Raw genomic sequence first — 144,179 nt, forward strand, 5'->3', positions numbered from 1 at the left:
CATACTCCGTGTGCGGTACGTGCAGACACAGACCCATAGACTAAAGTGGGTCCGTGCCTGTGTGCTGCCGGCCAAAAACGGACATGTTGCCCGTGTAGAAAAGCGCACACACGTACTTACCTCACGGACACACGTTCCGTGCGATTTTACGTGTGTGTGCCATCTGCCATTGATTAAAATGGGTCTCCATGTGTACGTGTCTCCGGTACGTACAAATTAAACGGATGTGTGTTGCGGGTCTGAGATGAGGAAGTGGCTGCAGGGAGCCCCAGTGACGTCAAAAAAGCATATAACACACAAATATTCAACGTGGGCATTACACATGCATTTTTTTTTGCATTTTTCAGTGACCCCATTGAAGTCAATTGGTGAAAAAGCAGGAAAAAACACAGAAACAACTGACACGCTGCTTCTTTTTCCAGCAACAAAAACTGCAAGGAAAAAAGCAGCAGCGTGTGCACAGCAAGTCACGATTCTCATAGACTTTGCTGGGATGATTTTTCCTTGCGTTTATCGATTAAAAAAGCAAGGAAAAATGCATGAAAAAAGCAACGTGGGCACAAGGTCTTCTGTATATGTAGCTGAGCAGTGCACAGTAATTTAGCTGGAATTAGATACAGGACCTGGCTGTGCTGCTGCAGTGGGTGAGCAGACCCCTGCAAAAGGGAGCATAGTTAACCCGGAAATGTTACTAATAAAAATGTTTTATTTGTATGTGCATGTGTATTGTGTTAGGGTACCCCTAGTGGCCGGGTGGGACGGCTGTCACCACAGTGGGGAGGAGGAGCCGGCAGAGACAAGGGGAGGAGAGAGCAAGGGTGTGAGGAAAAGATTAGATCAAGGGAGCAGTCGTCTCGGGGACAGGAGCGGAGCAGCAGAGCCGGGGCAGAGTGTGGGAGCTGGAAACCAGGGAAGCCGGTGAGAAAAGGAGCGGGCGGAACCTCATAGTGTGAAGCAGTCCGGTGTGGGTCCGGGCTGTGGGTAGCCAGAAGTGGGAGCCGGGCGAAGTGGAGTAGTCAGGCACATCCCCACTGGAGGGGACGCAAGGACAGGCTTCCCCCAGCTAAGAAAGCGTATCATCACCTTTATTGCTTTGTTTGGGACTTTGTGAAGAATAAAAGAATGTTTGTTCATTGCATCGAACCCTGCCTGAAGAGTGTTTGTGCGCCGGATAACATCTGCAACACCACCACACTCTGCCCCACCAAGTCATCTCCTGTCCCCATAGTGACGGTGGAACCAGGGGTAAGCCTGATTGCAAGGGCCACGACTACAAGGCCAGAGGCACCCCTGGCACCCCTTTACATGTGGCGTAGTCGGCAGGATGCGATTCCCCTGCCAGGAACCCAGGAGGCTGGAGATCGGGTCGTGCCTGAAGCACAGGATCCGGACCGTGATACAGGATTTCCAGTCCCGTGGTGGGGAGAGAACCTAGTACCCGTAGCGATGGACCGGGTACAAGATGGCGGCAAGGAGGCCGTTATCTGTGAGGAAGAAAAGGCGCGGAAAGTTGGCGCCGAAAGAAGAGCCTGGGGCTGGCCGGTGCCGAAGAGAAAGCATGGAGTACTCCGCCCAAAGAGGGGAGGTGCCAGCTCCAGGGCACGGAAGAAGAAAAAGAAGTACCTCAGCGGAGGAGTCAAGATGATGCGTGAGGCTGGGGGTGGAGTCCGTTTAAGAGCGGGAAACGAAGACCCGCCTCCACTCGACCCAGTCTCAGCATTGACACCGCCGCCGTTACCAGCAAGATTGTCAGGGGCAGCGACGCCTTCACCACCGAGAGGAGCTGCAGCAGCTACGCCTGTGGAGCCACCCTACGCCCCTGTGTCCTTCCAGAGGATCCGTCAGCAGCCGGGACAATCCCTGGGGGCATACATCCAGGCCCAAGCAGAGGAATGGAAGAGGGTCTGGCCCCCAGAGTAAGTCACCACTGCTGATCTGTTGTTTAAGTCCGGCGCCGTTTAGCCGGCAGAAGTACTTTTAAAGTTTCACGGGACGAGCTCCCTTCTGTGTGTTTGTACGGGCAGTCGCCCCATCTAAGACCGGGAGCGCTGTTGCCAAGCCTCCGGGCGCCCATCTAAGACCGGGAGCGCTGTTGAGCCTCCGGGCGCTAGTTGAAAGAAGGACCGGGAGCGCTGCAGAAACCGCCGGGCGCGGGACTGGTGGCCGTCCAGAGGAGGAGAACTGGGCACACTGGTGGCCGTCCAGAGGAGGAGAGCTGCGCACACTGGTGGCCGTCCAGAGGAGGAGAACTGGGCACACTGGTGGCCGTCCAGAGGAGGAGAGCTGCGCACACTGGTGGCCGTCCAGAGGAGGAGTGCTGCGCGGGACTGGTGGCCGTCCAGAGGAGGAGAACTGGGCACACTGAAGGCCGTCCAGAGGAGGAGAGCTGCGCACACTGGTGGCCGTCCAGAGGAGGAGAGCTGCGCACACTGGTGGCCGTCCAGAGGAGGAGAACTGGGCACACTGGTGCCCTCTATGTGGGTGCTGCGCCTATTGTGGACGGTATTGCAGACTTTACGTGCTTCTGTGTGTTTTAAGTAAGAGCCGTGCCGGGAGGCTCGGGTTTTAAGAGGGGAGGTATGCAGTGGGTGAGCAGACCCCTGCAAAAGGGAGCATAGTTAACCCGGAAATGTTACTAATAAAAATGTTTTATTTGTATGTGCATGTGTATTGTGTTAGGGTACCCCTAGTGGCCGGGTGGGACGGCTGTCACCACAGTGGGGAGGAGGAGCCGGCAGAGACAAGGGGAGGAGAGAGCAAGGGTGTGAGGAAAAGATTAGATCAAGGGAGCAGTCGTCTCGGGGACAGGAGCGGAGCAGCAGAGCCGGGGCAGAGTGTGGGAGCTGGAAACCAGGGAAGCCGGTGAGAAAAGGAGCGGGCGGAACCTCATAGTGTGAAGCAGTCCGGTGTGGGTCCGGGCTGTGGGTAGCCAGAAGTGGGAGCCGGGCGAAGTGGAGTAGTCAGGCACATCCCCACTGGAGGGGACGCAAGGACAGGCTTCCCCCAGCTAAGAAAGCGTATCATCACCTTTATTGCTTTGTTTGGGACTTTGTGAAGAATAAAAGAATGTTTGTTCATTGCATCGAACCCTGCCTGAAGAGTGTTTGTGCGCCGGATAACATCTGCAACACCACCACACTCTGCCCCACCAAGTCATCTCCTGTCCCCATAGGGACGGTGGAACCAGGGGTAAGCCTGATTGCAAGGGCCACGACTACAAGGCCAGAGGCACCCCTGGCACCCCTTTACACTGCTTTCATCAAACTGCTGCAAACACTTCCCCCACTGCCCACAGTGTGACTGATTCTGTGGGATAGCCCCAATCACCTTATCAGCCTCATCCTCCTCATCCCCCCCCACCAAATCCCAAAGTGTCCAAAGCAAAGCAGCACCCTGAACGGTTTACATTAAGATAACATAGAACGTAAAGAAGGTCAGATAAACTTTCCTGCCACAGCTCACCCCTCTCCACATGATCGCACATCAGTAAATAAATGATCGGACACTGTGGATGACTGCACAGAGCGATGAGAAGGGAGGCAGAGTATATACAGCCTGCGCTGCTGGAATGGAGAGGCACGGTAAGTGCTGCCTCACAAACGTGCCGGTCACTGCTCTGCTGCCCTTACCTGATCTATCTCCTGCAGAGGCCGGCAGCACAGTGTACAGTAATCACAGGCAGAGACTGGAGGGGGCAGAGCTCACGCTGCCCGGCCGCTGCTACTGAAAATGCACGAACAGCGCAGCTCCTCTCACTGACAGGAGCGGCTGCTGATCTGCAGCGCGGGCCCCTATCGCTCTTCCATTCTGCCTTTATCTCAGCCCAACCAGCAGGTGGTGTCTCTGGCAACAGTTCCGCCCTACTATGTCTGGAACCTGCACCTAGTTAGTAGCATAACAAAACCATATACTTTTTAATTTTGCAAGGGTTGACCACCTCCTTCACACCTCCCAGCTTAAATAAGGTCATGCCCATCCATAAGTTTGAATATACACTCGTTTTTTATATATATATATATATATATATATATATATATATATATATATATATATATATATATATATAAAAAAAAAACATTTTTAAACAAATAATAAAAACTGTTAAGAATTTCCTTTAAATCCACATAAGTTACGGCCATAGGCCAGAGTTTACATCACTCATCTGGACGAGGGTGCAATCTTAAGACCAGCAGTCGCCAACAGATAACAGTCTCTCTTTGCCATTGTGTCCATGGAGCAAGGGCATAGTGGGGCAGTTCTTTCACCACTCAGGGTTCCTGGGGGAAGGAAAATAAAAACAAAATTCTGGCCACTCCAGGGCAACTTCAGAGGCTGCATCTCCTGACCTGTTGCCCCCCACCTGGAACACAAAATAGCCTGCTCATCTTGGTGCAATGAGCACAACTGTGGGCAGTTAAAAAAAAAAAACATCCTCAGATCCACACAGACTGTGGCCCGTCTCACACACAGCTGGCTTTGGATTTGGCCAGCTTAACATATACAGGTGAGTGGGCTCCCTGTGCAATGTTACCACCAATGGGGTGCTCACCACCTCTGGTGCCCCGAGTTGGGACTTTAATGTCGCACCAGGGAAACTGGAAATTCTCCCCGCTAGAATGGGGTAACTGCAGGGTCAGTGCCATTGCGGTAGTGTCTCTCGGTGAGAGTTCTTCGGGATGCTGCACCTGCCAGAAGGCTTCCTTTGCCATGGTGTGTATGACAGCCACCGCGTACCACCCCCAGGGCCCGTCCTTCTTGACAAAGCGGACTCGGTCTCCCCAGTTTAGAGTGGGATCCTCGCACACCGATCCAGCTTTTACATACACTTTTATACTGTCTCTTCCTCCTGGATAAAGCCATAACCCCACTTTTGGTCAAGGTGACAGATCATCCCGTGGGTAAGGTGGCTGCCAACTGCACCACTGCCAGGGAGTGCTAACTGAGCCTGGACCCAGGCCTCCCACATCTTCTTCCCCTCGATAACCCAGGCCACCCACTTAAAGGGAACCTGTCACCAGTTTTTTGGCCTATAAGCTGCGGCCACCACCACCGGGCTCTTATATACAGCATTCTAACATGCTGTATATAAGAGCCCAGGCCGGGGTATAACATAAAAAACACTTTATAATACTTACCTAACGGTCGCACAGTGGGCCTAATGGGTGTCTCCGTTGTCCGATGCCAGCGCCGCCTCTTTCGACCATCTTCGTCCTCTTTCTGAAGCCTGTGTGCATGACGCGGCTATGTCATACACACTCGCCAGTCCTGCGCCTGCGCACTACAATACTTTGATATGCCCTGCTCAGGGCAGATCAGATCAAAGTGCGCCTGCTTAGGACCTGAATGTCGGCGAGTGTATATGACATCGGACCCGTCATGCACCACGGCTAGAGAAGGAGATCAAAGATGGCCAAAAGATGCGGCACCGGGAACCAGACAATGGAGACGCCCATTAGGCCCACCGCGCGACCGTTAGGTAAGTGTTTTTGTGTTATACTCCCGGCCTGGGCTCTTATAGGCCTTATAGACCTTATAGGCCAAAAAAGTGGTGAAAGGATCACTTTAATCTCTGTGGGATGTAAGGCCGGGAGCTTTTTGGCCACTTGCTGTTGGGGTTGGGGCCCTTTACCAGGGGGACTCACGCACGGCCAGTGCGGTCACTGGTGACTGTGATATTGAGGATACTTCTTGCTCTGATGCTTCTTGGCTGTGTCCTGTGTCACTCACTGCCCACTTTGCCTGCAGCTACTAAACCCTCTTTTTTCAGATGCAAGGTGGTTTGGGGGTCATCGCCACGACCGCTACCCAACATGGTGAAACCTGGGTCTTCAGCGGCTGCGAACTGGTGCCACGAATTTTGCTCTCCATGAATCTCTTTCTACATCTTCAGACCTCCCGGCAGACCTTCTTTACCCTTTGCATCTGGGCGACCCAGTCAGACCAGCTTTGGCGGCCGCGACACTACGGGTGCGCAATCTGTACAAGCAGCTGTCTCTGGCTAAGAATGGCTCCATGTCTCTCACTCGACTCATCTTGCTTTCCACTGTCCACTGAAATGGCACCACTCTAAATTGTTGGTGGCGGCTCCATTTCCGGGCAATACCCGCCAGAGTGAGGCCTCTTCCGGTTCCTCCACTCATTTCTTCAGAGCCTCTCGTTCCCCAGGGCAGGCTCCCTCTCTTACGTACACAGACTAGAGGTGGGCACTACTAAACATGCAGTGTTTCTTAATCCCTAGCTTTCGAGCACACAGGGTCTCGCTTTGTGCTTTTTCCTCTGTACCACCCACGATGGGTGGGGCTCTTTTTCTGTCCCTGGCTATGTCCTGCCATCTTTATTATCACTGCCAAAAGTCCTTTACTCTTAGGCATCTTTCTCGCAGCCTTCGTTATTGGGTTATGTGGAAAACAACCCTGCTCGCAGCCCCACTTGAACAAAGGTACGGGCTCCAGGCCACACAGGCACCGCACTCCTTCACTAAGGAAACTCTGTGTGCTCATGGGATGTTGGGTTGGGGTGCACGACACTTACTGGTTTCTTCAGCCGGGTGTCTGTCATCCGCTGACGGCCCTAATTGTAGACAGTCTTAAACACATGCGACACCTGAGCTCACCAAGCAGACAGTTCACTTTATTCTTCACACTATTATGTCAGACATGGCCTTCCTTTTGCTTTGTTCCTCTCTCTGTGGGGTACTACCTCCGCTATTCTGTCCTCAAGCTCCGGGGTTTTTGTCTCCTTCCCCCGACTCCGTCCAACTTCATCCGATTCTGGACCTCAGCAGCTCTCTAGCCAGATGACTCTCTAAAGGCCCCGTTACATGCAACAACATCGCTAACGTGATATCGCTGGGGTCACGGAATTCGTGACGCACATCCGGCCTCGTTAGCGACGTCGTTGCGTGTGACACGTACGAGCGACCGCTAACGATCCCAAATACTCACCAAATTGTTGATTGTTGACACGTCGTTCATTTTCAAAATATCGTTGCTCGTTCTGGACGCAGGTTGTTCGTCGTTCCTGAGGCAGCACACATCGCTATGTGTGACACCCCGGGAACGATGAACAGCGTTCCTGCGACCTCCGACAACGAGGTGGGAGTGACGTTCATGCGGCTGCTCTCTGCCCCTCCGCTTCTATTGGTGGCCTGCTGTGTGACATCGCTGTGATGCCGCATGAACCGCCCCCTTAGAAAAGAGGTTGTTTGCCGGCCACAGCGACGTTGTTAGCAATTGCCCGTGACTCACAAACGACGGGGGAGGGTGCGATCGCGAATTACATCGCTAGAGATGTCGCTACGTGTAAAGCAGCCTTTAGCCTGTGGGGGTGAGCCATAGCCTCTAGACCTCTCGAGTATACCTCAGGGTTCCGTGACCTTCCTTAGCACCGAGGCCATATATCTTCACACTTGAACTCTATTCTAGACTGACTCATCTCGAGACCTTCCAACCAACCTTTTTCGCACATTTGCCACTACCCCTTTAACCCTATCTCTTGCATCCTGCTGCTATCTCAGCCCAACCATCAGACGCCTCTGGTAAGTCCCAATCTACTGTATCTGGAACCTGCACCCAGCTAGCAGCATACCTATCAAGATACACATTTAGCAATAGGCATAACACTTTACACTGTATATGACTATATACTTTATATTGCAGGGCTCGACCACCTCCTACACCACACTAACTTTGAATTAGCCATTTACATATTTCTAAGGAAATTTACAAAATGAGATATCATGAATGTGCCATGTAAAATGATAAAAAATTCTGTTATTCATACTAAAATAGTCTCTGTGAGTCAGACCATTTTCCTAATTTTATATAAAATGGATGGATTCTCAGCAGAACATCTTTATTGTCACAATGTAATATTAGTGATGACAAATTCTCTATATTTTCAAGCTAAAATTGTTATTTGGAAATGAGAGGAGCCTGTAGTGCCAAGCCAATTAATGGTGCCACATCTTTTCCATGTAAATGACCTAGAATGAATGTTTATGCCGATATTAATTTGGCACTATAGTAGGACAGCCATAGCCTGCCTCCTTTGTCATGCTTCCCAATGTGACAAGAATGGGACAAAATCACATCTATGATTGCCACAATTTGCATACATATTACTATCATATAGTATTACATTCAGGTTATTCTGCACAAATGAAAACAAAAATGCGCTTTGCTTTACAAATCCTCCACCACTAATTCATAATTCTATAAGACATGCAGAATCATAGCAGGAAAGGACATTATATACAGAGTATAATAACAAAATGATATTATACATTGGGTATAATAATGAAATTACATTATATATGGTGTATAGTAATGAAATGATATTATATACGGGGTATAATAATGAAATTACATTATATACCGGGTATAATAATAAAATTATATTATACGCTGGGTATAATAACAAAATGACATTATACACTAGGTCACTATTGAAACAAACATTGCTTAAGGGATTTCTGGCATAGCTGCTGATTAGGCTTTTGGCTCAACGTATAGTTCAGTATTGTCAGGTGCGTGGTGGGTCTTATAGTTCTTCAGATTCTGTACTTGAGGAATGGGGTTTTCTCGTTTTTCTGTCTTCTTGCAACATATTAAGTTTTGCCTAAAAAAAGGAACATAAATGAACACATCAACAAATAATATTTTATGAAAGAATTATGTCATTTTAATATACTCCTAATTTGATTTTTTTTTTTCTATTCTAATCGAACTAAGAAATCCCCATAATATTTTCATCACTCAGGTGAATAAAACTATATTTTAGTTGTTTTTTGGGGAGGTTTTGGAACGAATTATATTTTTATAGCATCATGTAATTTACCAATAATGTACTAATAAATGGAAAGAAATGTCTTTTTTTGGGGTTTGTTTTTACAGTATTCACTGATGAAAAAGGCAAAAGGTTTTGCAGCACAATACAATTGTGGAAGGCAAATTTACATGGCTTTTTGTGTTGCACTTCTTTTTGTATGTAAAAAAATATGGCTTATGCTACCCTATCCTAAGAGGAACAACTTTTTTTAAAACCCTCTTTCTATGAAGCTGTCTAAGGGTATGTGCGCACGTTGCTTTTTACCTGCTTTTTACCTGCTTTTTTGCTGCTTTTTCTTCTGCGCTGTTTAGGGTATGTGCGCACGTTGCTTTTTACCTGCTTTTTACCTGCTTTTTTGCTGCTTTTTCTTCTGCGCTGTTTAATGCCAAAATGGATGTGTTCTTCTATTCAAGCAAAGTCTATGGGAATTTGGGTTTCTTGTTCACACTATGTTGTTCAAAATGCTGCCTTTTTGAGGCAGAACTTTGGTCAAAAACTCAGCTTTTCAAAGAAGCAACATGTCAATTGTTTTTGCCATTTGGGTTTTGCACTGCAAAGCTGAGTTTTTGACCAAAGTTCTGCCACAAAAAGGCAGCATTTTGAACAACATAGTGTGAACAAGAAACCCAAATTCCCATAGACTTTGCTTGAATAGAAGAACACATCCATTTTGGCATTAAACAGCGCAGAAGAAAAAGCAGCAAAAAAGCAGGTAAAAAGCAGGTAAAAAGCAACGTGCGCACATACCCTTAATGCCAAAATGGATGTGTTCTTCTATTCAAGCAAAGTCTATGGGAATTTGGGTTTCTTGTTCACACTATGTTGTTCAAAATGCTGCCTTTTTGTGGCAGAACTTTGGTCAAAAACTCAGCTTTTCAAAGAAGCAACATGTCAATTGTTTTTGCCATTTGGGTTTTGCACTGCAAAGCTGAGTTTTTGACCAAAGGCAGCATTTTGAACAACATAGTGTGAACAAGAAACCCAAATTCCCATAGACTTTGCTTGAATAGAAGAACACATCCATTTTGGCATTAAACAGCGCAGAAGAAAAAGCAGCAAAAAAGCAGGTAAAAAGCAACGTGCGCACATACCCTAAGGCCGGTTTTACACATCCGGCATTTCGACGCTTTGCCGGATCCGCCACACTCCAGTACAGTGCAATACAGTACAATGGCATCGCGGCAAGCTCCGGTCACATGCTCCGGTCACATGACAGCATGTAACTGGAGCTTGCTGCGATGCCATTGTACTGTATTGCACTGAACTGGAGTGTGACGGATGCAGCAAAGCGGCGAAATGCCGGATGTGGGAAACCTGCCTAAGGCCTTGTGCACACGCTGCATTTTTTTTGCAACATTTTTGCTGCATTTTTTGGTTCAGTTTGTTGCCCAAAACTGTATGTCTTTCTTTCCCCAGCAAAGTCTATGAGAATTCAGAAATGCAGTGCGCAGGTTTGTTCTTTTTTCCTTGCAGTTTAGGGGTGCAGCAAAAAGAAGAAGCATGCCAATTTTTTGTGTGTTTTTGACCACCATTTTAGTGATGGGCGGACTCGCTCATACCCGAGATCAGCGGGTCTAACCAGGTTGAAAACAAAAAAAAAAACTATTTCGGCTTGGAATTGATCCCAGGTATCTGGCCGGGTGCTGGCCCCCATATAAGTCTATGGTGGCTAGAATATGGCAGTTAAATATGGTGGTAGAAGGGATTAGGGTATAGGAGCGCAATACTTATGTCTCCAGCACTGCTGTAACTGCTCCTGTGGCCTCTCATTCTACCTCCGGGACGTGTGTAGTGCCCCTGAACCCATCAGGGTGCTACAAGGTCCTGCATCCCCACAAGGATGCAGGGCCTACCCCCTTAGGGACCCAGAACCCCAGTGCCGGTAACACCAAAAACCCAGGTAATCCCAGTTTTCCCCAACAATCCCCCATACAATGGTACTAAGCTAGGGTGGGAACAAAGGATGGCCCACTAGAGGTGGAGCCACTCCAGTCCACTAGTTGACCAGGTGGAACGGACAAACTGTGGCATGTAGTCAGAACACAGGAAGACAGTAGAGAGAAGGAAGTCTGCAGTGAAAGGGAGCAGACACCGACAGGACAGTAGTAGTTGAGGAGTAAAGGTGTGACTGAGCAACATCCTGATCCGGGTTGACGGTGACCTGGTACCCAGGAAAGGTGGTTGCCAGTGGAGTTCGGTGGAGTACTCCCGGAACTACGCACCGACCGGGTACAGGACCCTAGGACAGGAGAGAGCTTCAAGCCGACCTGTTAATACCTGCACAGGACCTTGCTGACCCCAAAGAATTCGAAGACTCAGTAGCAAAGAGAGCCGGGGACTGGACCAGAGACTCCAACCCCACAGGGTTCACGCTACCGTCAGGCGGACAGAGAGGTGGACAAACCACAGACCGGGGACCCCCAGTGTTCCATACCACAGGGACCCACTTACCAGAGACAGGTGCAGGGGAAGAAGGTACCAGAGAACCAGACTAGCACTGGGACGAAGGGGAACTGGAGGCGAAACCGGACGGCCTTGGGCAACCAGCTAACACCTTAAGAACAGTGAGTAAACCAGTTGCACTGAATACCTGTCTGGACTCCTTCTTCCGACGTCCACCGCACCATACACCCACTGGTACAATACCCATACTTGCGGAGAGACCACCATACCAGCTGCTAATACCATCAGCCCCAATAGAGACATTGTGCAGCGGCGGCTCCCTACACTTAGCCGCAACACCGCAAGTGGCGTCATGAATAACTTTATTCACAAATCCCCTTTAAATAACCCCATTACAAAAAGGGCCCAGGGCACGGAACTGGATGACGGCCACCATCATGACATCCCCAAGACGTACACTGCCCGGAACTGAGTACCCCATATCCCTGGGTGCTACACGTGCATTAGCCTCATTCATATTCATTGCTTCTCCCACCAGCTTCTATGGTTGCAGTTAGACCACGCCCCCATGCTGAGTGGTAGCGTGTCTGACTGCTTGCAATAACAGACTCTGTCTGCAGGTCTATCGTGGTATAAAAATACATAAATAAATAAAATGGTGTAGGGTTCCCCCATATTATAATACCCAACATAGATAAAGCATATAGCTACAGGCTTAAGCCTCCAGCGTGCACTTATATTGGCTGTGTATCAAAATAAGAGGAAACACATGCAGCTTTTTTCATTTTAATTATTTAAATAAATAATTTTAAAAACTGACTTGCGATCCCCCCCAATTTTGATATTCAGCCATGATAAAGCCCGACAGCTGGGGGTTGGTATTTTCAGGCTGAGAAAATCCGTGCTTATTAGGCCCCCCAGCCTTAAAATAGCAGCCTGCAGCCACCCAGAATTGCTGCATCCATTAGATGCAACAGTCCTGGCAATTTACTCGGCACTTCTCGATTGCCAATAGTACATGGGAGGTGTCTATGAGACCCCCCCATTATTAATCTGTAAGTGAAAAGAAATAAAGACAAATACCGAAAAAATCCTTCAAATCCCGAGGGTCCCACAATGAAATCCTAGCTCTGCTTCATTTGAAGGCACAGCACACGGCTATAGAACAATGACCACCTGCTGCGATGACCCCTGGTCGCTATCATGACCTGTTTACTGTGAGAGCTGACAGAGCGCCAGCTCTCACAGGAAAGCTGCACTTCTGCTGATCAGAGCTGTGCAGTTCTGATCAGCAGATTTGAACAAGTGAAGGGGACTAGTAAAATAAATAAAAAATGTAAAAAAAAGTTTTTTAAAAATATGAAGAAAAAAATAATTTGTCCCGAGAAAAAGTTCAAATTACCCTCCATTGAAAATAAAAGTTAAAAAAATTAAAACATACACACATTTGGTATCGCTGCGTTCAGAAATGCTTGATATTTTAAAATATAAAATCAATTAATCTGATCAGCACTCAGCTTGGCGATAAAAAAAAATACAAACTAGAAAATTATGTGTTTTGGTCTCCGCAAAAATTTTTTAAAATGTGATAACAGACAATCAAAACATAGCATATGAACAAAAATGGTAAATTAAAAACATCAACTGAAGACACAAAAAAAATAAGCCATCACTGAGCCCCAGATCCCAAAAAATGAAAACGCTACGGGTCTCAGAAAATGGCGCCAAAAGCACTACCTTTTTTTTTGGACAAACTTTTTTTTTTACCTCTTAGGCTACTTTCACACTTGCGTTGAACGGCATCCGTTGCATTGCGTTGTGTGACGGGTGCAACGGATGTGTTGCATATAGTGGCACAACGGATGCAATGGATGCTGCAAAACAACGGAATCCGTTTTGGTTTTTTTACAGTTTTACCGTCGGCAGACTATTGTGAACGATCAGCTGATCGCTAACAGTAGTCGGCCGTCGGGAGATCAGCCGATCACTCACAGTAGCCGGCCGCCGGGTGATTAGTTGATTACTCACAGTAGCCGGCCGACGGGTGATCAGTTGATTACTCACAGTAGCCGGCTGCCGGGTGATCAGCTGCTCAAAAAAAGTTACATGCTGCGTTCCTTCCGCCCGACGCAGAGTCAAAATAATGACGCTGCGTCGTATGCAACGCTAACACTTGCGTTACAGTGCGTCATCCATACAAGTCTATGGAGAATAGCGCAGTGCGTTAACGGACTGCGCTATTCTCCATAGTGACGGACTCCGCTGAATGCAAGTGTGAAAGTACCCTTAGATAAAATTAACAGTATACATGTTTGGGATCTACAAACTCATACCGACCTGAGGCATCATACGGACACATTAGTTTTACCATATAGTATACACAGGGAATAAAATATCCTATAAACAATTGTGAAATTGCATTTTTTTTGCTATTTCACCGCAGTTGGAATTTGTTTCCCATTTTTCAGTACACTTTATGGTAAAACTAATGGTTTCATTCAAAAGTACAATTCATCCTGCCAAAATAAGCCTTCATATGACAGGATTGAAAGAAAAATAATAAAGTGACGGCTCTTCGAAGAAGGGGAGCAAAAAACAAAACCGAAAATCGCCCGGGTGTGAATTGGTCAACAATTGATCAATTGTTCCCACAGCCAAACTTTATGTACGTTTTCCCCGTCAGAGGAAAAATGTATGCTCACCCTGGCACTAAACACAAACTGTCAGCTCCAGACATTCAGGAATTAACAATGAGATATCTGGTAATACCTCACACCTAAAGCCAGCACTTTGCTTTCTTTTCTGTTAAAAAATCCCATCCCAATTACAAGATGGAGACTGTCCTTTTTATAAGTACTAGCTCCTCCCCCACGTGCCAATCCCAACTGCAGTCAGTTCCTGAGGAACCTACCTTACCAACACCCTATGTTATAACTTTATATCACTACCTGCACAGCTACGTCTATACATTTCACCACATCTTGTGCTTTCCTATACTTTACATAACATTATCTATATATATAATTGCCTTATTCTGTCTGTCTGTCTGTCTTGCTCCAAAATTCTGTCGTTACCGTGACAAGCGTCTCATTGGCCGCTCGCCTCGCCCAGGCTCCGCCCCCCACACGGATTGGCCTCTCGCCCCGGCCCCCTGCACGCATTGACAACTCGGCCACGCCTCGCCCCCCTCACGCATTGCACGCTCGCTCTGGCCCCGCCCCCCGCACGCATTCCCCGAACCGACATGGAGCCCCGACTCCCAGGTGAGTGCTGTACCCCCGGGAGCCCACACCAGCGTACGCCGGCAACCCAGCCGACACTTACCCTCGCATTGCTGGGGTTGCCGGCGTACGCTGGTCTGGGCTCCTGTGCGTACGGGGGGCGGGGTACACTGGTAACCATGGTACACATCGGGTAATATTGTGTAGCATGGTTACCAGCGTATGCCGACTCCCTGCCCATTAAGATCGTTGGTCTCCCGCTATCACACGCTGATGCGTGCTGCACAGCAGGAGACCAACAAGTGACCCAGCACTGTCTCTTTGAATACTTACCTGATGTGTACCATGCTTACTAGCATACCCCGACTCCCGGCACACGTACGCTGATAACAATGATACACATCAGGTAACTATGGAAACCGCTTTGCATAGTTGCCCCCCTCGGCCACGCCCCCAAGCTCGGCCACGCCCCCGCTCGGCCATGTCTGCCCCACTCGGCCACGCCCCCCACACATTGGGCACCTATACACCTCCCCCCAGGACTACTCCACCTATCAGACACCTCTCCTCCAGGACTACTCCTTCTATTATACTCCCCTTCCCCAGGACTACTTCTCCTATTATCCTCCTCTCTCTCCAGGACTACTCCTCCTATTATACTCCTCACCTCCAGGACTACTCCTCACCTCCAGGACTACTTCATCTATTATCCTCCTTTCACTCCAGGACTACTCCACCTATTATCCTCCTCTCCCCCCAGGACTACTTCTCCTATTATATTCCTCACCTCCAGGACTACTCCTCCTATTATACTCCTCACCCCCAGGACTACTCCTCCTATTATACTCCTCTCCCCCCAGGTCTACTCCTCCTATTATCCTCCTCACCTCCAGGACTACTCCTCCTATTATACTCCTCATCTCCAGGACTACTCCTCCTATAATACTCCTCTCCCCCAGGACTACTCCTCCTATTATCCTCCTCTCCCCCCAGGACTGCTCCTCTTATTATCCTCCTCCCCCCCCAGGACTACTACTCCTATTATACTCCTCTCCCCCCAGGACTACTTCTATTATACTCCTCTCACCCCAGGACTACTCCTCCTATTATCCTCCTTTCTCCCCAGGACTACTCCTCCTATTATCCTCCTCTCCCCCCAGGACTACTCCTCCTATTATCCTCCTCTCCCCCCAGGACTACTCCACCTATTATCCTCCTCTTCCCCAGGACTACTCCTCCTATTATACTCCTCTTTCCCCAGGACTACTCCTCCTATTAAACTCCTCACCCCCAGGACTACTCCTCCTATTAAACTCCTCACCCCCAGGACTATTCCTCCTATTATACTCCTCTCCCTCCAGGACTATTCCTCCAACACACACACACACACTGCACAAAACATACCTCCCCCCAAAACACACACATACCCACACAAACCGTGTAACACATACAGCACCACACACACACACACAATGCTGCAGACACACAGTACTCCACAAACAACACAACACACACAACGCTGCAGACACACAGCGCTCTACAAACAACGCAACACACAAACAACACCGCTCTCACACCCCCCCACCCAGACAACACCCAGAACATTTGCAGCGCACTACACAAATACTTGGCAACTACAGACAACATCTATATATACAGTTAGGTCCAGAAATATTTGGACAGTGACACAATTTTCGCGAGTTGGGCTCTGCATGCCACCACATTGGATTTGAAATGAAACCTCTACAACAGAATTCAAGTGCAGATTGTAACGTTTAATTTGAAGGTTTGAACAAAAATATCTGATAGAAATTGTAGGAATTGTAGACATTTCTTTACAAACACTCCACATTTTAGGAGGTCAAAAGTAATTGGACAAATAAACCAAACCCAAAAAAAAAAATTTTTATTTTCAATATTTTGTTGTGAATCCTTTGGAGGCAATCACTGCCTTAAGTCTGGAACCCATGGACATCACCAAACGCTGGGTTTCCTCCTTCTTAATGCTTTGCCAGGCCTTTACAGCCGCAGCCTTCAGGTCTTGCTTGTTTGTGGGTCTTTCCGTCTTAAGTCTGGATTTGAGCAAGTGAAATGCATGCTCAATTGGGTTAAGATCTGGTGATTGACTTGGCCATTGCAGAATGTTCCACTTTTTTGCACTCATGAACTCCTGGGTAGCTTTGGCTGTATGCTTGGGGTCATTGTCCATCTGTACTATGAAGCGCCGTCCGATCAACTTTGCTGCATTTGTCTGAATCTGGGCTGAAAGTATATCCCGGTACACTTCAGAATTCATCCGGCTACTCTTGTCTGCTGTTATGTCATCAATAAACACAAGTGACCCAGTGCCATTGAAAGCCATGCATGACCATGCCATCACGTTGCCTCCACCATGTTTTACAGAGGATGTGGTGTGCCTTGGATCATGTGCCGTTCCCTTTCTTCTCCAAACTTTTTTCTTCCCATCATTCTGGCACAGGTTGATCTTGGTCTCATCTGTCCATAGAATACTTTTCCAGAACTGAGCTGGCTTCATGAGGTGTTTTTCAGCAAATTTAACTCTGGCCTGTCTATTTTTGGAATTGATGAATGGTTTGCATCTAGATGTGAACCCTTTGTATTTACTTTCATGGAGTCTTCTCTTTACTGTTGACTTAGAGACAGAGACACCTACTTCACTGAGAGTGTTCTGGACTTCAGTTGATGTTGTGAATGGGTTCTTCTTCACCAAAGAAAGTATGCGGCGATCATCCACCACTGTTGTCATCCGTGGACGCCCAGGCCTTTTTGAGTTCCCAAGCTCACCAGTCAATTCCTTTTTTCTCAGAATGTACCCGACTGTTGATTTTGCTACTCCAAGCATGTCTGCTATCTCTCTGATGGATTTTTTCTTTTTTTTCAGCCTCAGGATGTTCTGCTTCACCTCAATTGAGAGTTCCTTAGACCGCATGTTGTCTGGTCACAGCAACAGCTTCCAAATGCAAAACCACACACCTGTAATCAACCCCAGACCTTTTAACTACTTCATTGATTACAGGTTAACGAGGGAGACGCCTTCAGAGTTAATTGCAGCCCTTAGAGTCCCTTGTCCAATTACTTTTGGTCCCTTGAAAAAGAGGAGGCTATGCATTACAGAGCTATGATTCCTAAACCCTTTCTCCGATTTGGATGTGAAAACTCTCATATTGCAGCTGGGAGTGTGCACTTTCAGCCCATATCATATATATAATTGTATTTCTGAACATGTTTTTCTAAACAGCTAAAATAACAAAACTTGTGTCACTGTCCAAATATTTCTGGACCTAACTGTATATATATATATATATATAACAAAAATCATACAGTAACTACACAATAAATTCTAGAATACCCGATGCGTTAGAATCGGGCCACCTTCTAGTATATATATAATTGCCTTATTCTGTCTGTCTGTCTTGCTCCAAAATGAGTCATTACAGTGACAACCGTCGCATTGGCCGCTGGACTCTGTCCGGCCATGCCCCCCTCACGCATTGGCCGCTCAGCTCGCCCACCCCGCTCGGCCACACCCACTGCACACTGTGCCCGCTCGGCCACGCCCACCGCACACGCTGACCCGCTTGGCCACGCCCACCGCACATGCTGACCCGCTCGGCCACGCCCACCGCACACGCTGACCTGCTCGGCCACGCCCACCGCACACGCTGACCCCCTCAGCCACGCCCACCGCACACGCTGACCCGCTCGGTTACGGCCACCCCACACGTTCACCCCGCTCGGCGACGCCCACCACACACGTTGACCCCGCTCGGCCACGCCCACCGCGCACACTGAACCCGCTCGGCCACGCCCATTGCACACATTGACCCGCTCGGCCACCCACACCGCACACATTGGGCACCTATACACCTCCCCCCAGGACTTCTCCACCTATTATACTCCTCTCTCCCAGGACAACTCCTCCTATTAGACTCCTCTCTCCCTAGGACTACTACTCCTATTATACTCCTCTCTCCCCAGGACTACTCCTCCTTCTATTAGACTCCTCTCTCCTCAGGACTACTCCTCCTATTATCCTCCTCTCTCCCCAGGACTACTACTCCTATTATACTTCTCTCTCCCCAGGACTACTCCTCCTATTATACTCCTCTCTCCCCAGGACTACTCCACCTATTATACGCCTCTCTCCCCACGACTACTCCACCTATTATACTCCTCTCTCACCAGGACTACTTCTGCTATTATCATCCTCTCTCCCCAGGACTACTCCTCCTATTATACTCCTCTCTCCCCAGGACTACTTCTGCTATTATCCTCCTCTCTCCCCAGGACTACTCCTCCTATTATACTCCTCTCTCCCCAGGACTACTCCTCCTATTATACTCCTCTCTCCCCAGGACTACTCCACCTATTATACGCCTCTCTCCCCACGACTACTCCACCTATTATACTCCTCTCTCACCAGGACTACTCCTTCTATTATCCTCCTCTCCCCCCAGGACTAGTCCTCCTATTATACTCCTCTCTCCCCAGGACTACTCCACCTATTATACTCCTCTCTCCCCAGGACTACTCCTCCTATTATACTCCTCTCTTCCCAGGACTACTCCTCTCTCCCCAGGACTACTCCTCCTATTATACTCCTCTCTCCCCAGGACTGCTCCTCTTATTATTCTCCTCTCCCCCCAGGACTACTCCAACTATTATCCTCCTCTCCCCCCAGGACTACTCCTCCTATTATACTCCTCTCCCCCCAGGACTACTCCTCCTATTATACTCCTCTCCCCCCAGGACTACTTCTATTATACTCCTCTCACCCCAGGACTACTCCTCCTATTATCCTCCTTTCTCCCCAGGACTATTCCTCCTATTATCCTCCTCTCCCCCCAGGACTACTCCTCCTATTATTCTTCTCTCCCCCCAGGAATACTCCTCCTATTAGACTCCTCTCCCCCCAGGACTACTCCTCCTATTATCCTCCTCTCCCCCCAGGACTACTCCACTTATTATCCTCCTCTTCCCCCAGGACTACTCATCCTATTATACTCCTCTTTCCCCAGGACTACTCCTCCTATTATACTCCTCACCCCCAGGACTATTCCTCCTATTATACTCCTCTCCCTCCAGGACTACTCCTCCAACACACACACACACTGCACAAAACATACCTCCCCCCAAAACACACACATACCCACTACTCCTCTCTCCCCAGGACTACTCCTCCTATTATACTCCTCTCTTCCCAGGACTACTCCTCTCTCCCCAGGACTCTTCCTCCTTTTATACTCCTCTCCTCTCAGGACTAATCCTCCTATTATACTCCTCTCCCCCCAGGACTACTCCTCCTATTATACTCCTCTCTTCGCAGGACTACTCCCCCTATTATACTCCTCTCTCCCCAGGACTACTCCTCCTATTATACTCATCTCTCCCCAGTACTACTCCTCCTATTATACTCCTCACTCGCCAGGACTACTCCTCCAACACACACACACTGCACAAAACATACCTCCCCCTAAAACACACACACACACAAACCGCGCAACACACACATCACCACACACAAGACTCTACAAATAACGCAACACACACAACGCAACATACAAACAACTCCACTCTCACACACCCCCACACCCAGAACATTTACAGCGCCCTACACAAACACTTTGCAACTACACATAACATTTATATATATATTACAAAAATCATACATTAACTACACAATAAATTCTAGAATACCCGATGCGTTAGAATCGGGCCACCTTCTAGTTTAATATATAAAGCTGTGTGTGTGTGTGTGTGTGTGTGTGTGTGAGTGTGTATGTCCGCTAAAGGAATCCACACCGTCGCATTTACAATCACGAAATTTTGCACAGACGCCCCATGTGACCCAGGGTGCGTCGTAGACTATGTTTTGACAGAAAAATTTAACTCCGTGCTTTACAGTTAGTCTCTAAAATCCTGCCGCCATTAAACTGAATGGAGGTGGGAGCTATAGGTTATTAATAGCAACTGTCAGTGGTTGCTATAGGAACAAAATAAAGTGTTAGTTGAAGCTTATGCGTGAGGTTATATGATGTCGGTGGAGAAATGGATAGAGAGACAGAAAAAGACAGACAGATACACAGACAGAGACAGATGGGGAAAGAGACAGACAAACAGACGGGGATAGAGAAAGCCCTGGAAAGAGACAGCCATAGAAAGAGACAGACCTGGAAAGAGACAGACCCGGAAAGAGACAGATGGGCAAAGAGACAGCCCTGGAAAGAGACAGACGGGGAAAGAGACAGACGGGGAAAGAGACAGCCCTGGAAAGAGACAGATGGGGAAAGAGACAGATGGGGAAAGAGACAGATGGGGAAAGAGACAGATGGGGAAAGAGACAGACGGGGAAAGAGACAGACGGGGAAAGAGACAGACGGGGAAAGAGACAGACGGGGAAAGAGACAGACGGGGAAAGAGACAGACGGGGAAAGAGACAGACGGGGAAAGAGACAGACGGGGAAAGAGACAGACGGGGAAAGAGACAGACGAGGAAAGAGTCAGACGGGGAAAGAGTCAGACGGGGAAAGAGTCAGACGGGCAAAGAGTCAGACGGGCAAAGAGTCAGACGGGCAAAGAGTCAGACGGGCAAAGAGTCAGACGGGCAAAGAGACAGCCCTGGAAAGAGACAGACGGGGAAAGAGACAGACGGGGAAAGAGACAGACGGGGAAAGAGACAAACGGGGAAAGAGTCAGATGGGCAAAGAGTCAGATGGGCAAAGAGTCAGACGGGCAAAGAGTCAGACGGGCAAAGAGTCAGACGGGCAAAGAGTCAGACGGGCAAAGAGTCAGACGGGCAAAGAGACAGCCCTGGAAAGAGACAGACGGGGAAAGAGACAGACGGGGAAAGAGACAAACGGGGAAAGAGACAAACGGGGAAAGAGACAGACGGGGAAAGAGTCAGATGGGCAAAGAGACAAACGGGGAAAGAGACAGATGGGGAAAGAGACAGACGGGGAAAGAGACAGACGGGGAAAGAGACAGATGGGGAAAGAGACAGACGGGGAAAGAGACAGACGGGGAAAGAGACAGACGGGGAAAGAGACAGACGGGGAAAGAGACAGACGGGGAAAGAGACAGACGGGGAAAGAGACAGACGGGGAAAGAGACAGACGGGGAAAGAGACAGACGGGGAAAGAGACAGACGGGGAAAGAGACAGACGGGGAAAGAGACAGACGGGGAAAGAGTCAGATGGGCAAAGAGACAAACGGGGAAAGAGACAGACGGGGAAAGAGACAGACGGGGAAAGAGTCAGATGGGCAAAGAGACAGCCCTGGAAAGAGACAGCCCTGGAAAGAGACAGACGGGGAAAGAGACAGACGGGGAAAGAGACAGACGGGGAAAGAGACAGACGGGGAAAGAGACAGACGGGGAAAGAGACAGACGGGGAAAGAGACAGCCCTGGAAAGAGACAGCCCTGGAAAGAGACAGCCCTGGAAAGAGACAGATGGGGAAAGAGACAGATGGGGAAAGAGACAGATGGGGAAAGAGACAGAAGGGGAAAGAAACAGACGGGGAAAGAGACAGCCCGGGAAAGAGACAGCCCTGGAAAGAGACAGCCCTGGAAAGAGACAGATGGGGAAAGAGACAGATGGGGAAAGAGACAGAAGGGGAAAGAGACAGATGGGGAAAGAGACGGATGGGGAAAGAGACAGACGGGGAAAGAGACAGACGGGGAAAGAGACAGACGGGGAAAGAGACAGACGGGGAAAGAGACAGACGGGGAAAGAGACAGACGGGGAAAGAGACAGACGGGGAAAGAGACAGACACACACATAGAGACAGACACAGAGATAGAGAGAGACAGACAGACACAGAGATGGAGACCGATAGATTGATACAAATACAGACATAGATAGAAATAGTCAGACAGAGACATAGAGACAGACAGACAAGGAAAGAGACAGACAGAGAGATAGACAGAGACTGGGAGAGAGACAAAGAGACAGTTACTATCCCGGGCAATGCCCGGGTACTACAGCTAGTATATATATATATATATATATATATATATATATATATATGTGACGCCCTGGCCTATAAGGTTGTCACAGGGTATTCTGCAATCTGCCCTTCTGCACAGTATCTGCATCCTCCTTGGTTATGGATCCCTGTTCTTTGGTGTTGCTAAGATCAGAGCCAGTCAAAACCCTAGGAACACTTTGCACCACACCCTCCAGACAAACCATTGGGGGGGCTGAAGGGAATAGGGCTGGCCACTTTGGGAGTTGGTAAGGGGAAAGTGAAAAGTGACAGGAGAAGTGAAAAAGGAGTGGAAGGAGTAGGAGTGTGGAGTGGTGACTCTCAGAGGGAGAAGTCACCGGTTTAGAGCAGGGCTCCTGAAGACTACTGGGGGCAGACGTTGGTCTGGGCCTGGTAGGAGCTAGAACCCCGGTCGCAAAGGATCGTGTCAAGGGGCACGGACTGCTGAGGAGGGCAGCCAGCGGCCTTGAGCCTCTCCGAGCAGGGACCAGGGCACGACGGGGTATGTGGACCCTAGGCCGGGAAGTAGCTTCAAGCGTCCTGGTAATTTTCCCGATGGGGGTGAAGTCTTCAAGATTCATCCCTCACCCACTCCAAAATCAGGATACTAGCGCAACGAGGGGATAGGACTTTTCCCAAAACACAGTCCATCAAATCCCAAGGAGTGAACCCTGAGAGCAAGCTCACTCCGTTAGCCATACGGGTGAGCGGAACCAGATTAGTTCCACACTATAGAGTCCAAACAGTGAAGAAGGTGCCACAGAAAAGGCCACAGTTTAACAAGCAACACCAAGGGCTCGGATCCAAGCGTGCTCCCTCCTTGCTGCAGCGGTGCTCAGAATTCTGGTTTACAAGCTGTCAGTGTCAGTATTCTTGGACTGAGTGAGTATGCAGAAACCCTTTCCTTTCCCAACCGCACCCCTTCGCTATCATCACTGGGCCCCGGGGCACAACCCCCTACCCACGGAGGGGTTAGACACCTTGCTGCCATACCACCGCCACCGTGCTCCCCAACAGCAGTGGTGATACTCTATCTTACCACGCACCGTGGGTGGCGTCACGAACTTCCAAATCCCCTGTACATATCTCCCTCTTCACTTCGAGTGTCCGTGCGACCCCCGAAAAAAATTTTTTTTTTTTTTTTACACATTCATTAAATCCGCTGTATTTTCGGAGGGGGAGGGGGGAGAGGCGCACCTTTATTTATTTGTATCCGCGTCAATTAAGACGCGAATGCAGACAAACTGTGGCGGCCGGGCACAGAGAGCTGATTGACCCCGGAACTGCCGGCGCCTGCACTTCCGGGGTCACAAGCGCGCCAATCAGCTCCTTCCTCTGTCCTGCGTCCAATGCTGTGTGGGTTTCACATGCAGAGCTCACAGCAGGACGCCGCAGAGGACGCCGCGATGGAAGCCGGTGTCAGAAGAGGATACTCACGTGAGCCAGGAAGATGACGGCGGGCCCTGGAGCAGGTAAGTGCTCGCAGAGCTGAAGATTCATAAGGAGCGTGGGGGTGTCTCTAATGCAGACTGGAGATCTGCGTATGGGGTGGGAGGAGAGAGGCTGATACTGGGGGAGACTTGGGGGAAGAGAAGCGGATACTGGGGGAGGCTGGGAGGAGAGAGTCTGATGCTGGGGGAGGCTGGGAGGGGGGAGGCTGATGTTGTGGAAGGCTGGGATTGGGGGAGGCTGATGCTGGGGGAGGCTGGGAGGAGGGAGGCTGATGCTGAGAGAGGCTGATGCTGGGGGAGGCTGGATGGGGGGAGGCTGATGCTGGGGGAGGCTGGGAGGAGGGAGGCTGATGCTGAGGGAGGCTGATGCTGGGGGAGGCTGGGAGGAGAGAGGCTGATGCTGGGGGAGGCTGGTGCTGGGGGAGGCTGATGCTGGGGGAGGCTGAGAGGAGGGAGGCTGATGCTGGGGGAGGCTGGGAGGAGGGAGGCTGATGCTGAGGGAGTCTGGGAGGGGGGAGGCTGGGAGGAGAGAGGCTGATGCTGTGGGGAGGCTGGGAGGAAAGAGGCTGATGCTGAGGGAGGCTGATGCTGGAAGAAGCTGATGCTTCGGGAGGCTCGGAGCAGAGAGGCTGATGCTGAGGGAGGCTGATGCTGGGGGAGGCTGGGAGGAGAGAGGCTGATGCTGGGGGAGGCTGGGAGGAAAGAGGCTGATGCTGGGGGAGGCTGATGCTGGGAGAGGCTAATGCTTCGGGAGGCTGATGCTGGGGGAGACTGGGAAGAGACAGGCTGATGCTGGGGGAGGCTAGGAGGGGGGAGGCTGATGCTGGGGGAGGCTGATGCCGGGGGAGGCTGGGAGGAGGGAGGCTGATGCTGAGGGAGGCTGATGCTGGGGGAGGCTGGGAGGAGAGAGGCTGATGCTGGGGGAGGCTGATGCTGGGGGAGGCTGATGCTGGGGGAGGCTGGGAGGGGGGAGGCTGGGAGGAGGGAGGCTGATGCTGAGGGAGGCTGGGAGGAGAGAAGCTGGTGCTGGGGGAGGCTGATGCTGGGGGAGGCTGATGCTGGGGGAGGCTGTGAGGGGGGAGGCTGGGAGGGAGGAGGCTGATGCTGGGGGAGGCTGGGAGGGTGGAGGCTGATGCTGGGGGGGCTGATGCTGGGGGAGGCTGGGAGGAGTGAGGCTGATGCTGGGGGAGGCTTGGAGGAGTGAGGCTGATGCTGGGGGCAGAGAGGCTGATGCTGGGGGCAGAGAGGCTGATGCTGAGGGAAGCTGGGGCAGAGAGGCTGATGCTGGGGAACGCTGGGGGAGAGAGGCTGATGCTGGGGGAAGCTGGGGGAGAGAGGCTGATGCTGGGGGAAGCTGGGGGAGAGAGGCTGATGCTAGGGGACGCTGGGGGAGAGAGGCTGAAGCTGGGGGACGCTGGGGGGAGAGAGGCTGAAGCTGGGGGATGCTGGGGGGAGAGAGGTTGATGCTGGGGGATGCTGGGGGGAGAGAGGTTGATGCTGGGGGACGCTGGGGGGAGAGAGGTTGATGCTGGGGGGGCTGGTGGGAGAGATGCTGATGCTGGGGGAGGCTGATACTGGGAGAGGCTGTGAGGGGGGAGGCTGGGAGGAGTGAGGCTGATGCTGGGGGAGGCTGGGAGAAGAGAGGCTGATGCTGGGGGCAGAGAGGCTGATGCTGGGGGCAGAGAGGCTGATGCTGGGGGAAGCTGGGGGAGAGAGGCTGATGCTGGGGGAGGCTGGGGGGAGAGAGGCTGAAGCTGGGGGACGCTGGGGGGAGAGAGGTTGATACTGGGGGGGCTGGGGGGAGAGAGACTGATGCTGGGGGAGAGGCTGCTGGTGAAGGCGGGGGAGAGCGGCTGCTGCTGGGGGAATGGGAGAGAGGGGTCAATCCTAGAGACAGAGGACAAGGGTTGAGGGATAGTGCAATGACAAAATCGATGGCGGGGGAGTGTAAGGACTCAGAATGAGAGGGGGGCAGCATTGGGAGCTCATTATGGAGAAGGGGCAGCATGTGTGGGCTCAGTATGGAGTGGAGCAATGTAGGGGAGTCAATATCAAGAGTGGGGTAGTGTGTGTGTGTGTGTGTGTGTGTGTGTGTGGGAGGGGTGTCTCAGCATAAGCGTTAGTGTGGTGGTCTTAGTATGATGAATGGGGCAGCATGGAGGTGTCATTATGAAAAAGAGGAAGGCAGCATTAGGAGCTCATGGAGAGGGGCAGCATGCATGGGACATTGTGAGGAGGGGGCAGCATGCATGGGACACTGTGAGGAGGGGGCAGCATGCATGGGACATTGGGAGGAGGGGGCAGCATGCATGGGAAACTGTGAGGAGGGAGCAGCATGCATGGGACATTGTGAGGAGGGGGCAGCATGCATGGGACACTGTGAGGAGGGGGCAGCATGCATGGGACATTGGGAGGAGGGGGCAGCATGCATGGGACATTGTGAGGAGGGGGCAGCATGCATGGGACATTGTGAGGAGGGGGCAGCAAGCATGGGACATTGTGAGGAGGGGGCAGCAAGCATGGGACACTGTGAGGAGGGGGCAGCAAGCATGGGACATTGTGAGGAGGGGGCAGCATGCATGGGACATTGTGAGGAGGGGGCAGCAAGCATGGGACACTGTGAGGAGGGGGCAGCAAGCATGGGACATTGTGAGGAGGGGGCAGCAAGCATGGGACATTGTGAGGAGGGGCAGCATGCATGGGACATTGTGAGGAGGGGGCAGCAAGCATGGGACATTGTGAGGAGGGGGCAGCATGCATGGGACATTGTGAGGAGGGGGCAGCATGATGTGAGGTCAATGTGCAGATCATATTTCATAATTGAGGAAGGTGTGGTGGGTATAATTTATAAAGGAGGGCAGTGTGTAGTTTTTTAGGGGCAGTGTGACAGTCACAGTATATAAGTGGGGACGGTGTGGTGGAAATATTTTATACTCATGCTATGTTTTGATGTCATGGGGGGGGGGGTTAGTGCCCTTCGTTTCTCATTGATACTTTTTCAAGTGTTTTACAGAGTAGATCTGCCTTAAACAGATGTCGTGTGCGAAAACTCAGTGTTATGTTGTCACTAAGGGGCGCGACCACTTAAAGTGCCTAGGGCAGCACGAAGGCAAAATACAGCCCTGACTGTATATGAAAAAAGCACACATCAGTGTCTTTAGGTGTAGGAGCTCGACCAACATTTTACACACGACGGTCCAGCTAATCTGTGTAACCTCACCCCTACTTATAGGCAGCTTGCTAACAATGCACAGTGTACACAGGAAGCTGCTAATCATGAGTTTGGGCGGGGTTCTAGGGTTCTAAAAAAAGGTGAATGAGCTGCTATATCTACAGCAGAGAAAAGAGGGATTCTATCAAAATTGTACCAAACAGTCCAGTAAGTGATACATCACTGGAATCAGAATCTCAGCCGCTACATCATGCTGCTTTCAGATTACATATCAAAAACCTGCTGACAGATTCCCTTTAATAGAGTACCAGCATGTCAAACAAGAGTGTATTTATTGGACCTCAAGCTCCCAAGACAACCCATTGGTACTCCATAGTAATTTTGTCCTTTGTCTTAACCTCTAACTAGTAATGGGAGAATCCAAACTGTAAAGTCGTGGTCTGTACTGGACACATAGTCTCCATGCATGGACCCAGATTACGGACTGCTCAGGAAAATCCGTATTACTGTTTGGGTTTGGCGACCTGAGTAATGGGCTAGTAGGCTGCAAAAGGAAGCAAAAGGTGGATTAAAGCAGAACAATTATACTTACCGAGTTTTCACGGCTGTCACACTGCTTCCAGGTCCAGGAAGAGGAATAAACACGAGGACCACAAAGACCCGCCCGTGTTGCACACATCAATCAGAGTGCGGTGCATTTCTGCAACTTTGATTGAGATATTTAATCAACTAAGCATCCAATCTTTCTATAACAGGTATGCCTGGATTCTGCATCTTACTGCCTGTATGGCACTGCCTTTACCTCATATAGCAAACTCTTGCTAGTTAGTCCTCTTTAAATAATTTAAAAATCCTGTGTGGGCCCCTTCATATTTGATACACAGCCAAGATAAAGCACATAAAGGGGCTGTAGCCTCCAGCTGTCTGCTTTATTTGCTATGGGTATCAAAATATGGGAACCCTATGCCATTTTTCCAATTATTTATTTATTTTTACACTTTGGGGACCCAGACAGCTAGTATGAGGGCAATTAATCACAGACGCCAGCACAGAGGGTGGGGGTGGAGTCTGACTGCAACCAATCACAGATGCTGTCACAGAGGGTAGGTGGGGGAAGCAGTGAATATTCATATGATTTAATGAGCAGACCCGGAAACAGTGTGACAGCTGTGCGGAAACTCGGTAAGTATAATTGTTCTGCTTTAATCCTCATTTTGACTCCTTTTGCAGTCCCCTAGCCCTTTTAGACGTATATGTGGTTCAGGGTCTGGCCTCAAGTTCAGGTCAACTCCAATCCAGAGTTGGCCGTTTTTTTGTAAGTCTGTACTGACCCGGCGAATCTGCAGGTTCGCCCATCTGTACCTCTAACTTTTGTCAAATTATACTCCCGATTTTGAGAGTCTTACAGTCCTTTCTATCACGATATAATTTTCCATTCATCTATATTTTGAATTACACCCAGCTTAGTTCCAGGTGATAGCTACAAAATTGTGACCCCATGACATATACAGTATATTACCATTACATATATGTTGTGTTATTGAGTATGAAGTCGTTATTTACCTTCCTACAATAAAAGTCCCAATTAGACAAACCAGAAAGGTAGCCAGTAGGACTGAAAGGATGGAGGTAATGACAATCATTCCACCGCTCCGTCTTCCTGGCCACGTATCAAGTACTGATGACGACTTTCCTGTTTAGCACAGAAAGATTACAAAAGTGATTGTGAGTATATATGTTTTTGCTAGAAATCACATTAATAAAGCAAAATATGAATGGTGTACTGTGCAGACATCTCTGGATCTCCATTATCTAAAGAAAATGTGGTGTCTTCACCTCTGATTGTTCACTCCAGAAAAGAGCATGTAAATTAGGGAGTTGGCAGTCTATGCCATCAGCTCTCTAAACTGTAATTTTAGGGAGCTCAGGGTGTTAGCACAATGTTTTTATTTTTTATTAGCGAGATCCACATGCAAATTGTCTCCTCTTTAAAGAGCTGATTAGGGAAGACGAGGACCCCCATTATCCTGATAGGTGGGAGTCCTATAAGTAGAACTTGGACCTGTAAGAAGGTTCAGTGATTTAATATGGCAGTGTGGCCCTATGCCCAGAAAAGGTTGGGCAAACTTGCATTAAGGAGTCTATAAAATATAAATATGTCTAGACACAGGAGAAGATTTTCTTGATGAGACGGCTGGAAGTCTATTTAAAATAACTATATCCTATGTCATATGTAAAAGCATTTCAGTGCTAATAGTGTGTGGTTGTTGCGGCATTATAATTGGGTTTTGTAAGTATACCATGTGCGGATGTTTTTTATATAGATACTGTACAGACCAAAAGTTTGGACACATCTCATTCAAAGAGTTTTCTTTATTTTCATGACTCTGAAAATTGTAGATTCACATTGAAGGCATCCAAACTATGAATTAACACATGTGGAATGAAATACTTAACAAAAAAATGTGAAACAACTGAAAATATGTCTTATATTCTAGGTTGTTCAAAGTAGCCACCTTTTGCTTTGATTACTGCTTTGCACACTCTTGGCATTCTGTTGATGAGCTTCAAGAGGTAGTCACCGGAAATGGTTTTCACTTCACAGGTGTGCCATGTCAGGTTTAATAAGTAGGATTCCTTGCTTTATAAATGGGGTTGGGACCATCAGTTGTGTTGTGTAGAAATCTGGTGGATACACAGCTGATAGTCCTACTGAATAGACTGTAAAGGCTGCTTTACATGGTACGACCGATTGTGCGATTTCACAATCGATCGTACCCGCCCCCGTCCTTTTTGCGTCACGGGCAAATCGCTGCCCGTGTCGCACAAAGTCAGTAACCCCCGTCACACATACTTACCTCTCCTGCGACCTTGCTGTGGGCGGTGAACGTCCACTTCCTGGAGTGGGAGGGATGTTCGGCGTCACAGCGACATCACACGGCCGCCGGCCAATGGAAGCGGAGGGGCGGAGATGAGCGGGACGTAAACATCCCGTCCACCTCCTTCCTTCACATAGCCGGCGGCGGCCGCGTGACGCAGGTGAGCTGCTGTTCATCGTTCCCGGGGTGTCACACGGAGCGACGTGTGCTACCCCGGAAACGATGAACAACTAAATTAAACGATATTATGGAACCTAGCGAGCAGTACACGACTCACGATTTGTGAGCGATACTGCGTCGCTAGGAGGTGTCACACAGGCCGGCATCGCCAGCGATGCCGGATGTGCGTCACAAAAACCGTGACCCCGACGATCTATCGCACGATAGATTGTCTGGTGTAAAGCAGCCTTTAGAATTTGTAGTAGGGCAAGAAAAAAGCAGCTAAATAAAGAAAAATGAGTGGCCATCATTACTTTAAGAAATGAAGGCCAGTCAGTCCGAAAAATTAGGAAAACTTTGAAAGTGTCCCCAAGTGCAGTGGCAAAAACCATCAAATGCTGCAAAGAAACTGGCTCACATGAGGACCGCCCCAGAAAAGTAGGACCAAGAGTCACCTCTGCTGGAGGATAAGTTTATCCGAGTCACCAGCCTCAGAAATCACAAGTTAACAGCAGCTAAGATTAGAGACCAGGTCAATGCCACACAGAGTTCTAGCAGCAGACACATCTCTAGAACAACTGTTAAGAGGAGACTTTGTGCAGCAGGCCTTCATGCTAAAATAGCTGCTAGAAAACCACTGCTTAGGACAGGCAACAAGCAGAAGAGACTTTTTTGGGCTAAAGAACACAAGGAATGGACATTAGACCAGTGGAAATCTCTACTTTGGTCTGATGAGTTCAAATTTGAGATCTTTGGATCCAGCCACCATGTCTTTGTGCAACACAGAAAAGGTGAATGGATGGACTCTTCATGGCTGGTTCCTGTCGTGAAGCATGGAGGAGGAGGTGTGATGGTGTGGGGGTGCTTTGCTGGTGACACTGTTGGGGATTTATTCAAAATTAAAGGCATACAGAACCAGCATGGCTACCACAGCATCTTGCAGCGGCATGCTATTCGATCCGGTTTGTGTTTAGCTGTACCATCATTTATTTTTCAACAGGAGAATGACCCCAAACACACCTCCAGGTTGTGTAAGGGCTATTTGAATAAGAAGGGGTGCTACGCCAGATGACCTGGCCTCCAGTCACCAGACCTGAACCCAATCGAGATGGTTTGGGGTGAGCTGGACCGCAGAGTGAAGGCAAAAGGGCCAACAAGTGCTAAGCATCTCTGGGGACTCCTTCAAGACTGTTGGAAGACCATTTCCGGTGACTACCTCTTGAAGCTCATCAAGAGAATGCCAAGAGTGTGCAAAGCAGTAATCAAAGCAAAAGGTGGCTACTTTGAAGAACCTAGAATATAAGACATATTTTCAGTTGTTTCACACTTTTTTGTTAAGTATTTCATTCCACATGTGTTAATTCATAGTTTTGATGCCTTCAATGTGAATCTACAATTTTCAGAGTCATGAAAATAAAGAAAACTTTTTGAATGAGAAGGTGTTTCCCAACTTTTGGTCTGTACTAATATATATATATATATATATATATATATATATATATATATATATATGTATATATATATATATCTCCCACTGGCGGGACATAAAAAGAGCTTCTGTGTAAGAACAATATATGGGCCCTTTGCAGCCTAAAGGCTCATCAAAATGCACAATTCTACCTGCTTTGAAGGTTGCAATGGGCCCCCGTAATCTCTTTGGCCCCTGTGCGGCTGCAGAGGTTGCACCAATGATATGTCGGCCCTGAATACATCCTACAGGAAGCTGAGATATATGCCACTTTATAGGCAGCCACACATGTTAAAAATGGTTTACCAGTGAATGTGTCAAACATAGCGTTCTAATGTGATGTGAAAGGAGTCTTACATTAAATATAATTTTTTATTTATTTTTTTTTTTTAAATATACATATTTTGCATTACCTTGTCGAAGTGTGATTGGGCCAGACCAACCAGTTTTATCCACCAATGCACCAGTAGAATTCAAAACAACAAATATAACGCTAAAAAACACACAAAAATACACAGTTATTTATTGTACTTTTGATCATTTTCTGATTTTCTAAACGGTCTACTGTTTTATTCACCAAGTAACTTTTGCTGTCAAGTCTCCTCAATCTAACACCGATTTCATTAAGTCTGTGCCAGTGGCTAATGCAGACAGAAGAGGACCTCTGTGAAAGAACAAAATATGGGCCCTTCGCACTCCAATAGCTCATCGTAATGCCAAATTCCATCTGCTTTGGAGGTAAAAGTGCGGCACTTTTGCCTCCAGGGCCCCTGTCCAACTGCACAGGTTGCACCAAGGATGTGTTACTCCCTTTGGACCACCCTGAAAACACCTGACCGTACATATGCTTCATAACTATATATAGACTGCAGAGCAGTGATGAAAGGGTTAATGCCGCCCTGCCGTGAAGGAAAAGACAATCCAAGGATACCTCAATGGTGATTAATTGGACAATGCATTTCCGAGACTCAGCCTCCTTCATCAGGTCAAAATCATGTTGTGATTTTGACCTGATGAAGGAGACTGAATCTCGGAAACGCGTTGTTCAATAAATTACCATTTAGGTATCCTTGGATTGTCTTTTCCTTCATGGCAGTGTGGCATTAACCCTTTCATCATCAATTTACCATCTACCTCCACGTGGGGCTGCAGCAGCCCTGTCTTATATACGCCTGCCAATGGTTGTGACTCTCACAACCTGTCAAGGTGAGCCTCCTCTGTGTTTCACCTCTTGCTTCACACCTGGATAAGATCCTATTTTCATTTCTTTGTCTTTCAGTTCCTTTTAGCCTCATAATTATATATTAAGTAGTTAGTTCAGATCAAGAGACTCAGCAATCTAATTGTTGGTTAAACGGACATGGTTCATGTTTCACGGGTGTAAAGCCCTTACAGGGATATAGTGTACTGGAAATGACAAGTCGGCTCATATACACAAAGCCTGTACAAAGGGCATGGTTGCAACAAAGCTCCAGAGCTTTATGGGGAAAAAAAGCACTAAACAAATGGCGTCCAATGAAGCATACAAGAATTTTTTTATTTATGATACCTGAACAATATATAGAGGGCTCACAGACCTGCTCCAATGGCTGTATATAAAGATGAGCTTTTATATGGTCATATGCAAGAGCTCATATTGCTAAGATACTAATATCTCCATATTGCCTAAAATTTCACTGTGGAAAGTAACCCACAGTGCAGATTGTAAAATAACAGCATAGTAACTCTTTATGTAAAATTGATTGAAGACTTCATCCTATCCAGTGTATTGGATGAAATTCTGTGCAAAATTCACACAGCTGCAATCTGGATATGCTGCAGAAAATCCACACCAAATCTGCTACCTGAACAAATACTGTACACTCAGACATTCTATATTTACTAAATGTATATATTTTCAGAAGGTTCAGATGGATGGAACCAATTTTTTATTTTTTTTGCAGACATTTTTGCAATAAAATATGCAGAGAGAGAATTTCACCTTTTACGGGTGTTTTTAATTGAAGTAAATAAAACACATCTCTGTTAATTAATTTAAGGCTACGGTCACACATGTAAATCGGATGAGTGCTTTCTAGGGACGATCAAATATCACAAATATTTGGCAATATTTGGCTTCGCGAATATTCGACGAATAGGTCACTGCTATGCGAATATTCGATGTGCAATGTAAGTCTATGGGAAGCCCGAATAGTTGCTATTTGTCAACTATTCGGGTTTCCCATAGACTTACATTGCACATCGAATATTCGCAAATAGTCGAATAGCTGCGACCTATTCGTCAAATATGGGCGTAGCCGAATATTTTAGGTATTCGATCATCCCTAGTGCTTTCCAATTTCTAATCAGACAGCATTTGGACCAAAGTTATTGAATGAGTCAGTGCAGATGACCAATTATTTTCACTAAAACAATTGCAGCATTCTGAGATTTGAAAAATTCACAGAAACAAAGGGCAATGGTGTTTACCTGCCCAGGCCACAGAATGTTCTAACAGTCCTGTTTGTGGATTTGATTCTGTGGCCTCGGCAGGTAAAGACTGTTGCCCTTTGTTTCTGTGAATTTTTCTGAATTTTTTGGGGAAAATTTAATTCCTCTCTTTGTGGTTTAGTTTTTAATTTCTGAGATTTGACTCTAAAATCAGATGAGACTCACCCATTCAAGGCTGTGAGTGCAAAAAACAAATTGGATTCCACAGTATGGCATCTGATTTTTACTACTACATTGCAATTCTGAAGCATTGGTAAATCATCCTGTAAGTGATTAATAGCTGTAACAAATAGATAGCACACGGATAAGTAAGTCAGAAACCAATCTAAAATTGTGGATGAAAATGGTATTGATGCTTGGATGAGCTCAATTCGAGTAATGAGTGTAATGGAAGTCAATGGGGAACTCGAGCATTTTTCTGGGCAGATCCCCCTAGGAGGGCTGGGGAGGTGAGAAAATCACTGAAATAGATGCACCTAAATGTAGTGAAAACAGCATGAGGAAGACACCTAGATGCATCTCTGACTCCCAGGTCAATGCTAGGAAGCAAATAAATAATTTTAAAAAATAACTTTGGGTTCCCCTGTTTTTGATAACCAGCAAAGGTAAAGCAGACAGGTGTGGGCTAGTATTATTAGTCTGAATAAAGCTCCATAGTTTGCAGTATGATTCATGGGACGTCATGGTACACCATGAATTATGTAGGAGCTTCATGGATTTTTTTAAAATAATAAATTGCTGAGCAAGGGATAGTGTGAGGCAGTTTTTATTCAAATGAGCATTTTTTCTGTGTTTTTTTTCCCTTTACACTTACTGCGGGTAATGGGGGTGACTGATTGACACCTCTACATTAATAATCCCTGGGCTTGATGCCAGCTGACAGTTCACAGCTGACATCAACCCCATAAGCCATTACCCCAATTGCTAACACACCAGAGCAATAGGGAAGAATGGGGGCAAAGCTCCAGAATTGGCGCATCTAATGTGATGCGCCAATTCTGGAGCAGCTGTGGGTTGGTATTTTTAGGATGGGAAAGGCCAAATAACCTGCTTTACCTTGCTTGGTGCTCAAAAATAGGAGGGACCCAGAGCCATTGTATTTATTAATTTATTTATTAGGTTTAACCAAGCTAAACACTATCTCATATAAGACCCAATGACGCAATGTGGCCGGCCAATCAGAGTAATGTCAGTATCCAACATGGCTACCGTATATGGCAGGAAATCCTAGCATGCCTAATAGCCACAAAACGTGGAATGAAGACCTGAGCTTTCGATTGAGCAAATGCAATACTTGATTGAGTAACGACTGTTGAACGAGTATCAAGCAGTGCAAGCACGCTCGCTCATCACTATTGTACACAAAACAGCTTATTTAGAATAGTTATCTGAAACAATAGGTATACTTAAACAGTCTGTACTTACCGGTATGGGCCGGGTAAAGTTAAAGGTGGATTGCAGCTGTCAGAGTTGGCAAAACAGGATGTATCACTACCAATTCGAATGTATTCAGGATTGTTATCACAGGTATATGATTGCACAGTGGCGGTAAGGGTGTGATAATACCCCAAGGTTGAAAATGTAGAAAACATAGCATCTTTGTTTATCAAGTTACTGTCATTCAATTGTACTACAGGGAAGGAAACATGACAATAAGAAAACAACTAAAGTAAAAAAAAAATTACAGTATTGTAATTGCTATTGAGTACAATGATTTTTTACCTCCATCGTTAGCAATAACTATCCATACATTATTAGTTGGGGCTGAGTTAAAGATGCACTTTGGTTTGGACAGAATAAATGTTGTAGCTGTTAACCTTCCTTGCAAAGATGTGCTAGCCAGTTGTGGGATATAAGAGGTATAATCTGAAAAGTATAAAACAGAGATAAACATCTTATCTTTCATAAAGTTACACCACAACGATATTATAATCAGAAAAATCGGCCTACATCAATACTTTTTAAAACACATTTATAATGCTAGTTAAGGTTTTTGCATACTGTGACTGAAAAGGACAACCCTGCTGCTCCCACTCACCTGTGTACACATCCACACCCACTTCTTGCTGCCACCACTCATCATTTTCTTAGGTCACACACTGGTACACACATATACAGCTTTCATCACACAGGTACACGTCTTGTATACTCAGGGCATTACATCCAGGATTAGAGTTGATCGAACCCACCCGGCGGATCACAGACAGATTTTAAAAGGAGTCCGATCCGCTCCGGAATCTGGCGCCCATATAAGTCAATGGAGAACGGAATCCAGAGATTAAAAGTGTTTGTGGAGGGGATAGGGGGTAGTTGAGGCTGTGTCATGGCGGCACACTCCTTCCGGGTCACACTTTTCCCTTCCGGAGCCGACAATTCAATTTTCCATACTTTGCCCGCCCACTGGCACGTGTAATTGGTTTCAGATAGACACGCCCCCACACTGAGTAGCAGTGTGTCAGCTGAACGCACCCAATCACAGGCGCCAGGACGGCCGATGGGCGGGGAAAGTAGTGTATCTGTAACGCCTGCCTGGATCCACAGACTCAGATGGGCTGTAAAGGGGAGGCTAGAGGGAAGCCACTCACCAAGTAGGACCCCCAGAACCCTGAAACCCTTTAACCCCTATACAGGGATTTGGAATTACACAGGGAACTGGAGATCACTACCTGTGGAAGGCTGCAGTCCGATGAGAGTAGTAGTCAGGCAGGGTCAAACCAGGAATTGCGGAACAGGGACAGAATCGGCAGGCAGTAACTTAGTCAGCAATCGTAGCAGAGGTCAGATCTGGGTCGGGCAGTAAGGTACAAAAACAGTAGGCAGAAGGGTAGTCAAAACACGCAGAAGTCAACACAGGAATCACCAACAGACTAAGACGTAACAGGAGCCAGGAAAATCAGAACTATATCTGGCAGTAATCATGTGACAGGAGGGGAAATAAGAAGGGTGTGGTGTCTTCCCATTGGCTGTAACTGAACGCTGGCAACTTCAGCTGGAAGACACATGCCACCCACAGTCAGCCAGCGGTACTGCAGATCCCAAGCTAACCCAGCTCAGTGGATGATCGGAGCATGCGCCCACTGGTGCCGCTGGCATCGACTTCTCTCCCATCACCAGCACCATCCACGGCAGGAACATGGCGTCGCCTGGCGATCGGAGCAGAAGTCGCTGTCACACTTGCGAGGGATACTGTTACTCCGGTAACAGTATCCCTCGCAAGTGTGACTCCGGCTTTTTTTTTTATTTATTTAAATAAATATTTAAAAAAAAAAAAACAACGTGCAGTCCCCCCCAATTTTCATCCCCAGCCATGATAATGCCATTTGGGGGCTGGTATTCCCAGCCCGCAGCCACCTGGTATTGTCACATCTATTAGATGTGACAATCCCGGTGCATTACTGGCCCTTCCTGTTGGCCTGATGCGGTGCCAATCGAGGTAATAAGGGGTTAATAGCATTGCATAGCTGCTACTAAGCCCTAGGTTTGTGATGGCACAGGCGTCTATCAGATACCTGCATCACAAAACTGTAAGTGAATATAAATAAGCACACACAGAGAAAAATCCTTTATTTGGACTAAAGTACAAAACACACTCTCCTTCACCTCTTTATTAACCCCCAACACCCTGCAGCTCCAGTGTAATCCACACGAGGTCCCATGATGACACATCCAGCTTTGCTACATCTCACAGCTAGCAGCCATAGAGAAGACTGCCAGCTCTGAGTGTAGCCTATGACTGAGCCGCGATGAGCGATGACTACAGCAGAGACTGTCACAGGCTGGGGGCATGTCTGTCTGCAACCAATCACAGATGAGAGGACGGCGGGGAAAGCAGTGCAAGTGTCTGCGCTCCTGTCAGAAGAGTGCTGCTGTGTCGGTGATGTCAGACTCGTGCAGGTCTGACATGACATCACCCGGCACAGCCTGCCGCTGTTTGAACATGAGCGTGCATGTACCTAGAAACACATGCTCCTGTCAGAAGTGTGTGGCTGTGCTGCGATGTTAGATTCGTGCGGGTCTGCCATGACATCAACTGGCACCACCTGCCGCTGTCTAAACATGATCATGCATGTACCTAGAAACACATGCACGCTCCTGTCAGAAGTGTGCGTGGCTGTGCTGCAAAGTCAGACTCGCAGGAGTCCCTTGCAACTGTGACTGTGGCCTAAGAAAAACCGCATGCAACTTTTTTTATTTAAATAAATAATTTAAAAAAAAAAATGATGTGCAGTCCCCACCAATTTTTATCCCCAGCCATGATAACGCCGGCTGGGGGCTGGTGTATTGCTGCATCTAATAGATGTGACAATCCCGATGCGATACCGGCCCTTCCCGTTGCCCTGGTGTGGTGGCAATCGGGGTAGTAAGGTGTTAATAACAGCGCACAGCTGCTACTAAGCCCTAGGTTTGTGATGGCATAGACGTCTATCAGATAGCCTATTACTGAGCTGAAATAAGCGATGACTGCAGGCAGATACTGTCACAGGCTGGGGGAAAATCAGCATGTAACCAATCACAGATGAGAGGACGACTGGTGGGCGGGGAAAACACGGAAAGCTGTGTGTATGCGATGGACAGTAGAGAAAGTGAATGCGCGACCCGGAAGCAGTGTGCCGCCATTACACCGAGTCTCGGTAAGAAACTGACGCTTATTTGTTGTTTTGTTTATTTTTACTTTAATTGCCGAATCTGGATGGGGCACCCGGAATCCCGTGCCTGGGTCTGGCACCCAGATAGTGTTGAAACCGCGCGGATCCGGACTTTTACAGTTCCGGATCCGCTCGGTCCCATCCAGGATATATTTTCCCCCTTCGACGTTATGGGTAAATTTAGACAGATCTAAAATTCACATGGTCTCTTCTGGGTCTGACAATGAGCTTTTCTGGATCCCATCTTCATCTCCTCCCCTCTCCCGTCCTCCTGGTCAGGTGAGAGGTGGATGGCTAATAATATGCAAGGAAAGATGGGTGCAAAGCATAAATGTACTTTATGCCATATATTTCCCACGGAACCTCATAGTGTAATAATATGACCGCCATATTTCTAAGTATACATTTAACATCCTAGACAAACCAAACATCATTATGATATATCCATAATTTGGGTTGATATTGCCTTTCTGTGTTTTTTTATTGTCAAAATCACGACGCCTAAACCCACAGAAGTTATTGTATTCCCCAATGACAGATATACTCACCTATTGTACCATCACCCATTCCCTGTAGACTGTAAGCCCTCGCGGGCAGGGTCCTCTCTCCTCCTGTACCAGTCTGTTATGTACTGTTAATGATTGTTGTACGTATACCCTTTCACTTGTAAAGCGCCATGGAATAAATGGCGCTATAATAATAAATAATAATAATAATATACAGTATCTGTGGAATGTGTTAACAGTAGACTGCTATCAATATGGCATGAAATTATTGCATTTCTATTGTGACTTGTGATGTCACTGGTATGGACCAGAGATGTCCAGTTTACCTAGAGGCAATGATCTTCCCTGTATATGTTAGAACCTCTTAGCAAGGAAACACATAGGGAGTATTTGGGCAGACTCCAGACTAATTTAATCAGGAGAAGATCGTGATACATGTGGAGTAATATCATATTTTTATCTATTTAACACATAACACTTCCTCTTTTTAGAGATGGCATGGAAGATTAATCTATATATATAATTGCCTTATTCTGTCTGTCTGTCTTGCTCCAAAATGACGTCATTACAGTGACAACCTTCGCATTGGCTGCTCGACTCGGCCACGCCCCCCGCACACATTGGCTGCTTGGCTCGGCCATGCCCCCTGCACACATTGGCCACTCAGCTCGGCCACTCCCCCCGCACACATTGGCCGCTCGGCTCGGCCCCACCCCCGCACACATTGGCCTCTCGGCCCCGCCTCCCACACAAATTGGGCACCTATACACCTCCCCCCAGGACTACTCCTATTATACGCCTCTCCCCCAGGACTACTCCACCTATTATACTCCTCCCCCCCAGGACTACTCCTCCTATTATACTCCTCTCCCCCCAGGACTACTCCTCCTATTATACTCCTCTCCCCCCAGGACTACTACTCCTATTATACTCCTCTCCCACCAGGACTACTCCTCCTATTATACTCCTCTCTCCCAGGACTACTCCTCCTATTATACTCCTTTCCCCCCAGGACTACTCCTCCTATTATAATCCTCTCCCCCCAGGACTACTGCTCCTATTATACTCCTCTCCCCCAGGACTACTCCTCCTATTATACTCCTCACCTCCAGGACTACTCCTCCTATTATACTCCTCACCTCCAGGACTACTCCTCCTATTATACTCCTCACCTCCAGGACTACTCCTATTATACTCCTCTCTCACCAGGACTACTCCTCCTATTATACTCCTCTCCCCCCAGGACTACTCCTCCTGTTATACTCCTCTCTCCCCAGGACTACTCCCCCTATTATAGTCCCCCTATTATAGTCCTCCTATTATAGTCCTCTCTGAGGGGTGCGCAGCATGGGGGATGGAACATGAAGGGGGTGTGCAGCATTCGGGGGATGATGCATGATGGGGGATGCACAGCATGGAGGGGATGAAGCACGATGGGGGTGCGCAGCATGGGGGGATGAAGCACGTTAGGGGTGTGCAGCATGGGAGATGGAGCATGATGGGGGTGCACAGCATCGAGGATGGAGCACGATGGGGGTGCGCAGCATGAGGGATGGAGCACGATGGGGGTGCGCAGCATGGGGGATGGAGCACGATGGGGGTGCACAGCATGGGGGATGGAGCACGATGGGGGCTGCGCAGCATGGGGGATGGAGCACGATGGGGGTGCACACCTCCCTCCAAAACACACACACACACCGCCACACACGCACAACACACCACACACACACTGGGAACCACAAAAAGCGCCCTACACAGACACCCACACGCACAGACAGCGCCGCACACACACAACACCCAACACACAAACACCGCGGCACACACAAATATACGCACACACCGCGCAACACACACACACTGCACAAAACATACCTCACCCCAAAACACACAGACGCACCCCACACACACACCCACACACACACACACAACGCTGCAGACACACAGCGCTCCATAAACAATGCAACACACACAACGCAACACACAAAGAACACCGCTCTCACACACCCCCACGCCCAGACAACACCCAGAACATTTACAGCGCCCTACACAAACACTTGGCAACTACACACAACAACATCTATATATATAACAAAAATCATACATTAACTACACAATAAATTCTAGAATACTCGATGCGTTAAAATTGGGCCACCATCTAGTTTACAGATAATCTCCTTACACATCTCTGGAGAGACAACCTATTTGCATTCCAATTATCGCTTTCTTTATTGTACTGGATGGTAAAGTCAAACTGCCATAAAGCTAGACTTTACCACATTAGTTTGTCATTGTCTCCAATTCAAGTTTGTCAATCACACAATGTAACCAGCAGAGCAGGTTGTGATTGTTCAGTACTGTAAAAAATTGCATGCATAGAAATTGGTTGCAACCTTTGCAGGTCCCAAACATGGTGGCAAAGGCCACCTCCTTGGTTAGACATTCTCTGCTCAAATACAAGACAAAGTGTTCTGCCACTTGAATTTTTCTGACAGAGAACTGCTTACAGGCTATATACAATTGCATCTGTCATTGGATTCAGGGTCCCTTTTTCTCTCAGATGAGGTAGCAAAAACCTGGTGACAGATTCCCTTTAACTATTTGAGGCAGTTTCTATTTAGTTAATTTAGTCTGGAGTTTTGCTAGGGCATTATAGTTAGATGCCAACCTCTTATAGTAACCAGCAGTACCATGGAATGGGCCATGCTGCAATTGTACCACCCCTGCAGCAGTCGAACTGCTCGGATCTGGGATTGCTGTGGCTCGAGGATCTCCGGACCTGGGGGCTTGTGGCCACTTCAGATGGAAAGGGGGTATTTACAGGGGATAAATGTTCGTGAAGCCACTTGCGGGTTGTGGTAAAGGGGAGTTACCGCCGATGCCGATGGGAGTACCGGGGCAGATGGTATGGGGCAGCCAGATGTCAGTCTCTTCGCAGGTAGGGAAGGCCCCGAATGGTGGGTATTTGGTGTACGGGTGGCTTGGCCTTGGGAAGCAGGGTGCAGGGGTTAGATTACTCACTGCGGTAGTTATGGTGTTGGATCAGGTGCATTAAGCAGACGCTCACACAGATGATAAACCAAAGTCTCTGGGCACCGCAGTCTCTGCAGGGAGCTTGTCAAGGTCCCGCTCCCACCAGTGTCACTTGGTAAATCCGGAGCCCTGCCTCCATGCACAAATTATTTGACAGTTGTGGCCCCTTGGCTTGAAGCTTTCAGGGCCCCGCTACCCGTGTGTATGGCAGCTGTGCTCTTGGTGGCTGTCACTTGGGATTTCTGTGGGTTGTGTGTTTTGGAGAACCCTATTCCCCGCATTGTGCTGATGCCTCCAATCTCTGAGCTCTTTGGGAAAGTTCATAAAGAGACTATCCTCCACAGGTTAATTATCAGGTTGCTTGAAGCTACTCCCCGATCTAGGGTCCTGCACCCCGCCGTGCTCGGTACCGATAAGGTTGCTGAGTTTTCTAGTGCCAACAATCCTCCTAGACTGCGTCTGTTACACTTCTGTCCAGTGTTCCTAATACCGGTCCCAGACTCCTGTGGTCCCGGACCACCGTTTGCGACCCAACCTGTCACCTCCCTGGGAGCTCCAACTCCCACGCTCCTCTCTCTCTGAGGGCTACCACTCAACTCTTCTCACTTTGAGAGCTGACTCCAAACTGACTTCCTCCCTCCCACCAGTCTGCCTGACCCCTTGGTGCTCCAACTTGACCAACCCACTGGTGTGTCTGTCCAGCCCTGATGTGAGGTGTGGTTGGGATTTGTAGTGCGGATTTCAGTGACACTGTTGATGGGAACCTGGAACCATGGGGTTAGGCCCTGCACCCTGGTTGACAGGATGCAGTTCTCTGCAGCACCCTGACGCAGTCAGGGGCGCTACACAATGAAGTCACAGCCTGGAAAGGTTGATGTCAGAGTTACCCCACCCACTCAATTTCATAGGTATTTCCCCTCTATCATGCTTATTGAACCATATCTATTCTTGATTGTCAGGTCAGTAGTTTTTATCCACCTGAGCAATTCGAGCACTTAAGACGAATGAGTCAGGTGTTCCTTGAAAGTGGAAATAAAGACTGCTACATCATCCAGGTACGCTACTGAAAACCTTGAAAGGTCCTTCAAGCAGCTGGTTAACCAAGAGCTGGAAAATTCATAGACCATAAAAGGCGTAATGGATGCAGCATGCAGGCCGTTGCTAAGTGTCCTTTAACATAGGGATCGGCCAGTATTCCCAACTCAAATCCATTATACTTAGGTATTGGGGATTGGCCAACTGATCCAGAAGCTCATGAATGGGAGGTATTGTGAATGCATGAGAGACACTGATGGCATTTAATTTCCTATAGTCTACGGAGAACCGGGAAATCTAGTCCATCTTAGGAATAAGGAGTACATGAAAATCCTTTCTGAAGCTTCCGGATTACTCCCAAACATAGCATGTCATCTATCTCTTGTTTAAAATTAGCCTGCACCTTTAAGGAAACATAGTAGGCAGGCTACCTAATAAGAGGATGATCCAGTGTCCACCTGGTGGACAGCTAGCTGGCTCCTCTGGGGTTTCCTGATCAAAGAGCCTAGGAAGGGATGGAGTGAAAAAGTTAAGAATGAATTATCTTAGATATGTACAGAGCATAGACTGATGCTGGGTCCTTCACCAGATTGGAGGAGGAATAATCACAGCAGCGTTCTAGCTTCTGTAACATATGCTATGAGCAGTGACATAACTAGAGTTTGATGGGCCCCGGTGCACAGTTCGGAACTGGGCCCTCCCTCCACGTACACCGACACTTGGGGTACGGGACAATGACGCTGACACTTTGCTTTTAAGCGGGCTTTACGCACAACGACATCGCTAGCGTTGTGGCTGGCGAAAGCACCCGCCCTTGTCGGTTGTGCATCACAGGCAAATCGCTGCCCGTGGCGCACAACATCGCTAACACCCATCACACAACATTGCTAGGAACAGTCACACGGACTTACCTGCCTAGCGACGTTGCTGTGGCCGGCAAACCGCCTCCTTTCTAAGGGGGCGGCTCGTGCGGCGTCACAGCGGCATCACTAAGCGGCCGTCCAATAGAAGCGGAGGGGCGGAGATGAGTGGCCGTAACATCCCGCCCACCTACTTCCTTCCTTATTGGCGGTGGCCGCAGGTGCGATGTTGTTTCTCGTTCCTGCGGTGTCACACATAGCGATGTGTGCTGCCGCAGGAACGACGAACAACATCGTACCTGCAGCAGCAACAATATTTGAGATTAGAACGACATGTCAACGATCAACGATATGGTGAGTATTTTTGATCGTTAACAGTCATTCCTGCGTTTCACACGCAACGACGTCGCTAACGAGGCCGGATGTGCGTCACGAATTCCGTGACCCCAACGACATCATGTTAGCGATGTCGTTGCTTGTAAAGCCCGCTTTACCCTTAGAGGGATTTCAGATCATGGGAAATATGGATGCTATCAGCACCCAGCTTTTCTATGTTCTGATATCCATCTTGTCCTCGGCACCCAGCTTCCCCATGCTCTGCTATACATCTTTCCCTCAGCACCCAGCTTTCCCATATCAGAGCATGGGAAAGCTGGGTGCTGAGAGATGTATAGCAGAGCATGGGAAAGTTGGGTGCTGAGGGAAAAAGCCCTTTTCCCTCAGCACAAAACGTTCCCATCCCATGCTTGTATCTTTGCCCCCCTTGTATATAGTTCTCCAAATACCATAATGGCCCCCACATAGCCTTCCATATAGCATAAAGGGTCCCACATAACCCTTCATATATTAGAATGCAGCTACATAGTCCTCCATGTATTATAATGCATTTCCCATAGTTCTCCATGTATTATAATTCACCTCACAGTCCTCCATATATTATACTGTACCCCATAGTCTTCCATGTATAAAGTAGCCCTCATAGCCCTCCAATTATTATAATGAATTTACCATAGTTCTCCATGTATTATAATTCACCCCATAGTTCTCCATATATTAGACTGCACCCCATACTACTTCATATATTATACTGCACCATAGTCCTCCATGTTTTATAATGCACCCCCATAGTCCATATATAAGGCAGCCTTCATAGTCCTCCATATATTATAATGTAGCCCCCATAGTCCTATATGTATTATAATACAGACCCATAAAACCTTCATATTGTGTTATGCAGCCCCATACTCCTCCATGTATAATGCACCCATATAGTACATGTATAAGGTGTCAGTCATGTTGTATAATGCAGCACCCCCCATGCTTCATGTATAATGCAGCCAGCCCTCTATGATCCATGTATAATGCAGCCCCCCATGCTCCATGTGTAATGCAGGCAGCCCCCCATGCTCCATGTATAATGCAGGCAGCCCCCCATGCTCCATGCATATGCAGCCAGCCCCCCATTCTCCATGTATAATGCAACCAGCCCCCCATGCTCCATGTATAATGCAGCCAGCCCCCCATGCTCCATGTATAATGCAGCCAGCCCCCATGCTCCATGTATAATGCAGCCAGCCCCCCATGCTCCATGTATATTGCAGCCAGCCCCCATGCTCCATGTATAATGCAACCCCCCCATATGCTCCATGTATAATGCAGCCAGCCCCCCATGCTCCATGTATAATGCAGCCAGCCCCCCATGCTCCATGTATAATGCATCCAGCCCCCTATGCTCCATGTATAATGCAGCCAGCCCCCCATGCTCCATGTATAATGCAGCCAGCCCCCATGCTCCATGTATAATGCAGCCAGCCCCCATGCTCCATGTATATTGCAGCCAGCCCCCCATGCTCCATGTATAATGCAAAAATGAGTATAGATTTTTGGTTTGCACTCAGCTAGTTTTTAAAGGTGCCAGTAAGGGGACCGTGGTCCGGAAACCATATACTAGAAAAAACACTGCACACTTTTTTTTAGAAAAATGTGTAAGACAAAAAGTTTTGCTTTGCAAAATTAAATGAGTTTTATTTCGTATGGCGACAGAAAAAAATATGTTTGTGGTGTGACGTTTCAGCCACTTCTGGCCTTTCTGAAACACAGTCGCAGGTTGTGGCTGTCTGGGAAGGCGGCATACAAATTGAGATACCCCACTCCACCAATACTTACTAACCTCATGTTACTACCATTCAGATGGAGACACTGCTCAGCTATACAAAACATAGATTAACCCTTCACAGCCATAATATCTTGGAACTAACAGATGGTGATAACCTGCTTGCCCTAATAGAACCAATATTAACTCTTTATAACCACAACATCCTTCAAAATGCAGATGGAAACAAACGATCTTCCCATACAGGACAAACATTAACTCCTTATAGTCATGGTACCCTGAAGCCTACAGAGCCACCGTGGTACCAAAAACGGCCCTTGCAGATATTTTCCAGCGGAATCACCACTCCAATATTGAGAACATTGACGATTGTTATAGAAATATCAGCAGACTCCATTATCAGCATTTCTATATACTACTTACTTGGTGGGACTCCATTCCTCTCTTTACTTCTCTGTCTATACTGAAAAAGACTCTTTTGTGGAGCGACTGTGTTTGAGAAAGGCCACAAGTGGCTGAAACGTCACACCACAAATATATTTTTTTCTGTACGAAATAAAACTTACTTAATTTTGCAAAGCAAAACTTTTTGTCTTACGCATTTTTCTAAAAAAGTGTGCAGTGTTTTTCCATGTATAATGCAGGCTGCCCCCATGCTCCATATATAATGCAGCCCCCCATAAGCCATGTATAATGCAGGCTGCCCCCATGCTCCACGTATAATGCAGCTCCCCATGGCCTTTGGCCACCATGTACACACTGATTTAAAAAAAAACAAACAAAAAAAAAAACAGCGTTTCAGCGCTGCTCCATCCTCACCTCTCCTTGTTCCCCTACTGCTTCTGTCGGCATCCTACTACCCTGTTCTTTGTGCTCTGAGCACAGCCGTCGCACAGGAGTGACGTCACTGCGCAGGCACAGAGGGAGAATGATGAAGCTTGGAGCTGCACTGCACTCAACGTTTCATTGTTGCTGTGCACAATGACGGGGGAGGGGGCCACGTGGTCTGCGCCAGATCACAGAAAGGAACTGTGCTGATCTGCGACCGAGGTAGTTACGCCTCTGGCTATGAGCCTGCATGGCCAAGAGAATATCAGATACAGAGTGGAAGTTGGAAAAATGTATAATAGCTGAGGGCACCACCAAATAAATCGGGATCAACCAAAGACATAAGGCTTTGCTATCCCTATATAAAATATCTATATTAAAGAGAAGATGTAGCACCCAGGGATATGGGGTACTCGGTTCCGGGCAGTGTCTCTATTGGGAGTGTCATGGTGATGGCCGTTCTCGGTTCCTTGCCCTGGGCCCTTTTTGTAATGGGGGATATTTACAGGGGATTTGTGAATAAAGTTATTTCTGACGCCACTTGCGGTGATGCGGCTAAAGGCTGCTTTACACGCAGTGACATCGCTAGCGATGTCGCTCTTGAAAGCACCCGCCCCCGTCGTTTCTGCATCACGGGCAAATCGCTGCCCGTGGTGCACAATATTGCTAGGCCCCGTCACACGGACTTACCTTCCTAGCATCGTCGCTGTGGCCGGCGAACAGCCTCTTTTCTAAGGGGGCGGTTCGTGCAGCGTCACAGCAACGTCACACGGCAGGCGTCCAATAGAAGTGGAGGGGCGGAGAGTAGCCGCATGAAAGACACGCCCATCTTGTTGCCGAGGACGCAGGTAAGCTGTTCGTTGTTCCTGGGGTGTCACACGTAGTGATGTGTGCTACCTCAGGAACGACGAACAACCTGCGTCCACAATGACCAATGAGATTTTGAAAATGAACGACGTGTCAATGATCTACTATTAGGTGAGTATTTTTGATTGTTAACACTCGCTCGGAGCTGTTACACGCAACAACGTCATTAACGACGCCAGGTGTGCGTCACGAATTCTGTGACCACGACATCTCGTTAGCGATGTTATTGCGTGTAAATGGGCCTTTAGTGTAGGGAACTGCCGCTGCAGGTTTTGCTGGGGCTGTTGGAATGTGCAGCTCTGATGACTTTGGCCCTCTGCAAGTATGGTACTACCCCAGCAGGTGTATGGTGCAGTAGAAGTTGGAAGAAGGATTCCAGACAGATATTCAGTGCAACTAGTTTACTCACTGGTTGCCCGAGGCCGGCTGGTTTCATCTCCAGGTCCCCTTCGTCCCAGTGCCAGTCTGGTTCTCTGGTACCTTCTTCCCCTGAACCTGTCTCTGGTAAGTGGGTTCCCGTGGTATGGAACACTGGGGGTCCCCGGTTTGTGGTTTGTCTACCTCTGTCCGCCTGATGGTAGCGTGAAACCTGTGGGGATGGAGTCTCTGGTCCTGTCCCCGGCTCTCTCTTTGCTACTGAGTCTTCAGATTCTTTAGTGTCAGCAAGGTCATTGATGGTCCCCTTTGCTGTGCAGGTGTTAACAGGTCGGCTTGAAGCTCTTTTCTGTCCTAGGGTCCTGTACCCCATCGGTGCATAGTTCTGGGAGTACTCCACCGGCAACTACCTCTCCTGGGTACCAGGTCACCGTCAACCCGAGTCAGGGAGTCACTTCACTTCTACCTTTACACTTCCATAGTCAACTCTGAATTTTTTCTTAGTTAGACTAGACTGACTACTGACTTCCTGTGCTCCCAACTGCTCTCCACAGTCTGCCAATCCTACCTGGTCAACTAGTGGACTGGAGTGGCTCCACCACTAGGTGGGCATCCATGGTCCCACCCTAGCTGGGTACCTTTGTATTGGGGATTGTTGGGAAAAACTGGGATTACCTGGGTTTTTGGTGTTACTGGCACTGGGGTTCTGGGTCCCTGCATCCTTGCGGGAATGCAGAACCTTGTAGCACCCTGAGGTTTCAGGGGTGCTACAAAGACATGGACAACACAGAATGTAACAAAACTATTTAATAAAATCACTACATTTGAAATGCATTACAAAGGTGCGTATATAATAAGAGCACTATCTGTTCTAATATGCCTGCTGAATATGCTTTCACAATGTATCAAAAATTAACATGTGAACCAAATAAGCATAAAAAGTTAAATACTCCATGTAACAAAACATACTCACAAAAATTATGATGGTCTAATAAAACTTCAATGTATAAGTCATAATGTAGGCATTGCAAGAGTATGAATACCTCAAACAACCTTGAGCTGGATTGTTTGTGCTCAATTAAAGTAAATAAAGATAAATACATATGGCATCCACAACAATAATGGAAACTATAACCATTAAAAAAGCTCACAAATCCTAAGTGTCAAAAAGAAAAAACGGATATGCTGCATGGGCTATGGGAATGTGAGACAATCGCTAGGTTCTGGAACCAAGTCAGACTATTTGCCCAGTCAACATGGGGAATTTTCAGCAAACTAGACTTAATGGTGTGGATTTTCCACTCCTTTGAGGGAGGAGTAGGAGGAGGACCGAGCACGCAGGAAAAGAGGAAATACGCAATAACGCATGACATAGCCATGATAGCTAAGCGTTGCATCTTAAAACACTGGATTCAAAGGGAGGGCCCATCCATAAAGGAGGTTGTGGGCGAACTACACAACCTTCTGAAGTGGGAAAAACTAGAAGCGGAGAGGGATAAAGATGGGTTGACAGCCAAGTTTTTTGTGAGATGGAGACATTTTATTGAAAGCCAATTCACACAGGGAGAAATAATTAACCTGATGGCACCTTTTGTTCACTCGGAGTGGTATATCCTGAGCGATATCCAGGACAGCCTGGGTAAACTGAGAATCACCTAGGAGGGGGCTCTGGCGGGAGGGGGAGACGAGACGGTTGGGAATACCAAGACACGCTAGCAAAATTGAAATCATTCAGGGACGACACAGAGATTTAACGAATTGTATTGCATATGTTATATTATATTTCATTACCTATGTTTTGGTTTAATGTTACTGTATACTATCTTAAATCGAACAGCAACATGGAACTCCAAATTGGGGTATCACCCACCTCTATGTCACATTTTGTCAGACGAATGTTCTTCTTTTGCAATGATACTTGTCATGTTTTTACAAATTTGAAAAATCAATAAAAATATTTTTGAAAAAAAAAAAGCTCACAAGATGGATCAGTGAAAGGTGGGTATAAGGGTGCTGCGTAATCAATATCAAAACCTGTTAAAAAGGGGTGGACCTATTCCTGGTGCAGCCGGTAGCCCAGAAAAGAGGGGGAGCTTCACAACTAGAACAGGTCCATGGACCATAATAAATATTGTAAAAGGCTGGGGTCCGACTGGCTCACCAAGAAGCTGGTGAATAGAGATGAGTGATGTTCGAGGCTCGAGGTTCGCCAATTTCATGTTCAAGTGATTTTGGGGGGTGTTCGAGACGTTCGATGAACTCAAGCTTTTTGCTAAAAGCTCGACAGTTCAAGTTATGTTCGAGAACGGTTCGACCAACAAAAACGTGGATTTTCACAGTAAGGCTATGTGCACACGTTGCTGTCTGCATATGTCCTGCATCCGCAGCACAATCACTCTCTCTTTCCTACTCACCGATCACGGGCGTCTCACTGCACGGGTGTCACAAATCTGCGGCGTCTTTTCCTCTTTTGAAAATGGCTGCCGCTTCATTATTCAATCAGTTATTCCGTGCTTTCCCCGCACACCAGCGCCCATGATTGGTTGCAGTCAGACACGCCCCCACGATGAGTGATGGCTATCTCACTGCAACCAATCACAGGTCTATAATTGCGGGTCTATATCATGCAGTAAAATAAAATAAAAAAAAAATGCGTTCCCCCCATATTTGATACCAGCCAGGATAAAGCCACACGGCTGGAGGCTGGTACTGTCAGGATGGGGAGTGCCACGTTATGGGGAGCCCACCACCCTAACAATATCACCCATCAGCCACCCAGAATTGCCGCATCCATTAGATGCGACAGTCCCGGGACTCCACCCAGCTCATCCCAAATTGCCCTGGTGTGGTGGCAATCGGGGTAATAATGAGTTAATCATGACAGGCATCTCCCGGAGATACCTTCCATGATTAAACTGTAAGTGAAAGTAAAGAAACACACACAGCGAAAAATCCTTTATTTGGAATAAAAGGCAAAAAACACATCCTTTTTCATCATTTTATTAAAATCCCCAAATACCCCTCCAGGTCCGAAGTAATCCACACGACACTGTCAGCTCTGCTACAGAACACGAGTGCTCTGTGTCCGCTCCACGTAGTACATGAAGAGAATCACGCTGTCACCTCAGACTTCCGTCTGCTTTGCAGACCTCAAGATAACAAAATCTGCCTATGTTCCTCATTGGAGCCAGTGGCTGAATGGATAGAGCGCTCGCCTAAGAAGCATAACCTCACGAGTTCAAGTCCCGGCTGTGTCGGTAAATAATTTTTTTTATTTTAAATTAATTAATTATTATTCTTTATTTATAATTGTATTTTAATTATGCACAGAGGGGAGCAGCCGGACATCAGCTGTGAGCCACTTTACGGAATGAGGCTGCATTCATTCTCTCTCTGTCTGTCTTTCTTTCTGTTTTTCTTTCTGTCTTTCTTTCTGTCTTTCTTTCTGTTTTTCTGTCTTTCTTTCTATCTTTCTTTCTGTCTTTCTTTGTCTTTATTTCTGTCTTTCTTTCTTTCTTTCTGTCTTGCTTTCTGTTTTTCTTTCTGTCTTTCTTTCTGTCTTTCTTTCTGTCTTTCTTTCTGTCTTTCTTTCTGGCTTTCTATCTTTCTGTCTTTCTATCTTTCTGTCTTTCTATGTTTCTGTCTTTCTCTCTCTTTCTCTTTCTTTCTTTCTTTGTCTTTCTTTCTGTCTTTCTTTATTTCTTTATTTCTTTTTTTATTGCACTGATGCATCAGCTGATTGTATAAAAGCCGTTTATACAATCAGCTGCCGTGTCGTGTGACTCAGGCCCTTGAACCTGACACATCATCTGATCTCTTTGCCTTCCAGAAAACCGATCAGATGATATTGGATCCGGATTGGACGGCGCGGGACCCTTGACCCAGGATTACTGCGGAGGGGGGGTTCTTTATTTCAATAAAGATGGAGTCACTAATTGTGTTGTGTTTTCTTTCTAATAATACTTGTCTGTGTGTTGTGTTTTTTTTATCTGTACTAGAAATTCATGGTGGCCATGTCTAATATTGGCGTGACCCCATGAATTTCGGGCTTAGGGCCAGTTGATAATATACAGCTAGCCCTAACCTCATTATTACCCAGCGAGCCACCCGTCACCAGGGCAGCTGGAAGAGTTGGATATAGCGCCAGAAGATGGCGCTTCTATGAAAGCGCCATTTTCTGGGGCGGCTCATGACTGCAATTCGCAGCAGGGGTGCCCAGAAAGCTTGGGCACCCTGAGCTGCGGATTCCAATCCCCAGCTGCCTACAGTCATATGAAAAAGTTTGGGCACCCCTATTAATGTTAACCTTCTTTCTTTATAACAATTTGGGTTTTTGCAACAGCTATTTCAGTTTCATATATCTAATAACTGATGGACTCAGTAATATTTCTGGAATGAAATGAGGTTTATTGTACAGAAAATGTGCAATCCGCATTTAAACAAAATTTGACCGGTGCAAAAGTATGGGCACCCTTATCAATTTCTTGGTTTGAACACTTCTAACTACTTTTTATTGACTTACCAAAGCACTAAATTGGTTTTGTAACCTCATTGAGCTTTGAACTTCATAGGCAGGTGTATCCAATCATGAGAAAAGGTATTTAAGGTGGCCACTTGCAAGTTGTTCTCCTATTTGAATCTCCTATGAAGAGTGGCATCATGGGCTCCTCAAAACAACTCTCAAATGATCTGAAAACAAAGATTATTCAACATAGTTGTTCAGGGGAAGGATACAAAAAGTTGTCTCAGAGATTTAAACTGTCAGTTTCCACTGTGAGGAACATAGTAAGGAAATGGAAGAACACAGGTACAGTTCTTGTTAAGCCCAGAAGTGGCAGGCCAAGAAAAATATCAGAAAGGCAGAGAAGAAGTATGGTGAGAACAGTCAAGGACAATCCACAAACCACCTCCAAAGACCTGCAACATCATCTTGCTGCAGATGGTGTCAATGTGCATCAGTCAACAATACAGCACACTTTGCACAAGGAGAAGCTGTATGGGAGAGTGATGCGAAAGAAGCCATTTCTGCAAGCAAGCCACAAACAGAGTCGCCTGAGGTATGCAAAAGCACATTTGGACAAGCCAGTTACATTTTGGAAGAAGGTCCTGTGGACTGATGAAACAAAAATTAAGGTGTTTGGTCATACAAAAAAGCGTTATGCATAGAGGCAAAAAAACACGGCATTCCAACAAAAGCACTTGCTACCCTCAGTAAAATTTGGTGGAGGTTCCATCATGCTTTGGGGCTGTGTGGCCGATGCCGCCACCGGGAAGGTTGTTAAGGTTGAGGGTCGCATGGATTCAACTCAGTATCAGCAGATTCTTGACAATAATGTGCAAGAATCAGTGATGAATTTGAAGTTACGCAGGGGATGGATATTTCAGCAAGACAATGATCCAAAACACCGCTCCAAATCTACTCAGGCATTCATGCAGAGGAACAAATGCAATGTTCTGGAATGGCCATCCCAGTCCCCAGACCTGAATATCATTGAACATCTGTGGGATAATTTGAAGCATGCTGTCCATGCTCGGCGACCATCAAACTTAACTGAACTGGAATTGTTTTGTAAACAGTAATGGTTAAATATACCTACATCCAGGATCCAGGAACTGCTAGGAAAAGCTACAGGAAGCGACTAGAGGCTGTTATTTTTGCAAAAGGAGGATCTACAAACTATTAATGTCACTTTTATGTTGAGGTGCCCATACTTTTGCACCAGTCAAATTTTGTTTAAATGCGGATTGCACATTTTCTGTTAGTACAATAAACCTAATTTCAATCCAGAAAAATTACTCAGTCCATCAGTTATTAGATATATGAAACTGAAATAGCTATTGCAAAAACCCAAATTGTTATAAAGAAAAAAGGTTAACATTAATAGGGGTGCCCAAACTTTTTCATATGACTGTAGTTGTACCTGGCTGGACACAAAAATTGCGCGAAGCCCACATCATTTTTTATTTTAAAATATTTCATGAAATTCATGAAATAATTTAAAAAAAAAAAAAAAAAAAAAGGTCTTCCCAATATTTTCTGTTCCCAGCCGGGTACAAATAGGCAGCTGGGGGTTGGGGGCAGCCCGTAGCTGCCTGCTGTACCTGGCTAGCATACAAAAACATGGTGAAGCCCACATAATTTTTTTGGGGGGCAAAAAACACCTGCATACAGTCCTGGATGGAGTATGCTGAGCCTTGTAGTTCTGCAGCTGCTGTCTGTATGGAGGAGAGCAGACAACAGCTGCAGAACGACAAGGCTCAGCATGTTCCATTCACTAGTGTATGCAGGAGAGCAGACAGCATCTGCAGAACTACAAGGCTCAGCATACTCCATCCAGGACTGTATGCAGGAGTTTTTTGCCCACCAAAAAAATGACGTGGGCTTTGCCATATTTTTGTACGCTAGCCAGGTAAAGCAGGCAGGTACGGCTGCCCCCAACCCCCAGCTGCCTATTTGTACCTGGCTGGGAACAAAAAAATAGGGAAGCCCTTTTTTTAATTATTTCATAAATTTCATGAAATAATTAATAAAAAAACAAAAAAACAAAACATGAGCTTCGCCACATTTTTGTGTCCAGCCAGGTACAAGTAGGCAGCTGGGGATTGGAATCTGCAGCACAGGTTGGCCTGAGCTTTCTGGGCACCTCTGCTGCGAATTGCCCACCCCAGAAAATAGCGCTTTCATAGAAGCGCCATCATCTGGCGCTGTATCCAACTCTTCCAGCAGCCCTGAAGCCAGGTGGCTTGCTGGGTAATCATGAGTTAATACTAGCTTTGTTTTACTAGCTAGTATTAAGCTAGAGATTCTTAATGTCAGGCAAGTTTGACCCGGCCATTAAGAATCTCCAATAAAGGGTTAAAAAAAAACCCGCAGAGAAAAAATTCTTTAATAGAAATAAATACACAGACACATTAGAGACTCCATGTTTATTACGCCCTGTCAGCCCTCCATGATCCATGGTCTTCTGTCTTCTTTCTCCTTCAACCCATGCAGCTCTGCAACATCAGACAGCACTGCATGGGAGGAAGACGCTGCTGCTCCCCGTGCAGTCTAATCACTCAGTGAGTGAGCGAGCAGAGGCTGCAGACTGTAAGCGGTGACGTCACCGCCGACAAGCGGGTTGCTATAGCAACGGTGATCTCTGTTATTGACCGGCTGTGGAAGCCGGTGAATAACGGAATGGGGAAGCTGACCATGTGCCAGAGCATTTTGCCGGTATACGGAGATGCTGGAACGATCACCGCATACCAGTGAGATGCAATGACAGGACCTAGCATGACGTCATAGCTATGTGACCAGTCTGTAGCCAATGAGAAAATAGACACGTAACTGGTCACATGCTTTTTTTAACGTCACGGAAGGTCCTATCATTAGTGCTGGTTACCGGGAAGACGCAGCGATTATCGGAAGGAAAAGCATCGGGAGACAGTGCAGGACGAGTCGCGGGGACCTGTAAGTGTAATGGCAATGTTTATTAACTGTATGTGTACATTTATAATGTGTTTTTATGTGTTTGCCTCCCATTGTTTTCAATGGGGTTTGAGAGGTTCGTCGAACGGTTCTCGAACGGGGCCTCCGTTCAACAAACCGAACCGAACTCAAGCCTTCAGAAGCTCGCTCATCTCTACTGGTGAATCCCTCTGGGCCTCGACTTCAGTAAGATGTCCTACCTATTCAAAAGCTCACTGCAGCTCTGCAATATACTCTGTTTCCTGAGCTGAGGGGACATTAGGAAGATGGAGGTCATACAGATATATATATATATATATATATATATATATATATGTGTGTGTGTGTGTGTGTGTGTGTGTTTGTCTGCATATATGTGTACGTGCCTGTAAGTATATAGTATACAGTACAGACCAAAAGTTTGGACACACCTTCTCATCTCTAGAACAACTATTAAGAGGAGACTTTGTGCAGCAGGCATTCATGGTAAAATAGCTGCTAGGAAACCACTGATAAGAACAGGCAACAGGCAGAAGAGACTTGTTTGGGCTAAAGAACACAAGGAATGGACATTAGACCAATGGAACTCTGTGCTTTGGTCTGATGAGTCCAAATTGGAGATCCAACCACCGTGTCTTTGTAGAAAAGGTGAACGGATGGACTCTACATGGCTGGTTCCTACCGTGAAGCATGGAGGAGGAGGTGTGATGGTGTGGAGGTGCTTTGCTGGTGAAACTGTTGTGGATTTTTTCAAAAATTGAAGGCATACTGAACCAGCATGGCTACCACAGCATCTTGCAGCAGCATGCTATCCCATCCGGTTTGCGTTTAGTTGGACCATCATTTATTTTTCAACAGGACAATGACCCCAAACACACCTCCAGGCTGTGTAAGGGCTATTTGACTAAGAAGGAGAGTAATGGGGTGCTAAGCAAGATGACCTGGCCTCCACAGTTACCAGACCTGAATCCAATCGAGATGGTTTGGGGTGAGCTGGACCGCAGAGTGAAGGCAAAAGGGCCAACAAGTGCTAAGTATCTCTGGGAACTCTTTTAAGACTATTGGAAGACTATTTCCAGTGACTACCTCTTGAAGCTCATCAAGAAAATGCCAAGAGTGTACAAAGCATTAATCAAAGCAAAAGGTGGCTACTTTGAAGAACCTAGAATATAAGACATATTTTCAGTTGTTTCACACTTTTTTAAGTATTTCATTCCACATGTTTTCATTCATAGTTTTGATGTCTTCAATGTGAATCTACAATTTTTAGAGTCATGAAAATAAAGAAAACTCTTTGAATGAGAAGGTGTGTCCAAACTTTTGGTCTGTACTGTATGTGCCTGTTCCTGTATATACAGTCATGACCGAAAGTGATGGCACCTATGAAATTGTTCCAGAAAATGAAGTACGAGAGCAAAAACTTTTGGCCATGACTATATGGGTATGTGCCTGTGTGTATATATAGTATATGTGCCTGTGTATATATATGTGTGTATATGCCTGTAAAAATGGTATGTGTTTATGCCTGTGTATATGTGTGTTTATATATAAAATATGTACCTATGTGCATGTGTATGTGTATATAGTATGTATGTATCTGTTTGTATATATGTGTGTACTAGAGATGAGCGAACCGGCCGTGTTCGGCTCGAGTTCGGTTCGTCGAACGGAGGTCTCGTTCGAGTTCAGTTCGGCGAACGTTCGACGAACCGAACTCGAACCAATAGGATATAATGGGAGGCAATCACAAACACATAAAAACGCATTATAAATATACACATACAGTTAATAAACATTGCCATAACACTTACCGGTCCCCGCTATCCCTCCTGCACTCTGTTTCCTGCCGCTATTCCATCCGATGATCGCTGAATCCTCCCGGTGACCAGCACTGCCAGCAGTGATGCAGGACCTATCGTGACGTCAAAATAGCCATGTGACCAGTCACGTGGCTATTATCTCATTGGCTATAGACTGGTCACATGACTATGATGCGTCATGTAGGACCTGTCATTGCACTCTCCGGTACACGGTGCACATTTGTGTATCGCCGTGTACCAGCGACATGCTCTAGCACACAGTCGACTCCCCGTTCCGTTAGGGACCGGCTGACACAGCCGGTCATTAAGGGAGATCACCGTTGCCATAGCCACGCAGTTAGCGGTGACGTCACCGCTAACCGCGGCTCCGGGAGCACCATTGCTATGGTAAAGCGTATGTCAGCGTTACCGCTGTTACCGCTGACAGCCAGCAGCACTGATCACTCACGGAGTGAAGGCAGCACGCTGCTTCCCGTGCAGCCTTCACGGAGTGAAGGCTGCACGGGAAGCAGCGTCTTCCCCCATGCAGCAGTGATGGAGCAGAGCTGCATTTGTTGAACGAGAAAGACAGAAGAACATGGATCATGGAGGGCTGACAGGGGGTAATAAAGATGGAGTCTCTAATGTGTCTGTGTATTTATTTCTATTAAAGTATTTTTTTTCTGTGTGGTGTCTTTTTGTTAACCCTTTATTGGAGATTCTTAATGGCCGGGTCAAACGTGCCTGACATTAAGAATCTCTGGCTTAATACTAGCTAGTAAAACAAAGCTAGTATTAACTCATTATTACCCAACAAGCCACCCGGCTTCAGGGCTGTTGGAAGAGTTGGATACAGCGCCAGATGATGGCGCTTCTATGAAAGCGCCATTTTCTGGGGCGGCTGCGGACTGCAATTCGCAGCAGAGGCGCCCAGAAACCTCGGGCTAACCTGTGCTGCGGATTCCAATCCCCAGCTGCCTTGTTGTACCTGGCTGGACACAAAAATGAGGCGAAGCCCACGTCATTTGTTTTTTAATTATTTCATGAAATAAGTGAAATAATTTAAAAAACCGGGCTTCCCTATATTTTCGGTTCCCAGCCGGGTACATATAGGCAACTGGGGGTTGGAGGCAGCCCATGGCTGCCTGCTGTACCTGGCTAGCATACAAAAATATGGCGAAGCCCACGTCATTTTTTTGGTGGGCAAAAAACTTCTGCATACAGTCCTGGATGGAGTATGCTGAGCCTTGTCGTTCTGCAGCTACTGTCTGCTCTTGTCCATACAGACAGACAGCAGCTGCAGAACTGCAAGGCTCAGCATACTCCATCCAGGACTGTATGCAGAAGTTTTTTGCCCCCTGAAAAAATTATGTGGGCTTCGCCATATTTTTGTATGCTAGCCAGGTACAGCAGGCAGGTACGGCTGCCCCCAACCCCCAGTTGCCTATTTGTACCCGGCTGGGAACCAAAAATAAAGGGAAGCCCTTTTTTTATTATTTCATGAATTTCATGAAATAATTAGAAAACAAATGACGTAGGCTTCGCCCCATTTTTGTGTCCAGCCAGGTACAACTAGGCAGCTGGGGATTGGAATCCGCAACACAGGTTGGCCTGAGCTTTCTGGGCCCCACTGCTGCGAATTGCAGTCTTTAGCCGCCTCAGAAAATGGCACTTTCATAGAAGCGCCATCTTCTGGCGCTGTATCCAACTCTTCCAGCACCTGCCTGCTATACCTGGCTAGCATACAAAAATATGGCGAAGCTCACGTCCTTTTTTTGTAGTTTTTTGGCAAAAAAAATAAAAAATGCTTCCCTGGATTTTCCATTGCCAGTGAAGGTAACACCAAACAGTGGGGGTTAGCAGCCAGTAGCTGCTTGGATTACCCTTAGCTAGCAATACAAAAAATGCAGCAGGAGCCCATATATATTTTTTTTAATTACTTATTTAAATAACTAAAAACAAAATGGGCTTCCCTGTATTTTGATTGCTGGACATCACAGTGCTGTAAAAATAAATCTTTAAAAAAAATGACGTAGCGCTCCACGGTATTTTTGATTCTCAGCGCAGATAAAGCAGACAGCTATGGGTTGCCACTCCCATCTGCCTGCCGTTACCTTGGTTGGCAATCAAAATACAGGGAAACCCATTAATTTTTTCTATTTAAAAAATAGTTAAAAAAAAATGACGTTGGGTCCCCCCATTTTTGATAGCCAGCTAGGGTAAAGCAGACGGCTGTAGCCTGAAAACCACAGCTGGCAGCTTTACCGTGGTTGGGGATCCAATGTGGAGGTCCCCCCAGGCTCTTTTTTTATAATTATTTTATAAATATTAATAATTACACAAAAAAGTAGGGTCCCCCCCAAATTGGATCACCAGCCAAGGTAAAGCGGACAGCTGTGGTCTGGTATTCTCAGGGTGGGAAGCTCCATAGTTATTGGGCCTTCACAGCCTAAAAATAGCAGGCCGCAGGCACCCCAGACATGGCGCATCCACTAGATGCGCCAATCCTGGCGCTTCACCCCAGCTCATCCTGTGCCCTGGTGCAGTGGCAAACGGGGTAATAAATCGGTTTGATACTAGCTGTAAAGTCACCTGAGATCAAGCCCAGCAGTTTGTGATGTCATGGCGTCTATTAGATACCCAACATCATAAACTGTCAGTACTAATAAAAAAAAAATCGACAAAAGAAATTTATTTGAAAAAACAGTCCCCAAAACATTTCCTCTTTCTCCAATTTAGTAAGAAAAAAAATAAAGGGGTCCCACGACGACTCTGGACCGTCTAGAATATGGGGGGGAGACACTCAGGGAACGTATCCCCCATTTTCTAGGAGTGCAGACCCTTCATGTGAGGAGTGTGGGTGCAATGAATCTGCACTCACTCTCCCCGGGTCGACAGCAGCAGAGTCCATGTCGTAATGGTTGCTACCAAAGCTGCAATGCCCTGCTCATGAGGTAAGGGAATGCCTAATCAGGAGAACTATTCTACATTTCCAAATATTGGTATTTGCTGATATTATTTCTATTCCACCTACTATATATTGGGGATAGGATCTTGGAGATGGAATACCCCTTTAAGTCCAGTTATCCAGCTGAATGAATACTTAACAACAGAGCTCGCTATTTAGATGTGTTTTCTTGTGGCGTATAACGGACTCTCATGTTTGGTAGTCATTCAGCAGGGAAACTATAAAAGCAAATCCCTCCATTTGGAAATTTAGTATATAGCTCTCCTGATCAATTATGTTCCTTACGTCATGAGCAGGGGATTGCAGTAATAATAATAATTTATTCATTTATATAGCGTTATTAATTCCATAGCGCTGTACGTCTTTGGAGTGTGGGAGGAAACCCACGCAAACACGGGGAGAAAATACAAACTCCTTGCAGATGGTGCCCTTGATGAGAATTGAACCCAGGACCTCAGTGCTGCAAGACTGCAGTGCTAACCACTGAGCCACCGTGCCGCCCATTTAGCTTACAGATGCATAACCACCACTCACTGTGTCTGAACACAGGAAGCTGAGCTGACAGGCGCTCTGTGCATGCGGCAGCGTCTATTGTGAAGGAGAGGGCCGTGGGGGGATCAACGCTGCACGGGTACCGTGGGACACCGGGGAACACCGGTGGGGTTATAGGGGGTGACCTGGCAGGGCCTGGGGAGGAGTTTTCTGTCGCATGTGTCATGGCACATGCGACAGAAATGAGAGGAGTAGGGTGAATGCGGCCGGTGCGCTGCTGTGCGCGCGGCCATCTTGGATTTCTGGGAGGGCATCAGGGGGGGCACTTTGACGACACCGGGGGACCGGAGGGGACCGGGGAGGAGATTTATCATGTTTGTTCATGCCAGATGGGAGATAAATAATTTTTTACCGGCGCTGTCATTTACTGTAACGTGATCATCGGTGTACGGTGTATACCTGTGATCACGTGAGCGGGGACCGGAAAAACCGTCCTGAATCATGATCTCCAGGGTCTCAGCTAGCCCTGAAACCCCGGAGATTTTCTGACGCTGGGGGGCGTTATTCACTTATTTCTGCCTGCTGTTTATAAACGGCAGATCAGAATAAGGCTACATTAACACGACCGATCCATTTTTGCGGTCTGCAAAAAACAGTCCATTTTTTTTCATGGGTGCATCCGTGTGGCATCCGTTTCCGTTCCGTAGACGGTCCGTATGTCATCTGTTTGTCATCCGTGTGCCTTCCATTTTTTTTGTGTACTGCAAAAAAACTGAAGGAGGGAAAATGCATAAATTTACCCAGGATCCATAGCTTCATCCTACATGAGGCGGTCACATGTTCACTCCAGTGACATTTTCTACTGCTTTTCACAGCGTAGAGCGCTCTGGTGATTTTCTTGTGCTTGTGCACATCATATCAGTCTTTTCTGTCATTATAATGGCAGAAAGACACATTATGTCCCACTCTTCTGCATTTTGTAATTTTGCACCCTTTGGTGCCTTTCATGTGGCACTAAGGGGTGCTTAGCTTTGTATTTAGCCAAAAAAATGAAAAAAAAAATGACATAGGGTTCCCCCTATTTTTGTAGCCAGCTAGGGTAAAGCAGATGGCTGCAGCCTGCAGACCACAGCTGGCAACCTCACCTTGGCTGGTAATCCAAAACTGAGGGCACCCCACGCTGTTATTTTAAATTAAATAAATAATTAAAAAAAAAAAACACGTAGGGGTCCCCCCAAAATTGGATCACCAGCCAAGGTAAAGCAGACAGCTGGGGTCTGATATTCTCAGACTAGGGAGGTCCATGGTTATTGGACTCTCCCCATCCTAAAAATAGCAGGCCGCAGCCGCCCCAGAAGTGGCACATCCATTAGATGTGCCAATCCTGGTGCTTCGCCCCAGTTCATCCCGCGTCCCGGTGCGGTGGCAAACGGGGTAATATATGGGGTTAATACCAGATGTGTAATGTCACCTGGCATCAAGCCCTGGGGTTGGTGAGGTCAGGCGTCTATCAGATACCCGACATCACAAACCCAGTCAGTAATAAAAAAAAATAGACGACAAACACATTTTTATTTGAAAAAACACTCCCCAATACATTCCCTCTTTAACTAATTTATTAGAAAGAAAAACAAATCCAGGTCTGGTGTAATCCAAGGGGTTGCCATGACAATCCACACTGTCCCAGTCAATGAAGAGCAGGATGTTCCCCATTGGCTGGGAGAGCAGTGCAGTGACCTGAGCTAACATCAATGGGTCAGCCCAGGTCACTGTAGGGGATGACAAGTGCTGCTGTCAGCGAGGTACATTACCTGCGCTGATCTCTTGCACTGCTGACAGCACCTGTCACTGAGTTCAATGACCGCCGCCTTCACAGCCAAGTATCGTGAGCGGCCCGTGACGTCACCGCTAGTCAGTCTCGGGTCGGAAGCGAGAGAAGGTGATGTGACAAGCGGCGGCCATGGAGGACAGTGACAGCGCTGAGATCGGGACTTCATCACCGCAGGTAAGCCAAGCGGGACCATGTGTGCAGAGTGCAGGTGGGCGGAGCCATGTGTGCTGGCAGCGGAGTGCGAAGTGGGTGGCGCTGAGGACGTCAGTGTCGTGGACTGCTTGGCTTGGGACAGGTGAGTGTGAGTGTGTGTGTGTGTGTGTGTGTGTGTGTACATGCCGCATGCAGGAGGGGGCGGAGTGAGCTGAGCGGGGAAGTGTGGGCTTCCTGCACGTAACTAGGATAAACATCGGGTTACTAACCAAAGCGCTTTGCTTGGATACCCGATGTTTATCTTGGTTACCAGCTTCTGGCAGGCTGCCAGCGATGGCTCCTGCACACTGTAGCTGTAAAAAGCCCTGCTTTTTGCTGCTAGAACCGTTCTCGAACGTATCTAGAACTATCGAGCTTTAGCAAAAAGCTCGAGTTCTAGTTCGATCTAGAACAGCCCCCAAAATCACTCGAGCCGCGAACTGGAGAACCTCGAACCGCGAACCGCTCTCAACTCTAGTGTGTACACTACTCACAAAAAGTTAGGGATATTTAACTTTTGGGTGAAATTTCAGGATGATCCTAAAATGCACCCTAACCTGTTCAGGTGAATCTAATGTCACCTTCTCTAAACTTTTGAATACACATGTCTGACTGTACAATGTTTCAGTACTTTTTGGAGAACTTGCTGTTCTCGAATAAGGAGCTTAATAGCAAAATTCACAACAGGTGTTTGATCCATGAATCCATAATTGTGCACATGCTCTGTTTGTTTGGGTTTATCTGAAGTAAATGTTCATGGTGTGTCCTGCATTTCTGTGATGTGTGTGATGTACTAGTGTGATGTTTATAATATGTGCACTCTGTGATGTGTGCACTGTTTTTATCTAAGGGTGGCTTTACACGCTGCGTCATCGCTAGCCGATGCTAGCGATGGCGAGCGTGATAGCACCCGCCCCTATCGTTATGCCGATATGTGAAGATCGCTGCCATAGCGAACATTATCGCTACGGCAGCGTCACACGTACTTACCTGCTCGGCGACGTCGCTGTGACCGGTGAACTGCCTCCTTTCTAAGGGAGCGGTTCGCTCAGCGTCACAGCGACGTTACTAAGCGGCCGCCCAATTAAAGCGGAGTGGCGGAGATGAGCGGGACGAACATCCCACCCACCTTCTTCCTTCCTTCCTCATTGCCGGCAGGACGCAGGTAAGGAGAGGTTCCTCGTTCCTGCGGCGTCACACGTAGCGATGTGTGCTGCCGCAGGGACGAGGATCATCTTCGCCCAAGCGACAGCAGCAATAATTGGGAGAGGACCCCCATGTCAACGAGGAGCGATTTTGGACGTTTTTGCAACGATCCAAAATCGCTCCTAGGAATCACACACGAGATCGCTACAGCGGCCGGATGTGCGTCACAAAATCCGTGACCCCAACGTAGCGTATAAAGCCCGCTTAAGGGAATGCTTTTCTCCTTGTGGAGTCATATAACAAGTCTCATTAAAGGGTCAATTTTGACTTAGATTGCTACTATAGAACTCCAGTAGGTGGCACTAGAGTTCATCTACTTCCTCCCTGAAGACACAATTTGCACTGTTTTTGTGTGACATCTCTTATGTGCTTGTGTGACATATAGAATGTGTACGCTGTACTTGTGTGACGTGTAAAATGTGTGTTCTGTACTGATGTGATACGTGTGCAGTGCACTTGTAGGACATGTGCATTGTGATTTTCTGATGTGTGTCCAACATAATCTTTATTATATTATTGTTACGTAAAGGGATTTCTGTTTTAATTCCTTTAATGCCCTTATGCTAGTGTTAGGGAAAACAATAAAATCAGGATTCCTTATCCTTCTTGAGCCAGCTATTCCTCTTTTCTACTTCTCTGTCTTTGTTTTCAGGCTACAGCTGTGATGTCATGACTACATCATGTGACTGCTGGAGCCAATCACTGAGCTCAGCAGTCACACCCAGGTGAATGGCATAAGTTGCTGAGCCCTGTAATTAGCTAAAGTGGTCACAGTAGCTGAGAGACATCACTAGGCTAGGTGAAAATGAGTAACCGATTTTATTTTTTCCCTAGCGCAAGACATTTAGCACAAAAACCTAAAATGGAAGATCCCTCTAAGAATGACGGGAGCTCATACACAATTCTTGTGCAAGGGGCCTGTATTAAGTCTTACACATTGAATTGTATTAGACCAATGTTTCTTGGAGTATTTTTTGTTACATGAGTATTTAACTCTTTATTGTTATTTGGTTTGCATATAAATTATATATACACCTTGTGAATGCATATTCAGCAGGCAGGTTAGGACAGGTGGTGATCTTATTGTAGACACACCTTTGTAGTATATTTGTAAACATGTTTTTTTTAAATGGTTTTAATTTCTCGGTTATCCATTTCTTCCCTTTAATAAAGATTATATGGTGATCCCTAAGCACTTGCATACGTTTTCTTCTTTTTCACTAGCGTGGAATTGGAACACAACCCTGACCTCCTGGGACAGCAGACATCTCCAGAATTTAGGACTGTCCCACTGGATCTGAGATGATTGGTAGCTGTTGTTATTGGATTGTGCTATCTTCACAATGATCCTCTGGACTGCCCTTTCTATCTGGATGCCAACCTGTTAACACCTGCACAGCAAGGGGACCATCAAGGACCTTGCTTACCCTAAAGAATCCGAAGACTCAGTAGCAAAGGGAGAATCGGGGATAGGACCAGAGGCTCCAACCCCACAGGGTTCACGCTACCGTCAGGTGGACAGAAGTGGACAAACCACAGAACGGGGACCCCCAGTTGTTCTATACCACGGGGACCCACTTACCAGAGACAGATGCAGGGAAAGAAGGTACCAGAGAACCAAACTGGCACTGGGACGAAGGGGACCTGGAGGCGAAACCAGCCGACCTCGGGCAACCAGTTAATATCTATCAGCAGTGAGTAAACCAGTTGCACTGAATACTTGTGTGGAGTACCTTCTTCTGTTGCCCACCGAACCATACACCCTCTGGGGCAATACTCTACTTGCGGAGGGACTACCATTCTAGCTGCCAATACCACCAGCCCCAGTAGAGACATTCTGCAGCGGTGGTTCCCTACACTTAGCCGCAACACCGCAAGTGGAGTCACAAGTGAACATTATCTTATTTTCCCCTGTAAATATTTTCATTACAAAAAGGGCCCAGGGCACGGAACTGGGTAACTGCCACCATCGTGTTATTCCCAAGAGAGACATTGCCCGGAACAGAGTACCCCATATCCCTGGGTGCTACACACTGCCAAACTGTGGTTTTATGGAATATGCAATATCACTGGCGGACACAGACTGGAATGGGATTCTTTGCAAGAATAATATATGGGCCTTTTGCAGTCCAAGAGCTCATCATAATGCCAAATTTCAACTGCTTTGGAGGTAGAAGGTGGCTGTGGCTGCACAGACTGCACCACTGGTATGTCTGCCCTTGTACAGTATAGAGGCCCCTACTACTGTACCAATTTATTATTTCTACATTGTAGAATTGATATGTTAAAGTTTTTACACCACAAAACTGTCATAAAACACTTTGAAAAGTCGCACATTTTTTTGTGCAATGCAAAGCTGCGCCAATATTTTGTGGCTTTTAGCATTTTTACTCAATTTTCAGGCACCAAAATGGGCATAGCTAAGGAGGGTCTGGGATAGGACAGTGCATGCCGGTCAAATTCTTCAAAAGTAGTGGCGCTTGTTAAGCTAGAAATGTTACCTTAGTCCTTGACTGCCTTAAGGTGGTTACATCTCATTTTCTTGTGCATAAAAATTGCCGGGCTATATAAATATTACAAACTGCAATGCAAACATAAAGCAATACATGCTTCTGAAAGCAGCAAGAGGAAATTTCCAAAATTATTCTGGGTGTACCACTCAATACTTGAGTTCAATAATGTAGCCATTATATAAAACAAACTGTAAGCAAACAATACGCCCAAGAAGAACTGAAAAAACAGTCGATCATCCATTGGTGGTAATAAATCCACCATTTAGGGCTGATCCTTGTAGTTTGAATTCACAGCATCTGCATTATAAAAGTAAATTAAAGGGGATGATAGGTGGAAACATGTTATCACCTACCCATAGGCTTAGAGGGGAGTTGATCATTTTTTTGATCGGTGTGGGTTTGGACACTGGGACCAGCCGAACAGAGAATTTTTATCTCCATTGTAGAAGAGACTGAAGTACGTATGCCTGACCTCCACTCCATTCATTCCCTATAGGGTTGCTGGAAATATGCAAGTGAACGGCAGACTTATAGGGAATGATTAAAGTGGCGGTCAGGCGTGCTCCATTTTACATAGGGGATAAAAGCTCCCCTTTGCGATCGTTTGGACAGGTGGCCTGCTTTCAATAGACAATGCCTTTAAATAGGTTTCAGTGTAAAATTCATTCATCAAGCAGCTTAATAATAGTACGAGAATAGTAAATTTACCTGCAGCAACAGCCGATAATGTAACAAGCAGCCACAGTCGCGCGTGGAAAGACATTTCGATGGTGTTCTCTCTTCGGAGCTCGAGGTGTCAATGAACAGAGCCACTGAAGATACTACAACTGAATTCAGAAAAACATGCTAACACTTTGCAGTGTAAAAGAATCTCACATATTTAGCCAAATGCCTCAAATATCTACATTCCTACCATTCATGCTGATAGCAAACGTGTTTGCCCTGTTTTTGTTCTCTAAGCCATTGTACAAGTGCTCCGCTAGCAAGGGGCTTGCATTTGTGCATTGTTTTGTTACCATTGAAATGTTACCAAACCTGTCATCCGAAATATCCGTCCAGGAAATATGTGAAACCTTTTCTTTTTTTGGTTTCAGGGCAAAACTAGTATTTCTCTGTCTTTAAGACACTGCTCTCCTTTTTCTGAATAGAATATAGCATGCAGTATTCTGTTCTGTATATCGGATAAGATTCACCTATGGGTGTACAATAAACCCCCACATCTCATACAGATCAGCCATTAAAACATCAGTTCCATATATGTCACGCACATAACAAAATAGCGATAATTAACCTAATGGTGAATAAACGTCAAACGTGATGGACCTATGTGTCTTTTGAACCTATGTACAGTTAGGTCCAGAAATATTTGGACAGTGACACAATTTTCGCGAGTTGGGCTCTGCATGCCACCACATTGGATTTGAAATGAAACCTCTACAACAGAATTCAAGTGCAGATTGTAACGTTTAATTTGAAGGTTTGAACAAAAATATCTGATAGAAATTGTAGGAATTGTACACATTTCTTTACAAACACTCCACATTTTAGGAGGTCAAAAGTAATTGGACAAATAAACCAAACCCAAACAAAATATTTTTATTTTCAATATTTTGTTGCGAATCCTTTGGAGGCAATCACTGCCTTAAGTCTGGAACCCATGGACATCACCAAACGCTGGGTTTCCTCCTTCTTAATGCTTTGCCAGGCCTTTACAGCCACAGCCTTCAGGTCTTGCTTGTTTGTGGGTCTTTCCGTCTTAAGTCTGGATTTGAGCAAGTGAAATGCATGCTCAATTGGGTTAAGATCTGGTGATTGACTTGGCCATTGCAGAATGTTCCACTTTTTTGCACTCATGAACTCCTGGGTAGCTTTGGCTGTATGCTTGGGGTCATTGTCCATCTGTACTATGAAGCGCCGTCCGATCAACTTTGCGGCATTTGGCTGAATCTGGGCTGAAAGTATATCCCGGTACACTTCAGAATTCATCCGGCTACTCTTGTCTGCTGTTATGTCATCAATAAACACAAGTGACCCAGTGCCATTGAAAGCCATGCATGCCCATGCCATCACGTTGCCTCCACCATGTTTTACAGAGGATGTGGTGTGCCTTGGATCATGTGCCGTTCCCTTTCTTCTCCAAACTTTTTTCTTCCCATCATTCTGGTACAGGTTGATCTTTGTCTCATCTGTCCATAGAATACTTTTCCAGAACTGAGCTGGCTTCATGAGGTGTTTTTCAGCAAATTTAACTCTGGTCTGTCTATTTTTGGAATTGATGAATGGTTTGCAACAAATAAATGGCTTTCAATGGCACTGGGTCACTTGTGTTTATTGATGACATAACAGCAGACAAGAGTAGCCGGATGAATTCTGAAGTGTACCGGGATATACTTTCAGCCCAGATTCAGCCAAATGCCGCAAAGTTGCTCAAATCCAGACTTAAGACGGAAAGACCCACAAACAAGCAAGACCTGAAGGCTGCGGTTGTAAAGGCCTGGCAAAGCATTAAGAAGGAGGAAACCCAGCGTTTGGTGATGTCCATGGGTTCCAGACTTAAGGCAGTGATTGCCTCCAAAGGATTTGCAGCAAAATATTGAAAATAAAAATATTTTGTTTGGGTTTGGTTTATTTGTCCAATTACTTTTGACCTCCTAAAATGTGGAGTGTTTGTAAAGAAATGTGTACAATTCCTACAATTTCTATCAGATATTTTTGTTCAAACCTTCAAATTAAACGTTACAATCTGCACTTGAATTCTGTTGTAGAGATTTCATTTCAAATCCAATGTGGTGGCATGCAGAGCCCAACTCGCGAAAATTGTGTCACTGTCCAAATATTTCTGGACCTAACTGTATATATATATATATATATATATACACACATACATACATACACACATATATATATTGTGAGGTATCAACCGGCTGTATTACAAAGGGCTGGTATGTTTTGCAGAAGCGTGGATGCTCTGCAATGTGAAGCTGGCTGGGACCTGTGGTTCCACAGGATTGCATTACATGCAGAGCCATGGAAGGGTGTGTGATGCTGATTACACACTCCTTACCACCTGTGGGTGTGGCTCCAGGGGTTAAAGCAATCCTTTCTCTGAACCTGGGTGGAGTGTGTCTAGGGCAGTCTAGAGAGAGACTGGCTCTAGATGTCCAGTGTGTGGACTGGAAACAAGCGAGAGCAGAGCCGAGAGCTCTGGGTGTTTCAGCCTGTGTGGAGGTTGAACACAAGGCTCTGATATTGAGTCTGAGGTGAGTGCAGCCAGGCCAGGGCTGTAGGGCCGAATCTCTCCGGAAGGAGAGACAGACAGGGGTCTGCAGAGGGCCCTGGGTGCTGGAAGGAACCTCGGCTAGAGCTGTACGCTGGCAGGTGCCAGAGAGTGGGGAAGTTGCTAAACTTCCATTATGGACTTGTAATGGACTGGATGCCCACGGTACGTGGATCGTTTATGTTTAAGAGCAGTTTATGCTGAGAGTGTTTTTAAATAAACTGCTGGAATTGTTCTAAAGAAACTGTGTGCATATGTTGCTGAAGCTACCTCACACCGTTGCAAGTGAGTGGAACCCCCACGTTGCAGGGCGCAACGTTACAATATATATACTGTATATATATATATATATATATATATATATATATATTGTATACTATAGCACATAGTGGGTCTTAAAAATGATATTTGCAGTGGTAATTGTGGTATCAAGGGAACAGGGTGGTATCTTCAAGACAGCAAAATAAATCTGTGCTGAAAAGTTCATAGCCATAGAGTTTGGGTTCAATCTGTGATGTTTGTATATTAGGCCAGATGAGTTGTATTTTAATGGTACCAGTTAGGAGAAGAAATTATGCATTGAAAAACTTAATTAGTTATGTGGGGATAGGAAAAACAGCAATCCCGATTTTTTTTTTGTTTTATTTATCCTTTTTTAAAGGAGTTATCCGACATACACTCCAAAAAAAATTGTAAGCTAATCTGTGCTGTATTGTCATATAAATCACCCCTACATTGTTATTTTCTGTTTTCTAACTTTTGTTTCTCTTGAATTCACACTTTATTCCCTGCAGCTCTTATTTACATTTAGCTCCAACAAACATGACAATTTCCTGTATTCTTGGTTGCCAAACCTCAGTTAGAGCTGTCACCGCCCAGCCTCAGTGTACAGGAACGCCCCCTGCCCGGCCTCAGTGTACAGGAACGCCCCCTGCCCGGCCTCAGTGTCCAGGAACGCCCCCTGCCCGGCCTCAGTGTACAGGAACGCCCCCTGCCCGGCCTCAGTGTACAGGAACGCCCCCTGCCCGGCCTCAGTGTACAGGAACGCCCCCTGCCCGGCCTCAGTGTACAGGAACGCCCCCTGCCCGGCCTCAGTGTACAGGAACGCCCCCTGCCCTCCCTCTGCACATTCAATGGCTGTCAGTATTCTGCCCAGCACCTGACCTCTCAGCATGTGACAGAGCAGAGATCCAGCTTCTCTCATCAGTGACACAGCAATCAGCTCACATCCCATCCACAATGGTAACAGAAAGAGATGTTCCTCACCCCTTATAGATAAATGAATACTGTGTAAGGCAGACTATATATAGCACCCAATGTGAGTCTATAGTAGATATATACGCCATGTATGTATGGTACATGTGTGTGTGTGTGCGTGGTTTGTGTCATATAGTTATGTGTATACATATACATTATATATATATATATATATATATATATATATATATATATATATATATACATATATATATATATATACACACACACAGATTCTCCAGGCTTATCCCTCTATGTGTCACTATATGAATTGAATACAAGACACGCACTTCATCTTCCTCACAAGGCAAAGTGTGCCTTAGGCCTTGTGCGCACGTGTGCGTATTTCATGCCTTTACGCTGCATCGAGCACTGCAGCGTAAACGTATGCGTCCTTCGTCCCCAGCACTATACTAACACTGTCCTTTGATACTATAGTAACCAATCACAGCTGAGATTAATAAACTGTAGTTCCAGGCTCCATTCACTTTAATGGAGTCATGTTTTTTGGAGAGTGACTGTAAAGCGCAGGGTTCAATTTTCATGTGAAACCGTAGTCTACGACGTTCCCTGGGTCACATGGGTCATCTGTGCAAAAAAAACGTTATTGTAAATGAGAGCGGATTCCTTTAGCGGACATACACACACACACGGTGGATGCAGCGGTGGCCGCGGGTAACCTCAGTGACAGCTCAGCTGATCGCGATACTCACCTCATTTGCTGTGTGGAGCTGACAGGAGCGGCGGCTGAGTAGCGCGATCAGCTGGACTGTCACTGAGGTTACCCGCGGCCACCGCTGCATCCAGGTAACCTCAGTGACAGCTCAGCCGATCGCGCGGCTGTCTTCATTAGCTGCGTGGAGGTGACCGTAGCGGCGGTGTATTATGCAGCTCCTGTCACCTGCATGCAGCAGAGCTGGATGCGACGCTGGAGGAACGTGGATTACGCCGGACAAGGAGGGCTTTGTTGTGGGTAATAAATTGGTAATGAGGGAATTTGTTAGTGTTTTTTATTTCTAATAAAGGATTTTTCGGGTGTGTGTGTTTTTTAACTGTAATTTACAGATTAATCATGGAAGGTATCTCGGTCAGACGCCTGACATGATTAATCTAGGACTTATTGGCAGCTATGGGCTGCCAATAAGTCCTTATTACCCCGATTTGCCAATGCAACAGGGCAAATCGGGAATAGCCGGGTACAGTCCCAGAACTGTCGCATCTAATGTATGCGGCAATTCTGAGCGGCGCTGGCTGATATTGTTAGGCTGGGGGGCTCCCCATAACGTGGGGCTACCCATCCTGAGAATACCAGCCTTCAGCCTTATGGCTTTATCTGGCTGGTATTAAAATAGGGGGGACCTCACGCCGGATTTTTTAATTATTTATTTATTTATTTTACTGCACAGTATAGACACGCCCACCGGCTGCTGTGATTGGGTGCAGTGAGACACCTGTCACTCAGCGTGGGGGCGTGTCTCACTGCAACCAATCATAGGCGGGGAAAAGCTGGGAATACGAGATTGTTTAATGAGCGGCCGACTTTTTCAAAAAAGGAAAAGCCGCTGGAGCAGAGTGAACGCCGTGCAGAGCCGGGGATCGGGGATCGTTGAGTATGAGAGAGGGGGGGAAACTTCAGTCACTCGGGGGATTAGCGGTCACCGGTGAATCCTTCACAGGTGACCGCTAATCATGACGCTACACAGACAGAGCCGCGTGGTCGCTGTAAAGTCCCCTTTACACACTGAGACTTTGCTGCACAGCGGGAAACAAAAGGAACAAAGAATGGTCCTGAACGATTTCTAGCGATCACAACTTCACAGCAGAGGCCAGGTCGCTGATGTGTTTCACACACTGCAATGTCGCTGGGGAGGTCGCTGTAACGTCACAAAACCGGTGACGTTACAGCGATGTCGTTTGCGATGTTGCAGTGTGTAAAGCCACCTTTAGTGCCTTTCATGTGGCACTAAGGGGTGCTTAGCCTTGTATTTAGCCAATAAATAAAGAATTAATAAAAAAAAAAAAACGACGTGAGGTCCCCCTTATCTTTTGTAGCCAGCTAGGGTAAAGCAGACGGCTGCAGCCTGCAGACCACAGCTGGCAGCTTCACCTTGGCTGGTAATCCAAAACAGAGGGCACCCCACGCTGTTATTTAAAATTAAATAAATAATTAAAAACAAAAAACGTGGGTCCCCCCCAAATTGGATCACCAGCCAAGGTAAAGCGGACAGCTGTGGTCTGTTATTCTCAGACTAGGGAGGTCCACCGTTATTGGACACTCCCCAGCCTAAAAATAGCAGGCTACAGCTGCCCCAGAAGTGGCGCATCCATTGGACGTGCCAATCCTGGCGCTTTGCCCCAGCTCATCCCGCGCCCTGGTGCGTTGGCAAACGGGGTAATATATGGAGTTGATGCCAGATGTGTAATGTCACCTGGCATCAAGCCCTGGGGTTGGTGAGGTCAGGCGTCTATCAGATACCCGACATCACCAACCCAGTCAGTAAGAAATAAAAAATAGACAACCAAAAAATTTTTATTTGAAAAAACACTCCCCACATTCCCTCTTTCAACAATTTATTGACAAGAACAATCAAATCCGGGTCCGGCGTAATCCAATAACGGTGTCGCACGGCGATCCATACCATAGTCAATGAGACTCCCAGTCAATGAAGAACAAAATGTTCCCCATTGGCTGGGAGAGCCGTGCAGTGACCTGAGCTAACATCAATAGGTCAGCCCAGGTCACTGCAGGGGATGCCGAGCGCTGCCGTCAGGAGGTTAGATGAGTTCATTACCTGCAGTAACGATCTCATGCTCTCCTGACGTCAGCGCTGTCACTGACTTCTATGCCCGCCGCGTTCTACGCAGTATCGCGAGAGCCCGTGACGTCACTGCTAGTGACAGTCTCGGGCCGCCCGCGAGACGGGCAGAGAAGGCAGTGACCGCGGTGACGTCAGGAGGCAGGAGATCGTTACTGCAGGTAATGATGTCATCTAATCTAACCTGCAGCTACATGTGCAGAGAGCAGGGAGCCGCGCACACTGGGCGCTGGCTCCCTGCTCTCCTAGCTACAGTACACATCGGGTTAATTAACCCGATGTGTACTGCAGCTACATGTGCACAGAGCAGGAGCCGGCGCTGGCAGCGAGAGCGGCGGAGGCTGGTAACTAAGGTAAATATCGGGTAACCACCTTGGTTACCCGATGTTTACCTTGGTTACAGCTTTCCGCAGCTGCCTGATGCCGGCTCCTGCTCGCTTCATTTCGTCGTTCTCTCGCTGTCACACACAGCGATCTGTGCGTCACAGCGGGAGAGCGTCAGTGTCCCGCTCCCTGCCAGCCCCGCGTCGTGAGAAGCTGCAGATACTGCGGGCAGACACTGACATTGCAGTGCGGGCAGCTGCGGGGCTGGCAGGGAGCGGGACACAGACTGCACGCACTGCAGGCTGAGAATGAGAGGCAGCTTATACTGCAGAGGGGGGCAAACACTGACAGGGGGGGGGGCGGGGGTGGGTGAAATGGGGGGGGAACAGTTCCCAGGGCGTCAGGCAGTCCACATAATAATGCGCTGGGGACACAGCGCTGGCAGTGTATCGGACAACAAGTGTTCCTTGCCTTATTGAACTGGACACTGACTCGGCTGCAATTCAGGGCGCACGTAGCTGGGCACAGGAGGCGGAGGAGGGAGACTACGGAGTGTGTGGGAGGTTGTGGGCAGAGTACGGGGTGCGGGGGGAATGTGTGGGAGGGGGCAGGGAACGGGGGCGTTTACTCCAAACACTGTACAGCCCAGCAGGGAGGTGACATGCTGTTCCAGATTTGCATGTCAACATGGCTCTGCCCATGTAGACGTGCAAAGGCCGGAAGCAGCAAAATCGCGGCAGGAGGGGTCACATGACCGCTCTGAGCCGGGGGAGAGGGGCTGACAGCGGGGCAGGTAAGTGGTCTTTATCTACTTACCTGCTCCAATGTAGCCCAATAGTGTAATAATGAAAAAAAGTCAAAAGAAGCCGGATAACCCCTTTAACAGTGTTAATTGCGAGGTATGAATGCTAAGTTAATTCTGTTGGTCAGTACAATTGCAGATTCCTAACTGTTGTACCTTTTTTTCATGTTTAATTACTTTTGCCTATTAACTTTTAAAGAAGTTTTTTTTTCAGATTCTGAGAGTCATAACTTTATTATTTTTCCATTGACATTTTTTGTGTAGACAAGAGGTAGGCCTCTGACATCCTGTGAAATGCGGGATGGCACAATCACATACTGTATGAAATTTCTTTTGCCAGCTTCCAGACCCCGTTTCCTTCAAAGCAGATCCACATACCTTGTTCCTCTGTATATTCCTCCAACGACATATGTGCTAATAGTCCTGATTTTGCCAGCATAGTCCCGCAAACTGGACTGCAAAAGTAGTAGGGCTTAGCAAAACTGTAGCCAAATGTGAACATTTTGAGTTGATGTATAAATTTAATGAATTTAGTATTGTGAAGATTGGTAAGAATACATTCAGCTAAGATAACCTTTCTGCCTGATATAAGAAAATGATATTATAGATAAGTAAATTCATTGGTTAACTGTGAATTTATAAAACCATGTGCAGAAGCTCCTTTTTATCCTATGAGATACAGTTTCAGTCTGTCTCCCCTGTCCCCTGCTTCTTAAACATCAGAGGGTAAAACCTATCACAAGCAGGAGGCAGATGAGACAGGTTGAAATGGCATCACATAGGATAAACTGAAAAGCTTTAGTGTGAGGGAAGACCTAAGGCCCCGTCACACTAAGCAACATCGCTAGCAACATCGCTAGCAACATCGCTGCTAACGAACAACTTTTGTGACGTTGCTAGCGATGTTGCTGTGTGTGACATCCAGCAACAACCTGGCCCCTGCTGTGAGGTCGTTGGTTGTTGCTGAATGTCCTGGGCCATTTTTTAGTTGTTGCTGTCCCGCTGTGAAGCACAGATCGCTGTGTGTGACAGCGAGACAGCAACAACTAAATGTGCAGGCAGCAGGAGCCGGCTTCTGCGGAGGCTGGTAACCAATGTAAACATCAGGTAACCAAGAAGCCCTGTCCTTGGTTACCCGATATTTACCTTTGTTACTGTGTCGCCCTGGGCAAGCCAGGGGACACAGGTCACACACCACTACACCCCACACTCCAGGTAGGCACATCACAGCTAACCACAAATCCTTGTTTCCTTCCTCCAGAGGTTGATGATGCACACCAGGGGGTGGGCCAGGCGGTTGGCTCCGCCCATCGAGGAGCTCACAACACTGGAGGCAGGAAGTAACCAGGCAGATAGCTCAGGGACGAGCTTGAGTGAACAACAGAGTCTAGTCAGGGAGGAGGAAGTGGAAGGAGTGGAGGAGTAGTCTAGACAGGGCTAAAGTAAACAACTAAGTGAAAGTGAGGAAAAGCAAGTAGAGTGACAGAAGAGAAAGACAGCCTGAAGGGTCCAGCTTTGTGAGGGCCAGAACAGCAAGGTCAGCAACGGCGGTGACTGTCTGGAGGGGGACCGTTTGGAAGTTCCTGGAAGGACCCCGTTGGCTGTGTGCCCGGTGGTCTGGAGCAGTGTTCCGAAGGACAGTCAGCACCAGGGCAGGGGCCTCTCGGACCCCGGCAAGGCTAGGAGTCGCCAAATTTGCCAAATCCGTCAGTGACGGGGACGCAGATCCCCCAACAACCAAGTCCCGATTGACGGCAACAGCCCGACCATTACCGGGGAGACACCGCCACCGCCAGGGCACAAGTTTCCCCAGGGTCAGCGCCTGCGGGCAAAGTGTAGAGCTCCTCCGGCCCAGATTGCAGTCGGGGAGCGGGTAACCGGAGGGAATCCACCGCTACCATCAGTCAACACAGGTGCAAGGAAGAGGGACATCACCGTCACCTACCGGGAGTGCAGGTGCAGCCGTCTGTGGGACCGTCCTACCAGCCGTTGGTTTACCGTACAAACTGTGTCCGTGTGTCAGGCTGAGTGAGTACCATAGTGCCGCAAGGCACAGCGCTGCCCCCGCGTCCCTGCGCCCTCCAGGCCCTACACTTCACATCTCATCACCGGGCCCCGGGATCACCAACCCCTACCCACGGAGGGGCAACACAACACCTGGCTGCTCCGCATCACCATCCCCGGGACCCCCACACTGAGCAGCGGTGGTGCAATCACCACAACCGTGGGTGGCGTCACGAACTATAACAATCCCCACACCCAACAAACACCCCCTTTCACTCACGGGCGAGGAGTGTCGCTCGAGACACCCCGGGATCCGGCCCACAGCTCGAGCCACCAGGAGCCGCTGCCGGACCCGAGCAGAAGGGGTGAGCGCGGTGTGCTGACACCCTCCTCCCCGCCCGCGACAACTTGGCGTCACGAACAGGATCTTACCGCTCTGCCGTCAGGTAGAGGTGCGCCTTGTTACCGCCGGAGGCATCCGGCAGAAAAATTTCAGAAGCCGCCATCTTTGGCGCGAAAAGTTCCCGCTCGAGCGTCTTCTCGAGCAGTAGAGGCGCGAAGGCCAAAACCCCGCCCCGAGAGAGGAGGGGCCGGAAAGAGCTAAGGGGGACGGAAACAAGATGTCTGCGCCCGACGGAGCCGCTGGGGGAGCGGTGGTCGCAGCCGCAGCGGCACCCGTGGATGGGAATGGGCCTGCCCAGGTCCCGGCCGTACTGGCGGGAGGTGCCGCGGCCCCCGCGCTTGCTCAGGTCATGCCGTTTTCCTTGCCCTATGCGCCCGGAGCTGCCTGGCTACCGCAGTATGACGGGAAACCGGATGCCTTGCAGGCCTTCCGGAAGAAGCTTAACCCGTTGCTAGAGCTGTACCCCCTGACTGATAAGCAACGTGCAGCGATAGTGCTAGGCCAGTTAACCGGTGTGGCGGAGCAGGAAGCGGAGACCTGGGCCGAGGGGGACCGGCTCTCTGTAGCCACCATCTTCGAGAAGCTACAGACTGCCTTCGAGACCCGGACTGAAGCTGAGCTGAGGATGCAGTTTTACCAGTGGCGGCAACGAGCTGGAGATAGCATTCGGGACTATGCTCTACGTCTGCAGTCCGCCCTCCGCACGCTGAAGCGGGTGAACTCTATTAATGAGGCGGATAGCAACAAGATGTTAGTGGAGCAATTTGCGCAGGGGATGAGGTCCCCTGAGGATCGTAAACAACTCCGGCTGTGGGCCCTGGAACACCCTGATGTGGACTTTGCTGTGTTAAAGGAGCGGGCTATCAAGGCACTACAGCCCCCAGCTGCTGAAGTCCTGGAACCCGTCCCGTGGCCCGTTGAGACAGCTCCCGTTGCGGCGGCCTCCGCCAAACCAACCTCCTTAATACCTGCAGCCCCGAGCAGCACCGTGGAAGAACTGGCAGCCCAGGTCCGTCGCCTGGACGGAGACCTTGCCAAGATCCTTGCTGCGCTACAACCTCTGACCAGATCTCAGCCTCCAGCGCAGATACAGCTTGCTGACAGTCCCGAAGATGTTCCCTGGATGCAGCGGAGAAGCGCTAACAACCCGCGGAGCAGACCCCCAATCTGCTACAAGTGCCGTAAGCCGGGCCATATTTACCGACAGTGCCCGTTAAACGAGCAACCCCTGGGGCCCCGGGCCAATCCTCAGGAGTAGAACACCGTGGCCCCCCGGACTGGCGAGACCGATATGTCGGGGCCCGCCCTATCATCCCCGTGGCTGTGGACGGCATACCGGTGATGGCTCTCTTGGACACTGGATCACAGGTAACCACCATACCGTACACGTGGTATCGGCAGTATTGGGCCACAGACGAGCTGGTGCCTCCAGACAATAGTATAAATTTGATTGCCGCTAATGGACTTCCATTGACCCAGGTGGGGTATAAACAAGTGGCTATGACAGTGGGGCAAGCTGAACTGCAACACCAGGGTATGATTGTGATCATGAATGAACCCAGTGATCATAACCCGAAAATAGTGCTGGGAACCAATGTGATGGAACACTGCATGGCTGATGTGTTGAACCTATTGCAACAGCTAGCCGCCACAGCGGCGGGGAGCCGGCAGAGGGCTGTGCAGCGTGAGATCCGCGCCCTGATGTACCGCCAGCATGTAAGCTCAACAGGAGGGGAGATTGGTGGAGTGAGAGTGATGGATGTTGCTCCGTTGACTGTGCCCCCTAGGAGTGAGATGATGATCTGGTGTAGGGCAGCAGTAGGGCCTCAGGGGCGTGACTACCCTGCGATGATGGAGCCCATGCCCTCCGAACACTGGCCCACTGTAGTGGCCGCCCGAGGGGTGGTAGATGTGAAGAAAGGGAGAGTGCCTGTGAGAGTGTTGAACTGTGGGGAGGAAGAAGTCAGGCTCCCCCGGTATGCCACCATTGCCAAGCTGCTCACCCTGGACCCTCACACTATCCATGAAGCCAGTCCATCCACACTCCCACCTACCCCCAGCACTTCCCTACCCCAAGGGGACACAAAGGAGTGGCACAAACAGCTACATGTAGGCACTGATGATACTCCTACACATCACAGGGCCGGGGTACACAGGGTGGTGCAGGAGTACGAACAGGTTTTCAGTAAGCACCCCCTAGACTTTGGGCAGATCAAGGGGGTTCAACACCACATTCCCACAGGTGAACATCCCCCTATCAAAGAGAGGTATAGACCTATTCCCCCTGCACATTACCAGTGTGCCAAAGATATGTTGAGGAATATGAAGGAGGCAGGGGTTATTCGGGACAGCTGTAGTCCCTGGGCCGCTCCGTTGGTACTGGTTAAGAAGAAGGATGGTACCATGCGGATGTGTGTGGACTACCGGAAGATCAACCAGATAACCCATAAAGATGCCTATCCATTACCTCGTATTGAAGAGTCTTTGGCTGCATTGAGAACTGCAAACTACTTCTCGACCCTTGACCTCACCAGCGGATACTGGCAAGTGGCCGTGGCCCCAGAGGACCGGGAGAAGACCGCCTTCACCACCCCGATGGGACTCTGCGAATTCAATAGCATGCCGTTTGGGCTGTGCAATGCCCCTGGGACCTTCCAACGGTTGATGGAGTGCTGTCTGGGACATTTAAACTTCGAGACCGTCCTGCTGTATTTGGATGATGTGATTGTTTATTCCCAGACGTATGAAGCCCATCTGGAGCACCTGGCCGAGGTGTTTGCGTCCCTTGCCCAGTACGGGATGAAGTTGAAGCCCTCAAAATGCCACCTGCTGAAACCCAGAGTGCAGTATCTAGGGCATGTGGTGAGTGCGGATGGTGTCGCCCCCGACCCTGAGAAGATTACTGCCATCCAGAGCTGGCCGAGACCAACTACAGTGAGGGAAGTAAGGCAGTTCCTGGGTCTGGTGGGGTACTATCGGCGCTTTATAAAGGGATACACGAAGATGGCTGCCCCCATGCAAGATCTCCTCGTGGGACAGACCAAAGGTGGTAGACCCATTGGGGCCCCACTGTCGTGGGAGGACAAGCATGAGGAGTCCTTTTGCCAGTTGAAGGCGGCCTTGACCGGAGAAGAGGTCCTGGCGTACCCTGACTATGGGAGCCCGTTCATCCTCCACACGGACGCCAGTAATGTGGGGCTAGGAGCGGTCTTATCCCAGGTCCAGGATGGAAAGGATAAGGTGATTGCCTACGCTAGCCGAAAACTCCGGCCGACCGAAAGGAACCCTGAGAACTATAGCTCCTTCAAGCTTGAGCTATTGGCGTTGGTGTGGGCTATCACGGAGCGGTTCCGCCACTACTTGGCGGCAGCCAAATTCACAGCGTTTACGGACAACAACCCGCTGACTCACCTGAACACGGCCAAGTTGGGCGCGCTGGAGCAGCGGTGGGTAGCCCGGCTAGCCAACTATGATTTCACCATAAAGTACCGAGCTGGTCGTGTCAACATAAATGCTGATGCACTCTCCCGGATGCCCCATTTGTCAGAAGAGGGGTGCGAGGATGACGACCTCGAGGAGATCGAGTTGCCTGCGTTTCACCAGCTGCCTACTGAGAGGGTACAAGTCTGTCAGCAAAGGGTGGATCTGGACCCGCGGCCCAGTCAAGAGTGGCAGGACGTCCAGGACCAAGCGCCGGCTGTCCGCCTTGTCAAGACTCTGGTGGAACAAGGTGCTATGGGAATAGACCCTGCCGCTCCAGCCGAAGCTCAACGCTTGTGGAAAGAACGAAAACGGCTTTACCTACACCAAGGGAGGCTGTACCGTGAACTGATCAACCCGAAGACCCATGAGAAGATATGCCAGTTGATCGTTCCTCAAGCTGAGGTCGCTACTGTCCTGCGGGCATACCATGATGGTGCTGGCCACTTCGGGTGGAAGAAGCTGGAGATGCTGTTGAGGGAGCGGTTCTATTGGAGTGGGATGCGTGAATCGGTGGAAGCCTGGTGTCGAGAGTGTGGTCCTTGTACACTGAGGAGAAAGGACGAGACTAGCCAGAGGGCACCGTTACATCCCATAGTCACCCATCAGCCGCTGGAGCTGGTCGCCCTGGACCATGTCAAGCTCACCCCTAGCCGAAGTGGGTACACCTACGCATTGACCATGGTAGACCACTACTCAAGATTTATGGTGGTAGTCCCCGTTAAGGACCTAACTGGTCGAACCGCTGCTCGAGCGTTCCAGGCTTATTTCTGCCGACCCCATGGGTACCCCAAGAAGGTGCTGACTGACCAAGGCCCGGCTTTTGAAGCAGAGGTGTTTCACGAATTCTGCCAGTTGTACGGCTGCAAGAAGATCCGGACCACTCCGTACCACGCCCAAACCAACGGCATGTGCGAGAAAATGAATCACTTGGTCCTGGGGCTCCTCAAGACGCTACCGCTGGAAGAACGGAACATGTGGCCGGAAAAGCTACCTGACTTGGTCGACATGTATAATAATATCCCGTCCAGCTCGACGAAGTGCACCCCAGCGTATCTGATGAGGGCTCGGCCTGGCCGCCTGCTGGTGGATCTGGAGATGGGGTTGGAAGCCCCAGAAGCACTCCCTTCAACGGCAAAGTGGGAAAGTCGGAGGAGAGCACAGTACCGGCAAATCCAGGAGTATGTGGAGAAGAACCTCAGTCGGAGCCGAGAGCAGCAGGAGCACCGGTTCAACCAGAAGGCGCCCGCAGGTCCTTTCCAGCCAGGGGATGTGGTGCTGAAACGGAAGAGGAAAACCCACAAGCTGGATGATCAGTGGGAGCAAGTCCCTTATGTCATACAACCCACAGAATGGGGAGACGGGAAGACTTACCAGATCAGTCGTGACCAAGGGGACACCCTAGCCACAGTTTCCCGGGACCATCTAAAGAAATGCCCCCCAGCGCTGAAGGCAGAGGCCGAAGTACCGGTTCTTCCACCAGTGGAGAAGGCAGCAGAGGTAATCCACACTGTAATGGGTGACTTCCCAGCAGACTGGCCTACACAGGACGGCGCGGTGATTCTTCCAGTGATACTGTTCCCACAACCCGTGGATGAAGAAGTAGTGGAAGCGGTCAACCGTGAGCCAGAACTAGTGCCAGTGCCCAGGGATGAACCTGTACCCAGCTCCCCTGCACCTCCGCCTGCCCCACACTGTAGCAGGGAGGAGGAACCGATTGTTCCCTCTACCCCACTGTCTAGTACCACTGACACCGGGCCCCGAAGGTCCACCCGTTCCAACCTAGGTAGACCCCCACTTAGGTACAGGGAGACCGTTCTATGAATGAAAGGGATCCGCAAATGTAAAAGGTTGTTGTGTGCTTGTTTGAAAAAGTTCTGCAAATGATAAGTGAAAATGATCCGAAGTTCACCTGATTCACCGTGTGATTAGCAACCGGCAGGAGCCGGCACCGTTGTCCCCGTGGGGACCGTTTAAAGTTTATTGGCATGGGAACTATCCATCGACAAGCCCGTGAACTTGCAGGGCACCACAAACGTTAAGTGGCTTGTAAATATGTTGGGTACCGTTACCGTTTCCGCAATACCGCCTCCGGAGAGGCAGGTTGGAGGGAGGGCCCTGAGCAGAGCAGGCTAGGGCCCAGCCACCAAAGGAACCGGTGGCCACCCTCTGGAGGGGAAGGACAGATCCCGCTCGGGTGACTTGTGCTGGACTGTGGGTCAAGGGGTGCTGCCTGGGTTTTAGGGGCAGCATCAGGGCCAGGTTGCTTGGGTGGGAGAGAGCGGAAACCGTGACCGTATACCGTTGCAACGTTTAAGTAAATGTGCCTCCCGTCTTGGGAAGAGTTTTGATTAAAAATGTATTTATGTTTTGCTTAACCCTGTTATCCCCTTTTTACAGAAAAATAAAACCGGTGTAGGACGGCAGCCCGCGGACGGTCTGCATTTTGCTAAGGGGGAATGTGTCGCCCTGGGCAAGCCAGGGGACACAGGTCACACACCACTACACCCCACACTCCAGGTAGGCACATCACAGCTAACCACAAATCCTTGTTGCCTTCCTCCAGAGGTTGATGATGCACACCAGGGGGTGGGCCAGGCGGTTGGCTCCGCCCATCGAGGTTTCAAATCAAAAGACTGATTGTTATGTTTTTTTTATGCCCTGATTAAAAAAACACTTTTTTTTTTAACCATCACGTATGGATTTTGCACAAAACCCGAGTGAAATGACATACAAGAGAGATGAACAAGAAAAATCTTTATTGTAGCCAAAAAGTACACAATATTTTTATAAATTTATTGAACATTCCTTCTGTAAGTTTATTGGAAATTAATTTGTATTCCTTTTCCTCTTCTCTTCAAAACTTCTCTTGATACCTTTTCTCTTATAGATGGTCTGCTACTCTTCTCTGCTCTGTGAGGCATCCAGCAGTTTACCCCATCATGTTCATGGTCCATCTACCTTGGTATCAATTGTCAGTTCATCTCAGTGATATCCTAAAGGAATCTTGTCCAAACAGCACCAAGCTTTTCAGGAAAGTAGTCCAAATTGGAATGTAAAAAATGTAACTTCAAATTCATCAGATAACTCATGTTCTCCAAGATGAACTTAAATTTTGGATCCATATTGACACCTTGAAATGTCTTCATAACTTCTTTAAAAGAATCTCAAGCCCTTTTCTCAACATCTTTCATTTTTGTTTTCAACGTGTTGCCCTTCATGAGTTTCCAAATATCCGGACCCACAAATATTTTGTTCCTTCAGTTTTGCTTCGGACAGACCTTGAAACTTGGCACACAAGTACATAAAAGTCTGTCCGTTTTTTCGGTAGCGCTTAAGCAAACTTGATCCTCAAAGTTAGGTTTCTTGAGAATAAAGTCTAAATTCTCATAGCTTTTCCTCAAGTGCACACAATGCCCTACAGGTACTGAAGCATACTTGCTGCCATTGTGCAGTAGCATAGCTTTCAGAGTTTTTTTGCATGAATCAATAAGAGTCTCCACTCACTCACATTGTACTCAGTGTAAAAAAAATTCCATCAGCCTACGAACATCACTGCAAGAGCACTGTCTTAAAAAACTATGGAAGGAATTATTTTTCTCTGCTTCTCTACCATGAAAAACAGGTACCTGTAGCTAGCAAGATCTCTTCCTTAAAGGCCGCTTTACACGCTGCGATATCGTGACCGATATCGCTAGCATGCGTACCCACCCCCATCGGTTGTGCGACACGGGCAAATTGCTGCCCATGGTGCACAACATCGCGCGGACCCGTCACACTACTTACCTGCCTAGCGACGTCGTTGTGACCGGCGAACCGCCTCCTTTCTAAGGGGGCGGTTCGTTCATTGGTTCACAGCAGCGTCACTGAACAGCTGCCCAATAGAAGCAGAAGGGCGGAGATGAGCGGGACGTAACATCCCGCCCAGCTCCTTCCTTCCTCATTGCCGGCGGGCGCAGATAAGGGGAGGTTCCTCATTCCTGCGGTGTCACAGATAGCGATGTGTGCTGCCGCAGGAACGAGGAACTACATCGTACACGCAGCAGCAGCGATAATCGAGAATAGGGGGGCATGTCACCGATGAGCGATTTTGAACATTTTTGCGACGATTCAAAATCGCTCATAGGTGTCACATGCAACGACATCGCTAAAGCGGTCGGATGTGCGTCACAAATTCCGTGACCCCAACGAGATCGCTTGAGCGATGTCACAGCGTGTAAAGCGGCCTTTAGTCTAGACTCTAGAGCCAAAGAGTTCAGCTGAATGTTTAAGGTCTAAGGCTATGTTCACACTAGAAAAATGATTTTTCTTAAGAAATGGTGCGTTTTCGGTGCGTTTTTGGTGCGTTTTTACCGCTGGTTGCTCCCTGCGTTATTGTGCCAATTATCTATGGCAAATAACGCAGTTAGCTGCAGAAAAGAAGTGGCATGCTCATTCTTTTTCTTAAGAAAATCTACTGAAAGAATTTTCTTAAGAAAAAAAACGCTGTGTGCGCACAGCTAATTTTTTTTGCCTTAGGTTTTGCTCTGGAATGTCTGCAGAAAGGTTACAAGAATTTCTCAAGAAATTTCTGCAGCAAAAACGGACCAAAAACGCAGGTAAAAAACGCAGTGTGTGAACATAGCCTAAGTCCCTAACTAAATCATTTCATTTAAGCTGTGAAAAAAAAGCTCTGGCTCGTTAGGCCTATGGAATCAGTGTTTGCGAAAAAACTGTACGTGATAATTTTTTAGATATTTTTGCGTTCAGCGATCAAAAGTTTATAAAAATCAACCTCTTTTGAACAATTTTACCCTTGCAGACCTGTGTTATATAGATGTGGATCTCAATAAGATTTCTTAATTATCTAATGTGTGTCACGTTTTCCATGACAATGGATGAGAGGGGTAAGAAGGATTGGGTATGTTTAATTTCAATAAGCCCTATTTATATTTCCGTGGGAGCTAAACCAATACTAGAGATGCTTGAAAGCAGCTTATTATTACATGGTGATGACAGGAGGAATGTTTAAAAACTGAACGGGCTTTAAGCCAGCAGTCAGGGGCATACCTAAAAATCATGGGCCGCATAGCAGAAGTTCTACTTTGCTGCCCCCCCCCCTTTCAAAGTAATTTTCCTCATATTGAAACCCCTAGATTCACCTTTCATTGCACCCATAAAGTATGATGCCAACAAAAGAGCCTCAAAAACACTATGACATCCCACATTGAATTCCTCAACAGTTCCCTCCACACACAGTATGATGATCCTACTGCCAACTACCCCAGCAAAGTGTGGTGACCCCAATGCAGTATAATCTCAACTTGGCATACATACAGTGTCAAGGCTCCCCTTAGCCCTCCAAATAGTATAATTTCCCCACACAGCCCTCCACACAGTATGATGGACCACACACAATCATTCACACTGCATAATTGCTTGCATAAAGTATAATGACCCTCAAATATCCCTCCATAAAGTATAAAGGCTCGTTCATAGCCTTCAAAATATTATAATGGTCACCACATAGCCTTCCAAATAGTATAATGGCCTTCACATAGCTTTTCAAATATTATAATGGTCCCCACATAGCTTTTCATATAGTATAATGGGGCCCACATTGCCTTCCATATAGTATTATGCATCCCCCATAGTCTTCCATATGATATAAAAGGCCCCACATAGTCCTCCATATAGTATAATGCACTCCCCATAGTCCTACATATAATGTAATATAATGTAATATAATATAATATAATGCATGTTCCATTGTCATCCTTATAATATAATGAACATACCATAGTCCTCCCTATAGTATAATGAACACCCCATAGTCTCTTATATAGAATAATGCACAGCACATAGTCTTCCATATTGTTTAATGCACCCCTTTAGTCTTCCATATAACACAATACACTCTCCATAGTCCTCCATATAATATAATGCACCCTCTATAGTCCTCCATATAGTATAAAGCACCTCCAAATAGAATGCCCAGCCCATAGTCTTCCATACAGTATAATGCACCTCCACATACAGTGATAAATCATCTGCAAAACTAATTATATGCTAAATAGTTGTAAGTCAAATTTATGTATGAGATAGTCAAGATGATTGTTGATAAAATGAAAGTAGTCTCTAAAGCTGTAATGGATGGTAAGATATGGCGCCTGAAAGTCAAAAGTTCAAAACATTGTTATCCTTTTGCTTTTCAGTGTATAATGCACAGCTCATAGTCTTCCATATAATATAAGACTTAATCCATAGTCCTTAATATAGTATAAAGTTGATAGTGTGATGCTGGGCGGGTTTGCTCGATGTCAACGCTGACACTCGGACCCCCTCACTCACGGGCCCCTTAACGACCGCATAGTCTACAGCCATTGACAGGACACCACTGCCAACAGCTATCTAAAGTAAATGGCTATTATATTCCTTTGTGCAATCAGACTAAAATTATACAATTTTAGGATTACTACAAGATTTTCAAAATGATGAGGTTAGTAGTGTTGTTGGAATATTGTAGAGCCATTAAGCCATGTGTGTATCACAGTAAGTAATATAGAGCACATTAAACTAGAACTACATTACTGGGCCATCTTGAAGGTATTCCACAGGTTTACAGTTTATTGTCAAGGCGTCAAAAATTAATTTTCTGGTTCTTTTTTATTCTGTGTGTTACAGTTGAAGGGTACCTACGATATAAAGAATAGAGAGGTCTATCATTTCTAAGTGTGAAAACTTGTAAATGTGACAGTGTATTAAAAGGTAACCTGTCACTAGAGATGAGCCACCCCCCTAGAGTTCGAGTTCGGTTCGTTGAACAGAGGACAAGTTCGTCGAACATTTGACGAACGTTCGACGAACCAACTCGAACCCCATTGAAAACAATGGCAGGCAAACACAAACACATACAAACACATAGAAAACACCTTCTAAGGTGTCCAAAAGGTGACAAACAACTCACAAGACACCACAAACACATGGGAAAGTGACAAGGACATATACTCATGCAAAAACAAAAGAGCTGGACGAGTAAAAAGAGGAGGAGACGCAGATATAGGCATGTCATGCCCTTCTAAAATCATGTAAAACACAGCAAGGGGACTCCAACCTGAGTCTCCATTTTTTCAAAAAAATTGGGCAACAGACACCACTAAAGAGGCATCAATTGTGCCCCAGTTGCAAACTTGACATGTTGATTTGCATCAAGCACATTCAAAAATATGCCAGCCTTAACTGTCCCCAAGATGACACCAGGATAGCAAAGTCCTTGCTGAACCATGACTTGTTCATCTTGGATCATTTTTAAAAACACAGCAAGGGGACTCCAAGCAGAGTCTCCCTTTTTTCCCAAAAATTGGGCCACACACACCACTTCAGTGGCATCACTTGTACCCAAGTTGCAAACTGGACATGTTGATTTGCATCAAGCACATTCAAAAATACGCCAGCCTTTACTCTCCCCAGGATGACACCGGGGTAGCAAAGTCCTTGCTGATCCATGACTTGTTCATCTTGATGAACGTTAGTCTGTCCACATTATCACTGGACAGATGCGTGCGCTTATCTGTCAGCACACACCCAGCAGCACTGAAGACATGTTCAGAGACAACGCTGGCTGCGGGACACGACAAGATCTCCAAGGCGTAAGTGGCGAGCTCAGGCCATTTTTCAAAATTGGAAGCCCAAAATGAGCAAGGCTCCAGTTGCACAGTCATAGCATCGATGCTCATTTGGAGATACTCCTGTATCATCCTCTCCAGCCGTTGACTATGTGTCAGACTTCTTGTCTCTTGTGGCCTTGCAAAGAATGGTCTAAAACAATTATGAAACGATTCCGTAAAATTGCTGTTACCACCAGATACGGTGTTGCTGGTATGGTTTGACTGATGATGACTGTGACGACACAGACTTTTTCAATGTGTGTCGTGGGTTAAATTTCTTACATTAGCCAGACGTATTGTTCTTCTGTGTGTTAACTCATGTTTGCTAAACTATTATTTCTACCAGACCCTTCTGAGCATTCATTGTAATGTAGTTGTGTATTGCTAATCTAATGTAAATTACCTTAGTAGCCATTGTCTAGTCTGTGACTTGCAGACTTCATATAAATATCCTCAGTCTTTCTATCCACATCATTTAAATGAACATTATCCATGCAGCTTGAAATTCATCCAATAAGAGAAGCAATCTTGTACAACCAATCCGATAAGGGCACAGTATATCCAAAGGGAAGGCTATGGCTATAAAAAGGGACTTCTTTAAGTCACCCGTTGTTGATGGATTTTGCATGATCCAGTCTAAGCTCTTAGGAGCTGGCTAGAGGATCAGAACCAGGATACCTTGTGGACTCAGTCTAGGGACTTTGGCTCCGACTAGAGGAACACTTGGCTACATGACCTCAAACCAGAGACTACTTAAGGAGGAAACCCAGGTTGGGACAATTCAGTCACCTGGTACAGACTTTGCAGACCTCAGCCAGCTTCCTAAATCTGGCATTATTCCAGTCTCGGTGGGTGCCCGCCGAAAGCGGGGTGCTGCTGGATTGGAGTAAATAGCCCTGGAACCTCTGAGGCATGGACATTCTAAATCCCTGGTGAGCAAGCGGAAGGGTGAGACTCTGTTGCCTGTTACATTTGTGTGTTTTGCTGGTTATGTGTTATGTGCCGTTAATATTTTGGGGGTCCAATAAAGTCTTAATATTGTGATTCCCTCACCCTGTGTTGTCTGAGTAGTGTTCCCCCCACGGTTAAGGAGGTCGTGCATTCAGTTGGGATGAGCCCTGAGCCACGCTGTCTTTCTAAAGGCAGCCGGGCCAGCGGACAAGAGCACCCACTGAGCCCCGTGTCTCCACAATGACGAGACAGTCCCATGCTTGGCAAGTTACAACTGGGAGATTTACTCTGCGCACCACTGGTGTTTTGTGGAAAAGCCGAGCTAAGATTGCATAACAGCTTCTGCTGATACTCCTGCATACGTGCGTCCCTTTCTATGGCTGGAATTATTTCGCCAAATTTGGACTTGTACCGGGGATCTAAGAGTGTGTCAACCCAGTAGTCATCATTACTTCTAAATCAGACAATCCGAGGGTCATGTTGTAGGTAGTGCAGCAAGAAGGAGCTCATGTGTCTTGCATCCATGCGGACCAAGTCCTTGCTGTGTTTGTGGCGGCGAGGTGATGACTAGAGATGAGCGAACCGGTCCCGGTTCGGCTCGAGGTCGGTTCGCCGAACGGAGGTCCCGTTCAAGTTCGGTTCGTCGAACGTTCGACGAACCGAACTCGAACCGCATAGGAAACAATGGCAGGCAATCACAAACACATAAAAACACCTACAAAACACCCTCAAAGGTGTCCAAAAGGTGACAAACAACTCACAACACAACACAAACACATGGGAAAGTGACAAGGACATATACTCATGCGAAAACAAAAGAGCAGGACAAGGAAAAAGTGGAGGACACACAGATATAGGCATGGCACGCCCTTCTAAAATCATGTAAAACACCGCAAGGTGACTCCAAGCGGAGTCTCCCTTTTTTCCAAAAATTGGGCCCCACACACACCCACCCCTTCAGTGGCAGCAGTTGTGCCCCAGTTGTACACTTCACAGCTAGATTTGCATCAAGCACATTCAAAAATACGCCATAATTAACCGTCCCCAGGATGACACCGGGGTAGGTAGCAAAGTCTTTCCTGATCCCAGCTCTGTTCATCTTGGCTCCTTTTAAAAAACACAGCAAGCAAGGGTTACTCCAAGCGGAGTCTCCCTTTTTTCCAAAAATTGGGCCCCACACACACCCACCCCTTCAGTGGCAGCAGTTGTGCCCCAGTTGTACACTTCACAGCTAGATTTGCATCAAGCACATTCAAAAATATGCCATAATTAACCGTCCCCAGGATGACACCGGGGTAGGTAGCAAAGTCTTTCGTGATCCCAGCTCTGTGCATCTTGGATCATTTATAAAAAAACACAGCAAGCAAGGGTTACTCCAAGCGGAGTCTCCCTTTTTTTCCAAAAATTGGGCCCCACACACACCCACCCCTTCAGTGGCAGCAGTTGTGCCCCAGTTGTACACTTCACAGCTAGATTTGCATCAAGCACATTCAAAAATACGCCATAATTAACCGTCCCCAGGATGACACCGGGGTAGGTAGCAAAGTCTTTCCTGATCCCAGCTCTGTTCATCTTGGCTCCTTTTAAAAAACACAGCAAGCAAGGGTTACTCCAAGCGGAGTCTCCCTTTTTTCCAAAAATTGGGCCCCACACACACCCACCCCTTCAGTGGCAGCAGTTCTGCCCCAGTTGTACACTTAACAGCTAGATTTGCATCAAGCACATTCAAAAATACGCCATAATTAACCGTCCCCAGGATGACACCGGGGTAGGTAGCAAAGTCTTTCCTGATCCCAGCTCTGTGCATCTTGGATCATTTATAAAAAACACAGCAAGCAAGGGTTACTCCAAGCGGAGTCTCCCTTTTTTTTCCAAAAATTGTGCCCCACACACACCCACCCATTCAGTGGCAGCACTTGTGCCCTAGTTGCAAACAGGATGTTTTGATTTGCATCAAGCACATTCCAAATCCACAAGCATTTACTCTCCCCAGGATGACACAGGGGTAGTAAATTCCTTCTGGATCCATGACTTGTTCATTTTGATGAACGTCAGTCTGTCCACATTGTCACTGGACAGACGCGTGCGCTTATCTGTCAGCACACACCCAGCAGCACTGAAGACACGTTCAGAGACAACGCTGGCAGCTGGACACGACAAAATCTCCAAGGCGTAACTGGATAGCTCTGGCCATTTTTCTAGATTTGAAGCCCAAAATGAGCAAGGCTCCATTTGCAAAGTCATGGCATCGATGTTCATTTGGAGATACTCCTGTATCATCCTCTCCAGCCGTTGACTATGTGTCAGACTTGTTGTCTCTGGTGGCCTTGCAAAGGAGGGTCTAAAAAAATTATGAAAAGATTTCATAAAATTGCTGTTACCAGCACCAGATACGGTCCTACTGGTACGGGTAGACTGTTGAAGATGACGACACCGTCCCATGTTTGTCAAGTTACAACTGGGAGAATCACTCCCTGCACCTGCACGGTTGTTTGGTGGAAAAGCCGAGCTAAGATCGAGTAACAGCTTCTGCTGATACTCCTGCATACGTGTGTCCCTTTCTATGGCTGGAATTATGTCACAAAATTTGGACTTGTACCGGGGATCTAATAGTGTGGCAATCCAGTAGTCATCATCACTTCTAATTTTGACAATACGAGGGTCATGTTGGAGGTAGTGCAACAAGAAGGCACTCATGTGTCTTGCGCAGCCATGCGGACCAAGTCCACGCTGTGTTTGTGGCATAGAGGTGCTAACCGTTCTTTCTTCCTCTGACATCTCCCCCCAACCTCTTTCAACAGAAATTTGACCAAGGTCTCCCTCATCCGCTGAGTCTTCCATGTCCATGGACAGTTCGTCCTCCATTTCTTCATGTTCTCCTGCACCTTCCTCAACATTTAGCCTGCTACCATGCGCCCTTGTTGATCCCTGTCCCCCATGGTCCCATGCCTGCCGCGTTGGTGATGATGAACGTGTGGACCTTGGTGATGTTGTTGTCCCTTGCGCATATGAATCCTCCTGTAGTTCCTCCCCTTCCTGTTGTCCCACCCCCTGACTCCGAATAGTGTTTAGCGTGTGCTCCAGCATGTAAATGACTGGAATTGTCATGCTGATAATGGCATTGTCAGCGCTAAACATATTTGTCGCCATGTCGAAACTGTGCAGAAGGATGCATAGGTCCTTGATCTGAGACCACTCCATCAGGGTGATCTGCCCCACCTCTGCATCTCGTTGGCCCAGGCTATACGTCATGACGTATTGCACCAGGGCTCGGCGGTGCTGCCACAGTCGCTGTAACATGTGGAGAGTTGAATTCCAGCGTGTCGCCACATCGCATTTCAGGCGATGAACCGGCAGGCCGAAAGACTTCTGGAGCGATGCAAGTCGCTCAGCTGCGGCGCTTGAACGGCGGAAGTGAGCAGACAGTTTTCGTGCCCTGGTCAGAAGGCCATCTAGGCCGGGATAGTGTGTTAAGAATTGCTGGACAACAAGGTTCAACACGTGAGCCATACAAGGCACGTGTGTCACCTTGCCCAGGTGAAGGGCCGCACCCAGGTTTGCAGCATTGTCGCACACGGCCTTACCAGGCTGCAGGTTGAGCGGAGACAACCATTTATTAAACTCGGACCGCAGAGCTGACCACAACTCCTCAGCTGTGTGACTCTTATTCCCAAGACATGTCAAGCTAAAGACCGCCTGATGCCGTTGCGCTCTGCTGCCAGCATAGTAATGAGGCGTGCGTGATTCCTTCTGCGCAGTGAGAACGCTGGTGGCCTGACCAGGCAGGCTTGGGGCGGAGGTGGAGGACCCAGATGAGGTGGAGGAGGCAGAAGCAGTGGCGGAACTTGGACAGACAGAGGATTGACACACAAGTCGTGGGGATGGCAAGACTTGTGCAGCAGACCCTTCAACATCTATCACCATAGTTACCCAGTGGCCAGTCAGCGACATGTAACGTCCCTGTCCATGCTTACTGGTCCAAGTATCGGTGGTGAAATGCACCCGTTCACACACAGAGTTTCTCAAGGAAGCGGTGATGTTGTGTGCGACATGCTGGTGTAGCGCGGGCACACCTTTCTTAGAGAAGTAGTGGCGACTAGGCATCTGGTACTGGGGCACAGCGACAGACATAAGGTCTCTAAAATCCTGTGTGTCCACTAGGCGGAAAGGCAGCATTTCGGTAGCCAAGAGCTTACAGAGGGATAAAGTCAACCTCTTAGCTTTGTCATGGGTCGCAGGAAGTGGCCTTTTATTTGCCCACATCTGAGGGACAGAGATCTGGCTGCTGTGTGTAGACGGTGGTGAGTAGGGTGTCCGTGAAAAAATGCAGGTTTGTGAGGAAAGTGCAGGCGGAGACCTGATGTTGCCTTCATCCAACGTTGGTGCTATCGATGTCTGAGAGAGCTGTACACACTCACTTGTTTCCCCTTCCAAACCAACTGATGACCTACCAAGCAAACTGCCTGTTGCGGTTACAGTGGTGGAAGTTGTGCGTGGAAAAACAGGTGTGATAGCTGTCCCCACAGTCATAGAAGATGACGAGCGTGCGGATGCACTGGAAGGGGCAGGCGGTGGATGGTTCGCTCCGCTAGGCCGCATTGCAGCAAGGTGAGCTTCCCACCGGGACATATGATATTTATTCATGTGACGATTCATGGAAGAAGTTGTCAAACTGCTAAGGTTTTGACCTCTACTAATAGAACCATGACAAATTTTACAGATCACATAATTTGGGCGATCTTTTGCTATGTCAAAAAAGGACCAGGCTAGGCAAGGCTTAGAGGGCATGCGACCTGCTGAGCCCCCCGACTAGTACTCAGAGGCAGAGTGGTGGCTGAGGATGCAGTTGTAGACCTGCTACCAGTACTCTGACTCTGACCAGGAAGGCACAAGGTAACTTCGTCATCAGTTGCATCCTCCTCCACCACCTCTGTTGACCTCCTCGAGTGCCTGACTGTGGGTTGACAGTAGGTGGGATCTAGAACTTCATCAATTGTTGTGTTTGCACTCCCCTCCCCCTCAGATCGAGCCTCTTCTTGCCCTGACCGAATATTTAAGTTGTCATCCCAATCGGGTATCTGCGTCTCATCTTCATCAGTATGTTCCTCATTGTCTATAACCACAGGTGTTACAGTTTGTGACAAAGGGTCAACATTATGCTCAGAAACTTGGTCCTCACGGCCTGAATCAGTCACAAAGGTTCTGGGCATCACTGCAGACCATTTCATGTTCTGTACTCACTGTAGCTTGGGAGCAGACCTCTGATTCCCAGGCTATAGTGTGACTGAACAGCTCTGCAGACTCAGCCATCTCAGTTCCACCATACTGTGCAGGGCTGATGGAGACTTCAGAGCTGGGAGAAAGCAAGTTTGATTGGGATGACAACTCAGAGGACTGGTGTTTGTTGGATGCGGAACTTGAAGTGGCTGAGAGGGCACTTGTTGGACCACTTGAGATCCATTCAAGCATTTTCCTTTTTTGGCCATCATCTACCTTTGTTCCTGTTGTTCGTGTCCGTAAAAAAGGGAGCACATCGGATTGTCCACGGTAAGTAGTAGACATCTTACTTTTGCTGGTAGATGGTCTATCTTCAGCAGATGATAATGGAGCTTTGCCACCTTCCCCACGGACAAAACCTTTTTTTCCTTTTCCACCACGCCTCTTCCCCTTTCCACCAGCATCTGTCATTTTGCCACTCATGTTGATTGCGACAAGATTGTGCACTGAAAATGTGGTAGTAAAAATTGCAGCGGTGGTCTAGCTTTATTAACAGCAGAATAATAAAGAATAAATATCCCTGACAATACAACTACGGCCCTTAAACTGGCAGCATAAATTGCTAGTATAATGGATTAGTAACTATGAGTTTGAGTGTGCAATGCAGGCAGACGTGCTGCAAATATCTTTGCACTAGTGGGACTAGACAAGTCCAATAGCCACGTTTAGGATGCCACTAGGTACACTGAGTGTTTGCTAGTATAATGGCTTAGTTATAATAAGTTTGAGTGTGCAATGCAGGCAGACGTGCTGCAAATATCTTTGCACTAGTGGGACTAGACAAAAGTCCAATAGCCACGTTTAGGATGCCACTAGGTACACTGAGTGTTTGCTAGTATAATGGCTTAGTTATAATGAGTTTGAGTGTGCAATGCAGGCAGACGTGCTGCAAATATCTTTGCACTAGTGGGACTAGACAAAAGTCCAATAGCCACGTTTAGGATGCCACTAGGTACACTGAGTGTTTGCTAGTATAATGGCTTAGTTATAATGAGTTTGAGTGTGCAATGCAGGCAGACGTGCTGCAAATATCTTTGCACTAGTGGGACTAGACAAAAGTCCAATAGCCACGTTTAGGATGCCACTAGGTACACTCAGTGTTTGCTAGTATAATGGCTTAGTTATAATGAGTTTGAGTGTGCAGAGGACAGGAGGGTACAGTGCCAGGGTTGTGGGGCTCTGGGTAGAGGAAAGGAAGCCTGCCTTTCTATTCCCTCCTAATGGGGAAATGCAGCGATGAAATCCCTGACCTTAGCTACATAGACGCTGTCTCTGTTTTCAGGGCCTGTCACCTATGGCTCTGACCCTGCCGGTACGAGCCCTTAAAAGGACTTATAGAAAGTGCTATCCCTAAGCTGTCCAGCGCTGTGTATGGAGCGCATACAGCAGTATCGGCGATAGGACAAAGGACGGAGCTGCGCCAGTGATGTCTGACACCAAGGACGCAGAAGAGATAATGGCGTCCGGACGGGCAGATACTCGTTTTTATAATGCAGGGACATGTGACATGGACATCCTATCACACATGCCGTTGCTTCTCTGGCTAAAAGTCCACTTAGCTGTGTGTGTGTCTGGGATTGGCTGCCATAATGGCCCTCCCCACTACACGCGCGCGCTTAGGGAAGGAAGACAAGGAAAAAAAAAAAAAATGGCGATCGCCATTATACAAACAGCAGTGATCTGAAGGCGCTGTTCCCGCACACTATACACTGAAATTTCATAATAGTGTGAGTCACAGAGTGACTTACACTATTATAGCGGAAAGCCAGCTAGGAATTAGCTGTTTTTTTGCTGCTAGAACCATTATCGAACGTTTCTAGAACTATCGAGCTTTTGCAAAAAGCTCGAGTTCTAGTTCAATCTAGAACAGACCCCAAAATCACTCGAGCCTAGAACTGGAGAACCTCGAACCGCGAACCGCGCTCAACTCTAGTGATGACCGTGCTTCCTTCCTCTGACATCTCCCCCCAACCTCAAACAACCGAAATTTGACCAAGGTCTCCCTCATCTGCTGAGTCTTCCATGCCCATCGCCAGTTCGTCCTCCATTTCTTCCTGGGCTCCTGCACCTTCCTCAACCATGCGCCCTTGTTAATCCCTCTACCCCACTGTCCGATGCCTGCCGCCTTGGTGATGCTGAACGTCTGAACCTCATAGATTTTGTTATCCCTTCCGCATATGAATCCTCCTGTACCCCCTGACTCCGAATATTGTTTAGAGTGTGCTCCAGCATGTAAATGACTGGAATTGTCATGCTGATAATGGCATTGTCAGCGCTAAACATATTCGTCGCCATGTCCAAACTGTGCAGAAGGGTGCACAGGTCCTTGATCTGAGAACACTCCAGCAACGTAATCTGCCCCACCTCTGCATCTCGTTGGCCCAGGCTATACGTCATAACGTATTGCACCAGGGCTCGGCGGTGCTGCCACAGTCGCTGCAACATGTGGAGAGTCGAATTCCAGCGTGTCGCCACATTGCATTTCAGGCGGTGAACCTGAAAGGCCGAAAGACTTCTGGAGCGATGCAAGTCGGTCAGCTGCGCCGGTTGAATGGCAGAAGTGAGCCGAGAATGACCGTGCCCTGTGCAGAAGCCCATCTAGGCCGGGATAGTGGGCTAAAAATTGCTGGACAACAAGGTTCAACACGTGAGCCATACAAGGCACGTGTGTCACCTTGCCCCCGCGAAGGGCTGCACCCAGGTTTGCAGCATTGTCGCACACAGCCTTCCCTGGCTGCAGGTTGAGTGGAGATAACCATTTACTAAACTCAATCACCAGAGCTGACCACAATTCCTCCACTGTGTAACTCTTATTTCCCGGACATTTCAACGTACACCGCCTGATGCCGTTGAGCTCTGCTGCCAGCATAGTAAGGAGGTCTGCAGGATTCCTTGTGCGCAGTTACAACGTGGGTGGCCTGACCAGACAGGCTTTGGGCGGAGGTTGAGGACCCAAATGAGGTTGAGGAGGCAGAAGCAGTGGAGGAACTTCGACATACAGAGGATTGATGCACAAGTCGTGGGGACGGCAAGACTTGTACAGCAGACCCTTCTCCATCTCTCACCATAGTTACCCAGTGCCCAGTCAGCGACATGTAACGCCCCTGTCCATGCTTACTGGTCCAAGTATCGGTGGTGAAATGCACCCTGTCACACACAGAGTTTCTCAAGGAAGCGGTGATGTTGTGTGTGACATGCTGGTGTAGCGCAGGCACGCCTTTCTTAGAGAAGTAGTAGCGACTGGGCATCTGGTAATGGGGCACAGCGACGGACATATGGTCTCGAAAATCCTCTGTATCCACCAAGCAGAAAGGCAGCATTTCTGTAGCTAACAGCTTGCAGAGGGTGAAAGTCAACCTCTTAGCTTTGTCATGGCTAGGAGGAAATGGTCTTTTAATTGTCCACATCTGAGGGACCGAGATCTGGCTGCTGTGCGGAGACGGCATTGAGTAGGGTGTCCCTGGAAAACTGCTGGTCTGTGAGGAAAGTGCAGGCGGAGACATGATGTTGCCTTCATCCAAAGTTGGTGCTCTTGATGTCTGAGAGAGCTCTACACCAGCACCTGTTTCCCCTTCCAAAACATCTGATGACCTGCCAATCAATCTGCCTGTTGTGGTTAAAGAGGTGGAAGATCTGCGTCGAAAAATGTGTGAGAGCTGTCCCCACAGTCATAGAGGATGAGGAGCGCGAGGATGCACTTGAAGGGGCAGATGGTGCTTGGCCCGCTCCGCTAGGATGCATTGTAGCATATCGAGTTTCCCACTGGGACTTATGCTTGTTATTCATGTGACGGTTCATGGACGAAGTAGTCAAACTAGTGAGTTTTTAGCCTCTACTTACAGATTGGCGACAAATCTTACAGATCACATGAGTTGGGTGATCCTTTGTGATGTCAAAAAAAGACCAGGCTAGGCAACTATTAGAGCCCATGCGACCTGCAGAGCCACCCCGACTTGTGCTCAGAGGCAGAGTTGTGGCTGAGGATGCAGTTGTTGACGTGCTTCCAGTACTCAGTCTTTGTCCAGGAAGGCGCAAGCTAACCTCGTCGTCCGTCGCATCCTCCTCCACCACCTCTGCTGAACTCCTCGAGTGCCTGACTGTGGGTTGACAGTAAGTGGAATCTACAACCTCATCATCAACCTGTGTGTTTGCACTCCCCTCGCCCTCAGACCTAACCTCTTCCTAGCCCTGGCTGAATAGTTAAGTTGTCATTCCAATCAAGTATCTGAGTCGTCATCAGTATGTTCCTCATAGTCATCAGTATGTTCCTCATTGTCTCCACCAAGAGGTGTTACAGCTTGGGAATGAGGGTCTACATTATGCTCAGAAACGTGGTCATCAGGGCCTGAATCTAACTCACAAAGCTTCTGGGCATCACTGCAGATCATTTCCTGGTCTATACTCACTGTAGCTTGGGAGCAGACCTCTGATTCCCAGGCTATTGTGTGACTGAACAGCTCTGCAGACTCACCCATTTCTGTTACAACATACTCTGCAGGGCAGGTGGAGACTTGAGAGCTGGTAGAAAGCTAGTGCAATTGGGGTGACAACTCAGTGGACTGTTTTTAGGATGTTGAGGTGGAGGAGAGGCCAGGCCACTTGTTGGAGCACTTGAGATCCATTCAAGCATGTTCTTTTTTTTTTGTGCATCATCTACCTTTATTAGAGTTGTTCGGTTCCATAAAAAAGGAGCACATCAGATTGTCCACGGAAAGTAGTAGACATCTTACTTTTGCTGGAAGATGGCCTTTCTTCAGCAGATGTTACTGTAGCTTTACCACCTACCCCACAGACACAAACTTTTTTTTCCCCTTTCCAATACACCTGTTCCCCTTTCCACCAGCATCTGTCCTTTTGCCACTCATTTTTTTTTTTGACTAGATTGGACACGTAAAATGTCGTAGCAAAAATGGAGAGATCGTGTAGCTTTATTGACAGCTGAAGAACCAACACTGACTATCTCTGACAATGAAACTATGGCCCTAAAACTGGCAGCACTTTTGGCAATTAAAATTGCGTAGCACAAATGGACAGGTACTGTACAATGCAGAGGTGGTATAGCTAAATTGTCAGCAGAGGAACGCTAACGTAGTATCCCAGACAATTTTGGTATGCCACTAAAAGTGTCAGCACTGTTTGCAATTAAAATTGCGTAGCAAAAATGGGCAGGTGTGTAGAATGCACAGGTGCTGTAGGTAGTTGGACAGCAAAGGAAGCCTCACTTTCTATCCCTGCCAATGAAACAATGCACCAAGGAATTGCCTGAGCTGATATTTCCAGACGCTGTTATAGAAACCCCTGTATAGCGTTGGCACAGACCTGTCCAGCAACAATGCCTATGAACGGCTGTCATGCAGCCCTGAAAAGGGCTGAAATTACAAATAGTCCCTAATCCCTAAAGCGCTGTTTAGATTGCACTGTATGTCTATAGCGCACACAGCATCAGCAGGAGCGGGAGCGGTGACTGCCACCCACCCGCAGCAGAGCGATAATGGCGGCGATGGGGAAAATGGCCGTGTCTTAAAAGGCAAGGACATGTGACATGCACAGCCTATGACACATGCCGTTGCTTGTCTGGTAAAAATCCACTTTGCTGTGTGTGTGTCTGTGATTTGCTGACAGCCTGGCCCACACCACTGTACGCGCAGTTAGGAAAAAGAAAAAAAAATGGTGATCACCATTCTTTCAGCACTCAGCAGGAGCACTGATCTAAACCCTGTCCCCCCTGCACACTATACGCTGAATTTTGATAATATCATGATTCACAGTGACTTACACTATTACAGTGAAAAGCCAGCTAGTAACTAGCTACGCTTTTTGGTGATCGAACCGTTCTCGAACGTAACTCGAGCTACTGAACTTTTAGCAAATCATTTGAGTTTGTCGAACGACTCGAACACCCTCAAAATCACTCGAACATGAAATTGGCGAACCGTTCGACTCGAACATCGCACATCTCTACCTGTCACCAGGTTTTTCCCTTATGAGCTGCAGCAACCACCAGTAAGCCCTTATATTCAGCATTCTAGAATACTGTATATAAGAGCCCAGGCCGCTCTGTATAAAGTAAAAACATCTTTATTATACTCAATTAGGTGGCCGTCCGGTCCAATGGGTGTTGATGGTGACAGGTCCAGCACCTGCTCTCTGCTGCAATCACTGTCCTCCTTCTTCCCAGCCCAGTGTGGATGACATGACCTACGTCATCCACACAGGTCGGCATTGCAGTCCTGCGCAAGTGCACTTTGATCTGCCCCACTGAGGACAGATCAAAGTACTGTAATGCTCAGACAAGAGGAAAGGTCAAAGACTGTCCGTGCATGCCCACTACAATACATTTATCTGCTCTCAGCAGGCAATGCTAGTCTTTTGGATGACGTGGGATGCGTTATCCACACTGGGCTGGGAAGGAGGATGGCGATCGCACAAGATGAAGGTGGCGCTAGACCAATGACCAGCGACACCTATCAGATCGGACAGCCTCTAGGTATTATAAAGGTGTTTTTTATGTTATCCAGAGCAACCTAGGCTCTTATATACTGCATTTTACTGGTGGTGGCCCCAACTCACAATGGAAACATCTGGTGGCAGGTTCCCTTTAAATACTTCTTTTCCCAATTGTCTATGTCCCCAGTCTCTCCAGTGATGTATAGATGTCCCAGCACCTCCTGTGATGTGTATACCCCAGCTTCTGCAGTGATAGATTTTCCCCCAACCTCTTTAGTGATGTATAGATGCTCTAACTCCTCCAGTAATGTATATGCCCCCAGCATCTCTTGTGATGTACAAGCTCCCAACGTCTCCTGTGAGGTATATGCCCCAGCCTCTCCAGTGATCTATAGATGCCCCAGTCCCTACTGTGATATATAAGCCCCCAACCCCACCTGTGATGTATATGCCCCAACCCCTCCTGTGATGTATATGCCCCAACCCCTCCTGTGATGTATATGCCCCAACCCCTCCTGTGATGTATATGCCCCAGACCCTCCTGTGATGTATATGCCCCAGACCCTCCTGTGATGTATATGCCCCAGCCTCTCCTATGATGTATATGCCCCTTTGCATCTTCTGTGATGTATATGCCCCCAGTGGCTCCTGTGATGTATATGCCCTCAGTATCTCCTGTGATGTATATAGGCCCCAAGCCACTTCTGTGATGTATGTGCTCCCATCAACTCCAATGTGATTTATATGCGTAAAACTCCTCCAGTGATGTACAGTATATGCCCCCAGCCCCTCTTGTGATGTATATACAGCAGTCCCATTATCTCCTATGTGATGTACATGACTATTCTCCAGACCGAGACAAACCTGGAAAAGCAATTGTGAGAAGCAACAACATCAATATCACCTAACATCACAGCCGCACCAAAGAAAAACATCTCAAGCCACCACAATTGGAGGGAGTTAATTTTTTTGAACAAATACAGCAGGGTAATTTTCAAGTTAATAATTTTGTGCGGCCCCTAAGGTTGCTAGAAATTTCCAAATGGCCCTTGGCAGAAGAAAGGTTCCCCACTCCTGGCTTATAGTGTGTTGCTATATTCTTTTGTTTGTGTGTTAAATAGTCATGGCAGCTTGTGTGGCGCCCCTGAGTGTCAGGGGCCACAGGGTATTTCAACTAACTCCAGATTCCTGGAAGACCAGTGCTAGTAAACACCACAAAACACACACAAAACCACGCCCTTTTCCCCAGACTGGGTAATAGGCTAGAGATGGACTTGACGGGTGGTCACCTAAGGTTTAGGACGCATCCAATCCACTAGTCAGAAACCTGGGAGAAGGAAGGGGCTAGTCAGTAGAGTGGACGGAAAACGGACATCTTGTCAGTTCTTAAGTGAAAAGACACACAGATAGTCGGTCAGAAGTTAACGTGCCGACAGAAAAGTATGAAGTGACTACTCAGTATAAAGGGGTACAGTTGTCAGGGAGAGTATGGCGAGAGGACAGAGTATGGGTACAGAGGTATATACTAGAATCACCATCATCCTCCCCTGGGGCCTAGCTCTACTTGCGGAGAGCCATCACACCTAAGCTGCCCAATACCACCAGCCCCAGCAGTGAGAGACTTTGCAGCAGCAGCTTCCCCCATATAGCCAAAAATCGCAAGTGGCGTCACGAAAAACATTTTAAATTGTTTTGCCCCTTGTACAAAACCCCTTTTAAGCGACCCCCAGGGAACCAGGCAACGGCCACCCAGTGAACTGTCCCAGTAAATTACAGCCCGGGACCGAGTGCCCCAAAGCCCTGGGGTGCGTCAGCTTTCTGGCATCACAAACAGGATTGGACTAGACCCGGAAACCCCGGGTGACATGCGCCTTATGGACTGCGCTTGTGATTGAACTTGTGGATTTGCCCGCCATTTTGTGTGACAGAAAATAACTGCGTCACTTGAAGAACAATGGTGAAAATGGCGCAAAAAGAAGCTCCGCTCATGACCCTGCCAAGACCCGGCAGAAGGGCGTAATTACCTGATCCGGAAGCTCCCGAAGTTCTCCAGTCCCGTGAGGGAGTAGTAAGAGAAAACCAAGGGGGAAGAAAATGGAGGCGTGAGGTGATGGGGATGCTGCGGGGCCTGGTCTGGGTGTGGAAGCAGCGGCGCCCGAAGCGGTGGCAACGATCATGACGATTACCCTACCGTATGTTCTAGGAGTGGTGTGGCTGCCCCAGTATGATGGTAAGCCAGATGCCTTAATTGGGTTCAAAAAGAAAATATGCACAGTATTAGACATAACAACACTGTGAAAAAATATTTTGCGTATAACATTTCTTCAAAGAAGGAGCTCATAGGTCCCAAATAATGATAAATAATCATTGAAGCCGGGCGCGAAACGTACGTCGGGGTAAGAGACTGGCGGCATGCTGACCTAATTTACCCAGGTAACTTTGGACTTGTGGCCGACTGATCTGTTTAGGGTGTTGGCCGGCTTAGCGGTTACATGGCAGTGTGTGCATCCCCCTTGAGGGGTTGCTCTTAGCCACAAGCGGCCGGTATGACTTTATATAATGGCAACGGTACTGTCTCCACGTGGGATTAGTGTCCAGCCATGATCTTGAACAGATCAGTCATCCACTCGTTACTGGGTTACTTTGCCCAGAATGTACACTTTTTTGGATGTCTTGTGACTAGCAATTATTGATTTTCAAATGTAGCAATTACGATGTGGTCCCTGCGTTGATTATGTGCTTGACAAGGGCTGTATGGGATTCTTTGTTGAAGAGTTACAATTAAGATATTGATGCCCCTTGTCCATACGGACTTTTCAGGGAGCAACGTTATAAATGCTGCAAAGCACATGTCACTTTTTTCCATTATCTCTGTTTGTTTGCTGTATACATCTTTTTTAATCGTGTGTTTATTTATGAAATAAAGATTATTTATCATTATTTGGGACCTATGAGCTCCTTCTTTGAAGAAATGTTATACGCAAAATATTTTTTCACAGTGTTGTTATAGTCGTACAATGGGAGTGTCCGGTTATATAAAGACCTCTTTTGTGTTAACAGTATTAGACATGTACGCAATGACTGTCAAACAAAGAGCGTCTGTTGTGCTGTGACAGTTAACAGGTGCAGCAGTATATGGAGAGAAGGTATGCACACCAGTGACTATGTAAGGGGAATATATGAAAAGCAGAAACTGCTGTGTGAATACTGACATGAAAAAATCCAATAGCTATATGTAAGAATGAAAATGGAATCTGCATTACTGCCATGAATATATGAATAAAGAGAAATTTAGCTATTGAATTGATCAATGTAACAGAGTCCCAACACTACGCCAAAGTATTTCTCTACGTTGGGGTCCCTAGGTAGTGTGTGTCCTCTCATGCAGTTAAAAAACTTACCATGTTGGGAAGCTGAGACCCAAGCTATATATGCGTATAATGTGGACTGGTAATAGGTGTGGTAGGGCCGGGTTCACAAACGAAAGACTACAAATCAATTAAGAAATAACGTCTGGAACACCATTCTGAGTCTGAACTGGGTGCAAAAACCTAAAAAAATCTACACTATATGGAGATAAGGTATGCACACCAGTGACTATGTAAGGGGAATATATGTAATAGCAGAAACTGCTGTGTTAATACTGTCATGAAAAATCCAATAGCTATATGTAAGAATGAAAATGTGAAAATGGAATCTGCATTACTGCCATGAACATATGAATAAAGAGAAATTTAGCTACTGAATTGATCAATGCTACAGAGCCCCAACACTACGCCAAAGTAGGAGCGGTGGCACCGATCATGCAGATTACCCTACCGTATGTTCTGGGAGAGGCATGGCTGCCCCAGTATGATGGTAAACCAGATGCCTTAATCAGGTTCAAAAAGAAACTATGCACAGTATTAGACACAATGACTGTCAAACAAAGAAGATCTGTTGTGCTTGGACAATTAACGGGTGCAGCACAGCTGGAAGAAGAGACCTGGTCAGATGTAGACCGGGAATCAGTGAACACCATCTTTGAAAAGTTGAAAATTGCTTTTGGAACCTGTACCGAGGCAGAGCAGAGAATGGGATTTTACAATTGAAGGCAGAGGCCGCAGGAGAGACTATGCCCTGAGATTACAAGCAGCACTGCGTACCTTGAAGCATATAGATCCCATCAATGCCCAAGAAGGGAATAAAATGATGATTGAACAGTTCCTGCAGGGGTTGCAATCATTTGAGGACCGTAAGCAGCTGCTCCTGTGGTGTGCCGCCCCAGCCTGCCGCTGCTCGGATACGCGGTGGCTCATAGGGTCACCGGACCCGGAGGTCGGGGTCGTGCGGCCTCTCGGAATAAAGGGGTATTATTTACAGGGGATAGTACGGACAGTTCATGATGCCACCCGTGGTGCATGGTAAGATGGAGTACCACCGCTGCGATTGGGAGTACCCGGTGGCAATGGAATGGGCAGCCAGGTGTTTAACCCCTCCACGGATAGGGAGGATGCCCCGGGACTCAGTGAGGGTGACAGGAAGGTGCCGTTGGGACGGTAAGGGTCACTTATGTACTCAGTGCAATAACGCTGACACCGACAACTGTGGTAAACCAAAGTTCTTAATACCGCTGCCGCTTAGAGGGAGCACGCCTGGATCCCGTGCCAATTGGTGTTGCCTGCTAGTCTGTGACCTTATCCGTGGCACCATTCTTCTAACTGGTCCCTTTAGCATAAGACTAGTCGGGTCCCACTCACCAGTATGGCTAACTGGGTGAGCTTGCTCTCAGGGTTCACGCTTGGGATTTTCTGGACTATGTAGTGGGAAAGTCCTATCCCCCTCGTTGCGCTAGTACCCAAATTTTGGAGTGGGTGGAGAACGGCTCTTGAAAGCTCCGTCCTCGTCGAGTAAATTGCCAGGATGCCTGAAGCTCCTTCCTGACCTAGGGTCCACGTACCCAGTCGTGCCCTGGCCTCTGCCAGGTGATGGAAAAAGGCCACCGGCTGTCCTCCTCGACAGTCCGTGCCCCTTGTCACGATCCAACGTGACTGGGGTCCAGCTCCTACCAGGCCCAGACCAACGTCTGCCACCTAGTAGTCTCAAGGAGCCCAGCTCCTGACCTCTCCTATCGAGAGTAACTTCTCTGCTGACTGTCTCCTGACACTCCTGACCTCCCCTTAACCAACCCCCCAAGTGGGCAACCCTATTCCCTTCAGGTTAGCCACTGGTGCGTCTGGTGGGTGTGGTGCAGAGTGTTCCTAGGATTTTGATTAGCTTGTTCTTGGCAACACCAAAGGTCAGGGACCCGTAACCAAGGAGGAAGTGGATATTTTACAGAAGGGCAGATTGCATTATACCCTGTGACAACCTGATAGGCCAGGGTGTCACAGTGGGCTTTGGAACATCCAGATATTGACTTTGTTGTCTTAAAGGACCGAGCAGTAAAAGCATTGCAACCACAGATCCTGCCCCAGTTGTGGCAAGCCAGTACCTCACCTCAGAGTGGAACCCTCTTCCTTGACCATTATGGAGACTAATAGGCAGGCTGCGACACCTGGTGTTTCTGATGACCTGTGTTCCCAAGTGCAACAGCTAAGCAAGGACGTGGCCAGGATCCTAAAAGTGATGCAGCTCAAGCCAGAACCCAAGTCATCGGAGAAGATTCAGCTGGCCGACTGCACCGAGGACGTTCCATGGATGCGAGGAAGGAGGATCCCATCATCTCGAGGAAGAACCACCGATCGCTACGACTCATCTGGACAACCCATCTGCCATCGTTGCAACAAGACAGGCCATATTGCAAGAGCTAAGTAGCATGAAGAGGAGGAAAGGATCCGGCACAATTCTTCTTATGATAAAAGCATCAAAAATTTTATTAAGGTAATATTAAAACCATCGTGAAGACAGAGTGTCCATTCAAATCATGGGAATCTGGATCATGAAAACTTTATACGTTTCGGACTTCCAATAAAACCAAGAGTCCTTAATCATAAGTGACTTGACTTATGATTAAGGACTCTTTTGGTTTTATTGGAAGTCCGAAACGCGTAAAGTTTTCATGATCCAGATTCCCATGATTTGAATGGACACTCGGTCTTCACGATGGTTTTAATATTACCTTAATAAAATTTTTGATGCTTTTATCATAAGAAGAATTGTGCCGGATCCTTTCCTCCTCTTCATGCTACTTTGTTCACTACCGGCTGGGACTCACCGGTGGATCCGAGGCACCCGCAAGGCTGAGCAGTCCGGGCAGCAGGTGAGCTGAAGATATACTTTCCATATTGCAAGAGCGTGTCCTTTAAACCAGCAATCCCTGGGGACAACCCCCAGGAATAAGACGACAAGGCCCATCTGACTGGCTCGACAGGTATGTGGGAGGACGACCAGTTCTGTCCATCACTCTGGACAGAATTCCTACCTCTGCATTGTTGGACACCAGCTCGCAGGTAACAACCCGTATGTACTTTACAAGAGATTCTGATCTGATACTGAGCTCACCCGTCCTTACTCAGACCTCACCATTTATGCTGTTAATGGATTACCAGTGACTCAGATAGGGTTCAAAGAGGTAACCATAAAAGTGGGGAGGGTAGAGTTAAAGGGCCAAGAATGGATTGTAGTTGAAACTGATGGCAATGAGAAAAATCCACAGGTGATTTTGGGTACAAATGTAATTGAAAATTGTCTGGGAGATATCGTGCGATATGTCGGCGGAGTCACGGATTCCGTGACGCACATCCGGCATTGTTAGAGATGTCGTACCGTGTGACACCTCCGAACGACTGTGAACGAGCAAAATACCTTATCGTTGCTCGTTGACACGTCGTTCATTTTCAAAATGTCGGTTCTCCTTCTGTGCTCCGTTTGTTAATCGTTCCCGAGGCAGCACACATCGCTCCGTGTGACACCCTGGGAACGACTAACATAGCTTATCTGCGTCCCGCTGGCAATGCGGAAGGAAGGAGGTGGGCGGGATATTAAGTCCCGCTCATCTCCGTCCCTCCGCTACTATTGGCCGGCGGCTGTGTGACGTCGCTGTGACGCCTAACGTCCCTCCCCCTTAAGGAAGAGGATGTTCGCCGCCCACAGCGAGGTCGTCCGGGAGGTAAGTGCGTGTGACAGGAGATTAAGGACTTTGTGCACCACGGGCAACTAATTGCCCGTGACGCACAAACGACAGGGGCGGGTACGATCGCTCGTGCGATTGCACGATAATCGTCCCGTGTGCCGCTGGCATTACTCCAACAGATTGCTGAAACTACCGTCATGGGACAGCAGAGAATCCTGCAAAAAGAAATTAGAGCCCTCCTGCAGAGACAACAGGTAAACCTATCTGGTGGGAAAATTGGTAAAGTACGGGTAATAGACTCTGGTCCCATTGTAATACCACCCAGCATTGAGATGATGACATGGTGTCGGGCGGCAATAGGCCTCAAAGGGAGAGATTACCAGGTAGTGGTGGAGCCCATATACTCAGAAAACTGGTCTGTGGTCCTGACAGCCCAGGGGTTGATTGATGTACGCAAGGGAAGGGTACCCGTACGAGTACTAAATTGTGGGGAGGAGGATACTAAATTGCCCACGTATGCTACCATTGCCAAATTGTTTACTGTCAACAATGACTCCATCCAGGCAGTAGAACCTCTGACCTCATCAGAACCAGTAGAGGATAGCAGTTCCCAAGAACAGCTAGAAGATTGGTGTCAAAAACTGCATGTAGGTACTGATTCCACTCCTCACCAGAAACAAGGAGTTTATCGGGTAGTACAAGAGTATGAGTAGGTTTTCAGTAAGCATCCATTCGATTTTGGGAGGATAAAAGGGGTACATCACCATATGCCCACAGGAAATCATCTCCCCATTAATTATATCGGCCTATACCACCAGCTCACTATCAGTGTGCCAAGGAAATGTTAAGGAACATGAAGGAGGCTGGGGTTATCAGAGACAGTTGTAGCCCCTGGGCAGCTCCATTGGTCCTAATTAGAAAGAAGGATGGCACCATGAGGATGTGTGTAGACTATAGGCAAATAAAGATTATAAACAAAGATGCTTACCCGTTACCCCACATAGAGGAGTCACTAGCTGCACTGAAAGCTGCTAACTACTTTCCTACTCTGGATCTCACTAGTGGGTATTGGCAGGTATCCATAGCAAAAGAAGATCAGGAGAAGACTGCATTTGCAACACCAATGAGCCTGTGTGAGTTCCACAGCATGCCATTTGGACTCTGCAATGCACCTGGAACATTGCAAAGACTGCTTGGGACACCGCAACTTCGAAATTGTGCTGCTCTACTTGGATGATGTTATCGTGTATTCAAAAACGTATGAGAAACATCTGGCAGAGGTATTTGAAGCATTATCCAAGTATGGAATGAAGCTAAAGCCATCAAAATGCCATTTGCTGAAACAAAAGGTCCAGTATCTCGGGCATGTGGTCAGTACAGAGAGAGTGGCCCCAGATCCAGAAAAGATCACATTCATCAAGAACTGGCCCAGACCAACCACCGTGAAAGAGGTATGTCATTTCGTAGGTCTGGTAGGAGATTCATCAAGGGCTATACAAAGATGGCAGCACCTTTGCAACAACTACTGGTAGGCCAGGCAAAGAAGGGTAAGACTTCTCGTCCTCCATTTGAATTGGGTGAGGGAGAAGAAAACTCTTTCAGACAGATGAAGTGGGCCCTGACATGTGATGAGATTCTAGCCTATCCTGACTACAACTTACCATTCATGTTATACACTGATGCCAGCAACGTGGGATTGGGAGCTGTGCTATCTCAAGTGCAGAAGGCCAAAGCACGGATGATTGTCTTTGCAAGCAGGAAGCTCCACCCTACCGAGAGGAACCCAGAGAACTACAGATCATTCAAGTTAGAGTTCCTGGCCTTAGTCTGGGCTATCACTGAACAGTTTAAGCATTATCTAGCGGCTGCCAAGTTCACTGTCTTCACAGACAACAACCCTCTGACCCACCTGAATACCGCGAAGGTGGGTGCACTAGAGCAATGTTGAATGGCAAAGTTGACAAATTATGACTTCTCCATCAAGTATCAGGCTGGTCGCAGAAATGCCAATGCGGATGCGTTGTCAAGGATGCCTCACTTACCAGATGCGGATGAGCTAGAAGAGATAGAGCTACCAGCTTTTCACCGCCATGGTGCATCTTAATATCAGCAATCTTGCACCAACCGTCGAGAAACAGTGCTGAACCCGTTACCGCACCATGGGTGGAAGGAAACAGTACAATGACCCAGCAGTTAGCCTGAATAAAGAACTAATAACCCAACCAGGCTCATGCCTGAGCCCAGATGCTCCACTTGAAGCGCAACATCTATGGAAAGAGTAGTAGGCTGTTCATCTATCAAGGCAAGCTATGTAGAAGTGTTACCAACCCTAAAACCCACGAGATAGCGTGGCAAGTGGTAGTACCAAAGAAAAATGTCCAGATGGTGCTGGAGGCCTACCATGACAGAGCAGGACTCTTTGGATGGAAGAAGTTGGAGGCACTGTGACATGTGAGATTCTATTGGGTTGGCATGAGAACCACCATAGAGAAATGGTGTAGAAATTGTGGTCCTTGCAACCGAAGAAGAAAAGACAGTGACAGCCAAAGAGCACCGCTGAAACCAATCGTCACTAAACAGCCAGCACTGGACCATGTAAAATTGCCACCCAGTAGGAAAGGCTATATATATATGCTCTAACAATGGTGGACCACTATTCCAGATTCTTAGTGGTAGTTCCAGTAAAAGACTTAACTCAAACAGCAGCAAGAACCTTCCAAGCCTACTTTTGGACACCCCACAGATACCCAGAACAGGTATTAACAGATCAAGGTCCTGTATTGAAGCTGAAGTATTCCAAGAGTTTTGCAACTTATATGGGTGTAAGAAAATTCGTACTACGCCTTATCATCCACAGACCAACGGCGTGTATGAAAAGATGAACCTGGTAGTCATTGACCTGTTAAAAACTTTGCCATTGGAAGAAAGAAACATTTGGCCAGAAAAGTTACCTTACTTAGTGTAAATGTACAACATTCCTGTGAGTTCCTTCAACTGTACACCAACATATCTCACGCAAGCAAGACCCGGAAGATTACCAGTTGACTTAGAAATGGGAATTGTCGTTCCTGATAACAATTCACCAGATGCTGATTGGGACTCTAATCGCCAAGCACAATAGAGAAGAGAAGAATGTGTAGAAAGTCTAAACCAAACGCAGAGAAAAACAAGAAAAGCACTAACAAGAAAGAATGCACAAGCTGTTTCCTTAACACCTGGAGAAATAGTTCTAAAACTTGATGATCAGTGGGAAGCAGAACCTTACACTGTACTATCCTCCAATTTTGAGAACAAGACAACTTGCTTGATCAGTAAAGATGAAGGAAAGACATCAGCAACAGTCTCAAGAGATCATCTCAAGAAATGTCCAGAGCAGTTGAAATTAAAAAAGAAATTCCCTGCACACCTCAAGTACAAGAAAATAGAATAGAAAAAGAGAAGGTGATACATACAGTACTTGGAGACTTTCCTGAAAATTGGCCTCAGTACAATGGAGCCATCATAGTACCAGTACTTACTTTCCCACAACCAGCAGAAGAACCTGTTCAAGTTCCAGAAGAATCACCTATTGTAGCAGAACCAGAAGAACCTGCAATCGGTGAACCTGTCAATCCTGCAGAGAGATTAAGGAGTCACGGACAATTACCCAGTCTACCTAGAACACATAGGTCAACCCAGGGTACAGACACCAGAGTACAACAAGGACAATCTGAGACACTTGAGTTACGTAGGTCAAATCATAGCAACTTTGGTCAGGCCCCGATCAGGTACAGAGAGAAAGGGCGGCGTCACACGCTACGATATATAGGGTGATATGTCGTCGGGGGTCATGGATTCCGTGACACACATCCAGCATCGTTAGTGATATTGTAGCGTGTGACAGCTACGAACAACTGAACGAGAAAAAATACTCACCTTATTGTTGCTCGTTGACACGTCGTTCATTTTCATAAAGTCGTTCCTCCTTCTGTGCACTGGTTGTTCGTCGTTCCCGAGCCAGCACATATCGCTCTGTGTGACACCCCGAGGACGAACACACCTTACCTGCATCCCGCCGGCAATGCGGAAGGAAAGAGGTGGGCGGGATGTTACGTCCCGCTCATCTCCGCCCCTCCGCTACTATTGGGCGGCCGCTCTGTGACGTCGCACGTCCCTCCCCCTTCAGGAAGAGGATGTTCGCCGCCCACAGCGACGACGTTAGGGAGGTAAGTACGTGTGACGGAGGTTTAACGACTTTGTGCGACACGGGCAATGAATTGCCCGTGACGCACAAACGACGGGGGCGGGTGCGATCGCTCATGCGATCACACGATAGGGTGGCGTTACACGCACCAATCTAAGAGTCAAAAATAAAAAGCATAAAAGAAGTATCCTGATGTACAGAGATTGTAAATAGTAGTGTAATGTTGATTTTGCTCGATATTGATAATGTTTGATAAAAATGGACCACCAGCTACTGGACTGGTAGTAGCAAAAACTTACCTTGTAAATAGTGGCCCCAGTTGTGCACACTACCAGAATAATACTACAGCAAAGTCTTTCGAAGAGGACCCTTGTTCTGCAACAAAGTTTTGGGAGAGGTAAGGTCACAGGAAGGGTCTCCGGCAGAGGAGGCCGAGACCCAGTCGTCATAGCAATCGGCGCATACCTCCCAGGGACCCCGGGTTGTGGGTAGCAGAAAGGATGCCTCATGTAAATATGTTTCAATTTATTGAAACATTTAAGCAAAATGCCTCTCTTGCATGGGAAGACAAGTTTTAAAGTGTTCTGCAAATTAAAAATAAATATAAATTTGTTGTTTATGTTTGCAGCTATGAGCGGTAACATCACTGAGTTTACAGCTGGAGGTCCTCACAGTCCCCTCACCTGTAACCACAGGCAAACTCACCTCAGGAGAACTGATTAAACTCAATGACCTCACCTCAGGTGAACGGAGTTCAATCAGACCTGCGTCTCTTGGCAGAAAATTGCATTTTTTGCCAAGAGATGCAGATTTGATGTTGAAATTTATACACCAAATTCCTGAACCCAATCTGATTCTTCTGGCAAAAAAACCCGCATCTAAACACAATGCTGTTTTAATGCGATATCGATGCGCTTTTTTGCCAGGAGATGCAGATTTGATGCAGATGCTTGGTGTATAAAATCCAGCACCTCTGCATCTACCAGCAAAAAAATTGCATAAAAAAAAAAAAAAACAAAACAAAACCCGCAATTTTTTACTCTGTTTCGGTGAGGTTTTCTACCACGAGATGCAAATTCAGTGCAGAAATCTGGGGCAGATATTTCTGCACCAAATCTGCATGTCCTTGCAGAAAACCACCCTAACCTGCATTTGTTGTTTTTTTTTTTTGCCAGGAAATGCAGATTTGTTACTGGAATTTATACACTAAATTACTGCATCAAATCTTTTTTTTTTTTTTTAGATAATTTAAAAAAATGCCACATGTGGTCCCTCGTATTTTGATTCCCAGACAATACAATGTACACAGCTGGGGGCTGCCGCATGTAGCTGTTGGCTTTAGCTGCGCTGGGTATCAATACATAGGGGACAGTGAACCATTTATTTTTACACTTCACTTGGGCCGACAGACCACTGCTGTGAGGGCAACTAATCAGAGATGTCGGTAATCTGACTGCAGTCAATCACAGATGTTGTCACAGATGGTGGCATGGGGAAGCAGTGAATATGCATGAGGGGTAATGAGTGGACCTGGTAGTAGTGTTATAGTCGCGCAGAGACTGGCAAGTATGTCTTGCTATAACCATTTTTCTTCCATTTGTTTTTTTTTCTTTACAGTAATTTCCCTGGCCAATCACAGCCATGCCAATACTTGACATGGCTGTGATGAGGCTGGAAGTGGATGGTTTCTGCAATAGTGTAAACGCGAACAGTTACCGAACAAGGCTATATTTTAGCGATTTTGAGAAAAGTGCTCGGGAATCCAAATCCAAATGTGCAAGGCTCATGCTGAATTTGACATTTGTGAACCTTTTTCTAACAAGATCGCTTATCTCTAGTTTCAACCAACTACGGCAATAAGGGAGGAGCTGGTACGGGGGGGGGGGGGCATGAAGCCATAACTCCTCTAATTCATGACAAGCTGTGGCAGGCCTTATGCCAATATTTATATTCCACTTACAGACCAGAGTAAGATTTGTGACTAGGTGCACGCTACTTGTGAGACACTTCTGATTCACTAGGAGACGGATGAATCAGGAGTGTTTGACTTCAGCACTTCTTGTCAAGAACGGCATAAACAATGCTGGTCTTCATAAATCAGAGCCTTTAAGTTGCTTTTATCCCCAGTAACTGAACCTTACAGATATTGTCCAGGGAACCAACCAATGAACTAGATTGTGACCAAGAGAACTTGGGACCAGATGAGCCCCATAACTAAACTGCACTGTCCTTAAGGAATCTCATCAGTAGCATCTGCCATTTCCTATCTCATTAAAGGGAATGTCTTCACTGAATACAGATTTTACCTCACAATTGAGAATGCTGATAACCAATCAATTCTGGCAGAGAAAGTGTACCACCCCTGGTGAGCAGCCGAGGCGCTGCCGCCGCTCGGATCTGGATCTGCGGTGGCTCGAGGGGTCTCCGGACCCGGGGGTCGCGCGGCCACTCTATTAAAACAAAAAAGGGGGGAAGATATGTACAAGGGGATTTTGGAAAGTTTGTGATGCCACCCACAGTGTGTGGTAATATGAGAGACCACTGCTGCCGTTAGGGAGCCCGGTGACGATGGTTTGGCAGCCTGATGTTTAACCCCTATGTGGGTAGGGGGTTTGTGTCCCGGGGGCCCGTTCGTGATTGGGAGATGTTTGGGTGCCGTTGAGGGATAGGTGCAGGGGATTTCCAAGGTACTCACTCAGTCCCAGAATAACCACATCGACAACTTGTAAATCAAAGTTCTGAGCACCACTGTAGTCTGCGGGGAGCACGCCTGGATCCATGCCCTCGGTGTTGTTGTTGGTTCGTGGCCCTATCCCTGGCACTCTAGTCTCACTTGGACCCGTTGGTTTGAAACTCTCCGGGTCCCGCTCACCCGTATGGCTAACGGAGTGAGCTTGCTCTCAGGGTTCACACGTAGGATTTCTTTGGACTGTAGTGGGAAAGTCCTATCCCATCAGTGCGCTAGTACCACGATTTTGTAGTGGGTTGGGGATGACACTTGAAGTCTTCACCTCCGTCGGGTAAATTACCGGAACGCGTGAAGCTACTTTCCGGCCTGGGGTCCACGTACCCCATCGTACCCTGGCCCCTGCCTGGTGATAGCTCAAGGCCGCCAGCTGTCTTCCTTGGCAGTCCGTGCCCCTTGACACTGTCTCCTGCGACCGGGGTTCCAGCTCCTACCAGGTCCAGACCAACGTCTGCCACCTAGTACTACAGGAGCCTTTCTCCGTGGCCTCTCCACACGAGAGCCACTTCACCTTCTCTCTCCTTCACTCTCAACCCTCAACTGTCACTGTCCTCACTTTCTCCTCACCAACCCCCCATTTGGGCGGCCCTATTCCCTTCAGGCCCCCCAATGGTGTGTCTGGTAGGTTCAAGTGGGAAGTGTTCGTAGGATTTTTATTGGACTAGCTGTTAACACCAGAGGACTGGGATCCGTTAACCAAGGAGGGTGGATATTGTGCAGAAGGGTAGGTTGCACAATACCCTGTGATGACCTGATAGGCCAGGGTATCACAAAAGGGGCAAATTTGTCTGATAAGAAATATTACAAAGTTACTTATTTTCATGTGTACTAATAAATCGACGGTTCAGCTCAGCATAATGATTCTCCCCAGAATCTGTGCTACTGGTATTCCAGGTCACCCTCACCTCCATGAAGACAATTCAGTATGATAACATGTCTAATAAAGGGAAACATTACAGTGGTGGGCAACATTAGACCACTGTGGCTATATGATGTGACTTTGTTATTAATATCATCATGACCAACAGTGGTCTGGGTCTCAGAAGTCATTGGCTATGACAAGTAGGCGAGTTTTGAAACATTGTGCATTAACATATTTCATACATTCATGGTACGACTAGGGCTACATGGCAACTTTGAAAGATTGCAACCTAGCATCATACTGAAGGTAAATGGGGTCACGTTGTAACCTGTAAAGGTACAGACAAAAAAGTAATAATTTATTGGATATTTTTGTGATTTGCATATCCGGGTCGAAGTGCCTTCCAACCCAGTTAATCTGCATTGTAGAAATGGAATAGAGATATCTGTGGACGCACTACCTGTGTTGCACCCAAAGTCCCTGAGTAGCCACAGCCTAAAACAGCCAGAACTTTAATGATTTAACACTACATAGAGTCATAGAAAACTGCACTTGCAATTAAGGTTCTTTACATTCTACTACTATTTCACTAGGTTGTTAGACCGGTTTTACATGAACCCTAGTTAATCTTTCATCGCGCAGCAATGGTATGTTAAGTTGCAGGTAAAGGCTCACAGCGCTGCCACACCCTTTGCTGCTGATCTGTAACATAACTATTCCCAACGCTGATTAGGTAACATTAAAGGAGTTGCCCACTACTAAAACACTTCAAATTTAGCCCCATGTGGATACTAAAATAGAAAATAAAAACACTCACTCAACAGATTCCCGATGTTCCCTCATACCACTCCTCATCTGTCTAATGGCTCCTCTTCTGGCAGGGGGCCTGCAGGTGACTCCACAGCCAATTAGCAGCACTGATTGACTGCAGCAGTTACATTGTGCCTGAGTAGGAAGATACCATCTTTGTTCTTTTGCTTTTTCTTTCTGCTCAGACAGAAAATAATCACTGATTGAAAGCAGCGGTCACCTGAAGCCACCCGTTGAAAGAGGAAGAAAGGAGTTGGGCAGAAATGCAAGCAGTTTTGGGAGTGAACAACCCCTTTAACCTTTTCAGTAACAACATTTACTGTTGTCATCGTGCTGATTAGGCTAGGTTCACATTTCCGTTGTTTTCCATCAGTCACATGCGTTGCATCGTTACAACGGATGAAAAGAATAGAATTCATTGTCGGATTCCGTTGTAAAAGTGAGAGAGAGCGATCAGCTGATCGTTCACAATAGCCGGCCGCCTGCCTTTGAGAGCAAGCAGATCTCCCGGCGGCCGGCTAATGAGAGCGATCAACTGATCGCTCTCATTAGCCGGCCGATCAGCTGATCGCTCACAGCAGCCAGCCGCCGGGTGACCAGCTGATCGCTCACATTAGCCGGCCGATCAGTTGATCGCTTACAGAAGCCGGCCGCCGGGTGATCAACTGATCGCTCACAGAAAGCGGCTGCTCGTTCGGCTGCCGAGAGAGAGCATGCGCAGCGGAAAAGTATTCCGCTGCTCAAAAAACGCTACATGCTGCGTGCCTGCCGCCCGACGGTCAGTCGTTCCACGACTGATCAGGCGGGCAGATAATGCAACGCAGCATCATCAGTTACAATCCGCCGCTCATACAAATATATGGGAACAACGGAATCTGCGAAACGGATTCCGTTGTTTACCAAAGCCGCGGATTGTGACTGATACAAATTGACGGAAATGTGAACCTAGCCTTAGAGAGGAGCAAATAGATTCGCAGGACCCGGGTTCAGTAACCGTCTCCATTTTCTATGGTTCCCCGAAGCGCTGTAAACAGCCTCCTACTTGCCAACGTTATCGGCATCTCTTCTGATTAGTAGGACTTCTGTGACATCATGTGTTCAACACAAGCCAACGATGACATTATACTAAATCTATCAATAAGGAGGGTCAGGCAGGTAGCAGGTGGTTTGCCGGTGTCCTGTCCAGTGCCCATGGTATACTGCCGTGGCAGCTGGATCAGTGTTTGCTCATTTCTAAAGCTGATTTATTATGTTCTACAATGACTCACTGCTCTTAGCTTCTCTCTCTATTATGTTTTCTCATTTTATGTAAAGCATAATCAGTGTATAAATAAAGCTCTACTGCTAATATTGTTTGCGTTTTATAGCAATTCTTCAGTTGTTTGCGGACAGTGATTAATAGCACCATTACATGTGAAGATAGCAAACCCTTTTATAGGCGTTCTGATCTAAGCTTGGAAGTGGATACAATTGTATCAGTGTGGGAATTCATCATGTCAACAACACTGAAGCCATAGCACACCATAACTTTATTTATACATTATAAAACAAGATCAAATGACCAAACCAAAATACTATACTTGCCCTTGTACTGTACAAACAAGCTTGAATCCATTGAATGGAAGAACTGTCATTCTGCATCTGGAAGTCGAGTTTTATCGATTCGTGACCTGCTGGAAACTCTAGGTGTTTGCTGGAGGTCACAACTCGGTACATCTCTACGAGAGCCTCGTCCTGGCTCTCAGATGTATTGGGAGCTTGTAAGGACTTCTGGCCAGTCAGAAGTCACAAGATGGCACCGTGGAACTGGAGCGATGTTGGTAAATGGTGAGGCCTCCTGAAAGTGAGTAGTACATAGCTGGCACTCAAAAGTAACTGATACAATCATAAGTAATTCCAATTACATCAATTTAACCATTTAAATGCAGCTAAACAGAATTGGAAACAATATAGGTCTTCGAGATGACGGCTGTCACTTCCGAAAGCCACTGGCACCTCATGCGATGCGATCATTGTGTATTGATTGGTTGCCATTGCAGCCTCAGGCCTTCTGAAGGCCCCCATGACATGTAAAATCACTTCTAAAGACCAGCCTGGGGTTGGGCTTTATAAGAGACCGTCTGTTCGATGATACACCTCAAAACTAATGTATTACATAGGCAATAACTAAAGGACGTTCAAATTTTGTTTTGAAAATATAAAAAAAAAAACAAACTCCAAAAAAATAAAGTTTAAATCATCTCCCTTTTCCATAAACGTATATAGCAAAATGTACAAAAATAAAAATAATATATTTAGTATGTGTGTGCATAATTGCCTGGACTAAAAGTATAAAAATCTCTCTCATTTAATGAATGCTGAAATAAGAGGGAAAAATGTTAAACACCAGAATGGTCAATGTTAAGTTGCTCCATTGCCCCCCAAAATGTACTAAAACTCAATCAAAACATAACCCAAAATGGTAAAAAGAAATAAAATAAAAATGGTTAGATCCATGCACAAAAAAGCAGGCCCTTGCACAACTCCATGGACTGGAAAAAAAAAAAAAAAAAAAAAAAGAAGTAATGAGTCTCAGAAAATGACAAACATTTTTTTTAATAAGCTGTGGATGTTTTTTTTTTTTTTTTAAGTAGTGAAAAAAATTAAAAAAAAACAACTAGTTACAATTAGTATATTCTTACTGACTTTTGAAAAATGTATTACCAGGTCATTTTAGCAGAATAAACACTACAAAAAAAAAAATCTAATTACGGAACTGCGTTTTTTTTCCCCCAGTATTTCAACTCACGTGGAATATTTTTCCCTATTTTTAGTATATTGGATGTAAAAATGAATGGCTGTGAGTAAAAACTACAATTCGCTCCGCAAAAAAGCAAGTCCTCAAATGACTATGTTGATGGAAAAAAAATGACGGCTCTTGGAAGGGGAGATAAAAACAGAGGGCGAAAACTAAGAACTGCCTGGTCTTAAAGGGAACCTGTCAGGTCCAATATGCACCCAGAACCACGAGCAGTTCTAGGTGCATATTGCTAATCCCTGCCTAACCATCCCTGTATACACTAGCATGGATAAAGAGGTCTTTACAAAAAGTATTTCTAAAGATCCCATATGATATACTAATGAGGCCAGTGACTATTTGCAAGGGCGTTAGTTCCCTTGGCTAGTCGGTCCCCATAGCATGTAAGCATGCCCCTGTTGACGTGTTAACATGCTAATGAATGCGCAGCGTCAGAGGATGGTCACACTCACTTCTCTGCTGGCATCACGCCCGTCTCCTGGATTTCGGCTCACTGCGCATGATCCTGGACTTTCGGTCATTCGCACTATGAAGCAGGGTGAATGCGTCCTGCGGTAGCTTCAAACTTGTGTAGTGCGCATGACTGAAAGTCAGGGATCATGTGCACTGAGCTGAAATCCAGGAGTCGAATGCGATGGCAGCCGAGAGGTGAGTGAGATTATCCTGACACTGCCCACAGGGGCGTACTAACATGCTAATGGGGCTAACTAGCCAAGGGAACTAGCGCCCTTGCGACCAGTCACTGGCCTCATTAGCATATCATATGGGATATTTAGAAATACTTTTTCTAAAGATTACTTTATCTATGCTAGTGTATACAGGGGCGGTTAGGCAGGGATTAGCAATATGCACCTAGAACTGCTCGTGGTTCTGGGGGCATATTGCACCTGACAGGTTCAATTTAAGTGCTAATTGAGACGGACCATGTTTATATATTACTAGAAATAGGCCCGATGCTATCATATCGTGAGTGCGGTGATATGAACATCTGTCTATGCTTAGTGATGCTGACAGGAGCAGTGGTGAATGGGGCTGGGGGCATACAGATCTGATGAGGTGGGGCTGGGGGCATACAGATCTGATGAGGGGGGCTGGGGGCATACAGATCTGATGAGGGGGGTTGGAGGCATACAGCTCTGATGAGGGGGGCTGGAGGCATACAGATCTGATGAGGGGGGCTGGGGGCATACAGATCTGATGAGGGGGGCCGGGGAAAAAAAAAAAAAAAAAAAAAAAGACAGGTAAATGTGCACTTCATATTTGCTAAAGGCACCTTTAATAGGAGTGCAGTTTGGTGCATGTTTATACGCTGGTGCCCTCTAGTGGTAAATTACCATAATACACCTGCATGAATGTATTGAAAAAACATTTTTATATATAAAATCAGACAGGTTTCATGTATATGGCCCCTAGGTGATTCAGAGTTAAATACATTACTATCAATAAAATGTCAAACAGTCATACAGAAAATGTTCAAATTGTCTATAAAGGCTTGCACAATATCTTAGCCCCTGTACTTCAACCTCTAGACGCCTAAGATTATATTTTATGATAAAATCATTTTTTTTTTTACTTTATCCCATTAGTTTATTATTTCTTTACTCCTGCTGCTAGAAAAAAAAATGAAGAATGATTGATTAAATAGTACTGAAATACTTAAGATTTCATAATATAAATTGACAAGAAGCAACAGATATGGATGGTCAAAAGGCACTATAGGAATGTCATACATCAGTGTCTGATTGTATGTTTCTGAATAAATTTGGCACTAGGCTTCAATTGCTGACTGCTGATTGGTTAACTTTTCCAGGACGCTGCCATGAGATGTCATATTTAGAGAAGCCTGAGACAGTGACAGGGTTGTTAGTCGATTTTGGGCATCTGTTACCGATTGCAGAGAGGGCACTCTCTCGTTCTCAAGTGGTCATTACGGCGCTGGAAGCAGAGAAATCTAGAAGGCATATGCACCGGAAATTATGTCCGGATGCTAAATAGTAAACCAAAAATGTGGGCCAGAACACCTGTTGGTATTTGTGCAATGTGTAGATGCACACATTCTCCAAAGACATGCAGATAGGGACTCTAGATTGTGAGCCCCAATGGGGACAGTGTTGCCAATGTATGTAAAGCGCTGTGGAATTAATAGCGCTATATAAATGAATAACATTTTTATTAATTATTATTATTCTCAACACAGCAGACAAACACAATCTAGCATTTAAATACATACCCTACAATAAGTAATCAGTAGTAATAGACATAAAACATAGGGTACTTATGTAAACACTTGTTTCATCAAAAATGTAAAAGCCATTCCACCAGGACGTGTACCCAATCAGGATGTGGTCCCTAACCCTAATATCTCAGCAGGCCGCAAAAAAATAGAGGGGGCAGTGAAGGAGCTGGGCTTGACTGTTTTACTCCTTCCCATGGAAAGCTAAACAGACAAGGTGTACAACCCAAAGAGGGGGACGGCATGCCTCCACATGTACAGAGTACAAGGAACTAAAGCAAGATCCGAAACATAGGCCCAAAACACCTGTTTGTCCAATAGTGTCCACAATGTGAATGTGTACCTACACGTTGCACCTATACAAACACAAGCTAGAATACAAAAAAAACAAATAGATATTTAGTAATCATTTGTAATACGCGGAAAACCATTTAGTTGATGCTCATTTGCTCAAAAGAGTGTAAAAGCCATCCATCCCCATCACAACAGGATGGTTCCTAACTTCAGCATCTCACCTCACTATGCCAGCCGGCCCTAAAATGGACAGAGGCAGAGCAGGACCTGAGTGACTGTTTGGCAGTGGGAAAAAAAAATAAAGAAAATAAAAAACAGTGTTTTTCTCTACTCAAACCTACCTGCTCCCACCTTTTTCTACTCTTATTCCACTACTCCACCTACCTTCATAACACTTTGTTCTACTTACTTTTTCCTTTTCTCTTACCCCTCTTTTTCTTCTCTTTAATCTATTGTCTACCTCTCGCTCTCTACACTCCATTGCGCCACCTGTCAGTGTGGCTAACACCTTCCTGTCTTCTCAATTTTCATCTCCACACGCTGGTTCTATTCCTACATTCTACACCCATTCATTCTACAGTGTGTCCACCGCCATTAACTTGAGAACAGCGGCTGCTATAGGCATAGAAGTGGTGTCTAGGTATAGTAAAGTAGCCATGCGCTACGCAATGAAACCACATATTGCGCCATCTGGTGGAAAACAACGGAGTTAGCATTTTTATCTCGAAAACAGAATTAGATAGAGAAAAAAAGTGAATTACAAAGTTGTAGGGCATCAATTCAATATGAATCGACACCTTGCATACAGAAATGCTATGATTAGAACGTGTAAAACTCACAAGGCTGCGGACATGAAGCGATACCTCATGGAGACCTTCCTACAAGTCATTGGGTATGGTGGCTGCGTGGAGTGGCCTCCATGCTCACCTGACCTGACCCCATTGGACTTCTTTCTGTGAGGTCACATCAAACAGCAGGTGTATGCGACCCCTCCACCAACATTGCAGGACCTACGACGACTTATTACAGATGCTTGTGCAAACGTGTCACCTACCATATTGCACAATGTGCAGCAAGATACAGTATGCTGTCCAGAGTCCAGATGTGCATTGCTGCTGATGGTGGCCACTTTGAGCATCAAAGTTAAATGAGCGCCATATGCGTGACCAGCATTACATTTTTTTGGGAGGGGGGTGGGGAGGGGTCATGGCTTTCATATCATAGCATTTCTGGATGCAAGGTGTCGATTCGTATTGAATTGATTATGCCCTACAATTTAATTCACTTTTTTTTTTACTCCATCTTGTTCTGTTTTCAAGATAAAAATGCTAACTCCGTTGTTTTCACCAGGTGGCACTATAGGTGGTTTCATTGCGTAGCGTATGGCTACTTTACTATACCTAGACACCACCTCTATGCATATAGCTGCCGCCTATCTCAAGTTAATAGCGGTGGACACACTGTATATTGTTCCCTAATACTCTTTTCCTCTTGCAATAGTTTTTTTTCTTTCCCTCATCAAGTATGCAAATCAAAAAGGTCCATGAAGCCTCTGTTAGGAGTCTCAACACAGAAAATGGCCACATATCCCTCCGGGAAGGACTTAGCCAAGGAGTGGCTCTTTTTAAGGCGCACCATAACCACCATATTAAGTGGCCCTTTTAGTCAATATCCAACTCTTTGACAAGTTTAAAGATATGACAAGGGAAATACCAAGGCCAGGTGTCCATCCAGGAAAAGCTGTTTCGGGGTATTGCCCCTCATCAGTGTGGAGTAGGATTCTGGCTAGGTGGGAGCAATGCCTAGTAGACCAGCAAGGCATAACAATCACTGATCTCGGGGAGACCAGCCAGAGAAAACATTGCCGGCAGCCAACGAAATCCTACGTGTATTGCCCCCTGGGAAGAATGCAAATCAAAAAAGGTCCGTGGAGCCTCTGTTAGGAGTCTCAACACAGAAAACTCCTACTCCACACTGATGAGGGGCAATACCCCGAAACATCAGTTTGTGGATGGATACCTGGCCTTGGTATTTCCCTGGTCATATCTTTAAACTCAGAGTTGGATATTGACTAAAAGGGCCACTTAATATGGTGGTTATGGTGCGCCTTAAAAAGAGCCACTCCTTGGCTAGGTCCTTCCCGGAGGGATATCTGGCTATTTTCTGTGTCGAGACTCTTAACAGAGGCTCCACGAACCTTTTTTGATTTGCATACTTCCCAGGGGGGCAATGCACCTAGGATTTCACTGTATTGAGCGCCCTCGCTGGCTGCCGGCAGTGTTTTCTCTGGCTGGTCTCCCCGAGATCAGTGATTGTTTTGTCTTGTTTCCCTGATCAAGGACATACGTTCATTTTACACGTATTTCTCCATTCTTATTATTATAGCAATGTTTTCTCCACATATCTTTGTTCCTCTTTCTTCCTCCTTTTTTTGAATGGGTATATTTAATGACCACCTAGCTCCCATTATAATGACTTTGCGTTTTCATTGGCTGTAAGCCATAAAAATCGACATTAACAGAAATAAGCACTTGAAATAGATCACGGTTTGTAATGACTATATAAGTGTTTCACTTTTTGAATTGAATTTCTGAAATAAACTTTAATATTCTAATTTATTGAGATGCATTTTTAAACATAACGGGACAACCTCCCAACATATAATAAAATTGCACCCTGTGGAGCTTATGTGACAGCTTTTTATGATTAAAAAAAATAAAACAAAAATGGACATGTGGTCCCCCATATTTTTGATAACCAGCCATAGTAAAGCAGACAGCAGTGGGCTGATATCAGGCTGGGAATGTGCATGACTATTGGGCCCTTACTCACCTAAGAATAACAGCCCACATTTAATTAGATGTGCCACAGTTCGTACCGATTACCCTGGTGGCAATCGGGTTAATGGTAGTTGGGGTTGATGTCAGCTAAAGAATATAAAGTGGACAACCCCTTCATTGTTAATGGAATCGGTAACCCCTCACGGTATATAGTCTGTTAGGTAAAGTGGTATTAGAAGCAAATACACACATGGACAATGTTGTCGGTGCCCTTCTGTTAAAGTAAGAAAAATCCACAATGGTCACTGAAAATGAGAAACTGACAAATTTTAATTTAAAGAGGTTAGAAGGTAAACTACTCACAGGTGATTTATCCATGCTACCAAAGAATGAAGGTACCGTATTTTTCGGACTATAAGACGCACTGGACCATAAGACGCACCCTGGTTTTAGGGGAGGAAAATAGGAAAATAAAATTTTAAGCAAAAAATGTGGTCATGACACTTATAGGGCGAGGATCTGCTGCTGACACTGTTATGGGGGTAATGTCCCCAAATTCTCTACTAAAAGTACCCCAGCATGGTAATGATCCTCCTGCCTTGTACATACAGTATATGTCCCGCATCCTGGTATAGCCCCCACCCTGCTATATACCGTCATCCTGGCATATGGCACCATCCTGCTATATACCCCCATCCTGATCTATGGCCGCATCCTGTGGCACATAAAAAAAAATAAATAAATGTTCGCCTTTCCTTACTCCACGCAGCATCGCTCCTCCTCAGTCTGTGCCAGCAGCAGCACTTGGAGTGTGGAGCCGGCCACGATCCCTGCAGCATCGCGATGTCCTCCTGTGTGTCGGCAGCGGCTGCGTGTGGACACGTGCGCACAGCGATGACGTCATCGTTGTGCGCACCGCTAGTCTCCACACAGCCGCCAGCACAGACAGGAGGACATCGCGGTGCTGCAAGGATCGTGGCCGGTGAGTTATACTGATTCACTGCACCCCACGCTGATGATGATGCGCGGGGGGCAGTGAATACAGCCGCACATGATCACTCCAGGCTGTAGTTGCCAGGGGTGATCATGCAGGCAGACTGTTTAATATGCGCGCATTCCCCACCCATCACCCCGCCCACCTGTCAGCGCCGGCTTCAGCGCTGAGAGATGATGGGCGGGATGTTGGGCGTGCATATTAAATGAGCAGGTCCACGTTGTCACGGCAGGCTGCTACAGCCTGCTCGTGCCGCCAATGACCCGCTCCACCCTCATTTCCCACAGCCCTACATTCAGACTATAAGACGCACCCCCCACTTTCCCCCAACATTTGGTGGAAAAAAAAAGTGTCTTATAGTTTGAAAAATACGGTAATATTAGCAAGAGGTATAAGCAGGTGTGGGCCACCAAGTTTAACTCTTGAGTACCTGGAGGAGTCCTTTGCAGATATCAGAGCTGGTGATTGACTTGGGCAACGACATGTGTTAGGGGAGAGTACCAGTATTCTATAAAATGTTCGTGGTTAAAGGAATAAAAGGATTTTGGCTACAGGAGATTATTCAGTATTTGTTTGCTGTGGGGAAGGTTGAGATTCATGTGGAAGGTTATATGGTCCTGTGCACGGTGCATGGGGTGTAGTGTCTTGTTTTTGTTGTATAGGTATTGTATGGAGGGACATATTGTATAATAAGCTCCTATGTCTTGTAGAAGCAAAGGTATGTACTCTTCTAATTAAACAGGCCTTCACACCCACACGACATTTTAATCTTAGTTAATATTTATTTACTTATATAGTGCTGTTAATTCCAAAGCACTTTACATACAGTACATTGGCAACACTGTCCCCATTGGGGCTAACAATCTAAATTCTCTATCAGTATGTTTTTGGAGTCAGTATTGGAGGGCATCAGTAAGTGGTGATGCTGGCAGTTTCTAAAAACTTTTTCTCTTGGAGCCCCTCCCGCCCTAAATTCGGACGTCACATCTATGGCACGGGTTTAGTAGGTTTCACGGTTATACCTTTTATTTTATGTGACAGTCTATACTGTATTTGTATTGTTCATTCTTGTATATTTTTTTTGTTTGTTTGTTTTTTTAAAACTGCTTATTTTCGAATTAAATATATAAAATTTAATAGTTAGTTTCCTCCTGTTCTATATATGAACCCAAACCCGTCCGAAAAGCCTTCTGCTATTTGAAACTGGTTCCCAGCTATCCCTAAAAGTTGGGTGGTGGCAGCGTAATTATTATTGCATAGAATTATTGGGGTGCTATCATTAAGGGTACCGAGGTATATACATATTCCATTAGCGGGAATCTGAGACCTTTACCCTTGCTGTGAGACCTCTAATATTTGTCATTAGCTCAGCAGCCTCATTTTGTTCATTGTCATGCAGTACCAAAAGTGGCCTGCCGACAACAGGGGCGCTAGAGAGTAGCCGTGTTATTGACAAATCCGTGAACAGCGGTGGGATATCTGAGTGACTCCCCCGGCTGTTCGTGACAATTTGAACATCAATCAGGAAGAATTTACAGATAATTCAGGGTGAATGAAAACAAAAAAACTTTACAGAGCTGTCTCATGGACCATGCACTCCATTCATTCTATAAGAGACTGCTGGAAATAGCAAGCAGCTGTACTCTGATCAATAAGTTAATGCCCATCTTATGGACTCATGTAAACACTCTGAGGCACTATGTAAATCTAATATATAAAGCTGTGTGTGTGTGTGTATGTATGCGTGTATATGTATGCGTGTATATGTATGCGTGTATATGTATGCGTGTATATGTATGCGTGTATATGTATGCGTGTATATGTATGCGTGTATATGTATGCGTGTATATGTATGCGTGTATATGTATGCGTGTATATGTATGCGTGTATATGTATGCGTGCGTGAGTGTCCGGGATTGGCATCTGCACCGTCGCAGCTACAGCCACAAAATTTTGCACACTCACACTGGACCCCGAGAGCGTCTTAGGCTATGTTTTGAGGGGAAATTTTAACCCCGCTCTTTACAGTTATTCACCAAAAAACCTGCCTCCATTAAAGCGAATGGAGCTGGGAGCCACAGTGCAGCCAGAACTTCAGAAGAATGCACAGCCACGCCCTTATATGGAATGTTGGCGTGTCACAATGCAGGCAGGGAAAGTGACAGGCAGGGAAAGTGACAGGCAGGGAAAGAGATTGAGACAGACTGAAAAAGAGACAGAGAGACAGGGAAAGAGACAGAAAGAGATAGAGAGATATATACAGAGGGAGAGACAGACAGAGAATGGGAGAGAAACAGAGACAGTTACTATCCCGGGCGTTAATACATTCTATTTATACATTCTATCCCGGGAATGTTAATACATTCTATTTTGTTAACAACAGTTATTAACCCGGGCGAAGCCGGGTAGTACAGCTAGTTTAAAATAAAAAAGTCTGATCAGAAAGACACGATTGACAATATATCAAACAACTAGTTCGGAAAGATTTTTTTTCTCCATAAATTTTATTAAGTAATTCATAAGTATATATATTTTTTTTTTTATTAAAAAGCTGTTGGTAAGGAAACAACTTGCTTCTTATGTGCTGCTGTTAAACTGATATAGTTAACTTTAACAATAAACATACATTTTTGCAAGTTTGTATACAGAGACTTTAAATATAAAATACCTAAATATTTTCAGTGAATGAAACAGAATAGCAAGCCAATGGCACATGAGCCGAACAAATTTTCACTTTGGCTCAGGCTACAAGGGGGGTTTCAAAAGCCAGCTATCAACTTACCCAGTCAAGACTGAATTTTATCATATTCGCCAAGTACCTTGTATAAACATCAACAGAAATCCATGCTAATATTGCCTCTATTTTTGTAAAAAAACAAAACAAAACTGCATTCTTCCTTTTATATATGCCATGACTACTGTATGATGTTACATATATGAAGGAAACACATGGTGGAACATTTATAATGGCTGGTCCCCGTCCAGCAGGGTTGGCACTGAGTTCATATGCCAGTCTCTTACAAAGCGAGCCATGATTTTCTCAGTATTTTTGTAAACCTCTTTTGAATATGTATTGCTTTACAAAAAATATAATGCTAACTTAAACCAAATATTTAAGGCATCATTTACATGAACTGAATTAACAACTCCTGTGGCTCATTAGAAGGCAGCCAGCGAGTCAGTTACATATTTAAGCAATCTTCTGACACCCCTTGAGCAGCAAGCTCCGCAATTACATTGTCTAGGTAGTTTGGGTCAGGGTAGCCATGTCCTGTAATGTTAGAGTTCATTTCTGTCTTGTGATGGATTTCATTCCACACTACAGTGTCCGATTCACCAGTCGTGCTGGAAACACCAATAGTGAAAATCAGCCGCCTGGTCCAGGCCAGTTTTAAGAGTTCCAGTACCTAATAGAAAATAAATACGTACAAAAATTAGAGTTGTTCCTCATATTCTACATACTGTACATCATTCTATTAATTAGCGCTCGTTTAACCCCTTCAGCCCCCGGGCACTTTCAGTTTTTGTTTTTTGCTCCTTTTCTTCCGAGCCGTAACTGTTTTATTATTTCGTCAATCTTGCCATATGAGGGCTTGTTTTTTGCAGGACGAGTTGTACTTTTAAATGAAACCATAGGTTTTACCATATATTGTACTGGAAAACAGCAAAAAAATTCCAAGTGTGGAAAAACTGCAAAAAAAGTGTGATCGCACAATAGTTTTTGGGATGTTTTATTCACAGTGTTCACTATATGATAAAACTGATGTATCTATGTGATGCCTGAGGTCGGTGCGAGTTTGTAGACACCAAACATGTATAGGTTTACTTGTATCTAAGGGGTTAAAAAAAATTCACAAGTTTGTCCAATAAAAGTGCCGCACGTTTTGTGCCATTTTCCGAAACACGTACCGTTCTTATTTTTTGGGATCTATGGCTCAGTGACTGCTTATTTTTTGCGTCTCGAGCTGACGTTTATAATGGTATTATTTTTGCGCAGATGCTACGTTTTGATCGCCTGTTATTGCATTTTGCGTAAAACTTGCGGCGACCAAAAAACGTAATTTTGGCGTTTGGTAAATGGCGTAGTGGCAAAACAATTCCAATCAGATTAATTGATTTTATATTTTGATAGATCGGGCATTTCTGAACTCGGCGATACCAAATATGTGTATATTTATTTATTTTTTAGCCCTTTAATTTTCAAAGGGGGGTGATTTGAACTTTTAGGTTTTTTTCTTTATTATTTTTTAAAACTTTTTTATTTATTTTACTAGTCCCCCTAGGGGGCTATAGCGATCAGCAATCCGATCGCTATTATCTGTTGATCACAGCTATACAGCTGTAAACAGCAGATTCAGTCACTTTGTTTTTCCCTCTGCTCTCGGCCGAGGGAAAACGAAAGTGAAACATCATAGCTGCAGGCGTCATCACATGACCCTGTGCTACGATGGCAACCACCGATAGTCATGTGATAACACACGTGACTTCCGGTGGGGGCGGCGGTAAGTAAAAAACATGGCCGCGCGCATTTAGATCTTGCTGCCAGACTTTGGCAGCAAGATTTAAGGGGTTAATGGCCGCGGGTGGAAGAGATTCCACCCGCGGCTAGCAGGCACACATGTCAGCTGTTGAAAACAGCTGATGTGTGCCGACCGCCGCCGCCTGCCCGCGGCAGGGGGCGGGGCTTAACGGGACACGATCCTGGACAGATAGATCCGTCCAAGGTCATGAAGGGGTTAAAGGAAGGGGCTACAGAGCAGAATTTTTTTTTTTATTTTGCCTCTCCATTGCAGAGATATTAGCAATCAACGTAATTAGCACTCAATGGGGGCGTGCCATGCTGGTCACCGGTGGGTTGATATGACAGGCAGGGGTCTGCTTGCCATTACGTAGCTCCCTTGAAACCCTGCCTGTGGGGCTGCCAGGGCTTTAAAAGAGACCTTGATTTTTGCTTAACCACAGTAGTGCTTTATATAGTACAAGCGATCAAACAATCACACGTTATAGTCACCTAAGAAGACTAACAAATACAATGAAAATGACAAAAAAAAATATTACATAAAAAGAAAAAAAAAAATGCATGTGGTATTGCAGTGTTCAAAAAAAGTCAGCTCTATCAAAATATAAAAATAATTAACCTGACAGGTAGACATCGGAAACAGAAGAAATTCAAGAACGCCACCAAAATAATGATTGCTTTTTTTTGTCTTTGCAATACCACAAAAAATGTTGTAACACGTGATTAAAATGACATCTCTCTCCCAAAAGTGTATCAATAAAAAGGTCTTCTTGCCTCACAAAAAATAAGCCTTCACGCGGCTCTATCGGCAGAAACATGAAAACGTTACAGGTCTCGGAAAATGGCGACAAATTCTATATCTATATATATATATATCTATATATATATCTATATATCTATATATATATATATATATATATATATATATATATATATATATATATATATATATATATATATATATATATATATATATCCATCCATCCATCTATATATATTTAATTTCCACACCAGTGGACGGCCTGAGTGGAATAGGGTCACCCACTTGGGGCGGTTGGTTAGGGGAGGTCAGGAGTAGAGAGAGTGTAGTGTTGGAAGTGAAGAAGAGAGGTGGTCAGGAGCAGGGCTCCTAAGAGGCCATCTAGGTGGCAGACTGTGGTCTGGGCCTAGAGGTGCTGGACACCTGGTCGCAGGGGATCATGGCACAACTGGGTATGTGGACCCTAGGTCAGGGAGTAGCTTCAGGCAATATGACAATTTACCCGACGAGAACGGAGCCTACAAGATCCGCTCTCCACCCGCTCCAAAATCGGGGTACTAGCGCAACGAGGGGGGATAGGACTTTCCACTTAAACTGTCCAGAAAATCCCAAACGTGAATCCTGAGCGCAAGCTCCCACACTTAGCCATAGTGGGGAGCAAGACTCGGCAAGTTCCATACTACTGGGACCAACAGAGAGGTAAACTTAGTGCCAGGAGGAAGGTCACAGATCACCAGTCAGCACCACTGGGGACGGGACCCGAACTAGCTCCCCTCAGCGGCAGCGGTATCCAGAACTTTGATTTATCCAGTTGTCGGTGTCAGCTTAATGGACTGAGTGAGTATGCAAGTGACCCCTTCACACCCAACGGCACTCACCCTCACCGAGTCCCGGGGCATTCCCCCTACCCGTGGAGGGTTCTAACACCTGGCTGTACCATTCCATCACCCCCGGGTACTCCCAACTGCAGCGGTGGTACTCCAAATTACCACATACCACGAGTGGCGTCACGAACTCTAACACAATCCCCTGTAAATACCCCCTTCATTTGAGTGGCCACAAGGCCCGCGGATTCGGATCCGAGCAAACTTCTGATTTTTGTACCACTAAAATAATAATAAAAACAACTGGACATGTTTGGTATCGCCACAATTGTACTGATGAGTAGAGATGGAGGACCCGCAGATACCTGGGATCGGCAAGTGCAACCGGGTTTAAAAACAAACAAAAAAAAAAAAAGCAAAACAACGCGGTTCCGGCCTGGAATTGTTCCCGGATATCTGCCCGGACTCCGATCCCTATGTAAAAAGTCTATGAGGACCAGAATCCAGCTCTTTAAAATGGGGTAGAAGGGATGGGGGGGAATTAGAGCAGGTGCGTAATACTTACCAGTCTCCCACAAAGCTGTAATGCTACGTCCAAAGCCGCTCATTATCCTCAATACATATGCACTGCTTACTCCGCCCACCGGCAGTCCCGACATCTCTGATTGGTTGCATTCAGACTGCACCCCCATCCTGTATGACAGTGTCTGACGTCAACCAATTTCACGCACTGTGTGTATGTATATTAGTGTAAAAATAAATAAAAAACTAAAAATTGGTATAGGTTATCCCCATATTTTGATAGCCAGCACAGATAAAACATATGGCTACAGGCTGCAGCCTCCAGCCGTGTGCTTATCTTGGCTGTGTATCAAAATAAGGCTATGTGCGCACGTTACGTAATTACATGCAGTTACGCTGCGCTTTGTAGCGCAGCGTAACTGCATGCGTCCTGCGTCCCCTGCATAATCTATGGAGATTGTGCAGGGGCCGTGCACACGTGGCGTCTTAGAGCGCAGCACTTCGGCTGCTGCCCAAAGCGCGCGTTCTAAGAAGTGACATGTCACTTCTGTGCGCTTTGCCGGCAGCCCCTGCTCTGTCTATGGCAGGAGCTGCATGCAGAGCGCACGTTCTCTGCCGGCACCATGCGCTTCAGAAAGGAGCTTGTCAGCTGCGCTCTGAAGCGCACCTTTTAGGTGCAGTGCAGAGTGCGCACATAGCCTTAGAGGAACCGGATGCGTCTTTTTTTAAACTATCTAAATAAATAGTTTGAAACCCCCCCACACACAAAAAACGAAGTGCGGTCGCCCCCATTTTTGATACCCAGCCATGATCAAGCCAATTTATTTTTTACCCCAATATACAAACAAACAGACAGCGTGTGTGATTGCAAGCTGTCTTGGTGGGGAACACTGACTGCAACCAGAGACATCAAGACTGCCAGTTGCCAGGTAAAGCAGTGCATACAGTTAGGTCCAGAAATATTTGGACAGTGACACAAGTTTTGTTATTTTAGCGGTTTACAAAAACATGTTCAGAAATAAAATTATATATATAATATGGGCTGAAAGTGCACACTCCCAGCTGCAATATGAGAGTTTTCACATCCAAATCGGAGAAAGGGTTTAGGAATCATAGCTCTGTAATGTATAGCCTCCTCTTTTTCAAGGGACCAAAAGTAATTGGACAAGGGACTCTAAGGGCTGCAATTAACTCTGAAGGCGTCTCCCTCGTTAACCTGTAATCAATGAAGTAGTTAAAAGGTCTGGGGTTGATTACAGGTGTGTGGTTTTGCATTTGGAAGCTGTTGCTGTGACCAGACAACATGCGGTCTAAGGAACTCTCAATTGAGGTGAAGCAGAACATCCTGAGGCTGAAAAAAAAGAAAAAATCCATCAGACAGATAGCAGACATGCTTGGAGTAGCAAAATCAACAGTCGGGTACATTCTGAGAAAAAAGGAATTGACTGGTGAGCTTGGGAACTCAAAAAGGCCTGGGCGTCCACGGATGACAACAGTGGTGGATGATCGCCGCATACTTTCTTTGGTGAAGAAGAACCCGTTCACAACATCAACTGAAGTCCAGAACACTCTCAGTGAAGTAGGTGTATCTGTCTCTAAGTCAACAGTAAAGAGAAGACTCCATGAAAGTAAAATACAAAGGGTTCACATCTAGATGCAAACCATTCATCAATTCCAAAAATAGACAGGCTAGAGTTAAATTTGCTGAAAAACACCTCATGAAGCCAGCTCAGTTCTGGAAAAGTATTCTATGGACAGATGAGACAAAGATCAACCTGTACCAGAATGATGGGAAGAAAAAAAGTTTGGAGAAGAAAGGGAACGGCACATGATCCAAGGCACACCACATCCTCTGTAAAACATGGTGGAGGCAACGTGATGGCATGGGCATGCATGGCTTTCAATGGCACTGGGTCACTTGTGTTTCTTGATGACATAACAGCAGACAAGAGTAGCCGGATGAATTCTGAAGTGTACCGGGATATACTTTCAGCCCAGATTCAGCCAAATGCCGCAAAGTTGATCGGACGGCGCTTCATAGTACAGATGGACAATGACCCCAAGCATACAGCCAAAGCTACCCAGGAGTTCATGAGTGCAAAAAAGTGGAACATTCTGCAATGGCCAAGTCAATCACCAGATCTTAACCCAATTGAGCATGCATTTCACTTGCTCAAATCCAGACTTAAGACGGAAAGACCCACAAACAAGCAAGACCTGAAGGCTGCGGCTGTAAAGGCCTGGCAAAGCATTAAGAAGGAGGAAACCCAGCGTTTGGTGATGTCCATGGGTTCCAGACTTAAGGCAGTGATTGCCTCCAAAAGGATTCGCAACAAAATATTGAAAATAAAAATATTTTGTTTGGGTTTGGTTTATTTGTCCAATTACTTTTGACCTCCTAAAATGTGGAGTGTTTGTAAAGAAATGTGTACAATTCCTACAATTTCTATCAGATATTTTTGTTCAAACCTTCAAATTAAACGTTACAATCTGCACTTGAATTCTGTTGTCGAGATTTCATTTCAAATCCAATGTGGTGGCATGCAGAGCCCAACTCGCGAAAATTGTGTCACTGTCCAAATATTTCTGGACCTAACTGTATATATGAAAGGATAATGAGCACAGCCCCAGAGGTAGTGTTACAGCCGCACGGGAGACTGGCAAGCATATGCGCCCGCTTTTCCCCATTTTTAATTATCCGAGTTGTTTTATCCGGATAGTTACATTGAGTTCCCTGAGAACTCTTGACCAGGGGTCAGTGCACGGGTACTTTGAACCTGCGTCGATCCGGACTTTTATAGTCTGCATCTGCCCATCACTACTGAAGAGTAGAATCATATTGCCAGGTAATTTTTATCATACAATGTATGCTGTAAAAAAAAAGTTCCAAAAAGAAAAACAATTTTTTTTTCCTTTCACTTCAAAAAACGAAAAAAAAAAAAAAAATGGAAATCGGCTATGTCGGGAGAGGGAGTGTTCAATCTCTCAGTGATTATTATCTGGAGACACCCACTTGGGCCTAACAAAAATGATGCTCAGATGCTAAATATTTTTACAAAATCCCGGCAAAAAAATAAAAACAAATGTTTTACTCCACTCTGCAATCACTATTATATTGTGTCCAATTCAACATGAAAAATGTAGTGAAATGTCCTCTTTAATCAAGTGTAGACAAAGTGTGCACTTTTGTTAAGACCTAAAAAGATCTAAAAAGTTAACTATATAAAGAAAAATTAAGAACATATTTACCGTTTTTTTTTCGTTTTATAAGATGCACCGGATTATAAGACGCACCCCAAATTTGGAACGAAAAAAAAAAAAAAAAAAAAGGTACAAAAAAAATATGGGGTCCGTTTATAATCTGGTGGTGTCTTACCAGGGAGGGGGGCCTGCAGAGGAGCGGGGTCACAGGAGGCAGGGGCGGTACTGGAGTACTGCAAGTAGTATAGAGGGGGGTCGCGCTGCTCTGTGCGGTTGCCGGCAACGCCGCGCTGCTCTGTGCGGGGGCCGGCGACTCGGGTGCTGCTCTGTGCGGGGCTGGTGACGGAGCAGCCGAGCAGGACGGAGCAGCCGAGCACAGAGCAGGACGGAGCGGCCCATTCCAGAACAGCGTCGCACAGACCAGCAGTGCGGTCAACACAGTGCACTGCTCGGAGCATCTCCTTGCCTCCTGTGATCTCTCTGCACAAGCCACCGGTAAGCTACATTCGGATTTTAAGACGCACCCCTCATTTTCCTCCCAAAGTTTTGGGAGGAAAAGTGCGTCTTCTAATCTGGAAAAATACGGTACTTCTATTTTTAGCAATGTTCACCTATTTACAGCAAAGTATGCAATATGAAAAGCTGTCCTTTAGATGGCACTGTGACACGTATTTTATGAGGCTGCTGAAAATGTGTAGCCAATAACAGATCAGTATCTCCAACGTATTTATTGTATTAGGGTTGTAATCTGTTTATAACTAGTAGTTGCTTTGTAAATGCAACATGGAATAAATCAATACAGGCACACAGGTGGTATACAGCTTACTAATCTGCCTTTGGCATTGTCTGGGAGATAGCAGTGACGAGGGAATCCTCTTGCTGTATACGGTTTTCCTGGGTTAGGATGTTCAGATCCCTGAAAGAAAACACAAAAGTAGGATATTAAAATATCCATAGACATATGTAAAAATATAAAAATTGAAAAGAAAAAGGTGACTTCGAGAAATTGCAAATGATAAATTGGGGTGACATTTTTTAGAAACCTCTTGATTTACAGTATCTATTATGAGTGCCAAATTGAGAAACACTCAGTTCGACACCATGGCAAGCTTTAATAAACTGTGGTTTTAATTATTTACTTTGAATAAAATTAAAGTAACAAAAGTGATCTAAAATAGATCAATATTTGGTGTGATGCCCTTTTGCCAAATAAAAGTGCATCAATTCTTCTAGATACATTTGCACAAAGTTAAGGATTTTTTTAGGATTATAGTCAGGTGAATAAACCAATTATATAAAAGGTGATAATGGTCATTTTGATATAACTTCCTAATTGCTGGAGTCCTACTGCTGAGACTCCCACTGACCTTGCGCAGGCCCTCTGAAGAGTTCCATGTGAATAAAGCAATAGTCGATCATGCGCACTGCCACTCCCCTTCATTCTTGATGGGACTGCCACAGTTAGCAGATCACTGTACTCGGATGGTCTGCAGCACTTTCATTAGGCATAAGACACACGGCTTGAAAAAATAGGAGCAAGTGGAATGCGATAAAACATTCCACTCGGACCAATATTACTCTATATGCCAGCACCATTGAGCGATTATTTTCTCAGCATGCTGCGAATTCAATGCGATGCGATCCTTTTTCTCTCTCGCACCCAGTTTATGGGGCGAGAGAAAAATGGCACTGCACTCGCAGTACATCGGTGTAATGCGAGCGCAGAGCGAGAATGGCAATAGCCGGCAATGGAGGAAAGAGGGAGATAAATACCATCCTCCCCTCCGCAGCACCGGCCCTCCCCTCCGCAGTTAAGGTCCGATCGCATGATCGGACCTCAGTCGCAATGACACTCGGCTCCCCTGGTAATGCCAGCGTGAGCAGAGTGTCATGCGAGAATCGCAGTAGTGCCTGTGTGGCCCCAGCCTTAGAATGAGCTGAGCAACAGTGTTCATGATTGACCAAGGCTCTATTCACACCGGGCTCTTCATAGTCCTGGTTCTTGGAATTGGTGGGGGGGTCCCAGTCATCAGAAAATTATGGATAGGGGATAACTTCCAAAATCTAGAATATCTCTTTAATGCAAAGAGATGAAAAATTATATTTTTTCTAATAAAATAATAATTTAGCCTGAAAATTGCAACTATGCCAGCATAGTGCCCTATAAATTATGCCCACCTTGTGCCACTGGAGATTGGCTGACTGGAGAGCTCAGAAGCGATGAAGCTGTTTGGATTTAGGAGCACATATTTCACTGGATACTATTTAGAGATGGCAGGGGGGAGGGTTTCAGCTACCAATAACAAGGACACCCCTATATTTCCTTTAGTAGATGATGGACCTGAGTGGGGGCTTGTTTATGGAATGAAATGAAGCTTATATTTGTACCATTTTAGGATATAAGATTTTTCATTGCTTTTAAAGGTTGGGTTCACATTTATCCTCTTCGCTACGCTGAGCACTTACATAGGAGTTTTCATCTAAATCCCCCAAAATAACATTTTGTGAAGGAGCCTTTCACTAGAATGAAGCCGATGGTGTCACTTTGGACTCTGTATGGCTTTTGATATAGTTGTCAATTGTTCAATCTGTTGCTTGTTTTTTCTGTGAGAAGTTTTTATTGGTACGATTTTCAAGTACATAACATTTTAAGATTGCTAATTATTTTTTGATGGCAGAATTAACGAAACTCAATTTTTATTTTTTTTTACTTACCCCGCTCACTGTGCGGTGAAAGTGATAAGCTAGCTTAAGTTGTTCAGGTCAGTTTGATTACAATGACACCAAAGTTATATTTTAAATTTTTTTTTACATATGTCTTTTTGCTTGCTTTTTATTAAATATTTTGAATATAAAAGATATATAGAGATATATATATAGAGATAGATAGATAGATATATATATATATATATATATATATCTATCTATATCTATATCTATCTATATCTATCTATATTAGTGATGGCAATAAGGTGTATATACACATCAGGCCACTACACTCCAAGACAATTATTTGCAACTATTGGGACCTGCAATGGGATTAAAGAGGGAGTGCTCTGCTTTTGTTAGCCATCTAGATGCCACTCTCTCAATCAACAGTCATATCTAGGGGGTTAAGTTACCGCAATCTGTGTTAAAAGTTATCATGGCCTCTGCAGCAGGGTGTCTGCTATAATATACAGCGGACCCGCACTACATTTTGTGATCATTAAGGGGTTAAGCTGTTGTAGTAACCAGCTACTGAGGCATTACATAGCAGTTATTGCAAAGCAGCTTTGTCATTTCTGGAAAATTAAGCTTTGAAATCTCGTGTCATGACAAAAAATGGAATTCTTTTCCTCATAACTAAAATGGGGAATGGTTCCCAGACAAAGCAATAATTCCCATCATTATTACCCACCTAGTGCCACGCCTTGGACTTACATGACTTCACTTCAGTGCCACTACATTACTGTTGAATTCACATATGGCACACTATTGCACAAAAGTCTGCAACTTCATCATCTGATTAGAATTTGTAGAAATCCATGCATTTGCCACCAACACAACCCCATTCTGATGAATGGAACACATTTTTAAAAGGTCTGGAAAAAGTGGCGTGCTATTTATTGTATGCATATGGAGATCTGAAAGTGCACACAGCATACTAGAGACAGTTTAGAGATGGGTGCAATCACTTGTCTACAGTACCTGTATTCCACCAGTGATGGTATACACAATGTGGATTGTGGCACAATCTTGATGACCAGGCAAGGACTGAGGGATTGGGAAAATGTCCATTTTTCCATCTGGCTGGGTTCCAGTCTTTTCACCATATATCGTCTTGCAAGCTGGACACTGTAAACTTCCATCCTAGAAAATAAAAATTAGAGAAGTGTCCACTAAGAACGTAGTACAGTGTTTAATGGAAGTTCTACATAATAAGTTATGCACACATGTCTCTCACTGAAAGCATGCAGCGCTGAATGGGCCTCTATGGGCGGTCATCTGTCCTCCATGTGCAGCGCCCAGTGACCCCAGGTAAAGATAAAGCAACTATACCTCATGTTATTCCCCCTGTTACCAGACGGGGAGGATATGTGCAGTCTGATTTAGTGAAGATAGGGAAAGGAAATGAGAGGTGAGGAAACAATGTTGTATCCATTTTTCTATCTAATATATAAAGCTGTGTGTGTGTGTGTGTGTGTGTGTGTGTGTGTGTGGGTGTGTGGGTGTGTGGGTGTGTGGGTGTGTGGGTGTGTGGGTGTGTGGGTGTGTGGGTGTGTGGGTGTGTGGGTGTGTGGGTGTGTGGGTGTGTGGGTGTGTGGGTGTGTGGGTGTGTGGGTGTGTGGGTGTGTGTGTCCACTAAAGGAATCCGCGCCGTTGCATTTACAATCACGAAATTTTGCACAGATGCCTCATGTGACCCAGGGAGCGTCGTAGACTATGTTTTGACAGAAAAATGTAACCCCGTGCTTTACAGTTAGTTTCTAAAATCCTGCCGCCATTAAAGAAAATGGAGGTGGGAGCTATAGGTTATTAATAGCAACTGTCAGTAATTGCTAAAGGAACAAAATAAACTGTTAGTTGAAGCTTATGCGTGGTTATATGATGTCAGTGGAGAGATGGAGCGACAAGGCGGGAAGAGAGAGACAAGGCGGGAAGAGAGAGACAAGGCGGGAAGAGAGAGACAAGGCGGGAAGAGAGAGACAAGGCGGGAAGAGAGAGACAAGGCGGGAAGAGAGAGACAAGGCGGGAAGAGAGAGACAAGGCGGGAAGAGAGAGACAAGGCGGGAAGAGAGAGACAAGGCGGGAAGAGAGAGACAAGGCGGGAAGAGAGAGACAAGGCGGGAAGAGAGAGACAAGGCGGGAAGAGAGAGACAAGGCGGGAAGAGAGAGACAAGGCGGGAAGAGAGAGACAAGGCGGGAAGAGAGAGACAAGGCGGGAAGAGAGAGACAAGGCGGGAAGAGAGAGACAAGGCGGGAAGAGAGAGACAAGGCGGGAAGAGAGAGACAAGGCGGGAAGAGAGAGACTGGAAGAGAGAGACAGACGGGAAAAGATACAGAAATAGAGAGAGACAGAGACACAGAGATGGAGACCGATAGACTGATACAAATACAAACAGACAGACAGACAGACAAGGAAAGAGACAGACAGAGAGACAGACAGACAGCGACACACAGACAAAGACTGGGAGAGAGACAGAGAGACAGTTACTATCCCGGGCAATGCCCGGGTACTACAGCTAGTTATAGATAAAGCAGAAGAAAAAGCAACTGCACATTTCACCACCGCACCTCACCATGACTGTCAACTCTACAAAGCAAATGTTTACTGGAAGATAGAGGAAAACATTTTTTAATTTTTCAATTCTGCAAAATATGTGAAGATCCAAAACTTATGAACTGAAAGTATTTGAAGACCCCTTTTAAGCATTGAAATCTATACATGAGCGAACTGATTGACATGACCATGGCTGTTGGACTGAGCCCTGTGAACTGCCTCCTACCTGTCACAACCTTTGGCACATATTTGTAGACTTGGTGAAGTCAGACCACAGACATGGCTGCTTGACCAGGACCTTGCGAATCGATCCGCTCATCTCTATTTAATACTGGTTGGTAATTCAGTCCCATTGCCACAAGTATATAAGATCCAGCCTTAGGCATGTAGTCTACCTTTACTAACAATTTTGAAAGAAGGTCAATCTCCCGTGGTACTGTATTAGGATGCCACAAGTCAGTTTATGAAGATTCCTACCTCCTAAATATTCTAAGTAGTGTTATAGAAAAGTGGAAGCATTTAGGATCCACAGAAACTCAGCCGCGAAGTGATCATGTAAAATTACAGAGCAGGGGTGGATGAATACGCAGGCACATAAAAGAATAAAAGTCGCCAATGATTTACTTAAGACAATAAGCTCCTCTGACATGAACTTTGCGCTGGGAGCTTCAAGGTATTGGCTTCCATGTGTGAGCAGCTCTTTGCAAACCTTACAACCCCAAGTATGAGATGCAGTAACGCACCCCAGCACCGGAGCAGTAGAAACATGCTTTATGGAGTGAAGAATCACACTACTGTGGCAGTGTAAAGAATGTCTGGGATTGGCTATTTCCAAGAGAACGATACGTGTCTGAATGCATTGCGAGTAACTGTAAAGTTTGGTGGAGGGATATTGCCAAAGTTTGGTGGAGGCATTTTTCAGGCTGCTGTTTGGCAACAGCATATCAATATTCCATCGAAGCAGACATCCGGTCAAATAAAACAGTGAAGGCTGCAGCGGACAAGCATCCACTCGCTGGCTACTGCATGCGCATTACAAGAAATGTCACGCTTCAGAAACCGTGGAGTCAACATCGCTGGAATGTCTCTGTAGGAGCTGAGTATACACTTTTTATCTTATATGGGTTCCTGAATAGATTAAACTGAGGTTGTCCCTTGTTGGACAACCACACCCTTCACGACATAGGACGTACGTTTACGTCATATATAATGTCCCTGCCTTTGATGTTGGCTCCACGTTGAGCTCAGATCTTTTCCTGCACATTTCAGCTGATTTAATAGTTAGTCATGTGCCTTTAACAGCTAAGGGTGGATAGCAACAGAAGTGGGTGGAAAAAAAAAAGGTTTAATCCATGCTGCCAGAGGAAGATCACTGAAGATCGATGGGGATTAAAAGCATCTGATTTTATTGTTCAACGCGTTTGAGTCATCCAACCCCTTCTCCAGCAACAAGATCAATAATGTACATTGATTTTATTCCTGAATATGGGGGTCGCATGACTGAAACGCGTAGAACCATAAAATCAGGTACTTTTAATCTCCATCGATCTTCCTCTGGCAGCGCAGATTAACCCTTTTCTTCCACCCGCTTCTGTTGCGGTTTCCATGGGTTCTGCAGCAGCCGGTTATACTACATATTGATGGCAATTGGGTCTTTACACAACTGTACCAGGTTAGTGCAACTATAATAATTTTTTGCAGATACTGCTGGATAAGACCCCATTTGCACCCCTCCCCCCTTTTTCTTGTCTTCAGTTTTTTTTCATAAGCTATGGGTGGATGACAGATCCGCCGGTGGCTGTTAACCTGTTAAATCTGTCAAATCACTGACAACAGGATATAACACACACCGGCGAGGAAGGTGCATTATGCCCTGCTCCCATTCGCATGCCTATGACATGATCATGGGGCACTGATGAGTGTCGATAACCCCTGTGCCTAGCAAAACGATCCTCCTGTAAAGGCTGACTGTGAGCCAACATTCAAGGGAGATTGTGATTTCTGCTTATACAGAGCTTCAAGTCCTCTAAGGAGACTATTAAATACAATAAAAATTGCAAAAAAAGTTTTTAAATAAAATATATATATATATAAGCAAATAATGTGGTGTTTGCTCATTTGAAAAAAAAAAAATTCACATTTGGTATTGCTGCATTGCGAAATGTCCAATCTATCAAAATACAACATGAATTAATCTGATTGGTAAACAGTAGTGAGGAGGCGTGGCCTGCTTTCCCATGTGAAGACACAGGGACTTGGTGCTCCTGCTTCTAATCACCAGCAACAGGGTTTTTAGCCTTTTTAAAGGCTCATCTCCCTACCAAAGCAACAGGACAGAGCGCAGGAGTGCACAGAGAGCATTTTGATCCTACTTGGGACTTCTTAGGACTTTGCCTCATCTAATTAATTACAAGGAGGCCTGAACCCATGATGCAGCCCTAAGGAGCCATTACAGTCTGGGTCTCCTGCCTCTTTTATCTATCTGGGACATCCACTACCAAGACTCCTAACACAACAGCAAGAACTCAACAGATAAATACAAAGCTTCATAGATTTCCTGCAACCAGGTGAGCAATACCACTTTATTCTGGTCTAATATCACTACATTGCACTGTTTGCTCTCTGGCTCCTAGCAGTGGCTCATATTACCACATCCTGTCAGCTCTGACAAACTCCCACAGTGATAATTATTCAAGAGCTCTTCTCAGTAAAGCTGGGTTTACACACTGCAACATCGCAAAGGACATCGCTGTAACGTCACCGGTTTTGTGACGTAATAGCGACCTCCCTTAGTCTCTGCTAAGTAGCTGGTGAGCTGTCAAACAGGCACAACGCAACAGCGATCCGGACCTGCAGAGCGACCTA

General features: G+C 46.6%; 2 protein-coding genes across 4 annotated transcripts in view; both read right to left on the reverse strand.

The window, feature by feature from the left end:
- Positions 1–7,887: 7,887 nt before the first annotated feature.
- LOC142290244 (uroplakin-3b-like) lies at positions 7,888–112,068 on the reverse strand. Its single transcript, XM_075334194.1, has 7 exons — positions 112,045–112,068; positions 67,497–67,615; positions 35,800–35,943; positions 35,503–35,707; positions 32,001–32,080; positions 28,645–28,774; positions 7,888–8,619 (listed from the first exon to the last, which is right to left on the reverse strand). Exons 2-7 carry the CDS (start codon positions 67,549–67,551, stop codon positions 8,490–8,492), a joined length of 744 nt encoding a protein of 247 aa, XP_075190309.1. The 5' UTR covers positions 67,552–67,615; positions 112,045–112,068; the 3' UTR covers positions 7,888–8,489.
- A 16,277-nt stretch (positions 112,069–128,345) lies between these two features.
- The window catches only part of DTX2 (deltex E3 ubiquitin ligase 2), a 130,287-nt gene continuing 114,453 nt past the window's right edge, over positions 128,346–144,179 (reverse strand). The window contains exons 7-9 of one of the 3 annotated variants that reach the window (XM_075336277.1): positions 139,742–139,903; positions 136,878–136,967; positions 128,346–129,632 (exon numbers count right to left, since the gene is read on the reverse strand). In XM_075336277.1, the coding sequence (XP_075192392.1) occupies positions 129,408–129,632; positions 136,878–136,967; positions 139,742–139,903 (477 nt within the window). In that variant the 3' untranslated portion in view covers positions 128,346–129,407. The remainder of the gene's footprint in view (positions 129,633–136,877; positions 136,968–139,741; positions 139,904–144,179) is intronic. The other 2 variants (XM_075336275.1, XM_075336276.1) reach the window with 2 other exon arrangements.

Source organism: Anomaloglossus baeobatrachus, chromosome 2 (assembly GCF_048569485.1).
Source record: "Anomaloglossus baeobatrachus isolate aAnoBae1 chromosome 2, aAnoBae1.hap1, whole genome shotgun sequence".
NCBI lineage: Eukaryota > Metazoa > Chordata > Amphibia > Anura > Aromobatidae > Anomaloglossus > Anomaloglossus baeobatrachus.

Coding starts and splice junctions, on each gene's coding strand:
- LOC142290244 (XM_075334194.1), bottom strand. CDS start 67,551: ATGTCTTTCCACGCGCGACTGTGGCTGCTTGTTACATTATCGGCTGTT. Junction 35,708..35,799: donor AGTTATTGCTAACGATGGAG/GTAAAAAATCAT, acceptor CCTTCCCTGTAG/TACAATTGAATGACAGTAAC. Junction 8,620..28,644: donor GGGACTTTTATTGTAGGAAG/GTAAATAACGAC, acceptor TCCTTTTTTTAG/GCAAAACTTAATATGTTGCA.